This window comes from Camelus dromedarius, chromosome 8 (assembly GCF_036321535.1).
Source record: "Camelus dromedarius isolate mCamDro1 chromosome 8, mCamDro1.pat, whole genome shotgun sequence".
Taxonomy (NCBI): Eukaryota; Metazoa; Chordata; class Mammalia; order Artiodactyla; family Camelidae; genus Camelus; species Camelus dromedarius.
Window position 1 is genome coordinate 27425135 of NC_087443.1, and position 141399 is coordinate 27566533.

Sequence of the window (141399 nt, forward strand, 5' to 3'; positions counted from 1 at the left end):
ACCAATCAATGCATCCCATTCCCCAGTCACTATGATTGGCTCAGGAAAGGCAATGCGACCAAGCCAGCCCCAACAGAATGAATCTCAGGGCTTCTAATGGGACCGGGGACAAGGAAGCACTCTCCTGCTGGACTTTAGTGGAGCCCTAGAATCTTCTAGGAGAACCCTGGGAGTGGTGAGAAGTCTCTCCAGAATAAAGCCAGCACTAGGAAGCTAAGCCAAGAAGAGATGAAAGAGAGAAAGGGCTCTGTGACTTTTTTTTTTTTTTTTTTGAATCCTGAATCAAGTTTCACCTAAAGCTAGGTGAACCTACTCCTGTTTAAATGCAAATAAACAAAAATTCCATTTTTTCTGAGTTTCTGTTAAACTTGCAACTAGAAGCAACCAAACTAAAATGAGCTAAACAAGCCCGAATGTATGGAGATGTCCAAGCAGGCTCCCCAGCAGGGAGCACAGGGCAGATTCCCTCGGAAGTTGGGTTGATCTCACCCGTACTCTGACTCATCCCCAAACTCCCCACAGTCCCCTTCTCTCTCCCTTTCTTTGAGGGAATAGACTCAGACACCACTTGGGCCCCGGAATCCACCAGAGCGGTCAGCCTTCCCTCAGTAATGCAACTTGCTCTGCCCAGGAAGGTGGTAAGACACCTGGGGGTAGGTGCTCCTGGATTCTTCTACTAGAGATCCAGAATATCCAGTCTGAAGCTTCCTTCTCTGCCCTGAATTTGCAAAGTAGATCAGAGAATCTTCCAGCAGAATACAGTCTCACTGGGGTGGTTAGTGTTGCATGGGGGCAACCAAGAGCAGCGGCCAACTTCACTAGCCATCTGGGTGTGGCCTCCTCAACATTACAAGGCCAAAATGGGCCTTCTCTATATACCCAGAGAGGACCAGACAAACTCAGGGACAGTTAATCAGGACACCTGATTGGCCACTTGTGTTCATCCACTGTGGTGGCCCCCTCTTTGTAGACATGGAATGTCCATGCTCATATGCAAGGTCCCTCCAGGTATCTCCTGAATCAGCCTGGTGAGCATGATGTTGGGGCCAGTGAGGATGTAGATCCTCCCCCTGGCATGGGGCAGCCTGATGATGTGAGCTGCCCACTGCACAGGGTCTTTCCTGAGGGGCTAGAACACTCAATGCCCCACCTTCTAGTCCAGGCCCCTGAACTCTGCCCCAAACTGTATTTGAGAAATTTGCTTCTAGGAATCCCACTTTTCTAAGACAATTCTTTTCCATAATCACTATTGTCTTTTAAAAAATTATTCCTTTTTCTAGTTACTATTTTTGCATTCTTTCTAATTCCATTTTGAATGTAATATTTGATAGACACAAAAGAATAGATGTAACAAATATGTTAAGTAAGTGTATAATATGAAAATGATTCCCCACCTCAACTCACCACCCAACTTAAAAGCTGAAACATTTCCAGTAACTTGTATCCACCTATACCATCCCTGTATTTTCTCCCATCCAAAGCAGCCAAATCTTGATTTTTATGTTTCTCAATCTTTTATGTTTTCTGCATAATTTTTTCACATATGAATGATTTATAAAATTGGAATCAAACTCTGTGTAGTCTTCTGTAGACTTGCTTATTTCACTTAATATGTTTCCAAGATGCTTCTATGTTGTTCCAAATAGCTGAGGTTTGTTCATTTTCATTGCTGCATTATATTCCTTTGTGTAAAGGTATCCTAATTTATATATCCATTCACCTGTCTATAGACATTTAAGTTGTTGGAGCTGTTGAGGGTTTCACGCTATAACCAAACATGCTCCTATAAGTATTTTTGTACACATCTCATGGGGCCCACATGCAAGAAGCTCTCTAGAGTCTATACCTAGGAGTGGCATTGCTGAATCAGTGGATATTCAAATGTTCAATTTCACAAGGTAAGGTCTAATTGTGTTTCCATATTTTTTCTTTAAGCATATGGTTTTCTGTATTATTATCCCCTATTACTCACTATAACAGGATTATTATAAATCTCTTTACCCAAATCTGTGGCATGCAGTGTCTTGTTGTGAAGGACACCTCCCAGCCATTGCATTGACCAATGGAATATCTAAGCGGGAACATTAAGAGCCATCACAAGGTTCTGCCTTTGCTCTTTTTCCCTCTACCATGAGATTCTCATGTCCCAGATGGGGGCTGTTCCATCAGTCTGGATCCTAAGATGAAGATACATGGAGTAGAGCCACAGACAACATAAATGACAAAAGATTTTGAATGAGAAATAAAACTTTGTTGTTATAAGTCATTGAGTTTGGGAGCTGTTTGTTACTGCATCATAATAAAGCAAAACCTGCCTGATGAATATTTGCTGAGCATCTCCCGTTCACCATGCATGTTGCGAGGTTCTGTGAAAGCAATGATGCCCAAGATAGGCAAGATTTGAGACCTCATGGAGTTTGCACTCTAGATAAGCAGCAGGTCCCAAAGGCTCTAGAGATTTCCTAGTATAACTCCCAGGGACAAACTCACCAGTTAGGACTCTTTCTATTGGAACTGACATGCTTGAGAAAGAAACATGGGAAATTATTGGTTCCTGTTTCTTGTCAAACAGAAAGTCCAGGCACTATGCTTGAAGCTGGATAGATCTAGAAGCAAACAATGTGCTCAGGGCCCATTCTCTCTATCACTGGGCTCTGTTTTCCTCTGTGTTTGTCTACATTCTCAGACAGCCTCTTTTCTCATGGTGGCAAACTGGCCCCCTGCAGATCCAGGCTACTCCTTCATAGCTCTAAGACCACCAGTCCAAACAAAGTTCCTGGGCCTGACCCCCACAGAGCCAAACTGGGCCACAAGCCCATCCCTAAACCAATCAATGTCCAGGGAGATAAAATACAGATTGGCCCAGGTCTGGGTCACATGCCACAACTGGGGCTGGTGATGAGGTCACCCTACCCAAATTACGTGTGTCGAGAACAGGGTAGAGGTGGACACCCTCAGGAAAAACTAGGGCACTCTTACCAGAAGGGGAAACAGATGCTGGACAGGCAAACCACAACGTTCGTACAGCAGTTTCACTCCCCTTACCTATGGACACCTATGGAGCCACAGGAACTGGCTTGTGAGAGACAGCTGTACATCCCTTCCAAACTCCACGTTCAGCAACATCACGCTGGCCGTGTGCAGTCGCCATTGTGAAAGTCATGGGAATAGGCCAGCACTACACATCGGGGCTTTTGTTTTCCCAGAGAACCGGTTGTTACACATTTACCAGCACACCACTGCCCCAGCCCTAAGTTCCCTCTTGGTTCTAGTTCCAGCTCTGCCCCATGTTACAGTGTCATTTGGACAAGTCTCAGACCCTCTCTGGGACTTGATTTCTCTCAGTTGTAAAGTGCAGAAGTTAACCTCACTCCTTTTGATGGTATCTTCCATCTCTGACAGCTGTGAGTCTGTGAGACCCTGGAAGGGGTGTTTGTGCACGCGCGTGTGTGTGTGCAAGTTTATATTTGCTTTCTCTGCATCAGAAATCACAAATGCAGGCCTTGGCTATAAACTCCAATATAATTTGGTGAGCTGTACCTCTTGACTTGGGCTATTAAATCATTTTCCCTCCAAAGGTACACATGTTGTGGCATAAGGAGAAAACTGTTGACAGATGGTGGAGAAACTTCACAAGCCCATAACTGAGACTTATTTTCATACATTCATGCCAGTTTGAAATCTAATTGCCAATAAAACAATACTGTGATACTGCCACATCTAATACCTCCGCCCCTCTCCAAAGTTACACTTGAATCCACTAGTAAATTCTAATCTCCCAGAGAAAAATATTCCCCCCTCTCCATTGGAAAAGCAGTGCTATAAATCCACGTACAGTGGTTCATTTTCAAATGCGAGCCTTCTTTCCCTGGTCCCCAAAGAGCCCTCACTCGGCTAATGTTAGTGCCTGCCTGAGAGCTATAGATATTCTTTGTTTACTTGACAGAGCACAGATGTGGCTTGGCGAGCCTGCCATGAGATCTTTGGCAGAGAAATGCTCTGATGGGCCAGGTTCCTCCCCTCTTTTGGAGTGACCCTGTACCGTGCTTTGGAGATATTTTACCCCGACAGTGGGAAAGTGGCCAGAGCCCCAGCAGCACCTGCTGAGCAAGGGAAGGTGGAGGAGCTCTTACCTCCCCTCCCTGCTTTTCTACTTTCACTCTCCTGATGAAAAGGTTTGAGGATAGATTGATCCAGATCAACTGGGGCTGTAAATAAAAAATGGGCTTTCAGTGGGATGAAGGCATGCAGGGGCAGGGTTCATTTGCGTCTACTGAAAAACACAACCTGTCACTTCAAACCACAAGCCTGCTAATAGCAGTAATTGCCATCCTTCACATGTCAGAGCTTTGCCTGGTTTACAAAGAAATCGTTGTTGTAGGCTGACTGTGCCAGGGCTGTGCCCAGCCCAGAGATGGCGTAGTGTATGGACACAGCGAATACAATCCTTACCTACGTGGTCTTTACATTAGCCCAGACAGGTGGGTTATGATTTTTCCCATTTTACAGACAGTAAACTGAAGCTCAGCATGGCTAAGTAATTCTTCCTTCAGGATGCACAGTGATTAGTGGTAGTGAGATTTGAACTTGAACTGTCTGACTTAATTCCAAGACCAGTTCTTTTGTTATAAGGATGAAGTGAGATAACTGCAGAAGCTTTAAACGCTTCCGTTCCCTTTCTCCCATCCCAGCCCCACCTCCACCTGCGGTCTTAGTTCTTCAACCTGGGACCATATCTTTCTCATCTTCCACACACAGGCCTTTAAACATTGGTAGATTGTCACCATATTCTCCTGAGGCTTCCTTTTTCCATGCAAAATATACTCTGTTTCTTCAGACATTACCCATAACATGACCTGACACCTAGACCACTACTTCTCAAATGGTAGCAAGCATAGAAATCCTCTAGAGAATTTGCCAAAACGCAAATTTTGACTCAGGAATTCTGGGTGGGGCCTGAGGATCTGCATCTCTAACCAGCTCTCAGGAGGTGCAGATGCTGCTGGTCCATGGACCACACTTTGAGTAGCATCCACAGGGAACAGACCTGCACTGTCCAATATCGGCAGCCACTGGCTGCACAGGGCTATTGAGCACTTGAAGTGTTGCTAGTGCAACTGAGGAACTCTCTTTTTATTGCACTTAATTATGTAAAATTTCAAAAACGAAAGCAGCATAAAATATCTTTCCACTAAGTACAACTTTTTGTTTCATTTTGACCACTGAAAATGTAGAGTCTGAACTGAGATGTGCCAGAAGTGTAAGATACATACTGGACTTCAAAGACTTAGCACTTAAGGGAAAAAGGAGTGCAACAGCTCATTAATGATTTCTTCATACTGATTACATGCTGAAATGCAAACGTTTTGGGTTATCTAAAATATAGCATTGGCTACTAGAAAAATTTAAATTTTAGATAGGTAGGTAGATAGATGGCTATATAGATGGATGGATAGACAGACAGACATAGATAGATAGATAGGTAGATAGATAGGTAGATAGATAGGTAGATAGATAGGTAGGTAGATAGATAGATAGATAGATAGATAGATAGATAGATAGATAGATAGGGCTTGCATTCTATTTCTATTGAGCAGTGATGGTCTAGATCATTCTCCAGCCTAACCACCTTTTTTTTTTTTTTTTTTTTTTTTTTTGGCTAAGCTCCAGCTTATCAACCTTCCACTGACACATGGTCTAGACACTGTACTCAAACCAATACCTCCTGGCGTTTATTGGATTGTTTTGCATGAGTCTGCGGGGCAACTGCACCACATCAACCCGTGTCTTTTGGGCACAACCTGACGTTCACCCAGCTCCCCTCGAGCCTCAACATGGATGGTCTAGATTTATCATTTTAGGACAGTAGTTTTCCCTATTCAGTTTCTCTTGTTTGTTTCAGCCCATTCTTCCTGCCACTGAGGGTCTCCCTTGCATCTTGATTCTGTCATTCAACCTATCTCTCTCAACTCCACAGCTTCCTCATATTTGATAAGCTTGCCTGCATGTCTTCAACCAGGGCAGCAGTTAAATTGCTGAAGGAGATAGGCCACATCTAGAGACTTATCTCACTTATCTCAGGCCCCCAGAGCCCGGCTTCCGGAACGACAGCAGCCCATTTATCAGCACCCTTTGGGCACCACCCTTCACCTTGCCTGTCTGTGCTACACCTCCAAAATCCTTTTCTCCCTCTCTCTGCAGCAAGGTGAAAGAAATTCCACTGCCAACAGACTTCTTTAGGGAAATAACCACGGATGTATGTGAAAATACCGCCAAAAAGAAATTGTAACAGTGCTGTTTATAATAGAAAATAATAAGGAACAACTTACATGATGTCTACAACAGGAAACTGGTTAAAATATTGTAAGTCCACCTACTGTAATGATCTGCGTACATTTAAAAAATGATGTTATAGAAAAATATTTAATAACAGGGAAAATTGTCCTCAATACATTTAAGTGCTAAAAGCATGTTACAGAACTGTATGTAAAGAACAATCGTATTTTTAAGTATGTATTTATATTAAGTGGGGAAAAAAACTGGCACAAAAATACATCAAACTGGTAAATGTGGTTATCTCTCGATGATGGAACTGAAATCACTTTTATTTTCCATGCCAAGTGTTCTGCTTACATTTTCTTGTTTAATATTCGCTGCAACTCTGTGGAGTAGGCGAGATCATCGTCATTTTACAAGGAGACCAAAACCAAGGCTCATAGCAGTTATCCAGCCTGTTTTGGGCCCCTCCAGAAGAAGCACAGTGTCACTGGAGATCCTGTCTCCCTGGCTAAGCCCGAAGCTCTTCCCCAAGACCCACAGCCTCCCTCCCAGAGGGTGGGGCCTGGAGGGTCGTGTAAGTATAGGCTATCTGGATTTCAGCCAAATGTCTGATTACAGCCAATCCTTCAACCTGTGCTTTAAATCCATCCTCCTCTTACCTACTCAAGGACGTGGCTTCAGCCATCTTCCCCCTCTCTCCCAAGTCATCACATGCCTCCTCACTACTGGTTTCTTTCAGCATATGAACATGCTCTTATTATTTATTTGTTTATTCATTCATTGAAAAAACAAAAACAAAACAGCCTCTCCTAACCTCACTTTTCCCTCCAGTTGCCAGTTCATTTCTCTCCTTCCCTTTAGAGCAAAACTCCTTGAAAAGGAGCACTAGGGAGCATTTGACAAATGGCACCAATTTAGGGGAACCCCATCAAATGTGGAATTGAGATGACTGGGTAGCCAGCTTTGCAATATAAAATTATCTCATTTGCTGCTCAGAGCCGGCGACAGAACATTCTGCCATTTTACAGCTGATGTCCAAGGCAAGGAAGAGCTGAACTGGCAGGAGCAGCTTCAAACCCAAGGCTCCTGGTTCCCAGAGGACATCTACAGTGAGAATATGGTGAGACTCCCAGGACCCAAGCCCTAGAACATACTTGGCCTCTTTAAGAATAGCAGTGATGGTGCTGGTGGGAATGCAGTTTGGTGCAGCCACTATGGAAAACAGTGTGGAGATTCCTCAAAAGACTAGGAATAGACTTACCATATGACCCAGGAATCCCACTCCTGGGCTTGTATCCAGAAGGAAATCTACTTCAGGATGACACCTGCACCCCAATGTTCATAGCAGCACTATTTACAATAGCCAAAACATGGAAACAGCCTAAATGTCCATCAACAGGTGACTGGATAAAGAAGATGTGGTATGTTTATACAATGGAATACTACTCAGCCATAAAAACCAACAACATAATGCCATTTGCAGCAACATGGATGCTCCTGGAGAATGTCATTCTAAGTGAAGTAAGCCAGAAAGAGAAAGAAAAATATCATATGAGATCGCTCATATGTGGAATCTAAAAAACAAAAACAAAAACAAACAAACAAACAAAAACAAAGTGTAAATACAGGACAGAAATAGACTCACAGACAGAGAATACAGACTTGTGGTTACCAGGAGGGTGGAGGGTGGGAAAGGATAGACTGGGATTTCAAAATTGTAGAATAGATAAACAAGATTACACTGTATAGCACAGGGAAATATACACAAAATGTTATGATAACTCACAGAGAAAAAAATGTGACAATGATTGTGTATATGTCCATGAATGACTGAAAAATTGTGCTGAACACTGGAATTTGACACAACATTGTAAAATGATTATAAATCAATAAAAAATGTTAAAAAAAAAAAAGAATAGCAGTGATGGCTCCTCCCCAGGATGAATATTAAACCTAATCCAGCCTGTTGCATAAATCATAAGAGCATCATCATTTCATATTTTCTGAGGACTCCTGTTACCTGCATAATGGAAGTGCATGGTCTCCGGTATCAGACAGATCTGCAGTTGGATCCTAGCTCTGCTACTGACCATCTGTATGACTTCAGGAAAGTTTCCTCCATTGTAAATAAACTGTCATGAAGATCAACAGAGGCAACGAAAGCACACTGTTAGGAAACCTGGTGCCTGGCACACAGATGCCCCTGAAGTCGTATTGATTAACAGTAGCTGTAGCCCTTCACAATAGCACTGTGGGGTAGTGTGAAGGCAGGGGTCCCTTTCTATGGTGACTGGCCCTCCAGACAAATGCCAGCTTCAACGAGATGTTTCCTTTTTGGTCACCAGCCTATTCCCTATATAGGTGGAAGCCTCTAGTCTCAAGTCATAAAAAAGAGCACACAACTCTGTTCTAGTGTAGTGGGTTTAATTCCCATGGAAAAGCTGCCATGGGATTGTAAGAGCACATTAAAATTGCAGTGACTTAATTCAAAAGGATTCCAGGGGGTTGGGTCCTAGGTGCTCAAGCTTGTAAGACTTGGTTATCTCCATAAGAGCATGGCTGCTCCCAGGTAGCCCCATAAAAGAGACACTTCAGACCTCTCTCTAGTAAATCAAAAATCGATTTACTGGAACGCGCAATCCTGTCTGAGATGCTGCTGTTACACCCATTTATGGAACCTCCGTCCTGCCCCTGAGCACGTATGGTTGACACAGAAACTTCTCTGCAGAGACTTTCCAAGATCCAGGATGACAGGCCCCAGGTCCTCCCCATCATTGTGTGCTGCACCCTGCCTGGAGGAGTAGGCCTGGTAGCTCTTTGCTCTCCCCAGAGTGGGGCTCCTCCCATCCTCCTCAGCTGCATCTAAAGGGGCAAGAATCTACATCAGCCCTTGTATTTGTTTCACTGACATCTGAGTAGGGTGTGTTCTCTGGCTGAGGGCTAATTTGTTAGAAGGAAAAGGAGCTGATCTTTGTTTCCCCTTTGGAACTAAGAGAGAATTCTCTGATTCAGCTTTGACGGTGAGTAAGGCAGATGCCTATAATTTTAGATTCTATTTACAATTTAGGTTTTGCCTCCTTGCAACAATAATGGTGACAGTGCTATGGACTGAACTGTGTCCCCCAAAATTCATATGTTGAAGTCCTAAATCCCAGTGTGATGCTATCTGGAGACAGGGCCTTTGAGAGGTAAGCTTAAACGAGGTCATGAGGGTTGGGACCCTTATGATGCACTTAGTGCCCTTATAAAAAGAAACATCAGAAAGCTTGCTTCTCCACCTATAGGCACCAAGGAAAGACCACGTGAAGATACAGCAAGAAGGTGGTTGTCTGCAACCCAAGGAGAGAGTCCTCACCAGCACTGACATTGGTGGCACCTTAATCTTGGATTTCCAGTTTCCAGAACTGCGAGAAATAAATTCCTGTTGTTTAAGCCACCCAGTGTATAGTATCTTGTTGTTACAACAACCTGAGCAGCCTAAGACACTCAGTCATTTGATCTTTCTTATTGAAAGAAATCTGATGAGTATAGCCATACTATTTTGGGAATATCTATCAAAAATAGAAACTTTATTAAGACAGTTAATTTTTTCAGGAAACCAAACTTTGAATTAACAAATGATGACTCAGGGCAATTTCTGAAAAAATTAATGCTTATAAGATGATTCAGTGCTATTCTCAGGCAACCTGAATCTTCATGTGATCATCTCTCCCTGATTGTGGTTGGGAAGGGAAGGCCTTGCTGTATATTTCCAAAGAAATTAAAAATAAGGTGTACTCTTTGAAAAAGACCAAAGCATAACTGAAGTGAACAAAAGGAAACTAAAGCCTGGGAAAGAAATTGAAGAAAACAAGAAAAAGTAATTACAGAAAGGCACACTGCATTAGAAGAGGCAAGAAATGGAAACAGGATCAAGACCTTGAAGACACCTTGAGAAAAATACACAAAGTAAAACAAAAGAGCAAAGGTAAACTCTATCAGTAAAATAACAGATATCAAGAATAGATCAATGATATCCAGAAAGCACTTACTTGGTGTTCCTGAAGAAGAAAACAGAACTGGTCAAGCAGGAAAATAGATATAATAGAAAACAATATTCTAAAACAAATGAAGACCTGAGCCTGCAGATCAAAGGGCAATTTGTCATCTCAGGCTAATTTATTCATGAAGTAAGAACTCCAGTGGGCAGAGAAATCAAGTCGGCTACAAAGGGACACAGTCAGCTACAAGGGAACACTGTGTCCACGTTCGTCTCTGCAACGATAAATGTCAAAAGGTGGAATTCAAGGGTTGGTGTGGGGCAGAATGCAACGCAAGATTTGTATTAGCCCAGCCAAGGTGTTATCAAGTATAAAGACAACGAAGTTCTCAGGAAACACAGCAGCAATCAAACCCTTCCTAACCATAAAATACAGCCAACTAATAAATGAATCCAAAAGAGGTAAAAAGAAGAACTGTGCTGTGCAAGACCTGGCTGTAAAAATGGAGTGCATTTAACTTCAGAGCAAAATCTACGGAAGTGTGAGAACTGAGGTTACAAAAGAACCTAAAGTAGTATGGACCTTAACAATGTCAAAACAATAATATAACCGACAAACATCAGAAAGTGCAGGGAGGGGAGAAGGGACAGAGGAAGACTGCGTGCCCAGAGTCTCTGGTGCTTCATCGTGAGGCGTCAACACTGTCGAAGGGTGAGCTCCGTTTTTACCTGTCCGAGCATCACTCTTCAGGCTCTCAGCCCGAATGCCCTCCAGATTCAGCTTTACCCACAGTGAATTAAGTGCCTTATCCATATTTTCCTCAGGAAGTTGATTTTCCCAAATCCAGCGACAACATTCTGATTGAAACGCTGGAGTTAAACAGAGCTGATTAAACTAGCTCCAATCTCCTCCCAGGCTCCAATCTTCTTTCCTAGGAGACATCCTCTCCCCAACTCTGGGGTCGTCTCCATACCAGCCCCTCCACTCTGTTAATATATCCTTTCGCCAGTCCCTGCACTCCTCAACATCCCCGCCCTCCCCACTGCAGTCTGCTCTTTCTCTTAGACCTCTGACTCCAAGCTTGAGGAGGAGGGATCCACTCCTCACTGCCCACAGCCATCTGCAGACCATGGTCCCCCTACAAACACTCAGGAAAGTCTCTTGCTCCTGACAGACCATCCTCCTCTATTATGTTTCCCAATGTGTGTTCCAAAGATTCTAATCCTACAGAGTACTTCACTGAATAAGGGTTCCATGGTCCCATATGTATGGGAATCACAGATCCTACACCTCCATCCTGTAGATTCATCAGATACAAAGGTGTGTTAAAAGCTAGGAGAATTTAATAGTAAAAATATCTGGCCTTTCCCAAACTTCCTACTCCATAGAACCCTTGTCACAAGAATATATATTAACATTTGCTTGAATTGGGAATCAATGGAACACACTTTGGGAAACATTCTACCAGTCTACTTGATACTCTCTCCTCATAGTGTCACTGCCTGGCAGAAGTCCTCTTTCTCCTTGCCCACCTTCTTCCACAGCCCTTCTCCAAGTTGCCCCTTCTGCGGGTGTAGTAGGAATGACTTTCTGCCTGCCCAGTATCCTTTATCCTTCTTCTGATTAAAACAGCTCATTTTGAGGGGAGACTATTCCATCACCCTCACACTCAGACCATGTGGTTCAGCTCTAAATGTTAAGTGTGACTCAGGCCTGGCCAAGGACAGCACTGATTCCCCTGGCCACAGTAATCAGATCACTGATGGACTGGGAACACCAGCCAGATCCCTGAAGGAACAACTGCAAAGCCTTTGCTGGAGCTTCTGCTGGCATTGCTCAGCAAGTAGGACGTAAGCACAGAGAAGCTGGTGGCCATCTTTTGGACAGCCTGCCTGAGAAGTAAATCAACACAGAAGAAAGTGAAGCTCCAAGATATTCCTGATAATAAAATGCACCTATCAATGCTTGGTTTCTTATGCTTTTTAGTTACAAGAGTCAATAAATGCCTCCTTTTCCCCTAAGTATAATTAAAAATTCTGACCCATGTGGTAGGCTCTCAGCCCAAACACTGTGCCCTGTCCTACCCTTAATCAGAAGGAACTTCAGTGGCCAATTAATTCAGGAAAAGTTGGTCTCAAGTAATCCCAGACTCAGAAAACCCTTTCAAGTCCCAATCAAATCCCCAACTCTTGTCAACTCCCAGCCAAATTCCCCAGCTCAGCTGTTCTGAATTTTCTCTTACTTTGCAGAGCCCCTCTGATGTGCTTTTCTTCAACAGCATTCATCTCAACTCAAAATTTCTCTCCAGGTATTCACTTGTCCAACACAATTCTTGGAGTAAGGGCATGCACTCCTCCCTTCCAGAGCAAACCATGGTGGGTGTCCTTGTCCTTCTACTGTCCCCTTCCCTGGGATCTCACTCCTTCAGTTTAACTGTCCCAACATGGAAAAGTGACTTGGTATAGTAGAGTGTCACAGTATGATAAGATACTCTGTAACTGATTTATGTGGTACTATCAAGGTGTTATAACAGCACAAGACAATAGAAGTATTCGGTGTAAAAAGCAGAACACAAAGTTGTGTGTGAAGCAGAATCAGATATGTGAATACAGAGAAATCAATAGGTAAATGATAAAGACTGGCAGGAAATTCATGATAACACCGGTAATGGGTGTCCTTCCCCAGTGGGACAATGGGTAATTGTGTCTTTCTACATCCTTTTTTTTTCCTTCTAATTTTCAACTTATATGACTTTTAAGTGAAAAAACATTTCAAAAAATATTGAAAATCACACAAGAGTTTATAGAAAATTAGTTAATTAATTGAAACTACTTTCAATTACTATTCTTTCTATTGTCTAACTTCCAAATATTTTTTAAAGACCTCTATACTTACTGCCTCCACTTTCCTCACTCATAACCCCATCACTACACCCCCCTACTTTGCTTTCTGGCTTTTCTCCACAAAATTCTCTGAAAAAGCCCCTCTGGAACATTGCCAAGTCAATTGGCACATTTCTGACCCTCTGTATCAGATAATATTGCTGATCACCATCCATAGTTTTAATAGAATTTTTTAAAATGGCGACAATAGTATAATGAAACACCATGAATCCATCCCCCAGTGTCCACCATTATCAACTCATGACTAATCTTGTTTCATCTATATCCCACCCATTTCTACCCCCCTCGATTTTTTTTCATTTTATATTACATACATCACATTTTCTCAAGTTTTCTAAAAAAAAAATGTTATTCCAATTTGATGAAGAATAGATGCACGTTGTAGAAAACATAGAAAGTCAGGAAAGTAGCACAATTAGTAAGTATACTTTTGGTTGTAAATGATAAAAACCTAGCTCAAATCAGCTTAACTGGTTCATGGAATGAGGAAATCCAGAGTACAATTGTTTACGGCATGGCTGTTTCTAGGGATTCAAATAATGTCAACTGAATCATGTGTTCCAGGGTTTAGGGGTGGGGGAAGGTCGGGAAAAACAAGAACTCTGGCTGTACAGTCCACTACAAATAGCTGGAAGCAAAATGATGGCTTACATTTCCATTACTCAGAATAATCATACTTGATGTTTTAGTCCATTTCCTCCATGTCTTTTCCATGCACATTTTACCCTGCTTACATGCAAACTTTGAACCAGCCAAGTATTGCATCCTATAAGGTACAATAAATAACTGGATATTTTCAACAGCCTCATCACAAGAAGTAACCACTGCACTAATACAATACTTGCAGTCCTGGCAGGTGGACGTCCAGGCAAGCGTGTTTGTAATGCCTGCCCGAGCTCTCTACAACTGCCATCCTACAGCAGCAGTGCTGTCCAACAGAACTTTCTGCAGTGACCTGCACTGTGCAGTGTGGTAGCCGTGTAAATATTTTGTTCATTCTTATGCTATTATAAATGGAATTGTTCTCTTAATTTCATTTTCAGACTATTCATTGATAGTATTTTTTAATTTTGATCTTGCATCCTGTGATCTTGATAAACTGGTTTATCAATTCTAATAGATTTTTTAATGTTTCAGATTTTTCCATATATAAAATCATATGATCTGCACATAGAGATAGTTTTACTTCTTACTTTACAAGCTGTATTTCCTTTTATTTCTTTTTTTTTTTTTTTTTTTTTTTTTTTTTTTTGCCTAACTGTCCTGGCTAAGATATAAGTAATAAGAGCAGACGTCTTTGCCTTGTTCTTGATCTTAGAGGGAAAGCATTCAGTCTTTCACCGTTAGGTATAATGTTAGTGGTGGGTTTTTCATGAATGTGTTTTATTAGATTGAGAGAGTCCTCTTTGGTATTTAGCTGCCATAACAAATTGCCACAAACCTGGTGGCTTAAAACAACAGAAATATACTCTTTCACAATTCCAGAAGTCTGAAATGAAAGTGTCACAGTGCCATGCTTCTTCCAAAGACTCTAGAGGAGAATCCTTTGCTGCCTCTTCAAGTGTTTGATGACTCCAGGCATTCCTTGGCCAGTGGCTGCATCACTCAGATCTCTGTCTCCATCTTCATGGAGACTTCTTCTCTGTGTCTCTATGTCTTTTCTGTCTCTTTAAAAGACACTCATCATTGAATTTAGGGCCCACGTGGGTTATCCAGGATGATCTCATCTCTAGGTCTTTAACTTTAAATCTACAAAGACATTCTTTGCAAATAGGGTCACATTCATAAGTTCTTGGATATGGACATGGGGGTGAGGGTGGATACCAGTCAACCCACTGCATCTTCTATTCCTAACTTGAAATTGTGTTTCAAATTCCTAGTATGGAAGAGTGTTGGATTTTGTCAAGTGCTTTTTCTGTGTCTATTGAGATTATCACATGTTTTTTGTTTTTCATTTTATTGATACGACATATTACCCAGGTTGATTTTCAGATGTCAACCAATCATGCATTTCTGGGATAAATCCCATTTGATCATGGTGTATAATCCTTTATATGTTGCTGGATTTGATTTACCAATATCTTGTGGAAGATGTTTGCATCTATATTCATAAAGGATATTGATCTGTAGTTTTATTTTCTTGTGTTGTCTTTTTCTGATTTTAGTATCTGGGTCATATGGTATCTGGCTTCAAGGAATGTGTTAGAAAGCGTTCTCTCCTGTTATTTGGAAGAGTTTGTGATTTGTATTAGTTTCTCTTTAAACATTTGGTAGAATTAACCAGTGATGCCATCTGGTCCTGGTATTTCCTTTGTGCGAAATTTAATTACCAGTTCAATCTCTACTTGTTATACGTCTATTCAGCTTTTCTGTTTCTCTTGAGTCAGTTTTGGTAGTTTGTGTCTTTCTAGAAATGTGTCCATTTCATCTTGTTGGCATACAGTTGTTCATAATATTTCCTTACAATCCAGTTTATTCATATAAGTTCAGTAGTGATGTTCCTTTTTCCATTCCTGATTTTAGTCACCTGTTTCTTCTCTCTTTCATTCTTGGTCAGTAAACTTTGAATCAAAACATGACACTAAGTAAAGTTTTGTCAATTTTGTTGATCTTTTCAAAAAACCAACTTTTAATTTCATTGACTTTATTGCTTTTCTATTCTCTATATTAAGTTTTCTAAGACTTGTTTTATGGTCTAGCATATGGTCTGAACTGGAGAATGTTCCATGTGCACTTGAGAAGAACATGTATTTTGTTTTTGCTGGATGGAGTGTTTTGTAGACATCTGTTAGGTCTAGTTGATTTAGAGTGTTGTTCAAACTTATTTTTGGTTGACCTTATGCTTCATTTTATCTATTACTGAAAGTTGAGTTCAGAAAGACCTCAACTATTACTGCTGAATTATCTATTTCTCCCTCCATTTCTGTCAGATTGTTTTTGTTTTGTTATGTTTGTCTTTTTGTTTGCTTCATGTATTCAAGGTTCTGTTGTTAGGTGCATGCAATTTTAGAATTGTTATGTCTTCCTGATGGATTGACCTTTTGTCTTTGAATCTAAAGTGTATCTCTTTTAGACAGCCCACCAGTTTATTTTAAAGTAAATGCCAAACACCAGGTCATTTCATCTGTGACTTCTTCAGTATGTATCTCTAAAAGATCAGGACTTTTTTGAAAAACATAAACACAAGACCATTATCACATCTAAAAACATTCATGACTTTACTTCAATTTAAAAAATAAAATGAAATAAATAAAAACATTCACATAATTTCTTAATACCACCAAATACCCAAAGTTGTTAAGTAAGAAGGGTGAGAATGTAGATCAAGGAATGAATAGGAAGGGGTTCATCTAAAGTCTTTATAACACTCATTACCCTTCCTACCCAACCTGTTGTGCAGTGGGCCCTAAATCAAAGCATTCATCACCCAGTGAAAAGGAGCTGGAATGACCTACCTAGGAAGACCAAAAACAGCTCATGGGGATGTTGCAGGCATTCAGGCTTTTCCAGGGCAGTAGTCTCCTGTTCACTCACCACTAGGGGAACCCTCCAAGCCCTAGGTCCTCAGAGCTCTGAAGCTGCTCTTTTTTAAACATGATTGGACAACTCAGAACTGCCAAACATTTGGGGCAAGCTGCCAAAATGAAAGCAATAAACCAAGAAATATAGAAAAATAGATCCATGGGAAGCTATCTTAATTCAGCCCAGAGAAGAGCTGAGAGATTCAAGAAGCTACTTCATTCATGAAGAAACATAAAAACATGACACAAGTACAAGATACAGTGAAAACTGGAATAAGAAAGGGCTGTTGGAAAGTTAAATTGAGGTTATCAAGATAGAATTTTCTACAGGAAGGGTTGAAAGATAAAGTCAAGGAAATTCTCCATATTGAAAAACAGAGAATTTGTACAAAAATAGTAGGAGATAATACAGTGATTCATCTAAGAGTTTCAATATTTGATTAATAGGTGTTCAAGAAAGAGAAAAGGGAGGAGGACTTGTCCACAGAGGAGTCTTCCGACAAGGACACAACAGATATGCCAGGCCTAGGAAACAGCATGTACAAGACACAAAGGCCTGAGAGAGGTTGAGCTGTTTATGGAGCTGCAAGCAGTTCTATGTGACAGAAGGAAAGGATATCTGAGAGGAAGGGAAGAGAAATTAAATCTCAGAGGTAGAACCAGAGAGGGCTTGAATACCACACAAGGAAGTTTTGGTCTTTAAACTGCAGGCTATTGAGGGTTTTCTAAGCAGAGAAGCAAGATGATTGGGTTTGCAATAAGGAAAGATTAGTCCAGAGTCCAAAATATGGGTGATGAACTATTCTAGATATCAATTGTTGTGAAACTAACAGCCCCACACTCAGTTTCTTGAAGCAACAACAGTCTTGTATTTGCTGACAAATCTGTAATTTGGACAGGTCTTAGTGGGGACGGTAGTAATGGCTCCACATGGCACCAGCTGGGAAGACTCAAATACTGGAAGTGACTTTGGGGCTGGAGTCACAAAATGGCTGCTGGAGCTCCTACCTCACATCCTTTGGGATAAGTAAGAGAATGGGCTTTCCCCCAGCAAATGTCTCATCAAGGCTCATGGAATCTGACTGGGTCACCAATTGCCTGGCCCAATCACCGTGGCCCAGGCAATGCAGTACACTGGTTGGCCCAGCTTTCTCACCCTAACTCCCCACTTGAGCCAAAGAGGAGCCCCACCCTAGCATGGATTGAGAGGGACAAAGGAGAGCATCTCCAAATGATAAGCAGAGGAGGAAGGTGGGGTGGATGCTGGGAAGGCAAACATCAGGTAAGCACGCCTGTCTCCCTGTTCCCATGTCTTGCAAAGGTGGAAGGAATGCTAATTCCCCTAACTGGAGAGCTCTGTACTCAGAAGGGCCATTTATACTCTGCTCAATACAACTGATGAAGCATAAACTAATTAATTCTTACAGTGAGAGCATCCCTATCAGGTTTTTCCCAAATAGTAATGAATCATTACCAGCCCAAACCTTAGCATCTGCTCACTCAATCAATCCGTGGCTAGTCACATGCTATTAATGTCATCTGCACCGTTGCCCCAGTACCAGGCAGCCTGCATCCCCAGCCCCCAGAGTCTCATTAGCCTGTGTAACCAGAGGACCTCAGGCCTGTGAGAGGATGAGGATTTTATCATGGGTGCTGGGGTACAGCTTGTTGAGGGGGATGTCCGTGGGTGCAGTGAAAGAATGACCTATTTCCAACTCTTAAAATAAAAAAATCTTGGAACTGAAGGGATCTTTGAGCCAAAAGTTCCTCCAGTCTCTTCTTACACAGTGAGCTCAGGACCTCACAAGGCAAGCACATCTAAGTGTTAGAATTTCTCAGTCCATGCCTCATTAATTAGTTAATTATATGCAAATTTGAGGCAGCTTGAATGAATATGTCCAATGCAAAGGGATAGAATGAAAAGCAAAGGGACAAAAGGGCAGGAGAAAATAAAGCAAGGGGTAAGATTAGCATTCAGAAAGACAGCCAGCCACTCTACAGAGCCACAAATTTGTCATTAAGCTCCCTGTGGCCAAAGGAGGAGGGAACCATGATTAGTGACAAATTCACAACACTGGTAAGAGAGAGAGAGAGATCCCAAGAATGGCTGTTCAAACAACTTGTTATGGAAGCCTGTTTTTCCTGAAACTGTTTGCTCATATTGAACCAAAATCTAATTTCTCTCTAATTTCTACATGTCTGTTCAACTCAACAGGCATTTAAGAAAGCCCCAGTGACTCATTCTGCAAACTTCAAGTATGTACCTGTGATGGGCAAGACATTAGACTCTGGGCTCTGTGGGGCTCAGGTTCCCCAACTTCTACCATTCATTACCTGTGTGACTTTAAACAAATCCCTTAACCCATGTGCCTCAGTTTCCTCATCAAAACATGGAAACAAATAACCCTGGAGTACCTACCTTACAAGGTGGGGAGACACAAATGGTACATGAGCCTCACCTTGCTTCAAGAGGAGTTAGTCTCACTCTGCCTTTCCAATCTTGTTGTCATCCACCCGCTTCATAAACTCTCTGCTCAAGGTAAATCTAACTTCCTGGTGTATCCTCAAATTTCAGCTCCTCAGTCTTTCTTTGCAAAAGTGATGCCTTCCTTCTAGAACGCCTTCCTCCCTACTCTTACCTCCACCTCCAATCTCTAAAGCCTGGGCACCTTCCATAGCCCAGCTCAAACAGCAGCTCCCACAGGTAGTCGACTGTGAGTTCTACAGTTGCCTATCACATTTACCTTCTCCAAATCCTCTCGGCTATATCTGCACCACCCTCCAGACAAGCGTATCTATTCAGAAATTCCTTCCTGTTACTTCTCAGGGAATTTAAATGTTTTTTTGAATATCAACTCCCAAGGAAAATCAACTGAGAAAGCCAGGAAAAAAATAGCATAATTCTCCTGTGAAAATTAAAGTGTATCAATACAGAGACATTACTGGTTCAAAGGAATCCATCAATGTCAAGTCAGACCTGAGAGCAGGAAACACTGACATACAGAGTTGAAAGTTAGAGTTGACACGAGTCAGTCTTGCTTATGGCTGTTGCTGTGTTATCAGTGATGCCCTTTTTGCTGCTAACAGTGAATTATTCTTGAAAATAAAATAAACATTAATAAGTTTATATGCATAGTATTCTTGACATAAATCCTATGAGTTGTGTTCCAAGAAATAACAAGTTTTAGAAGATAAGGACTTCCTGAGCGCTGTTAACCTTGCTAGGAGATCTCAGTGTTACATTATTCAAACACTGCCCAATAATGTTCACTGGCATTTTCCCATGTTTTAAAGCCATTATAGGCTACAGTTCTATTCTACCAATTTAATATTTCTTATTTTTTACACCAAAAAATTAGCTATATAGAATAATAAGTAAAAAGAATGAAGAACACTGGAAGTCTTAAGAATAGCTTATGATCTTGAGAATTCCTTGGAATTCTCATTTTTCTGTTCCTGTGTCCCAAAGATTAGTGTCATTACATTAAGATCCTCCTGCTTTCTACTTTGTATTACAGTTATCCATCCTTGTCTCAGCTCTTCTAATAGACTCCTGGGTTTGATGACAAGAGTCACACCCAGTCACTGCTAATCCTCCCACCTTCCCCTGCGCTGCTCAGCATGAACCTCACACACACAGGAAACCGAGACAGCTTCTCAAAATAGAAAGAGCCTGGGCATTGGGGGTTTGCATGTCAGCACTGTCACATTCTCACAGTCTGGACTTACGTGTGGCCTAGACTCTCTGAGCTTCAGCTTCCTCATCTGAAAAATGGGGGAAATAATAATATCCACCTAAAGGGTTGCAACAGGAATCAAGTGAGGTAATATATATCATACACACCCAGTACAGGTTTCCCCTTTCTTGACAATAAAAGTTCAGTACTAATAGGATGGGTGGTTGAATGGACGAATGGCTAAACTACTGGAGAAGATGGCAAGTGCCTCCCATACACACATTCCCAGGTCCCATGCCCGAGGCCCTCTTCACAGTCAGAGGGACAGTCTAAACTGAAAAAATTTAATGGGAGGCTCTGATTTCCTGTGTTGCAGAGAAAGCAAGCATCAAAAATTAGTGTGCTTTTGCATTAGTGTATGTAAAATAGATAAACAACAAGGACCTACTGTATAGCACAGGGAACTGTATTCAATTTCTTGTAATAAGCCATAATGGAAAAGAAATTGAAAAATATGTATGTATGTATGTATGTATATATGTATGTGTATAACTGAATCGCTTTGCTGTACACCTGAAACATTGTAAATCAACTACACTTCAATAAAAAATAAGATAGATAGATAGATAGATAGATAGATAGATAGATAGATAGATAGATAGAGCAAGCTCATTTGCTTCTGGTGATGCCACACACCCATAGAAACATAAAAACAAATCCCATTTCCTCAACAAAATTGAGACCTGTCTTACCCCAAATGGCAGGACCATAGTCCAGGTGACAGAGACGATGCTGGTTTTTTAATTCCTTTGTACAGGTTTAGACTGTGCTTAGGAAGGAAGGAAGCAAGCAAGGAAAGAAGGGAGGGAGGGAGGGAAGGAAGGCAAGATGAGAGAAAAATTAAGCAATGGGCCAATCTACTTAGTTCTCTAGTGAGAAAACCAGCAGGCCCACAGCTCTCACTCATGGGAAGATAGAATAAGAATTGGTGTTTTTTTCTTTTCTTCATAGGCATGGAACTCATACTCTCACATACACGCTAGTCTGCAAGTTTGGGGCAAGTCAGACATTGGATAAGTCAGGATTCTTTCAGCAGCAAGTGACAGGAATCCAGCTCAAAATGGCCTTGGCAAAAATAAATGAATTTATTGTCTCCAATAAAGTCCAGGGTAGACCTTGCTTCAGGCAAAGTTGAATACAGGAGTTCAGATCCTTTCTTCAGAACGTTTTCTCTCTCTTATGCTCTCTTGCTTCTTCTCTCTCTCTCCCCATCTCTCCCTGGCTTTCATCTTTCCTCCCCTCTGTTTTGAATTCACTCCCAGGCAGGCCATCTCCCCGTGGTAGCCCTTGCATGGCTTACCTCCCACCAGCTTAGCAAACACTAAAAAGAGAACTTCTATAGGAGCAACAAACAGTTGGAAAAAGAAAATTTTAAAAACTTTTTACAATAGCATCACAAAATATAAAATACTTGGGAATGAACATAATGAGAGACCTCTACACTGAGAATAACACAACAATGCTCAGAGAAATGCAAGAAGAACTTAAAAAATGGAGAGAGATATCATCTTCATGGATTGGAAGATTCGGTATGGATAAGACATCAGCTTTTTCCAAATGGATCTATAGATTTAATGAGGTCCCAATCAACATCCCAGCATGGTTGGTTTTTTTTTAAGAATTGGAAGTGCTATTCTATAATTTACATGAAATTCCAAGGACCTAAATAGCAAAAAAAAATTTTGAAAAAGGACAAAATTAGAAAATTCATATTGCCTAACTTCAAGGCAGTATTATCAAGGCAGTGTAATATTGAATAAAGAATATTCAGATAAGGGAGGAAGGTATGGGTCAGTGGTAAAGTGTGTGCTTAGCATGCACGAGGTCCTGGGTTCAATCCCCCGTACCTCTGTTAGAAAAATAAATAAATATTCTCCAATGATGGCATACAAATGGCTAATAGGCACATGAAAAAATTCTCAATGTCACTAATTATCAGAGAAATGCAAATCAAAATTACAATGAGATATCACCTCACACCAGTCAGAATGGCTATCTTTAAAAAGTCCACAAATGATAAATGCTGGAGAGGCTGTGGAGAAAAGGGAACCCTCCTAAACTACTGGGGGGAATGCAGTTTGGTGCAGCCATTGTGGAGAACAGTATGGAGATTCCTCAAAAAACTGAAAATAGACTTACCATATGATCCAGCAATCCCACTCCTGGGCATATATCTGGAGGGAACCTTAATTCAAAAAGATACCTGCACCCCAATGTTCATAGCAACACTATTTACAATAGCCAAGACATGGAGACAGACTAAATGTCCATTGACAGATGACTGGCTAAAGAAGCTGTGGTATATTTATACAATGGAATACTACTCAACCAAAAAAATAAAATAATGCCATTTGCAGCAACATGGATGGACCTGGAGATCATCATTCTAAGTGAAGAAAGAGAAAGAAAAATACCATATGATATCACTCTTATATGGAATCTAAAAAAAAAAAAAAAGCACAAATGACCTTCTTCACAAAACAGAAACAGATTCACAGACATAGAAAACAAACTTACGGTTACCAGTGGGGAAAGGGGGTGGGCAAGGATAAATTGGAAGTTTGAGATTTGCAAATACTAACTAATACACATAAAATAGATAAACAACAACTTTCTTCTTTATAGCACAGGGAACTATATTCAATATCTTACAGTAACCTATAATGAAAAAGAATATGACACCATACATAAAAATAAACTAAATGGATCAAAGGCTTAAACATAAGACAAGATATAATAAACCTCCTAGAAGAAAACATAGGCAAAACATTATCTCACATACATCTCAGCAATGTTCTCCTAGGGCAGTCTAACCAAGCAATAGAAATAAAAGCAAGAATAAACAAATGGGACCTAATTAAACTTACAAGCTTTTGCACAGCAAAGGAAACCATAAGCAAAACAAAACAACAACCTATGGAATGGGAGAACATTTTTGCAAAAGATGAAACTGACAAAGGCTTGATCTCTAGAATATATAAGTAGCTTATATGACTTAATAAGAAAAAAACAAACAACCCAATCCAAAAATGGGCAGAAGACCTAAACAAGCAATTCTCCAATGAAGACATATGAATGATCAATAGGCACATGAAAAAATGCTCAGTATCACTAAGTATCAGAGAAATGCAAATCAAAAGTACAATGAGGTATCACCTCACACCAGTCAGAATGGCCATCATTCAAAGGTCCACAAATGACAAATGCTGGAGAGGCTGTGGAGAAAAGGGAACCCACCTACACTGCTGGTGGGAATGCAGTTTGGTGCAGCCATTGTGGAAAATGGTATGGAGATTCCTCAGAAGACTAGGAATAGACTTACCATATGACCCAGGAATCCCACTCCTGGGCATATATCCAGACGGAATCCTACTTCAAAAAGACACCTGCACCCCAATGTTCATAGCAGCACTATTTACAATAGCCAAGACATGGAAGCAGCTAAATGTCCATCAACAGATGACTGGATAAAGAAGCTGTGGTATATTTATACAATGGAATACTATTCAGCCATAAAAATGACAACATAATGCCATTGGCAGCAACGTGGATGAACCTGGAGATCATCATTCTAAGTGAAGTAAGCCAGAAAGAGAAAGAAAAATACCACATGAGACTGCTCATATGTGGAATCTAAAAAAAAGAACATAAATACAAAACAGAAACACTCATAGACATAGAATACAAACTTGTGGTTGCCAAGGGGGAGGGGGTGGGAAGGGATAGACTGGAAGTTCAAAATTTGTAGATACTGACAGGCATATGCAGAATAGATAAACAAGATTATACTGTATAGCACAGGGAAATATATACAAGATCTTGTGGTAGCTCACAGTGAAAAAGATTGTGATAATGAATATATATATGTTCATGTATGACTGAAAAATTGTGCTCTACACTGGAAATTGACACAACATTGTAAACTGACTATAACTCAATAAAATAAAATTTTAAAAAAAGAATATGAAAACAAATATATGTATGTATATGTATGACTGAAACATGCTGTACATCAGAAATTGACACATTGTAAACTGACTATACTTCAATAAAAAAATTTTTAAAGAGAACTGTGATGAAAGAAATAAAATTGCATAGTTAATTAATTGATTAAATCTAATTGCCTCCCCCATCAAAAAAAATTTTTTAAATAGATAAGTGAAACAGAATGAAAAGTCCAAAATGAAAAGCTTTAGAACAGGAATAGTAATCGATTGTGATAAAAATCAGACTAGCCATTGCCTCTGCTGTGTGCACTGGGGAGAGGGTCATATTGACTGGAAAGAGACAAGAGGCCACTTTCCGGGGTTGACTGGAAAAGAGCCTGAGGGACCTTCTTACGATATGGGAAATGATCTATGTCTTTATCTGGGTGTTAGTCACACAAATGTGTATACAGTTGACCCTTGGACAATGCAGGGGTTAGAGGCATCCCACACAGTCAGAAATCCTCTATGACTTTCAGGTCGGCCCTCTGTAACCTGCAGTTCTGCACCAAAGATTCAACCAACCACAGATCGTGTAGCACTGTGGTACATATTTACTGAAAAAAAACCTGTGTGTAAGTGGAACCGAGTAGTTCAAACCCATGTTGTTCAAGGGTCAATCATACATTTGTCAAAGCTCCTCAAACTGAACACTGAAGATCTGTGCTTTTAACACTATCTAAATTATATCTCAGTGTTAAAAAATTTAAAAGAGAGCTTCTCTGTTATAAGTTCTAATGCGTTCCCATAGCTGTCTCTCATCGCACAAATGTGGTCTTACATCCATCCCTGAAGCGGCCAGGGGAAGGGAATAACCTGGTCGTAAAGGCCTCAGCAATGTGTCTATCCCTGGAGTTGAGGCATGGAGCCAGCACCCCTGAACTTCAGGGTCTGGGGTGCTGTATTTCCTCAGAGTAAAGGTCAGGGTGCTCATCCGTTAACATTCAAGAGATAGAGAGAAAGAAAACATAGATGGAGGGAAAGAGGAGTTGAAGGGGAGCTGGAGTTCAGGCCATTGTGTTCTACCTTTCCCCTCTGACTGTAGAGTCACCTTGAAGGTCGAGCAGGAAGCCAAGACCATCCAAAGAACTAAAGGCCCACTTCCTATGTTTACTGGCAGGAGTCCGTAAAACTCCAGGAAAAGCCACTCATAAAAGCACCCCAGCATGGCAGAGTGATGGCACCGCAGCGTCTGCAGGAAACGGCCAGAGGAACAAGCCTAAGGCAGCACCCTCGACTCTCCATCAAGAGGGCACACAAAGGTACTGAAAGGGCAGGGACCCAGGATCAAGAGAAAGAGGCCACCATGGACAGGGACTTTGTGACCCGAGGACAAATGGCCAAAACCACAGACTCCACCCGCACACCACCCAGAAGGCTGGAAGAGACCAGTCACACCCTAGTGGCTGCCGGTCCAGGGAGCAGAGCAGCCAGCTCCCAGATACGCAGAACACCTCTCCTCACTGCCTTGGGTGCAAAGCCCTCAAGTACCCAGGTGCCATCCTGGGAAGAAGGGGAAGGAGTGAACTGAAAGACTGGGTGCTGACTTGAAGAGCCACTCAGCAACACACAGGGACCATTAACCCAGCTCTGAGAGGAAAACGAAAAGGAAGAGCAGGAACATCTGCACTGAGAGGAGACTGAACAGACGGGCGGAGATGGTCACCGGCATGTTGGGTTCCCCTATTCCCCTGTAGGAAAGGGCCTCAGCAGGAAGGTCAGGTAAACCAACGGGCTACCTTTTAAAGCATGTCAAACTGAAGTGAGGAAATCTGCAGGTTCTACCACACAGATCTCATTTCATTTCAGTGTCATAAAGGCAAAACTACGTGCCCAGTGTCACAGAGACAGTAAAGGACATGGCTGAGACCTGAGAGAAGTCTGTCACATGCCAAAGACACATTCTTTCTGCTGCCTGGTGCACCCTCCCCCCCGCCTCAATGCCTTCCATTGTCTGTCCTGCTGTATCTGGACTCTTCCCCCACCATCTCTCCCAAACCTGCCCATGCCTTTGTCTTGAGGGATGTTCCTGCCTAAACTAGCCCCTTCTTGTTTCCTACCTGTTCAGGGGATCATGGCTCTATGGGCAGAAAGCCTCTGCACTAAGGATGGGGTGGAGGCGGCAGCCCAGAAACACCAGCCTCCAAGGCTTCCTAGTCATCCTCCAGCAGCACGCTGGACCTCGCTCCAAATGGCCTCCAAGGACCTGCATGAAAAAAGCCAAACTCCCCAACCTGACATTCCAAACAACCCCTCTTCTGACTCCAACCTGCCTTTCCTCTTGCCCCTGCTGATCTTACACACTCTGGGTGAAAACCAGACCTGCCTACTCTCAGTCCCCAAACTCTCAACTCTGCACCTTCACTTGCCACCCTCCTTGCTTCCATCACACTCTCTCATCTCTCATCCTGGAGGCCCACCCAACCTGCTCCTCCCAAAAGTGCCCCAGCTCCTCTAAGTCCTCCAAAACCCATTCATTGGGAATTGCTGCTGGATGGAAAGCTTTGCAAAATAGACAGAACTGGATTCAAATCTTGCCTGTGAGTTGCTTGACATTGGGCAAGTCACATTATCTCTTGATGCCTCCATTTGGCTCACCTGCAAAACTGGGACAAAACTCCTTACCTTATAGTGTTGCCCGGGGAGTTAAATGAGAAAATGTGTGCCAAGTATGTGGCAAGGCCTGGTACATGGCAGGTGTCCCAGAAATGTCAGTTCCCTTTTGCTACATCCTGAAGATCTTTCTAATTTTACCCTCTTACCCACAAAGAGATAATTCACAGCATAAGCATGTCTCTCCTTGTCTACTTTAGAAGAGTCACTTAGAGTAGTCTGGCTCAGGGAAGCAAGTATGGCTTTTAAAAGCATCCTTGGAATCAGACAAATCTGAGTTTGAGTTTTGGCTAGCTGCTTGAGCTGTGTGCCACTAGATATGTTACTTAACCTCTCTGAGCCTCAGTTTTATAAAATGAAGGTAATAATAGTGACTACTTCAAAGGATCACTTTGAGGATTACATAAATGGGTAGTTGGTTTAGTGGAGTCTGAAATTAGTGGGCCACACGTAAAAAACAACTTTATTTCTAAGTACTGCCTTCATCCATGCCCAGATGAATCTCAATTTCCTATTTTATAATGACATCCCAGGAAGATCCCCTCAGTCTCTTCTCATTTTCAAAATCTAAATGGAAAGTCTAGTCTGGTTTGAAACCTCAGTTGTATATCTAATTTCTCTCTCACATCCTCCCCTTCCTCCCAGATCATCCAAGCATCAACCTGAGAGTCATGACACGAGAGAAAACACATGCTCTGCTCTTTCATCCTCCTCTCCTTCCTCCCCTAAGGCCCCTTCTCCTCAGAACCTTTTAAGCCTGAAAAGAAGGATAGAAAGGAAAGGGTATTGGTAGACAGTAGTATCCCCAATTTTAACCCTAGACTCATGGTAGGATTACACTTCCCAGTCTCCTTGAAATTAGGTGAAGCCATGGGGCTTGCTTAAGCAAAAGACATGTGAGCATGGATCCCAGCAGGATAAGTAGAGATGGGCATGGAGAATGAACCAGAATATTCCCCATTGTCATAAAACTCTAAGATTTGTTACTTAGCATAACCTAGTCTATCTAACTGATACAGGTGGTGATGGCTCTTCCATGGCCCAATATTCACTATCTCTGGTAATAATATCTATGTGGCAGATCCCAAATTGATCTTGGAGTGCATGCATGAGCTCTTCAGGAGACCATACAGGAAGGAGGGGTCTCCACTACACATTCCCAAGAGCCGCTCCAACCTGACCTCATCTGATCTTTCTCAACAGTCGCCTTGGTGGTCTACTCCAAAGCCTCTTGCTGCTAAGCTCCTCTCCTCTGCAACCAGGCTCTTGGATGTATCTTGGCAGAATGATTCAAGCCTGACTGTATTCCAAGATGTCCACTCAACTCATGGACAGTTCATGCAATGTTACTGTGCCAAAATGCTGTACCCTCTCTCCAACCCAGTGTTTCTCTCTGTATTCATTTCCTATTGCTGCCATAACAAATTACCAAAAAGAGTGACTCAAAACAACACAAAGACTTTTCAGTTATGTGGGTCAGAAGTCCAGCACAGATCTCACTGGTGTCAGCAGGGACGTATTCCTTTCTGAAGGCTCTAGGGGAGAAGCTATTTCCTTGTGTTCCCAGCTTCTAGAGATCATCTGCATTGCTTGGATCCTGGTCCTCTTCCTCCAACTTCAAATCCAACAATGGCAAGTCCAGGTCCTTTCACTTCCCTAATTTTTCGTGCCTCTTCTTCCATCATCCCAGTCATTCCATCTCTCTCTGAAGGTAGTCAGGAAAGGTTCTCCACTTTCAGGGACTCTTGTGATTAGATTAGGCCCCATCTCAAGGTCTTTAGCCATAATCAAACCTGCAAAGTCCCTTTTGCCATGTAAGGTAACATATCCACAAGTTGCTGGAATTAGGACATAGACATCTTTGGTGGAGGGCAGGGGGTGAGGGGTAGCTGTGGGGTTTCTGTCTACCACACTCTCCAATTATCTTTTCCCCCTGTTCAACTAAGCAGAGAGAACAGATCAACAATCCCCCTACTAAGGAGTAGTTAAGCCAAAACATAAGATGCTGATCTTCCTTCATCCCGCACCCCTCCACCTCTATGAGTGATTCTCTTAGAATCCCTCACATGGGTGGGGACAAACTCCCCTCTAGTCTCCCCCATGAGAAATGGAAGGGGAAAGCCATATCACCACCCTCCTAGTACTCCTTGTGCCCATGGGATAAATTATTTGAATATTTAAATATTTCTATTTCCAATAGAAACATAATGTAAGACATATATAATTTTAGACTCCCTGCTAGTCACATTAAAATAAGGAAAAAGAAATAGGTGAAACTAATTTTAATGAAATATTTCATTTGACTCAATATATCCAAAATATTATTTTAACATCTAATCATATAAAAGTTATTAATGAGCTACTTTACATCCTCTTACTGTATTAAATCTTCACAGTCCAGTGTGTATTTTACACTTACAGCACTTCTCAATCTGGACTAGCCACATTTCAAATGCTTAATAGGCATGTGGGGCTAGTGGCTACCGTATTGAATGGCACCAGATACAGACTTTCATGTGTATAAGTTGGGACGATGTGGGGCCAGGGGCCAGGCTGCAGTGATGAGTGGAGGTGGAGAAACCTTCTGGGGGAGGGGTGTCTGTACCTCTTTGTTTTTGGTGTTCCTTATAATACAGGTGTTTTCTGCCTCTTGCCCGTACCTTGCCTTCATGATGGCCCATTGCCAGGCAATTCACCATGCTCTTAAACATGTGAAGAGCTTAGCTCAGTGCTCAATACATAGTCTGTACTCATACATGTTACTATTATCGTACATAATGCCAGGTGTAGGAGCCCAAAACAAGGTTGTTGAATTGTTGAGTTGGCTTTTACTTAGTCCTCAAGTAGAACTTACGAAGTTCTATCAAGTTATACCAATACCAGACCCAGGGCCAGGCACAAAGTAGGACTCAGTGAGCATTACCCACCTCACACACACGGGGCCTGTTCCTGGGCATGACCATAGCAGGTCCTTAACAAGAATGTATTTCCACTCCACAGAGAAGTCAAATGGGAGGGTTACAGTCTGGATATGAAAGCTAGACCCCTCTTCTCAAAGTAAGAAGTCATAGCCAACTGAGAAGCTTAGAAAGTGGACAACAATGAGGAATGTCAAAGCTAAAATAAGAGGCATCTGAAAGGTCACCTCATCCAACCCATCAGTTGTATAAGTAGCGAAGCTAATACCTGGAAATAGATAAGGACTTGCAAACCCAGGAAGGCAATCCAAGTCCCCGGATATAGAACCTAGGGCTCAGGCTTGAAATAAAGACTCAGAAATGTTCCCCATGGCTTTTAGTGCAAACAAAAATCAGTGTCCTGGCTGAGGAGGTAGAGGGATCATGAGAAGTGGGTCTAAAGGTTCTTATCTTGACTATGCCTCCAGCTTCCCATGTAATCTTGAGAAAGCCCCATCCTTCTGGGGTCTCCATCAGGTTCAAGAGGACAAGGAGAAGAATCCAACAAATGAGATGCTGCTGAGTATCTAATAAGATTTTTTAAAATCACATGGACCACCAAGCCTGAGACCCATTTTTCAGATGGGAAAGCTAATGCCCTGACATGGGAAGGGACTGATGTAGGATCACTCAGCAAATGAGTGGCAGATCCTCACTTAGGGCTCTTTCCTCTATACCATGAAGTGTCTCCCCAGATAACAGCATTCACTTCCTCTCCATCCTACCTCTTTACTTCTGAGCTCAGAACCAGGGGCAACTATCACGCCTTTGGAAGAAGGGGAGTAAGAGGCATCTGGAAGACAGGTGGGCAGTCATCTGACTTTTCTAAGGAGGGAGGGCTCTGACACTGGGGAAAAAAATGAGAGTTCAAGGGCCAGGCTGGGGTGAGAGCTGGCAGCCAACAATCAGGCCTTGAGAAAAATGCAAATGAAATGTAGCCAAGGAGGAGAAACATGGAAACTTGAGGCTGGTTCCACCAAGTACACACACACACACACACACACACACACACACACACACACACACACACACACACACACTCAGCCTCGCAGCCCACGTCATTCAATTCCCCTGCGTGTTTTAAACCTAGATGATCAGATAATAAGAGGTTGAGTGGTATGCATAACATCAAGTTGATTAAATTTGTTTACTGATAATTCTTTCAGGTTCCCATGAATATCGTGTAATTTCCTTGCTGTATTTCAAACAGATTTGGGCTAATGCATTATTGACAGCACCCTTGCAGACCATCTCGACAATGTCATTCAGGATAATTATTTCACAACAGATTTCCAGAGCCCCTGGTTCCTGTTGGGATTCACTTGGGCATAAATTACAGAGCCGAATATTTAATCAGTGTCCCCATTAGAACCCTGTGGCTTATTTTTAGGAACTGAGGAGGGAGAGCAGGTCGGGGAGAGGGTATTTGTATTATTATAGCATGAATACATTTCTTCTGTTCTGGGTGGATTTTTTTTTCCCCAAAGCTCAACCAAGCTGAAAAGCAGCCTGAAGCATCCTTGCCTTTTTTTAGAAATAAACACAAGCATTAATCTTTTGACTGCATTAAATTAAATATTAATGTTAACGGATCACATAATGTGAAGTTAAAAAAACGATTAACATTTACACCACTTTCTCTCTCTGTGACTTTTACATTACACAAATCAGTCCCTTTCCTAACTAATAATACCTAAGCAGAGGCACCTTGGAAAGGTAGCACCAGGAGGCAGGGGCTGGGTGATTGGTGCATTTCTTAAGGAGAACTAGGGGGAAGATGTCGATGGGCAGTCGCTGACCAGACCTGCCTCCCGCTCAGGTAGTTCAGCCATGACTGAGGTGTGATGTAGTTGCTCCCCTGCTGCAAGAAATAATCTCAGGGCTAATTAGCAATGCCAAGAGCTGTGCCAGGATCAGGCAGTGTTTACACTTCTGGCTACTTGTGCTATTCAAGCAGCAGAATCAATCAAGCAGTAAGCCTGTGCTGGGCGCCCACTCCTACCCCACGAGCAATGTCTCGGCTGCCTGCCTCCCACTAGAGTCCAGCTTTGCCACCATTGTGCCCAGGCACCAGGCTCCTACCTGCCTGTTCCAGCCACCTCTCCCCAGCCCTGCACAGACTGGCCTCCTCTGAAGCCTATGAAATTGGCCATCACCCCTCCTTTTTAAAAGAGAGTGCCCCTCGGTTACTGAGACTTCCTTTGACCCCTTTTCATTTGAAATTATATATTACCCACTGCCCAGCCCATCATAAGCCACTAGACAATGTAGGTTCCCTCCCCTATTTCCATCCTCTCTTCCCTGACTGCTGATTCCAGCTCTGGCTGCCCCCACCCCTAACATGATGCCTCCCCCACTGCCTAATTCAGACCCATCAAGCATCCTAGGCCTGCTCAGTGCCCTGGTTGTCGATGTCCAGGCTCTCCTTGTAGCCCCAGGCTTCCCACCTTTCTGCGACCAGCCACCACTCAGGTTAATCCAGCACCTCCACTGGTTCCCGAGGCCTCAAGGATAAAGTCTCCCCCGGCCTTGACAACCAGCCCCAACTCTGAGCCATTCCCTGCCATACACCTTCTGTTCTAGTCATATGAGACTCATCATAAATGACTTCTGTCTGCGGAGAGGAGAAATGAGGGCAGGAGACCGTTCAGCCTTCATGAAACCTCCCTGTGCACTTATAGTTTGCCATAGGGTGGGCAATCTCAAGGAATCCAACCCTGGCCCCCTTCCTCTGAAGAGGGGACTGACTGTCTCACTCTGCATGGGGTTCCTGCCCTGCAGGAACAAAGAGATTCAGCACACTGGGGGTGACCAGAAAATCTTCATGGAGGATGGGCATTTAAACTGAACCTTGGAGAAATAATAGGATTTCAACAGTCAGAGAATGTTTATCTTAGTCATTTACCTGGCCTGACTGGCACTTGGCAATGAGAAGGGACTAGGCTGGGACAGAACCTCTCTCAGTGTCCCGGAGGCATCTTCCTCCTCCCTCGGAGGAAGGAGTGGTGGTCCCAGCATGACGAAGTTCCTAGAGGTCTGCAGCTGCCTATGACTTGTCTGCTCCACCAAAACCACTTCTCGAATCTGGGACCCTGGGCCGGGGCCACAAGAGGGTGACATCCATTCCCTGCCCAAGTAATTAGCAACCTGCAACTTCTTTCCACCATTCATTGCAGGGGATTTGGAGCCAGTAAACTGAGTTCCAGTCCCAGCTCAGCCATTTACCAGTAATGTGATCTTGGGCAGGTCCTTGGAAGAAACAAGCCTCCAAATCTTCATGTGTAAAAAGGGGCTAACAATAATCCTCTGTCACAGGCATGCAGATCACGTACAGGAAAGGGAGCTGTGAGTGGAAGCCCTGTGTTCCAGCACAGCCTCAAGCCCCCGGTACCTCTGGGGTCCTGGGCTCCATCATGGAAGTGCCTGGCTGGAGTCCTCGGTGAGGCCAGTGCCCTGACTGCCTGACAAGCACATCTCTGCCCTCCGGAGCTGCCCTGCCTGCTCACCCCACAGCCTATGAGCAGAGGCCCTCTGCGCCTCCACATGTCCACCCTCCTTTGCAAGGTGCAAAGGCCTGGAGAGCTGGGCCATTTGTGAGTGTGTGGCAGTGAACTCTGCCAACACCTGCTGCCACACGTCCCTCTCTTCTCTCTCACAGCACCACACGAGCCTTGGCTGCCAGTACTCCAAAGATCAAAACACCAGAGGGCCAGAGAGGACTGTTGTCCTTTGTTGTTGCTGCTTTTGGTTGTATTTTCATTTTTTGAGTAGTATGAGTAGTAAATTTTTTGAGTAAATTTGAGTTTTTAAAGCATATTTTGTATGCCTTAAAATCTCAAATGGTACCAAAGGGGATATAGTGACAGGTAAGTCTGACTCCCATCCACCTTCAACACCAGTCCCTAAGATGCTCTTTCCAAGGGGCATCTCCGATAGCCAGAGACATCTTAATATACTCAAACATATTTTTTTCCTTCTCTTTTTTTATTGAGTTATAGTCAGTTTACAATGTTGTGTCAATTTCCAGAGTAGAGCACAATTTTTCAGCTATACATGAACATACATATATTCATTGTCACATTCTCTTTCACTGTGAGCCACCTCAAGATCTTGTATGTATTTCCCTGTGCTATACAGTATAATCTTGTTTATCTGTTCTACATATGCCTGTCAGTATCTACAAATTTTGAACTCCCAGTCTGTCCCTTCCCACCCACCTCGCCCCTGGCAATCACAAGTTTGTATTATGTATCTATGAGTCTGTTTCTGTTTTGTATTTATGTTCTTTTTTTTTTTTTTTAGATTCCACATATGAGCAATCTCATATGGTATTTTTCTTTCTCTTTCTGGCTTTCTTCACTTAGAATGACATTCTCCAGGGACAACCATGTTGCTGCAAATGGCATTATGTTGTCATTTTTATGGCTAAATAGTATTCCATTGTATAAATACACCACAGCTTCTTTATCCGGTCATCTGTCAATGGACATTTAGGCTGTTTCCATGTCTTGGCTATTAAATAGTGGTGCTATGAATATTGGGGTGCAGGTGTCTTTTTGAAGTAGGGTTCCTTCTGGATATATGCCCAGGAGTGGGATTACTGGGTCATATGGTAAGTCTATTCTTAGTCTTTTGAGGAATCTCCATGCTGTACTCAAACATATTTTCATACACATTTTAGCATATTATGCATATTGTTCTCTACCTTGTTTTTTTTTTTTTTAAACTTACTGTATCTGAGAGATTAGCGCAAATCAATACATACACATTCTCCTCATTCTTTTGACAGTGAAGAATTTCGGATTGCATGGATGCACCATAATTCATTTAACCAGTGTCCTATTTGTGGATCTGTAGCTGTTTCCAGTCTGGGGCTTTAAAAATCAGAGCTGCAGTAAGCCCCCCTGCAAACACATCATGGCACACACCAGGTCCATAGGTGGCCCACAGATGTCATCTAATGCAGTCCATGCCCTAGGTTACCACCTCCTCCATGAAGTCATCGAAAACCTTTCCTTTGATGGATAAGAATACTGTGCCCAGAGAGGTTTTGTGACTTACCCAATGATGCTCAGCTAATTGATAACACAGTAGAGGGAGGAACCCAGGTTTTTCTACTTCAGAAATTATTTGAATTTTCAGTTTAAAAATTTATCCAAATTCTCCACTTTACTGATGGGGAAACTGAGTTCGAGAAGGAAAGCATCTCCTCAAAATACTAAGGCAGTGGTTCTCTTGGGCATCGGCATCCCCTAGAGAGCTTGTGAAAACAAATGCTAGGCTCCCCTGCTGAGTTTCAATTCAGTGAGTCTGACGGGGGTCTGAGAATCTGTGTTTTTAGCATGTTCCCAGGTGATGCTAAAGCTGTTGACACAGAAACCACTCTTTAAGGACTGTTGTCCTAAGGGCTTATGATGGTGTTTCAGGTGATGCAGGGAGGCTGTGTTCTGGCCCCCCACCCAGTCATCTACCCACCATGATTTGCACAGAATAACACTACTTTTCCTGTTGTGTGGATTAATATTAGCTTTTGTTTTTTTACTGGTGATTGACTGATTAAACACTGTTTTGGGGAAACAACCAGAATATATCATGGAGAGGCCTTAGTATTTGGTGATGGGAAGCCATCTTTGTTTTCCTGGAGCATGGTGGTCACCCACTGTGGGGGATGAGGGCAGGAGTGGGGGTGAAGTCCCTGGGATACAAATGTTGCAGTCAGGGACTTTTCAGCCAGTCTCCTCCCCAATGGACACCCAATATCATACGGCTTGGGGCCTGTGAGGAGGGGCACCACACCCAAGTGTGTCCCTAGATAGGCAGCAGGGCAGCTCCCCACCATGGCTGCACTACCAGCTCTCCCTCAGCCCTGCAACCTTGGCTCTGACTCTCTGCTTCCCTCTACAGCTAGACTCTGAACTTGTTGACCAGCTGCCTTAAAGGCAGGGATAGGTCCAGCCATCACCAATTCCCTCCACCTCCACCCCTTAACCCCCAGGGCTCCCAAGTCACCTGTCATCTGAAAATCTGGGCCTGGAGTTCCAGGAGTCCAAGTCTCTTTCTCAACACAACAGGAGGAGGGAAGTAGCAATCAACACAGAAATACACTGGAAATGTGCCAGGTAAGGTTTCAACATCATCAGTCCACTGGATGGGGATCCTGAAGACCCCTAGCATCTGTCAGTGGCATATGCCGCATTATGGCTGCCCCACAACCAAGTCTCTTTAGTATGTACTATCCACCTGTGCAAGTCTTCAGGTGGCAGAGCCCTCCTCCCAATTCAGAAAATAAGGCAGACCTGACAGTCATGTAATATTTCCCTACTTGTCTGTGCAGCTGAAGTCCAGTATGTCACCAAGGAAGAGTGGATCAGATACCCAGGACGTATAAGAGGCACAGAGAGGTAGGGTCAGGAGAGAACGCATGCCAGAGGTAGAGGAAGCTCCTGTGTCCCCAGAGCGTCAGTGTGTGGATCCAGGCCTGTATCAGGACAGAGGTAGCCCCCACACCAAGCCTTCCCTGCAACACACTTCAGACTGCGGTCCTGGTGCCAGCCACCCTTCCCCTGGTTCCCCCGCTTTCCATCAATGCTCTGCGATATCATATTCTCTTTCAACAAATTCCTTTCCTACTTAAACCAGCCAGAGTCCATTTCTGTTGCAGGAAAACAGAAAACTCGGACTAATGCTCACCCCAGTGTTAGAATCCTCTGAAGCCGAGAAGAACTTTTGTCCTAAACTTCCTCCCCCATGTCATCAGAGCAAGCCAACCATCCCTGGAGGACTCCGGGGTGTCGACTTAGCTTATTGGCAATTATAATCCCTTATGCTTAAGCACCAATTACGTCTTCTTCAAAGCTGCCCCCTCCACTATCCTGCCTCACTATAACAACACACAGGTGAGACAGACATGGCCGGTCTCTGTTACTGGCAGGCGAGGTTGAAAGAGGCCAAGGGACAGGAAAGCAAGGAGACTGGAACTCAGGGCACCTGAGGGCATTTTATTATTATTGTTAATACACAGCTAAGGATAATAATAAAAACTGCAATTTCTTAGAGGAGTTGGCTTTTTGCAAGCCCTGTGCTAAATAAACACCTCGGAAACGCAAGCCCTGTGCTATACACCTCATATACATCATGCAACCCTGCAAGGTGGATATTTTGATCTGCATTCTAGTGATAAGGAAACCATCTCAGTGAGGTTAGGTGATCTGCCTAAGGTCATTCGGCTGCTAAGTGTGGAATGTGGGACTTGAATCCAGACCTGTCTGGCTCTAAAGCCAGAATTCTTAGCCATCAAACTGTTCTGCCACTGCCTATCTCTCCATCACGCCCCTCTGGACTCCAGGATCACAAGCTGCAGTAACTGCAACAATGAAGTTTAGATTCTCCAAGAGGAAACCGAGTGCGCCTGAGACAAGGTTCCCGTGAGACAAGCTCTGGTGGGAGAAGAAACTGAATTAAAAGCAGGATGTCCCAAACCCTAGCACCTAAGCTTACTGGGTAGGTTCACATCCAGCCAACCATGGAGCTCTGATTTTGCAGCCTGAGCCTTAGTAAATCCTCTCTCCTGCTCTCTGAGCTGTCTTAAAGGCAAGGTGGCTGGCTGGACAGGTGGGCGCTGCCACATCATTAACTTGGATGCTGATTCACTCTACCTGCTAATTGAGAAGGATTCTAATTACAAAGCTTGGAAAGTGGCAAGTCCTGGGGGCGGCTGGATCAGCCCATTAAGCTCCTTCCATTGCCTTGCCTCCAGGGGCAGTGTGGAAAGGCAGCACAGAGCGAGGGAGTGCTGGCTGGAGGGAGCGCATCTCTGCCAGGTGAGGAAGGGGAGGCGGGGCCTGCTTGGTAACAGAGGAGTGGGGCTGGGTTTCCCTGCAGCTCCACTGGGGGCCCAAATAGCTGACTCTGCCCTTTCACTGTGCTCAGAGGAGGTGGAGCCACACCCCACCCCCAGCCCAGTGGGGCCAATTAGAGCATTTACAATAAAACATGGAAGGGAAGGTACCTCCCATCTCCATCTTGCCAGGTTTGCTGAAGGAGCATCTATGACATTACACAGATTAATAGTCCACTGAGCAAATTAATCCTTGGGATTTTACTCGCTACCTGTGGCTTATAAATTTTAATTGGCTCTAAACCGCCACCTGAATTGATGTGAGTGTGGTGAGGCAAGGAAAGACGTCAGAAACAGTACCAACCACACATGTAGCTCCTGGAAGGAGGAAGGAGGGGGCATCGTGTTCCAGTGCCAAAGGGGCGAGGGAAAGAGGGAACATCTTTCCCACAATATTCCCATTTGCATTCAAGGGTGTGGAAGGAAGGGTGAAGAGGCAGCCTGTGGCCTCTTTGCCTCTGCTTCCTTCATCTTGTCCATGACTCAAATCTCACACTAATTCAACACCTCAACAAGCTTCAACTGAGCACCTGGTATGTGCCATGTCCCGGGCTGGGCAGTGGGGAGTCTATGAGCTTAGAGATCACTGGGTTATAGGAAAGGGAAACCCACTGAAAGTCCCTTGGTTAGAAAGTGGAGGCAGCCTTGTGAAGATGCCCAGGTGTCACAGGGCGAGGAGAGGGCCTCATGGGAAGTGGCAGGGGATCAGAGCCATACTCTCTCTGCCTCTGTCCCTTTCAGGAGCATGGGCCCCTTCCTTTCTCTCTACACACCCACTGTGCTCCTCTCTCTCCACAGACCGGCTTCTCATCTTCCTGCACGCGGATGGCCTCCCAGACATGGCAGCCTCAGCTCCGTCCCTGGAGCTAAAGACCTTCCAACTCAGCTCCCACAGTTAATGGATTCACTGGGTCTCAATTCAAATTCCCAGGAGAAAGGAACCAACTGGCCTAGGCTGAGCCTCCTGACCACCCCTGCTCTTGCTAGGCTCACCAATGGCTTCCACTTTTTAAAACTATCCTTCTTGGTTTCTAGGACTGAGCTTGAGCCATCTTTCCTCTGACCCCGGACTAGCCCTCTCCAGCCACTCCCATTGTTTCTGCACTCTGCTAGCGGCCTCAGAGCACTACTTCCACTCCACCCACATGCTGTCCTTGAACTTGGGGGCTCCAGTCTGGTCCTCCTTGGCCACACACCTCTCCCCATGCAGTGAGGAGTCCATGGATCCAAGGAGAGATGGCTACTCAGACATCAAGCTGTGGCAAAGGAGCCCTGGAAACATGGCTACTGCTGCTGAGGAACTGAAGCTCTTGATTTAATTAATTTTACCTCCCAACTAGTCTCCCAGCCCTGCCTGACCTCTTTTCTAATCTCACTCCACCCAACAGCAGTCTTGAGTCACTCCCCAGACTATGAAATAGCAAGTGATCCTCTAACACCTGTATTTCAGAATCCAGTCTAGCTTTTCAGCCTAACAGCCAGGCTTTATAGTCCTGTTCATTTCCCGTTCTCCTCCCACCTCTCCCCCTGCACAGTCACTCAGCAGGGTCTGTGCCCCTCATCATGCTCTTTGAACAGTCTTACCTTTTCTCACCTCGCGCCTTGCACAGTGTTCCCTCTGCCCAAAGTGTTCTCCACCCCGCCTTCACTCGTGCCAGTAAACTCCTATTCATCCTTCAAGCCCCAGGTGCACTGTCACCTCACTAGCTCCCCCACGACCTGCCCTGACCCTCTTCTCTCTCCAGCTTAACCACCCCCTCTTCAATGCCCAGATCCCAAGTCTAGGCCTACACAAGCTTTGGGTAGACCTGGACCTGTGTAGATTTGACAGTGAAATGACATCCATACCACTGATATTTAAATATCAATTCCTCTCAAGTTCCCATATACGTGCAAATAATCCCTGGAGGCCTCTGCAAAGGAGTAATTTGTCGTTTTGCATAAGCATGTGTCTGAATCTCATTCTGGAAGGCTAGTGTGCAGGGGGAATTGGGCAGCTGTTTCAAAATGAGCCCAACTAGCCACTCGACATCCATTTCCCAACACATATTGGTTACTCTCTATTGGTTATTTACAAGATAGTAATTTTTTAATGGAAAAAAATTTATTTGTGAAAAAAGCCCCTCTCATCTGCCAGCCAAAAAAAAAAAAAAAAAGCTCTGTGGTAGTGGGGTAGTGGTGTATATAAATTTAGATACAAATAAAGATGGTCTCCAGATATAACCTCCTAAATCCCAGAAGTCCCCCGAAGCAGTTCTCAGAGAGTCCAGATCCCTGGACCAGAGCATCAGCATCACCTGGGAACCTGTTTGATATGCAAATTATCAGCCCTCCCTAGACCTGCTCAATCAGAAACTCTGGGGTGGGGCCCAGCCCCTTGTGCTTTAATGAGCCCTCCAGGTGGTTCTGGTCTATTTATGTACTATGAGAGCTCCTGAAGGTCCCATCCTGAGCTCTCCATGCCCAGCCCCTGGTCCAGTGCTCTAAAGTGATGGGCCTTCCAGAACTTGATATGTGTGCACTGAATAAGCAAATGAATGCATGCATAAGTGAATGAACAGAAAGTTAAAAACAAACAAAAGAAATTGGGTAACAGATGCAAAGAAACTAAGAGAACTTATTAGGCATTCATTCAGACCTTCTGGGCCAGTGAGGAGAAGGAGAAGTGTGAATGGACAACGCTGAACTTGCAGACTCCCCCTCAGCCCTCCTCGCCCATTTCTTCATCCCCGCCTCTGTCCTGGGACCTGAGTGGCAATGCTTGGCCACTCAGCCTCTCCAACGCATGTCCTAGGTGAAAACTTCTGTCCAAACAACTTCCTCAAAAAAGAACCCCAGAAGCAAGGGAGCACTTGGTCCTCAGTGGCCTGTGCAGGACCCATAAATTAATTACTTAATATCACTTACAGAAGGCCAGTTGGTCACAAGATGAATGGAGCTAATGCTGTTCTTGGCATCCAACTTAAAGATTCAAGGCGCCAGAAATACAAAAGAGGGCCTCTTTCAACTTCCAGACTAGGCTGCTGAATAAAGCTGGAAGGATGGGATGGGGGGGGGGGGGTTGGGGCTATTCAAACAAGGAATGAAGGTTTCTTTGGTGAAGAAATATTAATCTCAATATTCACATGGAGTTAAAATATATGTTTGAGATTTCCAGAATGAGATGTTCATAAATAGATAAGCTCTAAGTGGATGATTTTTTAGCCTTGATTTTCCTTTACTGATATATAATTAACACTTCCTGAAACCAGCTAGCTTGGAATAATTTAGTTCAATTGTAAGTATGCAAAACACTTAACAATTAGCTCCATGAAATGAGACCAGCCAGCACTGAGCCGACTTCATTAATGCCCTAAGTGCATATGCCCTATTATAAGAGCTTTCAGAAATATTGTATAAATCTGAAATGCCCCCATAGAATGGAACGGGGAGGGAGTTTCCGATTATTTTCATTCATTTGAAAGCTACGTCTCATAAACGCAGCGGTCTGAAAGATGACGGCAATTGGTTTTAATATTTTTACAGCTGCTTCCGAGGTGGTGAAAAGAAAAGAAACCAAAGTATTGTAATGGGGTCTTTAAAGCCGGCATGTTTTAACCTGCCATAAAGAGGGGCAGGTTAGGAGGCAGGAAAAGCTCATGGGTTCTCAGAGTCAGGGGCCCTGGGTTTGGCTGTGTGGCCTGGCATAATATCCTTCGCCTGTCTGAGTTTTCTCATCTGTAAAGTGGGGATACCCAAGGGTACTATTCAAACAAATAAACACCCGTGCAGCACGAGCCTTGACCAATCAGAACGGTGGTGAAGGATCAGAACTGTGGGCACAGCGGTATGGTCTGCATGCCCACACCCTCTGCTCTTCACCCTGGCTGCACATTGGAGAAGCAGAATATGAATACCTCCTGCAGGGGGTGAGCACATTACAGGGCATCACACATGGGACGGGGCTTCACAGGAGGAAGCCTCTATTCAAATACAAGAGATATGGACAATTTTATGTTTTTCCTTTTTCAGATACTGACTGGAGGCAAAGCCTTCGTGAGGTTAAGATCAACTTAGGCTACTTTCCTTTCTTAAAGCTCTGAATGAAAAATGAAGAACTTCCAATGCCATAATTTAAAAGAAAAAAAAGGGAGCTTACCAAAGTATTGTTTTCATCTACCAATCCAAAACAAAATGCAATGCAATGTGATTTTGCTAGTCATACAATGAAGTCTGTATTCTTTTTATTGAAGTATAGCTGATTTACAATACTGTGCTTAGTTTCTGGTGTACAGCAAAGTGATTCAGCTATATTTTTCAGATTATTTTTCATTATAGGTTATTACATGATATTGAATATAGTCCATTGTGCTATACAGTAAATCCTTATTGCTTATCTATTTTAAGTATAGGAGCTTGTATCTGTTAATCCCATATTCCTACTTTATCCCTCCCCTTTGGTAACCATAAGCTTGTTTTCAATGTCTGTGAGCCTGTTTCTGTTTTGTATATAGATTCATTTGTATATTTTTTAGATTCCACATATAAGTGATACCATATATTTGTATTTCTCTGACTTACATCACTTAGTATGATGCTCTCTAGGTCCATCCATGTTGCTGCAAATGGCAATATTTCTTTTTTATAACTGAGTGGTATTCCATTGTGTGTGTGTGTGTGTGTGTGTGTGTATAAAATCTTATTAAACTAATCATCTGTTGATGGACACTTGGGTGGTTTCCATGTCTTGGCTATTATAAACAGTGCTGCTATGAACATTGGGGTGCATGTACCTTTTCGAATTAGAGTTTTCATTTTTTCTGGATGTATGTCTAGGAGTGTGATTGCTGGATCATATGGTAGCTCTATTTTTAGTTTTTTAAGGAACCTCCACATGGTTCTCCATAGTGGCTGCACTTTACATTCGCACCAGCAGTGTAGGAGGGTTCCCTTTTCTTTATACTCTCTCCAGCATTTATCATTTGTAGACTTTTTGACGACAGCCATTCTGACCGGTGTGATGGTGTGACGGTGTGAGGTGATACCTCATTGTGGTTTGGGTTTGCATTTCTCTATTTTTGATTGGGTTATTTTTTTGATATTGAGTTGCATGAGCTGTTCGCATATTTTGGATGTTAACCCCTTGTCAGTCTCATCATGTGCAAATATTTTCTCCCATTCCATAGATTTTCTTTTTGTTTTGTTAAAGATTTCCTTTGCTGTGCAAAAGCTTCTAAGTCTGATTAGGTACCACTTGTTTATTTTTGCTTTTATTTCTTTTGCCTTGGGAGACTGATCTAAGAAAATACTGCTATAATATATGTCCAAGAATGTTTTGCCTATGTTAACTTCCAGGATTTTTACGTGGCATTTTTACTTAGTCTTTAAGCCATTTTGAGTTTATTTTTGTACACGGTGTGAGGGAGTGTTCTAATTTCACTGATTTACATGTAGCTGTCAAGCTTTCCCAAAACCATTTGCTGAAGAGACTATCTTTTCTCCATCGTGTATTCTTACCTCCTTTGTCACAGATTCACTGACTGTAGGTGTATTAGCTTAATTCTGGGCTCTCTGTTCCGTCCCATTGATCTATATGTTTTTGTGCCAATATCACGATGAAGCCTGTATTCTTGAGAAGTATGGAGCACTACAGGTAGTGAAGGCTGGAACTGAGATGCAAGTTGAAGACTGTAAGATGCACATGTTTTTTTCAATCTCACCAGTGGGCTCTGTGACCATATATGTGACCCCATGGGGTGATGCCACCAAAAGTCTACATCTGAAGCCTTTACAATTTGGCCTGAGCCAAATGTGCCTCCTAGGCCCCTGGGAGACAAGCCCTGGGTCCTCTCACAAACAAGGAAGAGAGCAAGAAGCTGGTTCCACTTCTGTAAAGTCCTGGCTGAAAGTGAGTTCCTCCCCATTGCCTGGCCCTAACTCTGTCCTTGGGACAGCCCACCTCTTCCTCAGAAGAGTCAAAAAACAGGAGTCACAGAACATGACCCTCAGCATCTACATTCACCAGAAAAGAGGGCTCTACTGGGGAAGAGAGATGTGGTGCCTCCAAGTCTGGGGGAAGGAGGCAGCAACATTAATTGAGTTAGAATCTACTGAGTGTTGGGCCCACGTCAAATATTTTTCACATGCTGAATCCTACTTTGCAGATATGGAGACTGAGACTCAGAGAGGTCAGGTGACTGACCCAGGGTCACACTGCTAATAGTAGTAAAACTGGGATTCCCACTCTCATCTTCTACATCAACGCCCACACTCCTCGCACCCACTCATCATGCTGTTTATAGAAACACATTTCGGTGCAAGTACCTAGGACAGTGGCCTGAGGAAGTGCTTATAACTGCCTGAGAAATCTGAATAGAAAATATTAAATAAGGATCTTGTATAGATGTCCTACTGCTGCCATAACAAATTATCACAAACTTCGTGCTTTAAAACAACACAAATTTATTACCTTACAGTTCTGCAGGTTATGAGTCCAGAATGCGTTGGCAGGGATGCATGCCTTGTGGAGGCCCCTCCCTAGAGGAGAATCTGCTTCCTGACCTTTCCCAGCTTCTAGAGGCTGCCGACATTCCTTGGCTCATGACCCCTTTCTCCATCTTCAGAGCTAGCAGCAAATCATCTTCACATCTTTCTCTCTCTCTGAACTTAGTTTCCATCATCATATCTGCTTCTCTAACTCTCCCTCCTGCTTCCTTCTTATAAGAACCTGTGCTGACACTGGGCCCACCCAGCCTAGATAACCTCCCCGTCTAAAGAGCCTTAATTTAACCACTTCTGCAAAGTCTCTTCTGCCACGTAAGTAACATATTCACAGAGTCCAGAATTTGGATGTGGACTTTTTGAAAGGACCTATATTCAGGCTACCACAGACCTTAATAGAAGAAATCATAATAGTCATTCCTTCTTTAGAAATTCACTAAAAGCTTTAGCATATAGTTATAACAAACTTAATTCCCGACTTGGGGGACAAGACTCAATATCAAACATCGGCATTCCTTATCAATAATAATAATTTAGTGGCTACCACTTACATATTTGGTATCATAAGTGCCTTCCAAGCATTGTCTCATTTCTTGCTAAAAAAAAAAAATGCCCTGTGGTTTAGACATTATTATCCACAATTTTACAATAGAAACTGAGGCTTCAACAATTGCTCGACTTGTTTAAGGCCACAATTAATAAATGGTGGATCTGGGATTTGAACCAGGGCTGTCTGAAGTTGGACTGGCCATCCAGATTGTTGGTTCAGAAATTATGGCCACCAGACAGCCTGTGCATGGAAGAGAAAGTGCTCTGGAAAATATAAAAGAGGTCTTAATAGTAAAAGGAAGCACAAGGAATAATAAGGAAGCATTTGAGGCCAAATCGTGGTTCTGCCACCATGGCCTCAATTTCCTCATCTGTAAGATGGGCTTAATCGCACTTCTCTCCTGGGGTTGGTATGATTAAATAGAGAAAATGAATGCAAAGCACCAGTGTTCCATATATGTTAGCTGGGGAAAGAGAAAGGCTAAGCTAAGAGTCCCAGCACCAGAACTATTGCTGGTCAACTTTGAGCCACTCCCTTCTCCTGTCTGGACCCAAGTCTCCCCCAAGTGCAGTGAAGAAGAGGGACTAAGCTGCTCTCCAGGCCCTTCCTCTCTCTGATTCCCCTGGAGAAGACCGTATAGGCATCCTCTGACACCAGACCAAAGGCCTTTGGAGCACAGCTTCCCAACACTGTGAGCATTCTCATTTCTCAGTCCCAGGGCAGCCTCAAAATGGATGGGAATGTGTGAAAAGGTCTTAAAGAATCTTGCTCAGAACCACTTTCCACAGATGCCCTTCATGGCTTCTTCCAGCAGAATCGTTTATCAGGCATATGAAAACACAGCTGTGACTACAAGGTCTGGAGCCTGGTCCCAAACTGTGTTTTACATAGGGATTAATGACTAGTGTGATCAACCAAGAAAGACTGCCTCATGAGGCTTGCTGATGACATCACCTAGACAGCTCCTTTGTCCCTGAGAAGAGATGCTCTCACACCCTTGGAGGAGCCTCAAGGTCAGACTGCAGTGTGTCAAACACAGCGGACAACAACAGGCAGGGCACTGCGAGCCCAGCCGCTGCATGGAAAGAGGTCCACAGGCCTAGCCCAGGTCACGCAGCAAACATGCACAGCTCGTGACTGATCACCCACTAATAGGTGATGTGACCTTGGGCAAGTCACTTACCCTTTCTGTGCCTCAGTTTCAACTGTAAAACAGAGGCAAGGATGTATCTATTCCATAGAGTTGTTGTGAACATCAAATGAATTTAAAACACATAAGGTGCTTAGAAAAGTATCCAGCCCATAATAAACGCTATTATTATCAGCAACTATCTTTTTAGAACTTGGCTCCAACCCCCCTAACTCCTATATTCGTACTCTTTCCATGACATCAAAGCAAGTCCTTCTGCTAGGTCAGCGCCCTGACATTACTATGTCTTCTCTCCTCAGCCAGCAGAGACCACAGGGTCTACTTTCATCTCCCAGCTCATCCCAAATAGGATGTTCTTTCCTCAGTGTTCTCCCTGGTGGCTTCTGAGTTCATTATAACACAAAGGAGTTAGTTATAACAGCCCAGGCGTTAACAACACCCAGCCAGAAGGCCCTTCTCTATGCAGTGATGAAGGTAATCAGGCAGAGGAAGAAGGCCCTCCTCACCTTTTGCCAGAAAACTGGCCAAGCCAGTTGGTCTCTGCTGGGTTTAAGTCTCCTAGATTCCCAGAGCCAGGGGAAAAGCTGTCCCTTACGCCCCAGGCTGCCTGAGTCCTGCTCATCTCAGAGAAGTGGCTGCCACATGGCCCCCAACACAGCTGCCCTTCAAGGAAGCAAGACTCCTGTATAGATGCAGCAGGACCAGCTGGCTGTTGTGAAGGCCAGCGAAGGACAGTCACCTTGTCACACTGCTCATTAAAAGCCCTGACGCTAAGGCCTTCTTTAATGTCTCTCTCTCTCTCTCTCTCTCTCTCTCTCTCTCTCTCTCTCTCTCTCTCTCTTTCTCACACACACACACACACACACACACACACACACACACACAGAGTTTGTTTTTTCAGTGAAGCCATGACCCCAACAAGGGAGAGGTCCACAGGACCATGGGAGAAACGGTTAGCAGGGACTGCCACAGATAAACACAGCCCCGCACAGCCAGCTGGGCCAGCAGGGCCCCAGACACAAATACGGCGTCCTTGTCTACTCGAGCTGCTATAACAAAATGCCACAGACTGGGTGGCTTACAAACCACAGAAATGTGTTGCTCACAGTTCTGGAGGCTTGAAGTCCAAGATCATGGCACTGGCGTAGCTGAGTGAGGGCCCTCTTCCACGCTGCAGACTTGTCACTGTGACCTCATGTGGTAGAAAGAGTGGTAGCTCTCACACCTCTTTTATAAGGACGTTAATCCCATCCATAAGGGCTCCACCCTCATGACCTAGGCGATACCCAGAGACCTTGCCTCCTAAACCATCACCTTGGGGATTTCAGCATATGAACTGAGTAGCAGGAGGCAGAGGGAACACAAATATTCAGATCATAGCACCTGGTAAGACAATGCAGCCTACAATAAGGCGGAGAGTCCTTGTGACCCTAGAATGGGGAACACCACACAGGGAGGGGCAGGAATGTGGCCAGGAAGCAGAAAGGAAGCCCTGGAATTTAAAGAGGAAGGTGGGAGGGGCATATCCAGGAACCCTACTCCCCACCACTCCTTCAGGAATTGAAGTAACCAGCTGAAGCCAAAGCCATGAGAACATTATTTCGCAGGTGCTCCTTGACCAGTGAAATCTCTTTACCCAGAATTTCCAAATCACATAAGAGGCCATTAGGCCTGGATTCAAATTTAGATTTTGCGACTTACTGGCTATTGACCTTCTACAAGAAACAACCTCTCTGGACTTCAATTTCTTTTTCTGTAAAATGGATTAAAAACAGAAATTCTCTTATAGGGTTGTTCTGAGGATTGAAAAGGATAAAATATATACCACCCCCTTCACGTAGTCTCTGGTCTACGGTTAGCATGCAGTAATGGTACCCAGCACAGCCTTAGCATCCAGTAAGCACTCAATAAATACTTGATGAACAAATGCATGTTTCTTCCCTTGTATGATGGTAGCAATCATGCCCATTTTTTCCAGCAGGGTTACGAGAATTCAATGAGATTCTGCGGGGAAAATGTTGCGCACGGTGTCATGCATACGGGAGACGCTCGGAAAACAGTACCGTGAGATTCCTGACTAAAGTGGATGCACGTCTCCTACCATGCCCTCCCTCCCTCCTTCCCTCCCTCATGGGCTCAAAATGGCATGAACTCAGAGAGAAACCCACCAGTGAACTGTGGTCCTGTCGGCCTCCCCAGGGGCACAATCTCCTACTCAGAACTTTCAGAAGGCAACTGCCCACTTGGAGAAAACAAAACCTCAAGAAACTGAGCCCTCCTGCCCATGGTCTGGGTGAGACAAATGGCTTCAGCTCACCTCTGTTCTACAGCAGATGTGTTTTGGAGGAACTGCCCTGCCCACATACCTGGCTGAAGAGGCCACCCTAAGTGGTCGTGTTAGAGACACATACCCGACCTAAGGACATCAAGTTCACCAGCTAATCAGTGACCAATCCGATTTTTTCTCTCAAGAATTTGGACCAAGCCAGACAGTGATGGGCATTTGGGGTTGTGCAGAGTCAGGGCCACAGTTGGCCCTAGAGCAAACCAAATCACCTGCAAACAAGCTGGAGGAGAGGAGTGTGCAGAGCAGAAAAGCCATGAGTAAGCAGAAGAATCCTGCCTGCAGAGAGGAAAAGAGAACAGAGGCTCAGAGAAAGGCCAAGAGCAAAGGCCACACAGCCCAAGAGAGACGAGAAACTGGAGACAGAGACAAGCTGCCTCACTCTCTGGTGGCCTCCCAGATCCGGTTACCGTGAACTGGCTGGCCTCACCTTCTGCCTAAAGAATTGTGTACTGCTCCAGTAACCATAGCCTGCCCAACCACCAGAGCATGAGCTGGCTCACATGGACCGTGTTCCATGCAACTCAGTGATCCCCACCCACAACAACGATGCTAAAAGTCATCCACCAAGGAGCAGCGGAACATTTTTCAGGAGCCTCTTAGCTTTGGTATAAGGGATCAGACTCCATTATCTGTCTGAACGTCCTTCTCTCCATCCTTCCCAGGGGTCCAAGTCCCACGTGCTTGCAAAAAAGCCCCCAAGTACCTGGGCAGTATGCAGATTAGGCAGCCACAGAATTCAGGCTGTCATGGCTCAGCTGTCTTTAGAAATAAAAGGAGATATCTGCAGAATATCCCTGGAGTTACCACCCTTCACTTAGAAAGCTTCAGTGCAGCCATAACATGATGGATTGTTTGTTTTGGTCTCCTGGAACTGAAAGAGCCTCCTCCACCAAATAAAAATCTAACCCTTCAAGGTCATTGCATCATTAGCCAAGCAAGCCATTTGGAGTCAAAAAACCTGGACTCAAATTCTGGCTCTGCTACTTACAAGCTCTGTGATTTGGAGCAAGTTACTTAACCTCTCTGTTGCTCAAATTTCTTATCTCCTTTGGAGATAGTATCTGACTGGTATGGTTTGGAGAAGATTCAGCAAAATAACATATCATCTAATTTAAGATATTGTAAGAGGGTGTCTGTCCATCTGCCCACCTTTCTTTAGTTGTTAGTGACTGGTAACAAGTAGGTACTAAATAAATGTATTGTGATGGACAGGGGGAGCTGCTTGGTTGGCTGGCTTTTAAGAAACCCATTAATGACAGAAAAACCCATTGAAGTGGGAGAAATTCAGGTAGACATGTGAGTAATGTTTTGCATTTTTGTAGGAGTTGACCTTTTAAAATACTGTCTCACAATCACTCTGGGATACAAAGGCAGGCAGAACACTATCTTCAGCTCACAGGTAAAGCATGTGACTTCCCCACTGTCTTTTCCATCCTCCCCAGGGTGATCCAATTCTGCTTTGCACCCAGAAGGGACCCTGTGTAGACTCAGGCAGATCAGCTGCCTTTGTCTTGAGCACTGTCTCTTTTCTGGATTCAGGACTATAGAGATTCAGGGCAATAGAGATGTTCCAAGATTTGGAGCTGCTTCCTCTTGCCTTTGGGCATTGAGAGAGGTCCCTGGAACACGTCCAGGTTTGGGGAACCTAGCTCTGTGGATCTCTGAAAGTCAGAATGGGGAGCCTCTGCCCAGGGGAACAACAGATCACTTCTGCCAACTCCAGAACCAATCTCAAGGACCTTTCCCCTCCTGGGGGCTCCCTTCACCCAGTGTCACACAATGTGATCCAGAACTATACCCTCAGTCTGATGCACTCTGTTTCTTTAGGTCAGCCTTCCCCGACAAGTAGACTGGAAGCCAACAGGAATTAAGAGTGAAATCTCTAGAGATTGGCTGTCCAAATTCAAAGCCTGTCCCCAGGAGACCTTGGACATTGCTTAACTTCCCTAAGCGCGTTTCCTCTGCTGGAATAGTACTGATCGCATCAAGCAGTTGTGAGGATAATGTGAAATAATTCAGGAAAGTTCAGCCCTGAGGCAGGTGCATAGCAAGGGTCCGAACAAACACTGGCCCTCTTCATCCTAAGGAGGTGGCTGTCGGTGACACCCAGCGCCATCAAACATACACATCATAGAACCCGCTCTCCCATCCTGCACTAGACTGTGAGCCCCTTGAGCACAGGAGCTGTATCTTATTTGTCCTGCTATCCCCCAATTCCCAGCACAGGCTCTGACACAAACTGGAAGAATGAAGAAATGAAAGGATTCCTTATAGCATATCCAGCTCTCGAATTGTTTGGCTCTGGTGATCATGAAAATGCATCCTTTGACTCCACATCTGTCACCTGGGAGAGTCAGGGGTCTAGGCATGGGTTTGGGACTAGGACTTCTATCCAACCAAGATGGAATACTCCCACCATAGATAATGCACATGTAGATGATTGGGCCAGTAGGCAGGGACAGCCAGCTTCCTGAGCCCCAGAAACAGATTCTCAGGACACTGGCTCCCTGCCAATGTCTCTCAACACACACACACACACACACACACACACACACACACACACACACACACACACACAACCAGGCCAGGGGAGAAAGTCTGCAAGCTGACTTCACCTGGAAGGTCCCAGTCCTCCTGGACAGTTGGGTAGAGGCTAGGAGTTGTAGGAGTTGAGGCAGGCAGGGATCTACAGAGATACCTTGGGGTCCTTTTCCCTGAGGGTGTGTCCCACCATGTGCGAAATGTCAATGCCAACAGAGATGGATCTCACTAGGCTGCCTGTTCAAGGGACCAAACGGAATCTGGCAGAGGCTCCCTTAAAAAAGCAAAGGGAAGTCACGAATCAAGGAGATTCAGTATTCAGACCAAGAGCTGAGCAGAAAGGAAGGTCAGGATGAGGGCCCAAGGTCTGACCCTGCGATGGCTCCCTTACCCCAAACAGCTTCCCATTCTCAAATGGTTCCTCCAGGTAACCTCCCCAGGAGAGACATCCCACACTTACCGATGGTGACCTGATGTCAAAGTAGGAAGATACCACGTGATCAGGTACCCCACTCCACCATTCACCCTGTCGTGGGATGGATGGCAGGGGTAAAGGCTTGCTGAAGAGGTGTCGGCCACAACTCTTTGCAGTAGGAGGACTGGGAGGAGAAAGAGCCCAGGAAAGGAGACAGGAAACCAGCCCTCTCTTACCACTCCCTACGCTGCATGTTAGACCTCAGGAACACAGACTGCTCCAAGTTCTCAGCACACCCCATGCTATTCCACGCCTCATGCCTTTGTTCCCTTTCCCCAGGACGCCCTTCCTACATTTATTACCCTGCTAGTTATTACAATTCAAGACTGAGTTCAAAGGTCATCCCCTCCAGGAAGACTTTCCTAAGTGCCCAAGTGCTTAGAGGTTAGTGAAATCACCTCTAAGAGCTAGCTCTCCACCCCCATCCCTTAGCTGTTCCCTGTTCATACCAAGAGTCTCTCCCTTAGGTCTATGGCCTCCACTGGGTCCAGAGCTCCTTGAGGGCAGGCACCATGTTTAGTTATCCTGGGATCCTCAGTACCTACAGTAACCTATCACAGGGCTTGCTGTATAGTAGCCACTCAATTAAGTGCTTGTAGAGCTAGTTTTCATGACAGAGAAAACACTGGTTTAGATCATGGAGACAAGGAGGAGAGATGAAGAGGTTGAATATAATAAGCACAGTGAAATTTGGTGGGATGTCCAAGTGAAGACAGAGCTACTGAGAGAGCTCAGGGCTGCTGACAGAGGCTTGGAGATCTCCCACATGGAGGTAACAATTAGAGGCATTGGAGCATTCCTGCTCTTTAGGTTGGGAGGTGTCTTGCGGGGGTAGGAGAGAAGAATGGGAACCCTTATGATCCTCCTAAAATGGTTCCAGTCATATATAAACCCTCACTCTAAATGTGCACAACAGTGTGTCAGCTGGGGCTTTTACTGTAGACCCCGGACTGGACACTGGGGCACACAGCTAAGGGCAAAGAGGTGCTCACTAGCACATATCTAAAGAGAGCCACCAGCAACAGACACCTTCCCAGGTGTTTCATACAAAGACAAAAAAACAAACAAACTGCCAGCCCCTCTGATACCAGGACCCACCACAACCATCTCTCTTTCTCACACACACACACACACATACACACACACAGTGTCTATCTAAAAAATAAAAGACATGTGAGGGGAGGGAAAGAGAAAGGCCACTGGGAGAACTGGTCTTACAGAGATCATGTTGTTTTGATGGGAGGGGTTCAAGAGACACACAGAAATGAGGTGTCTACAGGAAGGGGAGGCTGGCATTTCCCTCCCCAGCCAGGTGCTTGCCAAGCTACAGAATCTGCAGCTCCATCCTGCCGCTGCCATGAGAGAGGAACAAAACCTAGGCATGGAGTGCCCAAGTGAGGCTGACCCGGGTCCTCTGGGATATACATGAGCATGGAATGTGGTACCCACTTTCCCAGAGAGCTCTGGAGGCAGAAGGCTTGTTGGAGGAGCCCACACAGCCAGCAGCATAAGGAGGGACGGGGAGTGCCTAGAAAGAAGGGGAGGGTCTCTGCACCCTTGATCCCACGGCCCTCCAGAAGGCACAGAAGGGCTTCAGCTGCTCCTGTAAAGCCATGTGGAGGTGCAGAGGGGAGAGGATGGGCTGGAGCCCAGGGACGTCCCAGAAGCAGCGCCCCACCCAGAAAGGAGATGAGGCGTGCCTCATTCATAGGGCTGAAGGGAGGCTGCTGCCTCTCTCTGGGGCTTTTTTCTTTTGAGAACCAAGGTGCTTTATTTCTTTATTAAAAACTTATTAAGAGTAGTCTAAATAGTGCTTGCCTTCTTGTCATATAACTTACGATACAGTTCCAGCAAATCTTTTTTATGCCTTGGCAAACTGGATGGTGCTGGCAGGAGTTGAACTCTGCCCCCAAGGACACCAGCTCCACCATCTACACAGAGACAGCCAGGTCAGCCATGGCAGAAAGCTGAGGTAGAGTCCTCCCACCACCCCAGGGACTGCTTCCTAGGACACCCTGCCCCCAGTCTGAAGGAGACCCAAGGCTCTGGAGTTGGCAGGGGAGTGAGACAGCGAACACCACCCCCTCTCCACTGGCATCATCTGAGTAGGATCTGGCCTACCACAGGCCATCGGGAGAGGTTTGATTCAGAGATGAGCCAGCAGTTTTGAACCAGCTTAGACCATAAATGACCATAAAACTATGGACTCCACTCGAGCTGATGTTAAGGGTAATTTGACAGAGTTCAGCAGAAGCAGTGACTGGAGGAAAATAAAACCATTTCACAACTCTATGCCACCAAGTTGACACTCGTCAATAAACCAGTTACCCAGAGGCCAATGTGGAAGCCCTCTCTGGGTTGACGGGAAAAGGAAAGAGGGAAGAGGGAGAGTTCTCAGCTCCCCACCTTTGTTTCTCAGTAAGACAGAACTTAAGTCAAAACCTCCTCAGTCTTAATTACCAAACAAAAAAATAACCAGACGAGCCTCTCACTGTATGTCTTTATTTATACTGTCATCTGCTCCGGCATTTTAATATCCAACTTTCCTTTGGAAGACAGATGCCTAGATGTTCACACCCCGTTCTAATGGCTTAATACCCTGGGTACTGGAGCAGGGAGGGGGCTGCAAGGAAGGATGGGGGATGAAAGCCGCCACCACATTGAGCACAACTTTGGAGCAAATGGGTTTGAATATTCATTAAACAACATTTAATTTAAACACCCAAACTCTGAAAGCAGCAGCATATGGCCTGTTTTATTTTACATAAACTGAATAGGAGGTTGGGCCATTAGTTTCTGCAGACATAATGTTCATTACCAATGAAGATTTCTTTCCTTTGAGGACACCCCTGCACTGTACTGGGCCCACTGCCCCGATGCCCCCACGGGCTCAGAGAGCCCAAGCTGAGGGCTCCCAGGTGGCCCACTCATGGTGGAACAGCAACGTCAATCAAATGCCCATCACCCATGAGGGGGCAGATTAGAACTTCATTAGAAGGAGGAAGATTCTGGAGGCCTCCTGGCCCCTTGGTTCGCACTTTGGGGAACTGGTTTAGACAGAATTCTGGCCCTCCTGAACGGGGCCCCCTGGGGGGTTGGGTGGCAGTATCCAGATGGCATGAGCCTGACCTCCTCTGCCAAGGCACAACTGCCATGCAGCAGCCATGCCAGGCCCTGGGGCTTAGGATTGTGCACGTTTATGTAGAAGGCTCTAGGTACAGAACGAGATGTGTGTGTCCACATGCTTGCGTGTGTAAGCATGTGTAAGTGTGAGCGTGCATGTGCACTTCTGTGGGGGGATGTATACATGCGGCTCCAAGTGTTAGATCCGTGTGTGTGCATGTGCACATGTGTGCAGTGTCTCGCTGGGGTGCCAGTAGCTGGGTATATGTGTGCACACACAACAGGTTTACCTGAGGAGGTAGGAAGTGTCCTCTATGTGCACACATCCTAGTAATATGTGTGTGTGTAGGGTTTTGGGTTTTTTTCTTTTTTTTTTTTTACAACTACTTGTCTCTCAAGTTCTTAACTTGGGGCCCACAGACATCCCCCACTCAACTCTGTCCTCAGGCTGGCTTCCCTCATGGTAGCAAAATATCTGCACCAGTTCCAAACTTCATTATTTGCATATCATGCCACCTGGAGGTGAGGCCTCCTTTCAGCCATCAACAGAAGCCTTCCCTCCAATTCTGACTGGCCCAACCTCAATCAGTCACTTTGGCCAGGGGCAACTCCATGCACTGACTGGCTTAGGTCTGGATCACTGCCCATCACCAAGCTATCACTATATCAGGAGTGGATGCCATACTTTTATTGGCTTAAGTCAGTCAAGACCCCTACCCTGAAGGAAAAAAAGTAGGGAGAATGGTAGGGGGAATAGAATGGATGCCTAGAGAGGCAACTGGAAGACCCTCCAAGATCTGTCTTCCCATGAGATGCTAAGCAGGCATCTCAACTCCCACCCTAACTGGCAGTGCCAGGGGCAGGAGCTACCGTATGCCTCCCTACTCACCAACTCCAAGGGGACTACTAAGAAAAGCACTTGGTACACATCCTCAGTCATATGGCAGGCCCTCAACCTGCCAATGAGTGCACCAGCAGCAGGTCTCAGTCAGTGCCACACAACCTGGAGGCTCCTCTCCCCTAGAGACCCATGTTCTTTAATAAGAAGATACCAGTGAGGGGCAGAAAGGCTGGGTTGTCCCTAAGTTAGTGGGGAATTCTTTTGTGAACCTCAGTTTCCCCATAAGATCGAAGAGGGGATTAAACAAACTAAACCTAAAAGCTCTTCTCAACTGACAGTTCCTGCATCACAGCAGGGAAGAGCTCCTACACCTTGGCGTTTGGTAGAGCCAAGAACCCCCACCATCTCCTGTCTGAGACTCTGCTCAGCCTCCTGGCTGATCTCCCCACTGGTGTCCCCATTCCACCCCAGCCCTGCTCTCCAGCAATGAACAAATTAGACACATGTATTCTTAAAAACCCCTGCTTTCATTCATGAAGCTTCCTTTCTAGCAGGTAGACAATCAATAAATAAGAAAATATTAGAAGTAAATGCTGAAGAGAAAAAATTAAGTCGGGAAGGAAATTGGAGGAAGGTTGCAATCTTTGATAAGGAGGTCAGAGAAGACTTGAGCAAAGACCACAGGAATGGAGGGCATGACCCACGAGGTTCCCTGGGGAAGAATGGGCCAGGCAGAGGGCACACATGCAAAGGACCTGGGGAGGAGCAGGGCTGACAAGCGGGAAAAGCAGAACCAGGTCTTGGGCCATATGGATCATGGACAGCCTTTTGGCTTCTCCTTGAGTGAGATGTGCAGCCCCTAGACATTTCTGAACAAAGGGGTGACCTCATCTGACTGACTTTCACCATGCACTCCAGCTGCTACACAGAGAATAAATTGAAAGCACAAAGGTGTAATCAGAGTGCAGTAAGGGGGCCAAGCCAGTAATAAGGTGAGAGATGTAGGGGCTTGTACCAGAGGAGCCATGGAGGTGGTGAAAAGCCATCAGGTTCTGGATACATTTTGACAGAAGAGCCAAAAGACTTGTGGATGGACTGGATGTGGGCATGAGAGAACAAGACAAAGCTGTTTACAAGGGTTTCAGTTTGAGCAAGCAGAAGATGAAGCTGCCATCCACGGATGGGGAAGGCCAGAGGGGCACAGGAGAAGCTGGGAAAACTGGGGCCTCAGTTTCTGCCAGTGCCCTTTGTAAAAGGCAAACCTAATGGTACTGCTTAAAATCTTCCTGTTGCTCACCCCTGCCCTCAGGGTAGAGTCCAACCTGCAAACATCTGCTCATTTCCACACATTTCCCAGTCCTGGCTCTTTTACCCTCCACAAACCCAGCCACTTTCTCTTGCGTCTTGGAACCTGCTCTTTTCTCTTCCTGGAAAATTCCTCCCCAGGCTTGCAACTCCAAGCCCCAATCTCCTCATCTGCGAAAAGGGGACGGAGAGTACAGTATGATGATTTTCAAGGAACCTCTCAGCTGTAACAGTCTCCAGTCTGTGGCCTTGGGTTTCTGTGCCCTCCCTTGCCTGGTGCCAGGGAAGAATAGCAGCACTCAGAGTCCAGCCAAGAGTGTCCCCACTGCAGGCTGGAGCACTCGCCAAGGGCCAGCCTGAAATAAAATGCCAAAGCTTAAGGAGAAAGAGTTTGGGAGGGATGGAGAAGCCAGATGCCCGTGACAGTCTGCGTAGAGGTAGGAATGACAAGCAGCATGGTGTGGAGTAGACAAGAACCCCAAAGCCAATCTGCCTTTGCCCAAGCAGAACCCTCCACGTGGGGTCCTCTTCCCTTCATCCCCACTCATCCTTCACAGCGGTTGCAGCAGCCTCTTCCCTGAGCTAGTCCACAGACCCTCCTCTGCATGCCTAGGCCCTCTAGCCATCCATAAAACAGCACTCAGTTCACAGGCTCAGAATCTTAAAAAGCACCCTAGGCGAGCTCTCCTCTGGGGAAAGTAGCCCAGGGGGCAAGGACTTTACACACATTACACGGTTAGTTAGTAAGAAAACCACTCACACTCTGAGCTCCAGACATAAGTCCCGGGTTCTCTCCAAGACTCTCTCCAAACGCCCAAATCCCCTCCCCAAGGAAACCCTCTCACTGCCTCTGGACCCTCCCCTCGGCAAGAAGTTAGTGGTGGACACATTGGCCTTTCCCCCTCACCTTGGCGCTCAAATTTCATTTGCTTACCTCCAGCCCACCCACTCTCACTCCTAACAGAGTAGACCTAGAGACATACACACAGTAGGTATGTCTTACACTTTTTATGGAATCAGATCACCAAATACTGTGCCCAAGACCTCAGCTTCCAACTGGGAAAACACAACCTTTATCCAGTGGGCAAACTATTCTTTGTGCAAGGAGTTGGCGGGTGGGCAGGGAGCCTGAGGGGCTGTGATCCAGGCCACTCCCCCAGCCCCTGGCTTGCTCCTAATCCAGCCATCTCCTCTCACCTTCAGGATGTGAAGAAGCCGGAGAGAGATTCCTTCTCCTCTCTCACCCTCCTTCACCTTCCGCCCAGGGATGTTATGAGAATTAATGGGATAACAGATGAAGTGCCTCCAAGGAAACAGGCTACATAAATCCAAAGTGTTGTTATTAAATTCCAAATTTAGCCCTTGGGATCAGTGAGGCTTGACAGATCTGAGCTGGGAGCAATACCAGCTGCATGGACAGGAAGTCCCTGTAAAACCAGAAGCCACAACATGCAAGCTTTGGGGGTCAAAGGAAACCTTAAAAAAATCCCTCAGGCCTACACCTCACAGGAGGCCCAAAGAGCCTCTAGGGTCATCCCACAAGCAGGCAGCTAGGCTCTGCTTGTACACCACCAATGACAAGAAGCTCACTCCTCCCGAAGGCAGCCTCTGCCTTCTCCCATTACCTCGGAGTTTCAAAACCTTTCTCCTGTCCAGCCAAAGTATTTCGCCATATTTTCCACACTCTGGTACAAATCTCACACTTTTATCACATGACAGCCCTTGACTGACAGCAGCTCTCTCTGCTCATTTCCAGTTTAAATACCTCCAGACCTTTCAAACAGGACTCATAGACCATTATCAGAAGGCAGGCCACCACGCTGATACTCTTCTATCAATGGGCTCCATTTCATGGCTTCCAAAAATAACACAAACCCCAGGAGTGGTCCAAAAGGACAGGGCAGAATAGGACCCACCCACCATTCATTCACTCTAGACGCCCACTTCCTACGAGGCAGATGGAAGCAACAATTTGCTTTTTTTTTTTTTCTTTAACATCCAAAGCACACTGTGATCAGGTTTCAGGCCATAATCCTTGCCACACATAAATGTGGTTAGCCATGGCCCCAGAGAACCCCAGAAATGACACCCAAGCTGGGTGGGACCTCCTGGGAGCAGAGAACCACAGCACAGGGCCAAGCTCAGCCCCTGGAGACACAATGGGCTAAGTTCAAGGCCCAGCTCCACCACTTACTGAATGAATGACCCTCAGCAAATGGCTGAAATCCTAAATTCCAATTTGTTTATCTCTGAGATGAGGACAATAATGCTCACCTTGAAGAACCACTGTGAGGACAAAAGAGAATATACATATACAATGTGCCCAGCACTGTGAATAGTAGGTGCTCAATATAAGAAAGGCATTATTGTTATATTCAAAGTCTCATGGAAGCCCTAACAGCAGTTTCTAAGGGCAGAAAATCCAGGAAGTGGCAATACAGTCCAGTGATTTTACTGGCACAGGGTATCAATACAGTTCAAAGGGAAAGGACAGTCTCTTCAAGTGGTGCTAGGAGAACTGAGGAGCCACACACAGAAGAATGAAGTCAGACCCCATCCTAACACCCTCTGCAAACATTAACTCAAAATGGATCATAAACCTAAATGTAAGAGTTAAAACTATAAAACTCATAAAAGAAAACACAGCCATCTTCATGACCTTGGGTTAGGCAACAGTTTCTTAGCTATAACATCAGAAACACAAAAGTAAAAAGAAAACCCAAAGAGTAGAAGAAAATATGTGCAAACCACATATCTAATAAGAGACTTATCTAGAACATATGAAAAGCATATACAACTCAAAAATACTTGCAGCAACATGGATGGCTCTAGATTATCATACTAAGTGAAGTAAGCCAAACAGAGAAAGACAAATATTATGTGATACCACTTTTATGTGGAATCTAAAAAATAATAATGAATCTATGCACAAACAGAAACAGATTCACAAACATAGAAATTAGATGTATGGTTACCAAGGGGAGGAAGGGGAGGGATAAATTAAAAGTATGAAATTAAGAGATACAAACCACTATACATAAAATAAATGAGCAACAGCATTTACTGCTAACATAGGGAACTATACTCAATATCTTATAATAACCTATAATGGAAAGTAATCTGAAATATATATAATTGAATCACTTTGCTGTATACCTGAACTAACACAATATTGTAAATCAACTACATTTCAAAAAAAAAAAAAAAAAAAAAGACAAATAACCCAATTTTAAAATGAGCTAAAGACTTAAATAGACATCTTTCTAAATAAGACATATAAATAGCCAACAAGCACATGGAAAGATGCTCAATGTCGTTGATTATTATGAAATGCAAATCAAAATCATGATGAGATAACACTTCACACCTACTGGGATGGCTAAAATCAAAAGCAGGGATAACAACAAGTGTTGACAAGGATGTGAAGAAATTCGGAGCCTCATACACTGCTGGCAGGAACATAAAATGGTGCTGCCTCTGTGGAAAATAGTTTGGTAGTACCACAAATGTTAAACATAGAGTTACCACAGCCTGGCAATTCTACTCCTACGTATATAATCCAAGAGAAGTAAAACAGTATGTCCACACAGAAACTTCCATGTGAATGTTCATAGCAGAGTTATTCATAGTAGCAAAAAAAACAGAGACAATTCAAATGTCCATCAACTGATGAATGGATAAACAAAATATGGTATATCCATACAGCTGAATATTATTTGACAATTAAAAGGAATGAATTGTACTGCTGCATGCCACTACATGGATGAACCTTGAAAACATTATACTAAGTGAAAGAAGCCAGACACAAAAATCACACACATGGTATGATTTCATTTATATAAAATTTCCAGAATAAGCTAATCCAAAGAGATTTTACAGCAGATTAGTGGTTGCAGGAGCCGGGGTGAGGAATGGGAGAGAGCACTAATGGGTAAGAGGTTTCTCTTCTGGAGTGATGAAAATGTTCTAAAATTAGACAGTGGCGAGAACTGCACAACTCTGTGAATATACTAAAAACGACTGTGCTGTACACTTTATAGGGTGAATTTTATGGTATGTGAATTGTATCACAACATAGCTGTATCTTTTTAAAAGGAATGAAGTAATGATACATGCTAAAGTATGGATGAAGCTTAAAGACACTACTTTAAGTGAAAGAATACAATCACAAAAGACCACATTTTGTACAATTCCATTTATATGAAATGAGTATATCCAAAATAGGCAAGTCTATAGAAACAGTAGATTAGTGGTTGCCCAGGGTGAAGGGGTAGAGGTTGGAGTAAAGGGGAGTGACTGCTGATAGGCATAGGGTCTTTCTGGAATGATGAAAATGTTCAAAATTTAGGTGGTGGTGAGAGTCGCCCAACTCTGCGAAAATACTGACGCCCACTGAATTGTACACTTGAAAAGAAGAAATATTTTGGTATGTGAATTATATCTCAATAAAGTGATTTTTTAAAATAAAGTTCTTAAAAATAGTTTGTTTTTTTTTTTTTAAGTGGCAACATGGTGGTCTAGGAGTGAGGAGGAGAGCGCAAGTTTTAGCAAAATTAGGGGCAGCTGCTGTGCAAGTGCTCCCTCGGCCCCAGGTAAGTGGAAAGTGGGCTCCGTGAGCTAGCAGGACAGGAAGGGACTCTTCTCCTGGTGAGCCAATGAGCATCTCATCCTTGGGAAGTGACAAGAGGGATGCAGGGTCTAATTAATTTTGGATGCTGGAATGGGAGGGAATGGAAAGCTGGAGTGGGAAAGAAAAGATAGAAAAAAAAAAAAAAAAAAAGAGCTGGCCTGCAGTAGTGAAGTAGACTCAAAGAGGGGAAAGAGGGCAGAGCTGATCTGTACTGAAACACTTTCCAGTCCCAATTCCAGACAGGCTGCCAGCACCACCTACATGCTGATTGTTAAGACACCTCCAGCTTTCCAATTCCCCCCTTGCTTGAGAGGTTTTTGTTTAAAGGGTCCCCAGAAATCATCCACTTTCTTCTTCCTGCCATGGCAAAGTAGAGGTCCCCCAAAACCGCTCTCCTCAGCTCTGCCTGGGCTAGAGCCAGCCTACACTCCCAAGCCCTCTTGCAGTTAAGTGTGCCAGGAGTCTAAGTCACAGCCAACAGAACAGGAAGAGAATGACATGAGTGACTTCTGGTCAGGCTTCTGTGGAGAATGGGTGCCTCCTCTCTACCTCTTTTTCCCGCTCTGCCAGGAATGCAGGTGATCATCAGGCCCTAAAGACAGCAAAGGCACACAACACGCAGAGGAAAGCTTCCTGCTGACCAGGAATACCTTGCCTTAGACTTTCAGGAGAGTTAGGAATACATCTGTATTGTATTTATACCAATCACATTTTGGGGGCCTGTTGGTTACAGCAGTTCAGCCTACTCTAAATGAAATGAGGTGGGGTGCAGTCTCTCTCCCACCAACATAAAGGAGGGAAGAGTCAGTCCTAGGGTCAGGACTAGGGGGAGGTACTCTTGGGGTCATGAGAGAGCTAACTCTGCACTTGCACCACCCTGAGTGAATACCTCCGTAGGTTTCACATCCCAAGTGTCTCATTGCCTCACCCTAGTCCCAGCAGTTAGCCCCCACTGCACTTGGCAACCATTTTGTAGAATAGAGCCAACACCCTGAGTAACAAAGAGAGAGAAGCCTAGGTCCTGACGACACTGTTGAACTGCTGCATCAATCTACCTGAAGGCCCCTCTACATGTAGATGGCTTCTTGTGTAAGCAAGGAAATGTCTCAACTGTTCAAGGCAGTTTGAGTTCTCAGTTACCTGCAGCTGAAGGCCTCCTACCTAACACATCATCTAAACCAAAGACAAAGCTGGCTCAGGAAGCACCGGTAGTAAAGGTTCAACTCTCACCCTCTGAGGGGACACTTCTGTACCAGTGACGCTCTGCAAGACCACACAGGGCAATGAGATGGGCAGCACAGAGAGGTACCCCCAGACAACACTGCAACGCTCTGTAACCTTAAAATAGAAGAAAAATGGTGCCAGGAAAACTGGAGAGTCACATGTAAAAGAATGCAACTAGATCCCCTACCTTACACCATATACAAAAATCAACTCAAAATGGATTAAAGACTTGAACAGAAGACCTGAAACCATAAAGCTCCTAGAAGAAAACAGGCCGTAGTCTCCTTGACATCAGTTTTGGCAATGATTTTTCAGATTTGACACCAAAAACAAAAGCAACAAAAGCAAAAACAAGTGGGACTACATCAAATTAAAAAGCTTCTACACAGCAAAGGAAACTATCAACAAAATGAAAAAGCAAACCACTGTGAAGGAGAAAATATTTCCAAACCATCTATCAGATAAGAGGTTAATATCCAAGGTATATAAAGAACTCATATAACTAAACAGCTAAAAAGAAAAAATCCAATTAAAAAATGGGCAGAGGAACTGAATAAACATTTTTCCAAAAGAAGACATATAAATGACCAACAGGTACATGAAAAAATGCTCAGCACCACTAATCATCAGGGAAATGCAAATCAAAACCACAATGAATTATCACCTCACACCTGTTAGAATAGCTGTCATCAAAAAGACAAGCAATAACAAGTGCTGGTGGAAACGCAGAGAAAAGGGAATCCCTGTGCACTGCTGGTGAGAATGTAGTTTGGTGCAACCACTGTGGAAAATAGTATGGAAGTTTCTCAAAAATTTTAAAATAGAACTACCATATGATCCAACAATTTCAATCTTGGGTATACATCAGAAGGAAATGAAGTCACCACCTCAAAGAGATACCTGCACTCCCATGTTCTATGCAGCATTATTTACAACGGTCAAGACATGGAAACAATCTAAGTGTCCATGAATAGCTGAATGATTAAAAATGTGACCCAGACACAAAAATGGAACTATTCAGTCATAAAAAAGGAAATCCTGACATCTGTGACAATATAGATGGCCCCTGAAGGCGGTATGCTAAGTGAAGTAAGTTAGAAAGACAAATACCATATGATCTCACTTATATGAGGAATCTAAAACAAGCAAACTCACAGAAACAGAGAGCAGATTGGTGGTTGCCAGAGGCAGTGCAGGGGGCAGGTGCAAGTGGGTGAAGGTGGTCGAAAGATAAAACTTTCGGCTATGAGCTCTGGGGCCGTAACGTACCGCATGGTGACTATAGCTAACAGTACTGCAGTGTGTATTTGAAAGTTGCTGAGAGAGTAAATCTTAAAAGCTCTCATCACAAGACAAAAGAAAATTTGTAACTATATAAGGTGACGGATGTTAAGCAGACTTACTGTGGTAATCACTTCACAATATACACATATATCAAATTATGCTGTATACCTGAAATTAATACTATGCTGTATGTCAATTATAGCCCAATAAAATGAAAAAAATAAATAACACCTAAGGGTAGAATATTAAAAAAAAAAAAAAAAAAAGATGAGGAGGAGGAGATAATGGCATCTCAGTAGCAAATGGCTCACTTGCCCTCAGGAGAGGAGCCAGCTCAAGTGAAGAGGCTTGAAGCTCAGTCCTCCCCGACTGATGAAGAGCTGAGGGACTTGGGGAAGCCACCTGACCTATGCCTCAGTGGCCTCATCCACAAACAGAAGAAAACACAGGGTTACATCCATGCAAAACAGAGGTGCCAGATCAACTGAAGAGCTTTCTTTCCTCCTCCAAGGGGGCCTGATGAAAAGAGGCATCTTATTTAACGTGGTTCCTCCACCAAGGAGAGCTGCAGTGTGATGGTGTTTGCCTACTGGGTTGGGCAATTTCTAACCAAGCTCTCTGAACACCATCATTATACAGGGGGAGCCTGCAAATGGCTGGGCCAGACCCACTCTTGAATCCCCTCTGGCTCTGAGATGAGCACATCTACAGCCCTGTGAAAACACTTCCAGAGACGAACTGCCCAGGCAGAGCGGCTCAGCTGGGTGAGCAGTCACCATGAGGTGCAGGGAGCCAGTCCCTGGATTAATGAGGTGAATGCCAAAGCCCCCAGACTGTCATAGCCCCTCCCTCAGAGGCAATGCATTTTCAGAAGAAATATACACTGCAGCTGAGAGACAAGAACAGGGTGTAAATCTTTCCTTCTTCCAAGTATATGTAGAACAGAAATCTATAGAGGCAAATCCTTGTCTAAAGATTTGGACGTTTTTAAAAATCCAATTTGATAGGTTCCACCTTCCTGCTTTGTACTGAGTCCCTGACAAGGCTTACTTAAATGGATACAGGAGATGGATGTTGTGCAGCACGCGATCCCAGTTTCTTGAGTAAGACAAGCTTGTATTCTCAACTCCCCAGGGCAGCATTTTTTTGTGCGAAGAGAAAGTCACATCCTCTGCACCACTCCCTCATCTTACACAACAGGAAACTGAGGCCCAAAGAAAGGGGACTTGCCTGAGATCATGAAGTATGGTTGGGGCAGAGCTAAGGCTTGAAGACAGGTCTTGTGACCCAGCACTCCACCCTGCCCCCAAACTGTCAAAGAACTAGATGGAGGCATCACCTACAGGGAGAACACAGAACTAGAAATGGGCTGCTGGGGTTCAAGTGTTCTTCCTCCCAAAGGAACTGCAAGCCCCTTGGCTGGGCAGCTACAAAGAGTGCTGTTTGCACAGAATCTGCAGAGATGCTGATGCATGGACAGGGAGACATCACCATGCGCATGTGAACAGCAGAAAGCCCTGCAGGTTCAGCTTCCCTACGAGGGCCAAATCCCATAAGCAAGAATACCTCCCTCATTAGACCTTTTCTGAGAAGAAAGAGTGACCTCTCCAGTTGATGTGGCACCAGGCTTTTTTTCACGCTTCCGCCAGGAAAGCGGCCATGACAACAAAGCAGGGAGCATCCAAGCCCGTGCCCACAGTGCCCCCTCGTGGGAGTCTGCGTGGCTCATCAGACCTCTTTCTTCTACCAAAGGGAGAGCCAGTGATGGGCTGGTCTTTAATACTGCCCTTCCTGGTCTCCACAACTGTTCCGTCTGGACTGTCCTCCTCTCCCCCTAGCTCAGTGGTTCTCAAACTTCAGCCTGCATCAAACTCTCCTGGAGGACTTGTTAAAACACAGGTTGCTGGGCCTCCCCCTCAGCTTCTGATTCAGTAGGTCTGGGTTGGGGCCTGTGAATTTGCAAGCTCCAGGGTGTAACAAGCTCCAGGTGATGTTGATGCTGGTACCGATGCTGCCGGTGCAGGACCACATTTGGAGTACTTACTGCCTTAGCCAATCTCTGTGCCCACCAAGACAGTGTAAATTGTAGCTCCTTACTGAAAAGTTCCACAAATGCCCCAAATCGTATCACAGGCTGTCAAAGACACATAACTGACCAAATTCCTTAATTTCCTTGAGCCTCAATCTCTTCATCTATAAAATGGGGTTAAGAATACCTCCCTCACAGTCGTTAAACAAGGTAAATGAGAGAATCAGCTCCATATCTGGAATGTAGAAAGCACTTAATACATGTTAGATATTCTGTACTATTTTTATTAGCAGTAGTAACAGAAGTACTTTTTATTTGCCTGCTTCTTGAGGACAGAGACCATGTCTCCTACTCAGAGACAGAAAGGATGTTACAGACTCTTTAGGCCACTTTCCCTAACCTAGCTTATCAGCAGTACCACCTGAAAGTTGTTAAATCTTCAGATGCTTGGGTACCACCCAAAACTAGTAACTCTGGAAACTGGGACAGGTGGCCTGAGTATTTGTAACAAACCCCGGGGTGTCAGGATTGGGAACCACTCATCTGGCCCGTGTATATCATCTAGACACAGGGAAATGGAGGCCCAGGAAAGGGAAGCCCATTGTCCATCCCTGGCCCCAGCTGAAGGGAGGCTGAGTGAGGATCAGCAAGTAGGTCTCCTGATCCCCAGTCTAGTCCTTTTCCCACTAAGCTAGACTGCTTGGATGCCATCTCATCAAGCCCTAGCCTCCTGTACAAATCCCCTCTCCAGCACGCATGAGCAGTCCAAAGGTTTAAGCATCTTCTGTGCAGAGGAATTCAATATGTAACAAGGACAGCCAATCCACTGCTAAACATGTAATCTCTAGTTTTTATTCAAATACTGAGTAATGGACATCCTTGTAGCCCAGCATACAAGGTTTCCTCCCTGACCTGTTCCCTGCTGACCTCTTATTTCCCACCAGAACCTCACTTGTACCCTAACTCCCAACCAGGCAGACTGTGAACACTGTTGTTCTGGGGGCCTCACTCCCACAATGTCTAGCATGTAGGAAAGGAAGTTCAAGGGTGAGTGGAAGGGGAAGGACAAATCAAACTGAGGTGTGTTTATTCCCTAGACTCACACTGTAAGAGCCCTAGAACTCAGAAAAGCCTCTGCTTTACCAGCATAAATAAATCAAGTGTCACACCTCTGTGCGCTTACAACCTTAAGTCTATTTTTGAAACAGAATTTCTCCTACCAGAAATACATTGGGCAAAACTCTGCTGGAAGCCACCAGTCACCACAGGGCCTTCCATCTCACTGATTGAGAATGTCTCCCCTCACACTCTGCTCCCATCCTCCCCAATCTCATCCCCACTCTTCCCCTGCAGGATGACTGGTGCACCACGCTGCCTGCTTGTTCCCACCTCCATGTGCTTTTCCAACCTTCATAGCCCCAGATGAGACCCCTGCTCCCAGGTGTCTGCATCAGGCCACGGCTTTCCCCGGTTGGTGTTAGTCTCGGAAGCCTTCTCACCCCTGGATTCCCATCTCATCATTTAACACAATTAGTCTGCTGTTTCACGGTAAGAAGCGGAAGCAAGGCCATGAGACCACAGGTAAGCTGCTTAAGCCCTCCTGAACTCTGAAGGGCAGGGACAGCTTCTTCACCAACCTCCCCAGCTCCCAGTGTACTAGTACTGTGTACTAGTACACACAGCAGCTCAGTAAACGGGGAATTCAGTTGGCTATGTATTACTTACTTGTTCAGTAACACTATGGCAACAGGCACCCTAACTACATATACCAAGTTATACAAATAAAAGACACAGTAGGTATTCAGTCTTGCACAGCAGTACACTCTGCAGAAAACAGCTGCTCAGTATGTGTGCACCTGAATGAATGCATGCATGACAAGACTCTGGAGTCCAATGTGCTCTCATCCTACCCCACCTCTTAGGTGAGTAAGTTCCTTAACTACTCTGAACCCCCTCCAACACAGGTCCAGTGAGACCTGCCTCTTAGGGTTACTGTACAGATTAAAGTAATTGTTTATATAGTTAACAGTACTGGTCTCAGCTCCAAGAATCTGTTCTGTCAAGATGCTATCTCTAAGGAAAGCCCAAAATAATCAACTTCCCATACAATCTCTTCTTTGGGAGAGAAAACAGAGCAGTTAAAAGCTGATTACCTGTGCACACGCAGCTACAAATGGCACAAATAGGGTGCAGTTCTAAGGCAAGCTCTGAAGTGCCCATGTATTCACTGCAGACTTTAAGACTGCCCCATTTTCGGAACCACCTCTAGTCTCTTCCTGCCACACTCTCCCTTGCTACCCTCCAGAAGCCACAACCTCTCACAAGTGCCAAGCTGAGGGAAGGTTTGTGAACCATCAATTCCCTGTTGATTAGTGCAGTCAACTTTGCATTTTCAGGGAGGCACTTTCAAAGCCTGCTGCCACCAGTGTGGTCTGGTTACTATCACAGCCAACTAAGGGCTGAATCTCCAAGAACCCTAAAGTTTCACAGCACAACTATGCACAACTGAAAACGACTCTCTGCTTCCTGTCGGTTGCTTAGCACTTTGGTCTTCAAACTGTTCTCACAGATGCTGTATTGAGACGCAAAACAGCCTTGAGTCAGGACAGCAGAGAAGGCACCCTTGGGAACCCCAGTTTTAAGAGATGCTAATCCAATCAGGGGACCAAGTGATTTGCCCAGGCACCCACATGGACTAGATGGAAGTAAAGCAACACGCAGAGGGGAAACAAGAGCAGAGGGCAGGTGGATGAGGATGCAGACTAGCTGCAGGAAGCAGAGTCCTACCGAGGCAGAGTCCACCCTCTAACTTTGCCACCTGTCACTGCAGGAAGGTGGGCCCACTGATGCTTCAGAGGCTAGAAATCTGGATCTTTATGTACAATTTGTCCCATTTTGAAATGCTTTGCCTGTCCAACAAGGCTTGCTGACAAGACCACCAGTTTATGACTTTCATAATATCCCAGCCAGACAGTTCCCCTGGAAAAACAGGCCCAACCAGAGTTAATCACAATTCCCTTCATCAGAGGCTACTGGCTGAATGACTGCAAACTGCCATCCTGAGCAGATCCCAATAGAAAAGCCTCTGCGCCTTCTGCCTTTGATGACAACCTCCACGTCTAGTCAGGCTCCCTGCAGCTGTGCCTGCTGTCGTCACATCAGTCCCTAGTAACCCACTCTGAAAACCACCTCCTACCCTTCAGTTCTTGCTCCGCTGCTGCTTCTAAGCCCTGCTCCTGAACTTTGTGACCACACGCCCCTGGGACCATGCCTCCGCACCCCTCCCACAGCTGCTGTTTCACCTTGTGCAGTCCTGAGCCAGCACAGATCCAGACCCTCTCCCAAAATCTTCAGCCTCTTGCTCCCACGTGCTGCTCACCAGTCCTCCTCTGCTCCCACACCCTGGTTCAGTCATGGGAAACTGCATTTCCACCAGGGGCCAATGACCTCTCACCTCTATACACTGCTCATTTAAAAATGCCACTCATCTCAAATCCCCAAGGGATTCCAAATCACCCACCAGCCATTTTGGTGAAAATGGAAGCATGCAGATCTAAATTGCCCACTTCTCTACGGTATTCTTACAAGTAGACCATCATATCTTAATTTCCTGTTCCTAACAAGGGAGCACAAAGCAGATTCCCTAGCAAGGGAACCCACAGGGCCATGGGTTCCATAAGCCCGAGTATGCACCCTCAGCATAGCCACAAAAAGAACCGAATACAGCATCCTACACTCTGCACCTGGGCCAGCAGGTTCATGCCCCCTGCTTACCCTGTCACATCTCTGCCCTCCAGCCTGTAACTCCTTCAGTCAAGGCCTCTCACCATGCTCTCTCCCAAATACTCAACCACTCCTTCCTGCAACCCTCTCATATGCCTCCTGCTGTCATGATTCTTGCTTTTTCCGGGATCCCCTTTCAACCCAACCAATCAAGTCTTTTAGTCCTCTACTACTTCCTGAGGTTTTTCTGTTTTTTCATCCATAGTTCATAATAGCATTTATATGCTTGACTCCTACATGGACTCATCTAACTTAGCAAACCAATCACACACCAACTTCACCGAATGGCTTCCAAAACCCACAAGCCATTAATGCCTCTTCTGCCCCCTCCCAAACCCTCAAGCTCTCCAACTCATGTTTCCTGTCCTCTCAAAGGGTACCTCAATCTACCTGCAACCCTAAAACAACCCCTTTCTCTCAAATCCCCCAACCCCACACAACTGACCAATAACCCACAGTTCAGGTTCTCAACCTCAATGCCTTAAAAAGCCAACATGAGTATCAGCACCTGGCAAAGAAAACGTGGCACTAGATAACCCTCAATGCTTCCTAAAACCCGTGTTATCAAGCAATTACATACGACACCCAAATATTCACCCCTCTAGACCCTTTTTCAAATTCCCCAATCACAATAAGCCACCCATTTACGCCTAAGCACACACCTGCAACACACAAATGATTCTGACAGATCCTATTCACTTCAGGATAAATGATGAAAATGTGATCTAGTAACTCTAATTTCTATCAAGGCCAGCAATTTTTTTTTTTCAGTAACAAGGATTAAGTGGGGTTCTCATAAGATGAAAAAGGAATTCAGGTTTCAAGTCTCTTTCAGAGACTGACCAACTACACTGACAGCAAGTATTAACCTGAGCACACCAGACTGTCCCGTATACTCCCATGCTGCTGATACTCTACACCCTGCCATCTCTGCTGTTAAAGGGAAAGACAAACACCACCCCAACATACCAAGTTTTCACTGAATGCTTAATGGAACATGGGAATTCAGGCAGCACTCAATCTGCTACACAGCAAACTAATCTTATAGCACTCCCAGTAAACTTGAAATATATTCCAAACAACCAGACACGTATAAGTTTTTAGTTTATTAATCCTTTCACGAAAAATCTGCACAATCACCACAGATACAGTCACTGCAGAATCTTTACTCCTTCTGTGAATCAAAGAAAAAGAAAAATTCAGTTAGCAACTGCCTTTAAAACTCTTTAAAAATTAAAGTTGTCTTCAACAAACTCCAAAATTAATGACATTCATGCAGAACAAAAATTAGTAACCTAGATCATGGTGTGTGTGTGTGACCATAATAGAATATAAGCATCAAGAAATAACACTGACATTCAAGTTAGGGATGAAATAAAACATAAATTACTAAGTTTTAAAAACAAAACCACGTCACTACTAGTATTTAAGAGGAACAACTCTTTAGAGTATTTATAAATATATTTTAAAATCTGTATCACATGCTCTATTTTTTAATGACTGTCAACCAAGGAGTCTAGAGATCTAAATGAAAAGCTTAAATTATACCTGTTGTCCAATCTCCAGCTCACTGAATCAGTGGCAGGGAAGGAGGGAAGGAGGGAAGAGGGAAAAGAAACATTTCATTAATAGTCCCTTTTCAAACTCCTAAATAAACTGCATTAAGTGCATGCAATCAGATTCCTTAAAGATGTCTGTGTTGTTCTTTCCAGTTGCATGTACAGAGCACTCCTTAGACACACTCAGTGATCTTATTCCTCCCAATTTTGAGGACAACTTGCCTGATTACTATGGTTCTTAGGCTGCCACTGCCTACTTATAAGTGGAGCCTTGGCCCCTTTGCTCTCTGTTCAGCAACATTGTGCTGGGCATGCTAGCACTATCAACAGACCTGGGAATCATCCCAGACAAAAGTCTAATTTAACCACAAAAGGAGAGATCTAAATGATCAAGCGTTTTAAAACCTGTCTCAGTTTGGTAACTTAAAAGCCACCATTCACAGTCAACACAAGTAGTGTGAATTAGTATTTAGAGGCAAAACTTAGCTAATGTAAAATGCTTCTATTGCTCTTCAAACACAAGACTATTTATTCCTTCATTTAAAAGAACTCTAGGGGAAGGGTATAGCTCAAGTGGTAGAGCGCATGCTTAGCATGCACAAAGTCCTGGGTTCAGTCCCCAGTACCTCCACTGAAAAACCAAAGAAATAGACAAACCTAATTACCTCACCCTGAAAAAAAAGAAACAAATTTCTATTGCAACCCAAAAGGTGCAATTCCAACATATGAACAAAAACTGAATTCAAAGGAACATTACTGTGCCTGATTTTTTTTTTTTTTGGAGCCAAAAAAATACATGTGCTAATTTATACATTCACTTTCCAGGCGCTTTTCAGAGCAGGGTTAGCAAAATGCATTAGTGCAACTGAAGCAGGAATAGTGATGGCTCAGGTCCCCACAGGTAGCCCCTCTGCACATGTTACCACTGAGCACTAACACATGGGACTCAAAGGCTGAATGAAGAAGAAAATGTGTTAAACGGTCTTCAGAGCTAGATGAGAACACAAATACTGTTTTTCAACCTCTGGTACCTCTGTCAACAGGTATACTAAGCCTCACAAACAGGAAACAGTTCTCAACAGCAAGTAGCTCCTCTGGCAGTTTGTCCATTACCACAACCCCATGGCACTGGGAAGTCAATTACAGTAGCATACCAGGTTTACTGCCTGCCCTGGCAGGGAGTCACAGTGAGAGAAAGAACAGGGGCGGTGACCACTACTGTTTCAAAACCCTACTAGCCCCAACCCACTGTCAGCCCACTTCACATGTTACTACTGGTTTAGGCTGCTCAAGTGTGCAAAATGTGTTTAAATACACGTGGGAAAAGTGTATTTATCAAGGGCTTTGATGTGAATATACAATTATCTTGGAAATCTTTCAACTAAAAAAAGGGGGTGGCATCAGATATAAAGTTAGAGATCACGTAATAAAAAGCAATGGAATAGTAAAAAGAGATAGTAAAAGGATGCTTTGGGTGGATGCTCCCGGCACAGAGGCTTTGGCAGATATCTGGACCAGTTTTATCATCAGAGCTGCCAGAGAATCAACCAGTCTCCAGGGTCCCCAAGGGAAGACTGCTCGTAACTAGATGAGAGAAACTTTCTCAAGCCGAGTGTTAAGTAAAGCCATTTCCTGGGTGTGTGACTCTGGAACACTGCATTTCCCAAGTGCCAGCTAACAGGGGCCTCCTGAGTAGGGTAGCCACCTTCCTCCACTGGGGCACTTTACAACTTAACATGCTTGTTGAGTTTCCAAAATAAACGTGATTAAAAGCTTTCTCCTTTGCCCACACATACTATTTTACACCACAGCAGTGGTATTATAATAGACCACACTATACAACTCGTCTTCCAAAAGCCAACATGCAAAGCATCAAAGCAAACTCAGTGAAGGTGATGCATCCCCACACCGTGCTCACAATCTCAGTACCTGCTAGACACTTCATTTCTGATGAACAAGAATTCCAAGAAAGTAGAGGGAAAGGGCAAAAAAAAAAGTTCACAGAACACTTGATTATTTGTTAATTTAACAACCCAACACCTTAATTCCATTCAACTATAATTAGCTAGCAAAGCTGGTAAAAAGCTGATCATTAAAATCACTTAAGTCCTGACTAACTGGAGAGGAAAGCAACGACTCTGCTGCCTCCCCAGCACGCCAGGAAAACACAGGCCACATCGACTCAACATAAGAAAGGAAGTCTTGGGAAACTGCTCCCCCTTTAACAATCTTTGTCAATTAGCAGTAAAATGAAAACTATTCCTGATAGGGCCTGCAAGGCACCCCCCAGGATCACTGAACCGATGTGGCCCCATGTTGTGCTAATCTGTGAGCTGACAAGGGTGTGCAAAGCTACTCTACTGAGGTGCTAAGATACTACGTTACGTGGCTTCTCAAAACAGGTTACCTTCTGTAATCCAGAAGAAGTGAAAAAGAAGAAACATTGAGAAAGGTTATTAAGAAAATAAAACCCCACCTTTCTAGAAACTAAAAACGTGGAATTGATATTTCCGTATTTTCTTTGATTAACTATACCTTTTTGCCAGCACCAACATTGGCCTTTGCAGTCCCCCTGACTTTCTTCATCCTGTTCTTCCGTTCCTTTCGCTGTTTCCTTGAGGTCTTTTTCTTCTCGTATAGGCCATGCTGAGGGAGAAAGGAATACATATACATATGTAGGTGAACTGAAAGCATCAACTCATTACCCTCTAATCTAGTAGGCAGGGAAAGTGACCAGGCTGGAGCTCAAGTAATGCAGCTTCAAAAGTCAAAAATTTTCAAGTGTATTTAACAGTACTTGTTTGTGCTCAAACAGGGTCATCAATTTAGAAGACAGCATGAACAGAATAACCGCACAGGAAGCATCCACTCAGTGCTCCCGGAAAAGTAAATTCAGAAGACTGGCTCTTACAGCCTTGAACCTACAGCTAACTAGGTCCCCACATTGTGGCTTCCCTTCAGGGTCTCTTTCACTTCAACTCCCTGTTCATTACTCACAGCTGATAGAGGAGCCCTTCCCAAGGACCACACCCCCGAACACTGCACTGATCTACTCATCTTCACTGCACCCTCTTGTGCACTCACTGTTTCTGGTGCCTAAAAGAATGTTTCCCAATCTCAACTAGGATCCAGCTTCAGTGTCACCTCAGCCAGGCCTCCCAGACAACCCAATTAAAGAGCGCAGCATCCATCTACCACCTCACTGTGATTTCCCAGATCTATTCTTTGGGAAGATTTTATCTAATCCTAAGGGGGGGAAAAAGGATGAGAAGGGGACAGACACAAGAATTACTCCAAACTAACAATTCTTTTGCTGGTTCGTTATTTAGAACGTAAGCTAGGGAATCTGACCAGCCCATTACTGTTCAGTTGAACCTGAACAACCTGGGTAATAGGGGCACCAACTATAGTTGGCCCTCCACATCTGTGCTTCCTTTGCCATCTGTGTATTCAACCAACCTCGGCCCACTGCAGTACCACAGCATTTACTACTGAAAAAAACACCTGCACATGTGAACTCTCCATTTAAACCTGTGTTGTTCAAGGGTCAGCTGCACTTCACTGCTTGGCACTCAGATAATCAAAAACCCTTCATGGTTCCTGACTACCTACGGACTTAAGTCCAAACTCATTTGGCAACAAGGATTTCACTTAATTTGGTGCCAAGACACCATTCTAAACTCATCCCCCTACTTCCAGTTCTTGCCCTCAGGAACTTTACCTACCCTTCTAGACCAGCTCAAATGCCACCTCCTCAAATGCCAGACACCATTCTGAACCCCTGTACCCTTTCTGTGCATGTATCAAAGAACCTTTCCTCTCACTTAACTTAAAAGCTGTTTACGTCTGGATGCTGTCCCTCCGCAGCCTGCCTGCTCTTGCTCACTTCACTGCACCTACAACACAATGCTATTGAAAAAATGTCTTCAGCAACTGTTGAACAAATGAGGACACCTACTCTTGCAAGCCTGTGTTTGGGTTCATTTTTCTTCGCGTAATCCAAGGAATCGTAAATCATGCCAAAGCCAGTTGTCTTGCCACCACCAAAATGAGTTCTGAATCCAAATACAAAGATGACATCTGGCGTGGTCTTGTACATTTTGGCTAGTTTTTCCCGAATTTCTGTCTTAGGTACTGTTGCCTTCCCAGGGTGAAGGACATCAATGACCTAAAAGGAAATGACCAAGTTTAGCGTTTATTTTAATAAAATACATTTTCAAAAGTGAAAAACAACCAAACCTTGATGTGCCTTCCTTACCATTTGTTTCCGCTGAAGTAGTCGGTTGGTCATGAACTTCCTGGTCCGGATAGTTACTGTGTCATTCTGAAAACATGACACACTGATTAATAAAACCAGTCAACCTTCCCTGATTTTGCTGTGACTTTCCAAAATGTACAACTGCACTATCCAGATCAGTAGCCACTAGCCATTTTGTGGATACTCAGTTGAAATTAAACATTTAAAATGCAATCCCTCAGCTGCAGGAGCCACATTTCTGATGTTCAAGAGCCATGGGTTAGTGGCAGGAAAGCTTCAATTAAAAAAAAAGCACAAATTCCCATCTCCTTTTAACCCACTTAGCACAATGCCTAACACAGGGTACCGATAACACACACAGTATGCATAAAGTACACTGAACAGCCGTATTTTGAATCTGTCAAGATTTCAAACCTGTAAAATCTTACCTCACCTTTACAGAAATTACTCTGGAGCAAGGTTTCTCAAAACCAATGTTTTGGTCCAGCTACTCCCTTATTGTGGGGAGTGCCCTGTGTATTTTAGGATGTTTAGTAGTATCCTTGATTTCTAATCACTAGACTCCGGTAGCACCCTTCCTCCCTAGTTGTGACCAAAAATGTCTCCAGATTTTGTCACCCGTCCCCTGAGGCAAAAATCACCGCCAATTCAGAACCATTTCTCTGGAGTAAAGCTGTAATTCATACAAATTTTAAAGTCACAGCACTGTGTTCCCGCACAAATTTGACCACAAACATTGCGCTACCTACGTGTAAACGACCCTTCTTGAATAACCAACACTACACCTGACGAAAAAACTACATTCCCTTCTGAATGACCCAAAGGCTTATACTCAGTAACTGCTAAGAAACGTTGGCACTCAGCATGCTCACACTAATTAGAAAAATTTTACTAAAAAGAAGTAGAAGAGAGGTTTCTCATGGCAGCGACTGACTGCTAAATTGCAACTACAGTTTGGAAAAAAAAAAGTTCGCTTCAACAGTAATCAATTCTTAAAGAGGAGTCAAAGGGAAAAAAAGAGTCGCAAATGAAGCGGGATTAAAAACGGGTGCTGAACCGTCGAAAGACGGAGCTAACCAGTCATGACAGAGCAAGCCTCAAGGCAACTCCTCTGCCTGGGGCCTCAGTTTCCCCCATGTGAGACAAGATATCTATTTGGCTGAGCATATTCTAGCTTACACATGGGATCGATTTCACTTGTTGCAACTCACCCGGGAGGTGCCGACACCCTCTTCACCTCTTGGACTGACTTCACCGGCAAACCACCTCTCTCTCCTCACCCCACCCCCGACTCAATCCACTAGGCTTCACCGAGCCGACAAACGCAGCAGCCGCTCCCGTAGTCCCCATTCCCTAGACTCTGAAGCCCGGTATAATCGGGTCGACAGTGCAGCCCGGACTCCCCCGCCGGCGGTTCCCGGACCCTCGGCAACCGGCTGCCGCCAGACACGGCCAGGGATGAGCAACCAGGCTTCGGCGGGCCTAGGTGCACACGGTGGGACTTGGGGGACGGAGGATGCCTCCGATATGCGGCGGATGATTCCAGGAGACTCACCATGATGGCAGCAGGTCTTCAAGCAGCCGGGGAGGAAAAGAGGGTTGATTTCTGCCGGCCAATCATATCAACGCTCACGGAAGGACCCCGGGCGACGCGGGTGGGGGCGTGGCCACACCGCGAGGCCGACCGCGCCAATGCCTGATTGAAAGTGCTTGAGACTGAGCATCTTCGCTCTTTGGACACACCCCCGGAGCGTGAACTGGCCAATCCGGAGAGGGAACAGCTTGGGCCGACTAGGTTTACGCAAGCACCTGGCCATTATCTTGAATTGTCTGTACTTAGAATTCCTGCAAACCGGGTTAAGGTTTAAATCGCCTCCCCACCCGCGTTGGAGACTGGTAAAGCTAGAAGGTATCCTTGGAGGTCCTCTGGACCAGCTTCTTCATTTTACTGCTAGGAAAACTGCTGAAACCCTGACTCAAAACCCTTGTTATCTGAAGTACAGAAAACTGACCGTTTTAATTTATTGCTATTATTTTTCTGGGATTCTCTAGTGATTTTCTAATTAAAATTTTTTAAACTATGTAATTTGTTTTTTCTGAAAATCGTAATCCCTACAAAAAGTGAGCTTTTAATAAGTATCCCCTTGATCCAGAAATCTGCGAGTTGTTTAAAGTGGGAGACAGGTATCGGGTCAGTTTCAGGGAGGAGCCGCTAGATGGCAGGGTAGGGAGAAGGCGGAAAGCGACGTTCCGGAAGCCTCTCTTAACAGACGTGCCAGCGAGTAGCGGAAGTGGAGGAGGGCACGTGGGGCGCTCTACGGTGGCCGAAAGGATGCCGCAGATGTGTTAGCAACGAGTCAAGGAGCACCCTCGGGTGGTGTGCGAAGGGTCGCGTTTCTAGTCAACCTCCACGAGTCTCTAGGAGGGAGCCCCAGCAGCCGTCACCATGGTGAAGGAGCAGTTCCGGGAGACGGATGTGGCCAAGAAAATGTAAGATGGAGTAAGAATCCCAAAGGGCGGAGAAACTAGGGATAGAGAGGTGCCAGGTCAGGGTCTTGAGTCTCGAAGGGTCAGAGGTGAGGGTCAGTGGGAAGGGGAGGGTCAGTGGGAAGGGGAGGGTCAGTGGGAAGGGGAGGGCCAGGAATCAATGCAAGTTGTGGGCACAATTCAGGAGTATTAGGTTACGTCGGTGAATATTGATCGGGTAAAGGGCATTTCTGCATCTGGGGAACAGCAGGCCCGAGGTGGTCCCTTGGGCTTGGGCGGAGAAGGTGGGATATGGTGGGAACCTTGGCGATGGGCCTCGCCCTATGGGCCGCGTTCTCCTGATGTCAAACGATGACCCCTTCCAGCGAATTTTGCGTCATTGCAGCGTGGGGCGGGGTCTGGTTTTGTTGCAGAGCCCATGACACGGAGGTATTATTTGCTGACCAAAAGGATGGAGTTGCCAGCCAAAAAGCTGTACTACAGTCAGATGGAAAGCTGTCTGAAAAATGTGGCTGCTATTCTGGGCCTTCTTCAGAGGTTATTTATTAGGCCACTGTCTCTCCTGAGAGTTTCCGTTAAAGAAATAAATCAATAGTTACTGCTGCACACACCTACTGAGGAAAGTACTGTGTGTTGGGCCCAATGATAAGAATTAGAGATATGACATGAGTAAGACCTTACTGCCTAGTCTAGCTGGAGAAGGTAGAGAAGTCAGCGTTGGGTAGGACAAGTGCAAGGACAAGGGTAGGCATAAGGGGTTCTGAGAGCACCAAATGGGAAAGGGGTTCAGGTAGAAGAAAGCAGACCAAACAGTCTTCCTCTAGGAGCATACCGGAGGGAGAAAGGGTAACAATCAGCAGGAAGCAGGAGATTTGAAGTTGTGTTCCGGAGTCATCTTGCAGGCAGTGAGGACTCTCTGAAGGGTTTTAATTAAGCAGGGGGGGGTGTCTTGATGATAGTTTTTCTTCTTGAAGATCTCTTCTGATTCTCAGGGGATGGAATAAAGAGGAAGACCTTGGAGGCCAGGGCAGGGATCCAGGCAGAGGGATAATGGCCTGCACTGGGGTGGTAGAGTCAATGGAAAAGTTGATTTCAGAAGGGATTAGAGAGCGCTTTAATATTCGCATTATAGGGGTCCCAGAAAGAGGACAGAGAGAGAAAGGACCTGAGAAAATTTTTGGAGAGAGAATCGCTGAAACTTCCCCAACTTGGAAAAGGAAATAGTCACCCAAGTCCTGGAAGCGCAGAGGGTACCACACAGAATCAATCCAAAGAGGAACACACCAAGGCACATAGTCATCAAATTGACAACAATCAAGGATAAGGATAAAATATTAAAATTAGCAAGAAAAAAAGCAATGAATAACATACAGGGGAACTCCCATAAGGTTATCAGCTGATTTTTCAGCAGGAACTCTACAGGCGAGAAGGGAGTGGCATTATATATTTAAAGTGTTGCAAGGGGGAAACTTGTAACCCTGAATACTCTATCCAACAAGGCTCTCGTTCAGACTTGATGGAAAAATCAAAAGCTTCACAAATAAACAAAAGCTAAAAGATTTCAGCACCATCAAACCAGCTTTACAACAAATGTTAAAGGACCTTCTCTAGTCATCAGACCACAAGAAAAGAGAACAAAAAGAAGAAAGAGGAAAAAAAGAGAGAGACCCACAAAAGATTACTTTGGCTGTTCAGGGTCTTTTGTGGTTCCTTATAAATTTTAGAATTGTTTGTTCTAGTTCTGTAAGGAATGTCACGAGTATTTTGATGGGGGGTTGCATTGGATCAGTGGATTCCTTTTGTAGTGTGGCCATTCTGATAGTTTTGATTCTTCCAACCCAAGAGCACAAGAAATCTTTCCACTTCTTTGTGTCATTTCAGTTTTCAGAGTATAGGTAGCCTCCTTGGTTAAGTTTATTTCTAGGTATTTTATTGTTTTTGATGTAATGGAAATGTCTCTGCCAGGTATAAAATTCTGGTTTTTGAAGTGAAATTTTTAAAAAAAAAAAAGTGAATGAAGGGCCACAAATGGCAAAATATCCTTTTTTATAGGTGACTTGTGTTCCATTACATATATATACACTGCATCTCCATTATCTGTTCAACTGTTGATGTACACTTAGCATGCTTCCGTATCTTGGCAATTATAAGTAATGTTGCTATTAATAGCAGGGTATATGTCTCTTTTTGAGTTAATTCTTATTTTGTGGTTGGCTTTATTCCTTTGATAACTATGTAAGTTTAAAAAGCTAAAGCTCTAAACGTTCTTAGAAACAATGAACAGTGCATATATGTAAATTAAAAAATATATGTGCAATAAAAAAAAAAGATCTATCAAGCCATGAAAGACATGGAAGAAACTTAAAAGACGTATTACTAAATGAAAGAAGTCAATCTGAAAAGGCTACAAACTATACGATTCCAACCAAATGACATTCTGGGAAAGGCACAGCTACAGAAACAATAAAAAGATCGTGGTTTCCAGGGGTTTGGGGAGAGGGAGGGAGGGAGGGATGGGTAGATGCAGCACAAGGGATTTTTAGGGCAATGAAATTATTCTGTATGATACTATAGTGGTGGCTACATGTCATTATGCATTTGTCAAAGCCCACATAGAATGTACAACATCAAGAGTGAACCCTAATGTGAACTATGGACTTCGGTTGATAATAATGTGCCCATGTGGTTCATTGACTGTACCAAATATGCCACCCTGATTGAGGGATGTTGAGGGTGGGGAGGGCTATGTGGGAACTCTATTTTCTGCTCAATTCTGCTGTAAACCTGAAACTGCTATTAAAAAAAAAAGTCTATTAAAAATTGAGAAGGGATTAGGGTATGAAATTGACAGCACTGGGAGGCATAGGTAAGGGAGAAGCGAGACTGACACACAGCATTTCTTGTTAGGGCAGCTGTGTGGACAGTTGCCATCCACTGGAATGGGGGAACTGAGGGTCTTACCTGGATGAATCCTCCCAGGTGGTCTCTCCATATCCACCCCAGCTGCCCTGCCCTGACCATTTTCAGATGCAATCTGTTCTCACCAAGCAGCCCAAGTGACTGTTAAAATGCAGATTAGATCCCTGACACTGCAACTTGAAATCTTCCAGCAGCTTTCCCTTGTACTAACATTTAAATTCCCTACCAAAGTGAGGAACTGGCCCCTGCATACCTCACTGACTTCGTCTCATGCCATCAGCTTTCTGTGCTCTGGTGTACCAGTTTCCTTTGGTTCTTTGAGAATGCCAAGCTAGTACTGGCCCTGGAACCCTGGTCCTAGTTACTGTCTACTTCCAATGCCTGGCTTCATGATCATCTTGAGGCCGGCTCCCTTTTATTCAGGATTCGGCTGAAATGTCAGTTTAACAGAGAGACTTTCTGACCACACAACATAAAGTAGTGTCCTCAGGCTCTCTCCTGTACTGCTTCACATCATTTTCATTCTCTGTGTCTACTCACTTTGGGGTATCTGTTTATTCTCTGCCTTGTCGTCCTTGAAATTGAGCTCCAGGTTTGCTGGGTCCTTGTCTGTCTTACTCAGTCTGTATCCTCAGCCACTCAGGGTGATGCCTGGCATGTAGTAAACCCCCAGTTTGTTGGGAAAATGAACAAAGGAACAGATTTGAGAAAGGAACTTCTTGGTTCTCTTTTAGATCTGTTGAGTTTGAGGTGCCTGTGTAGCTGTCAAAAAGAGGTATCTGTATAATCTCCAGCTGAGTAGAAGATGCCAACCTACATATCAAGACTAGATAGACATCAGCATATACTCAAGTGACACAATCACTCAGGAATAGTGTGTAGAAAGAAGAGAAGAGGATGAAGGTTGTAACCCTAGGTGGGGAGAGAAGCCAATATTTAAGGAATGGCATTAGAAAAAATCACAAAAGAGGCTTAAGAAACAGCCAGAGAGGGAGGGAAAAAAACTCAAAGCATATACGGTGTTACCAAAGCCATGAGAAGAAACTATTTCAAGGTAAGGGATGGAGGGTTACTGCCAATGCTACAGAGAAGTAAAATGAGAAATTCTTGTTGAATTTAGCAGCAAGCAGGTAGCCTCGACCGGGCGAGCTCCATTCGTTAGATGGTGAAAGTGGAAAGGATTCAGCAGGATGAAGGGAAGTGTAATAATGGGGGAGCAGAGCCTGTAGGGAGTCGGAAGGATAAGGTTGTTTATAGTGTGTCACATGTGTAATTGCCATTTTTGGTAAGTGGTTTTGATGCAACTGTTCCCCTATTTCTTTCCAATCTGTTTTGGAACAGAAGCCACATCTGTTTTGGGATGAAGTCAGCTGAGGAGATGCGCCAGCAGGCACACATCCAGGTTGTGAGTAAGAACCTGTACAGCCAGGACAACAACCATGCCCCATTGCTGTACGGGGTGCTTGACCACAGAATGGTAAGACCCCTGCCCTTCCTGCTTCCGTGTATTTTGACTTGCTGATGAAACTGGTGACTTACCAGATAAGAAGAAGCAAGAGCTTCCTTCCGTCTCCCTCATTCCCCCTGTACATCTCAAGGACCACAGTCCTCTTTGGTCAGTGGGATGTGAGTACCCTGCAGCTTCCCAGGTGATCCTGACTCTGAGTCCCTGTCCAGTGGTCTCCGTTGACTATTGGGTGTGTTTTTATCCACAGGGTACGAGTGAGAAGGACCGTCCTTGTGAAACCTGTGGGAAGAACTTGGCTGACTGTCTGGGCCACTATGGTTACATTGATTTGGAATTGCCGTGTTTTCATGTGGGGTACTTCCGAGCAGTTATAGGCATCTTACAGGTAAGCGTGTATCTGTTTATTTCCAGGGTATTAACTTGAGAGTTAATTGATCCATGGATGTTCAAGTGAGCTTAGGAAATATTATACTAAGCGCATAATATTTTATCTTATAGTAAATTAAATTGCTCAAAGATTCTTTTTCCTTGATTTTCATTGAATGAGTAGTAAGGATGCATTGTAAAAAATAATTCAAGCAATACAGAACAGTATGAAGAAAAAAAAGTTAACAAAACCTTTCCGGCTGGCTGTAACTACAGCCAGTATCCAGCAGAACACGACTTCTTCTATGCATGTCTTCCTGTAGATCCGTGCATGTGGTTAAGTGTTCTGGGCAAGGGGTGGAGGTGGCATTTTACAAAGAAAAGACTTTTTCATCCTCTCTCGTTCTTTTATCTGTTTTGTTTAACTTTTAAAAGATGATCTGTAAAACCTGCTGCCACATCATGCTGTCCCAGGAGGAGAAGAAGCAGTTTCTGGATTATCTAAAGAGGCCTGGCCTGACCTACCTCCAGAAGCGAGGGCTGAAGAAGAAAATCTCTGATAAGTGCCGGAAGAAGAGCACATGCCATCACTGTGGCGCCTTTAACGGTGAGCGGGATGTGCCTCGTCTCTCATCCCGTAGTTCCTGTGACCACATGTCCCAGAGTTTAGCATAACCAAAACCTGATTTTTTTTTCCAACTGTGGTCATTAACTCTTACAGGTACTGTAAAGAAATGTGGGCTACTGAAGATAATTCACGAGAAATACAAGACTAACAAGAAAGTGGTGGATCCGATCGTGTCAAATTTCCTTCAGTCTTTTGAAACTGCCATCGAGCATAACAAAGAAGTCGAGCCTCTGCTGGGCAGGGCGCAGGTGAGCTGGAAAATTCTAGAATTCTCTTGGTTGTAGACTTCTTCCCTGACTGCTTCAGGTGGCAGTGAGGTGCCCATCACTGGGAGACAGGGGCGCAAGGACCCAGACCAGAAAGCCTGTAGTGGGAGTCCTTCCTTCTCCCCAGCTGCGCTGCCATCACCTCCCAGACAGGACTATAGACACTTTGTCTTTTGGCAGTGTTCTAAGGGCGGCAGCTAGCTGTTCAAACATTTCCTTCTTTACTTTCTTTGTTCTTCTTCTCATTGGGTTACGCATAGCAAATTCTGCTTGTAGCATGTAGTCTCAGTCACGTAGTCTGATCCCAAGAACATTTAATAAATAACCAGCAACAAGACACAAGCTGACAATTTTTACCTGTGATCTTTGACCATCTCTGATAACTTACATTATGAGTAAGTTGTTACAGCACAGCACTTCTATTAAGTGAAGTTAATACAAAGACAATGTAAGTTCACTAGGGAAAGTTTAAATATAAAAAAAGAAAAAGAAAAAAGACTATTATTCCACTCGCCTAAAGACAGCCCTGTTAAAACACCTTGGTAAACTCTTTCATTTCCTCTTTTCTGTATAGATGTACATTTTCCCCCAAAATGAGATCATATTGTACACATGCTTATTTCACTTATCAATATTTTGTGAACACCTTTTATGGCAATATCACATTTCTGTAGCCTCTTTTTTAATTGAAATATAGTTGATTTACAATGTTGTATTAGTTTCTGCTCTTCAGCAAAATGATTCAGTTTTCTATATATGCATATTTTTTCGTATCTTTTTCCATTATGGCTTATTACAGAATATTGAATATAGTTCCCTGTGCTATACAGTAGGGCTTTGTTGTTTATCTATTTTATATATAGTAGTTTGTATCTGCTAATCCTAAATTCCTAATTTATCCTTTCCCACTCTCTTTCCCCTTTGGTAACCATAAGTTTCTATTTCTGTGAGTCTGTTTCTGTTTTGTAAACAAGGTCATTCGTATCATATTTTAGGTTCCACATATAGGTAATATATGGTATTTAATCTTTCTCTTTCTGATTTACTTCATTTTAGTATGACAATTTCCAGATCCATCCATGTTGCTGCAAATGGCATTATTTCATTCTTTTTTAATGGCTGAGCAGTATTCCACTGCATATATATACCATGTCTTCTTTATTCAGTCATCTGTCAATGAACATTGCTTCCAGTGCTACTGTGAACACTGGGGTGCATGTGTCTTTTCAAATTAGAGTTTTCTCCAGATATATGCCCAGGAGTGAGATTGCTGGATCATATGGCAATTCTATTTTCAGTTTTTTAAGGATCCTCCATACTATTTTCCACAGTGGCTGCACCAAACTACATTCCCAACAACAGTGTAGGAAGGTTCCCTTTTCTCCATACCTTCTCTAGCACTTGTAATCTGTAGATCTTTTGTTTTTCCCAAAGGCTTCATAGTTTTCCATGTATGGATGTACCATGATTTTATCTAGTCATTAACCTTTTGGGCTGTTTCCAACTTTTCACTATTAAGAACAGCTTTAGTGAACATCCTTGTAGCTGATCCTTTGTTTAATTTTTTAAATCATACTCGTTAGAATAATTATGAGAAGTGGAATTAGTGGCTTAGATTATTGGCATAAAAGGCATGGATGTTTTTAGGGTTCTTGCAACGTAGCGTGTTATTGGAAGTCTCTGTCATCATTTACACATATTCTCAGTGAAGTGGTCGATAGGTTAGAGGGCATGGAGAAGTAAGCCCTTGCCCAGGCTGTCGAAAACCAACATGTATTTGATTCCTTCCTTCCTTCCCTCCTTCCATAGGAAAACTTGAATCCCTTAGTAGTTCTGAATTTATTTAAACGAATCCCAGCTGAAGATGTCCCTTTACTTCTGATGAATCCAGAAGCTGGAAAGCCCTCAGATTTGATTCTCACACGGCTTTTAGTGCCCCCTCTGTGCATCAGACCCTCTGTTGTGAGTGATTTGAAGTCTGGCACCAATGAAGATGATCTGACGATGAAATTGACAGAAATCATCTTTCTAAATGATGTCATTAAAAAGGTCAGTGCTTCTCATTATAATTTCCAAGCTCCAAGTTTTGGAGTATGTCTATGCGGACACTTCTGATGGAGAAAGTCAGGTTGACCAGGCTTGTTTCTGTTTATTCTCTGCTCATTTTTAGCATCGGATATCAGGAGCTAAGACCCAGATGATCATGGAAGACTGGGATTTCCTGCAGCTGCAGTGTGCCCTTTACATTAACAGTGAGCTCTCGGGCATTCCCCTCAACATGGCGCCCAAGAAATGGACCAGAGGCTTTGTCCAGCGCCTGAAGGGAAAACAAGGTACGTTCCAACATGTGCAGGAGACAGTCTACTGCCTTTATTTCATTTTTGGGGGGAACATATGTCCATCTTTTCCAGATCACAGAGATCACAGGCTTTCCTTGGTCTTTCTGGTCATTTACCCCCAAACAGCACACATTGTGCCTTGGAGACCTATGATATATTTTTATTTATTCAGGTCGATTTAGAGGCAATCTCTCAGGAAAGAGAGTGGATTTTTCTGGCAGAACAGTCATCTCACCTGACCCCAACCTCCGAATTGATGAGGTAGCTGTGCCAGTTCACGTGGCCAAAATTCTAACTTTTCCTGAGAAGGTAAGTACATTAAGTTGCTCAGTATTTTGCTTTGAATTCAGTCTTTGATGTTGCATTTTGAGATTATAAACGACTGACAGTGAAAAATTCCCAGTAACCCACCCAGCCCGCAGTCTGGCATGTGCGCGTTTCTCTCTCCAGTTTGTTTCATACAAACATCACCGCGTATGACGTCTGCAACACAGACAGCCACAGCTGTGTCTGCCCTTGTGTGTGTAGCCTCAGATACACATTAAACATACAAGTTTGCAATTTTGTTTTCCAAATAATGTATTTGACATCTTTCTGTAGTTTGTATCTCATGTGTTAAAGTAACTAAATTGTAAACACCACACCCAGTTAATTTTCTTGGGATGAATTATTACTTTTAAAGCCTTAGAGTCACTGAGCCAAAGACGTGAATGGTTTATAGGGCTACAAGTGTATACCCAGCAGGGCTGTACCACTTTACCCTCAGTTCATACCATCGCTGGTATGAAATGGTATCTATGGTACTTTGTTTTTTAACTAAGCTGTAAATAATGGCAAGGCCTGATAACAGGAGGATGTTGATTGGCTTTGCCCTTAATATTCATAATTGGCCCAAATCATAGATGCTTCTGGTTCAGTTTCTGTAAAGTGCCCTTGTTGAGCTACTAATGGTCCAGAGTTTTCTTGTCTGAGATGGTGTCTCACAGTTGTCCAAGAGGCTGGAGAACATGGCAATTCAGACCAGGGCCTCCGGTGCTGGTGTCACCACTCTTAAACCTTAGAAGCCTATGGTAAATCCTTGCAGTTGAAGTTACCACCTGTTTTTAGGATCACAGAATATGCTGGAAGGTCCCTACAGATCAGTCCAGCTGACTCGTTTTACTGATGGGGAAACCAAAGGCCAGTAAAGAACTTGGCCCTGTCACCCAGCAAGTGAGTGACCGAGTTCACACCTGAACCTGGTGCCATTCCATTGCTGTCGTTATGTTCAAGACCCTAGCAGCAGGGTGCCCAGGGGTGCCTCTCTTTCTCCTAGAATGACCCAAGGAAAGTAAAGATTGAGACCCAGTTCCGTGTAGTGTGCTAGCTTAAAAAACCTAACAATATCTCATTGTGTTTATTTCACTCCTGCAGGTGAACAAAGCAAACATCAACTTTTTGAGGAAACTGGTTCGAAATGGCCCTGAAGTTCACCCAGGAGCCAATTTCATTCAGCAGAGACACACACACATGAAAAGGTAATGCTTTCATAGTATCATTGGCTATAACTACCTTTGCATGACCAAGTTTACTGTTGCCACACTCAGCCACAGAAAACAGTCCACAGTACAATCGCGATATTTTAGCATGTGGAAATTACCTATCAGAAATTGTAGGTACGTTGTTTACTCTGTTTGCTTGTTGACTATTCACAGTGTTCATTTGTTCTTTAGTGTTTGATGTTATTGGACCTATGTGGACGAAACTCATTGGGACATGAAAGCAGGTCATTTTCTGTGTCACCTGGGTGCTCTGAGGTCACCTAGGTGTGCTCATAACCCAGGAGGCACTCATTTTGCCAGTTCTGGCTTTCCACAGCCAGATGCACTGATCACCAGTGCCTTTTTATTTCATGAGATTAAAACAGCAACAGGGCCGCGTGGGAGAAGCTGGTTCTCTATTTCTGTGATTCCAAGACATACTTTTTTTCGTATTTCAACATTTCTAAAAGTAAGATATATTTTACAATCAATTTGTCGTAGTTTAATTGCTGGCATATGGAGGCATCTTAAATTCAATGAAATGTCATCATTTCAGAGACTGAATCCTGATATGAAGAGGGAGACACTTGCTGAGGAAACTTTGTTCTCACAGACCACATCTCTTATTGTATGTTAAGGTTTTTGAAATACGGAAACAGGGAAAAGATGGCTCAGGAGCTCAAGTACGGGGACATCGTGGAGAGACACCTGATAGATGGAGATGTGGTCCTGTTCAATCGGCAGCCCTCGCTGCACAAACTGAGCATCATGGCACATCTGGTGAGTACAAGACTGGTTTGTATTTTCTGCATGTGCTGTACTAAGTTCCAAACTTCTAAAATTTAAATTGCCAGTAATCACAGATTTTCATCACTTTTTGTTTTCCTCTTCTCTCACTTTTTAGTTTGAGTGAAACTCCTAAGTTTCAAGCTTCCCTTCAATGTTTTTAATATTTATAACTTACTAGTCATGCAACAGTAAAACAGGAACTAATTGAAAGTTATTTTGAAAGTGGCTACTGTGATTTCACTTGCAACAAAATATATACATATACATGTGCCCACAAACTTAGGTAAAGTAGATACAGCAGAAAGTTGGCTTGTTTTAACGTAGCATGTTAACTAAGGACCTAAAATGCTTACAGGATTTCTCTTTGCAGCAGTTCTCCAACTAAGACCTTAAACCATATTTTGGGGGGTGGTTTAGTTTTTGCAGCAGCAGCAGTTTCTTTTTCTGGAGATTTAAAATGGAAACAAGATGCAACTTAATTTGTTAAATATTCATAAATTCTCCTATCTGCAAAGCCATTAAATCCCTGAGCATTTGCAGACAGACTCCTAAGGTAGTGTTTTTGTAGATTTTTTTTTCCAGTAGCTTATAAAAACATTACATCAGTCCTTTTGCTCAGTGGTGGAAATACCAAAGAAGCAGTTCATGATTATGGAGTTATTATTATGGAGATGTAGGAGGCGAACAAAAGCCTTCCCTTGCTGGAAACTTTTGATTAGCTCTGGGGCATTTTAACATAGAAATATTTTTGCTTGAAAATCTTCAGATATATCCAAAAGTAGAAAGAATTTGGTGATGAACTCACACATTCCCATCCTCTGTATTTTCGGTCATTTTCAAGAATGTGCCACACTTTTTTTCCTCTCTTTTTCCTTTGATGAACTCATGTCTTTTTTCTGTGTGTGTTCAGTTTACTTCTGTAAGACACACATAACTGTCACGCCTCACAGTGAAGTCATTCCTCGGTGTTGTCTGGTACCCCATCCATAGTGAGGTTCACCCAGGTATCTCAAAAGACTTTTTGCAGCTAGTTTGTTCAAAGCAGGATGCAAAGTGTCTACACATTACATTTAGTTGATACATGTATTAAGCCTCTATCTAATCTAGGACTGTCCCCCCTCCTTTTAATTTCAGTGTCATTGTTGAAAAAACAAGGTCATTTTTCCTGAAAAATGTCACATGTTCTCTGTCTGCCTGTGTGTGGCGCTAAGGATTCCTTCATGCTTCCTCTTATTTCTGTAAACTGGAAATTAACTTTCAAAGCACAATCAGATTCAGGTTCAACTTTCTGGCCAAAATACCTCATAGGTGGTGCTGGCTACTTCCTCTCGCCGTATTTGAGGAAACACGTTGTCTGGCTGGCCCACTCTTAGGTATGCTAAGGAGGTTAGGGATTCAGATGCTTCAGCCTGGGGCCTCTCTTGAAAAGTTCCTCATCCTTTTCTCTGATGGTCTCATTCTCCATTTATGATCATTGCCTATATATTATTTTATTGGGATTGCAAAATGGTGATTTTTCTATCATTTCTTTCACTTTTAATACCTACCATTCTTGTAATGAACAATTCTCCCTTGTTAATTATGACTTATTTACTTACCCAAAAATAGAATTTGTAAAAGAAAGGCAGCATTAATGTCTATTATTTTTCCTTTTTTGTCAGTTTAGGGGATTAAAAAGTTGGTGCTCAGTTTCTTCAAACTAGATTGGTTTGTGGTTTTTGTTTTGTTTTGGCTTTCCCTTTTTTCAACATCATCATAAACTCGTGGGTTTTTATCTAGTCAGTGTGTTTTAATTAACTTCTGCCATTAATCTTTTGATAGCAAACTGTGACAGCGTTGACCAGTGGGAACCCCTTTCTCATGGCTCCTGTGTTGATGTTTGCCTCATAGTATTAAAACAAATTTATTGCATTGTTTTGATCTGATAAAGCTATTTGAATGAGTCTACAAGTGACATATCACTTGCCAGAACATATTAGACATTTACTTTCTTAATCTAAAGTGTCCAATTCTCCCGGAAGCCTTTTTTTTTTCCTGCTCTTGAAAAGGTTTTTTTTTTTTTCCTATCAAGGGCCTATATTTATTGAATTTACATATTTATAAGAAACAGAACACGTGGTGTAGATTTTAGCCAGTTGACTGTAAGATCAGGAAGACATTTTTTAATGTTGTAACTAAAAAGCTTTTGGATAAATGACTTAAGTCCTCCTGTTTTGTTTTTTGTTTTGTATTCCACAGGCCAGGGTCAAGCCCCACCGGACCTTCAGATTTAACGAATGTGTCTGTACACCCTACAATGCAGATTTTGATGGTGACGAAATGAACCTTCATCTTCCTCAAACAGAGGAAGCTAAAGCGGAGGCCCTTGTTCTGATGGGGGTATGTAGGGTGGTGCAGCCCAGTACCTGAGTAACAGCTCCTTAAAAGGAGGGGAAGGAAACGTGTCCTGTTTGAAAACACCCTACAGTATGTTAGGGAGTTAGTTCCTCTGGGAGGCAGGGAACTGAGCAGAGTGGGTGTCTTCGGCCCTGTCATGGGCTCCTAGGAGAAAATAGACACATGAGCGCCAGTTGTGAAAAGGTAAGATCAGGGTGTAGCAGAAACTTGGGTGTTGGGTATCATGGTCAGTTACTTCTCAGTTTAAAAAAAAATTGAGCAAATGCTACACTTTGATGCACAGAATCTTCTTTAAATTGGTTAATTATGCACTGAGCAAGAAGCACCCATTTTTGCCAAGGTATGCACTTGTTACATTTTAATTCTTAATGTCTTTGGAGAAATTTGACTGTTCTGCTGTCACTATGGAGAGAGTGGGATTGATTGACTTCAAAGATAACACAGTGCTACTCATCATTCATAGCAGTAAATTTCCTTTGGAGGAGAGCACTTGTTAATAACAATAACGTCTTACACCTATAGGGTTCTTTATAGGAACCCAAAACAACTTCACTCAGAATTTGAGTGTTGGTACGAACCTCTAAGGTCAGTCTTGCTGGTATCTTTCCTCTCCCCTTGACAGGAGAGGGAAGAGCTGGACTGAGATGAAGGAGCCGGAAGTGAGTGACAAAGCTGGGATTGAGGACCCCTGGCTTCCAGTTCTCAGCCTCATCTTCCTGCTACTCTTTATTCATAGCAATTCAGAATCTTTGTGGGCCGATCTTTGGGGCTGTATCAAGCATCCAAGAATGGCTAACTTACTGTGTTCATTTTTCCTTCAGACTAAAGCAAATCTTGTCACCCCAAGGAACGGAGAACCACTAATTGCTGCTATTCAGGATTTTCTGACAGGTGGGCTATAGAATTCACTTGAAAAGAGACTGTGGAACAGGAAGATTCTCATTCTCTGTGATTCATGTGGTGGCTTGAAAAGCTGTTTAATTGCCTGTGTTTAATTCTGTTGTTTACTGACTGGGATTGTGGACCTACTTGAGACACTTTGTATTGGCTGCTTGTTCACTGAACCAGCAAGCATTTAGTGAGCTCCTTCCGTACATGAGACATTTTTATTTTTCTAAATGCTGGATATACAGCAATGAGTGAAACAAGGTCCCTTTCCTGGTGGAGCTTGGATTCTCGTTGGAAGAGAGAGCCAATAAGTGGCTGTATGTTTTACCTCACTCTCCCAGTAATAGTTCACATTTATTTTAAAATTGAAACCTTGTGACTTTTCTCACAATTGTATTCCTCTTCTTTGTTTTGTATTGTTTCTTAATGTTCTCAGGTGCCTATCTCCTCACTCTTAAGGACACTTTCTTTGACCGAGCCAAGGCTTGCCAAATCATCGCTTCAATATTGGTGGGCAAGGATGAGAAAATTAAAGTCCGCCTCCCGCCCCCTACAATATTAAAGGTTTGTACGCCAGCTGTGTGTGTGACTGTACGGATGTCCTGATGCCGGGTTGGCGGGTGATCCCTGGACCGTCTTGCCTCATTTGTGTGAAGGGCGGTTGAGGCCAGGCTCAGCCAGCTGATGCTCTGGCTTCCTTCCCTCCTTCAGCCTGTCACCTTGTGGACGGGAAAGCAGATCTTCAGTGTCATCCTCAGACCCAGCGATGACAATCCAGTGAGAGCCAACCTCCGAACCAAGGGCAAGCAGTACTGTGGCAAAGGAGAAGATCTCTGTGTCAATGATTCCTGTGAGTTCAAACAACAGGGTGGGGCTAAGAGGTCAGGAGAGCAAGTGGCTAATAGTTGCCATCACTTAGTCCGGAAATCCCATGTTTCCCTAAGGCCTTAGGCAGGAGCTTTGTTTTTCAGGGAAATGCATCTGGTATTTCTCTAAAAGGTAAAGATCATATAGACACATGATCAACCCAGTGATTAGAATGTTCTCTCCAAATGTGTTTTGTCTTAAGTGACTTGTTTCTGTCAATTAACGCAAATCCTTTTATTCTACCCTTTTTTGTTGTTTTTTGCCATACAAGAGTCTCATTATTTAAGGCATATAATTTATTCTTTTATGTCCAAAAATGTGTTCATTGTCTAAAAGTAGGACTAAAATGTATAACTGAAAAGACTGTAATCTTTTTTGCCTGCCTCACCTGGTCAGTAGGTTTTTTGATACCATGAAGATCAAATGTGAGAGGATTTAATTGCAAGCCATCTGTGTCACCTAGACTGGTTCAACCCAAAGTCTGATCCACAGACCAGTGCATTCAGGCAGCATTGACTGTCTAGATACTGGCTTTAACAGGCAGTTCCCCAGCTGGCTGCTTTAAGTGGCACTGATTAGACTGGGTTTTGCTAGCAAGGCCTTGTCACCAGAAGTGGATCTGCAGGACTCTGTACTGAAGAACTGAACTGCAGAGTCTCTCTGAAGGTCGGGATTTTCTGCTGTCTCATGTTGAAGAATAAATGTTTTGAAGAGCACCAATTTTTCCCAGGTCTATAACCATTCTTTTGAAAATAACACTCTGGTCTTTTAGGTATTTTGGCTTCTTGTTTTAGACTGGGTTCCATTTCTTTCTAGATACAAATTTCATTTTGTTCTTGTTTAGGCTATTTGTGATGGTACCATTGTTAGTTTTCAATATCTTAGGTGTGTGACAAAGTGCTTTATAAACAGCGGTGTGTGTACATGATTGAATTGATGCTCAAAATATCCCCATGACATAAAGACGGCAAGAGCTTGGTACTGTCATCCACAGTTCACAGATAAGGGGGGTCAACTAGCACACTTCACAGTTAGGACTAGAGAGTAACTAACTAGACCTTTCATGCTTTTCAAAGGTTTTTAGGTTTCTCTTTTTTCTTTCCTCAAAAAAAAAGTTTTTTAAGATAATTTCTGTTTGCTCTGCTTTAACTTTTAATACAGGAACAAATTTTCTCAACTGCCTCAAGTTGATTTCAGAATGAGGCAAAGTAATAATTGTTTGTGTAAGTGCATAATCATTGTTTCCTTCCAGACGTTACCATCCAGAACAGCGAGTTGATGAGTGGCAGCATGGACAAAGGAACCCTGGGATCAGGATCCAAGAACAATATTTTTTATATTTTGCTACGAGACTGGGGGCAGAACGAAGCTGCCGATGCAATGTCACGGCTTGCCAGGCTGGCTCCCGTCTACCTCTGTGAGTATCAGCCTCCTCGTTTTGTGGCTGTAAGTTGTTGGGGTTTAGGGGTTTATTTTACTGTTGTTTCATCCCCCCACCCCACACACATACCCACACAAAGAAAAGGATACTTGTCCCAGGCTAAGCCATTTATGCTTTTCTTAATGAAATGAATTCTATACTGACTAGTTTGGCTACAGATTTGAATTTGCTTTTCCGTGCTCGGCTCAAAAGCTACAGTAGCTCCCTAATGCCTGTCAGATAGAGTTGTTGCATAAAAGGCCCTTCATGAGCTGCTTCCAAGGTACCTACCTGTGCACGGCTGTCATCTCTGGGATGATTCAGCTCTACCAGGTTACTCAGTATTGTCCTACTGTGTCACACTGTTCTGTTTCCTTTGCTTGCTTGTGCTTGGAGCATGCCACGGGTCAGATTTTCTGTATGCCCCTGAACATCTTTAGTCCACTCTTACACTTGACTCTGGCTGGATTTGAGAGTCTTTGTTATTTCTGGCATCCTGAAAGCTCACAATGATGCAACCTTGGGATGGGTCTTTTATCATTCATTGCCCTGAGCATTCTGTTCTAGGTAAGCTCTCTTAATCTGCAACATGTGTCCCTCAGTTCTGGATTTTTTATTATTATTATTCTTTTCTCTCCTTTGCTTTCTCTGTTCTTTTTGGAATTTCTGTTAATTGCCTAAAAGAGTTCTTGGATTGATTCTCTGATTTTCTTATCTTCTTTACACTGTTGTCCATTTCTTTGTTTCTGAATTCACTTTTAACAGTTCTAGTGACTTTTTTTAATTTTTGCTATCATATCTTTAGTTTCTAACCATTGTTTTTATTTACAGGCAGTTCTTCTTTCTTCCTTCCTTCCCTCCTATCCTTCATCCCCAGATACATCTTCTCTATCACTGTGAGAGAATATTACTCAGTTTTATTTGTTCCCTGAGTTATCTCTTTCTTTTAAGTTTGTTTATTTCTGTTTGTTTGTTGTCTTCTGTCTTTCATGGTAGAGACTTTCCTCAAATGTCTGGTGGTCCCTGGTTGTCATTCCTATTGTAGGAGTGAAGCACTAAAGCCCTGATTGGAAATGGAGCTCACTGGTCAACGGACCTCTCAGTTCCTTGATTGAGCTGGACACCCGCTTTTTTATTGAGCTACCAAATATCCCCATCAGTTACACTTTTCTCTAGGCAGACTTGGTTTCTCCAGAGACATACCTTCTAATCTCAGTCTCCTTCCCAAAGGTAGAGACCTGGCTGCTGCAATTCTGGGGGCTGGACCGGGAATGGGGCTAAGGGATCTCAGCCATGGAATATGCCCTGATTTTCAGTCATCCCCGCCCGTCTACGCCTAGTGCTTCCCTACCCCGCAAATCCAGAGGCTGTCTGCTTCCACTCCTGGGGAGTAAACTCCCATCTCCCACGGGAGTCAGGGCCTGGTGCCTGTTTCTCAGATAGGCAGGCCTCAGAGACATCACAGCTTTGGTTCCAGACCACCACAATAAAGCGAAAATCACAGTCAGGCAAGTCACATGAAGTTTTTGGTTTTCCAGTGCATGTAAAAGTTATGTTTACACTACACTGTAGTCTGTTAAGTGTGCAATAGCATTGTGTCTTAAAAAACGATGTGCATACCTTAATTAAAATTACTTCATAGCTAAAAAATGCTGATCATCTGAGCCTTCAGTGAGTCCTAGTAGTAACATCAGATACCACTGATCACAGATCACTGGAACAAATACAATAGTGAAAAAGTTTGAAATATTGTGTCCAAAATTTGACACAGGCACAGAGTAACCAAATGCTTTTGGAAACATGGTGCTGATAGACTTGCTCAACACAAGGTTGCCACAGACCTTCAATAATGTAGAAAATGCAGTCTCTGTGAAGTACAGTAAAACGAGGTGTGCTGGTACAAACTTTCCACCAGGGTTCCCTGTCTCTGGTACATACATCATCTCCAGCAGAACCTAAGGATTTCGTCTCTGAGACTTTCTAGGCTCAGGGGCCCTCCTTTCCACAGCCACTTTTGGGCATCCCCTTCCCCACCTTACTAAGCCAGGCACCTCCCATCCACCCACTTGCTACAGATATTAGGGTTAGGATTATTGATGATGTATAGTTCAATCAAAGGTGAAGTTTACACTTGTCTCTTATTCTCTGTATTTTTTAATGATTTCTGAAAAGAGAATCTGGGCAGAGAGGTCTCTGCAATGCTCTAAGAACTACCAGTCAGTTGGCTCACTTCCATGACTGGCTTTCTCAGATTCTCTTTAGTATTTGGTGGTGGTCTGCTTTATGTCCAGTTAGCTGAAACATCATTGTACTCCCCGCTAGGTTGTGAGGTCTCCGAGAGGAGCCAGTGAGTCTTAGTCGTTTTTGTGTAACTGCCTATAAACTGATACAGGAAGGTTTTTGGGAGGGATGGGGCAAGGTAATTAGGTTTATTTGTTTATTTATTTTCTAGAGGAGGCACTAGGGATTGAACCCAGGACCCCTTGCATGCTAAGCATGTGCTCTACCACTGAGCTATACCCTCCCCTAGGAAGTTTTTATTTAATTGCTTTGTGACAGAGTCTCTGAAGGTATAAACTTGGTTCCATGCAGTGGGTTGACTAAGGTCTTTGGCTCTCTCTTCCTGCTTCACCTGCCAACTTTTCTACAGCTAACCGTGGGTTCTCAATTGGAATTGGTGACGTCACGCCTGGCCAGGGACTGCTGAAGGCGAAGTACGAGCTGCTGAACGCTGGCTATAAAAAATGTGATGAGTACATCGAAGCCCTGAACACGGGCAAGCTGCAGCAGCAGCCAGGCTGCACTGCTGAGGAGACCCTAGAGGTGAGCCTGGCTCTTCGTGTCAGTTTAGCCACCTCATCGCTGGGTGGCGCTGCAGGCCGTGAAGACAAGGCAGCAGAGGGACGTGGGAAGGAAAGGCAGCGTCCCATCTCTGCCCTACACTGCCTATGTGTGTTCTCATTTGTCTAGTGAGGAGAGGGCCTCCCATCAAATCTGTTGCATCCCTTCCGAGTTTCACATTCTGGGTGGTGAGAACACGGCCATCTGTTCATCCAGGCACACGGGGCCACTCTTGTTCCAGCGTCACACTTGGGCCCTATCTGTAGCCGGTACTTCAGTGCCTCTGCCCTTTCTGTTTCCATCATCATCCGACTAGAGACTGACACCGCAGCTCTTTGAATGAAGAGTCTTTGAAAGAGACTCGGTTAATTCATGTCTGAGAGTCACATACCGGCCTGCTGCCCCCTCACATCTGAAGCTAGGCTAGCTGAGAACTGGACCCGCACATGCCAGAGTCAGAATCACCTGCAGCTTCTGAGAGCCCTGTGTTTTCCCTGAAGCAGTCCAGGTCAGCAGTCTGATTGTACCAGGGAGCTGCCTGGCTCTCTTCTGCCTCCCCGGTATCCTGGGGCTCAGAGCTTTAACTCTGAGTTAAAGCTTCTTAAGAATGGAAGACAGGCTTTGAGCAATAAGAAATTTTCTGACGAACTGAACTTTCTAAAGCAAAGAGAAAGCAGAGTTGTGTGAGGTGTTCACAATGAGCTCATTCTTAATCTCACTATATCTTAAAGAGAAAAAGAGAGAGAGAGAAAGAAATGGATGTTTCTCACCTAGAATATTACTTGAGGCCTCGACTGTACTCATTTTTAATGGAACCTTGTCCCCTACCTGATTCAGCCTCCTAAGTTGTGGAATGACAATCTGGATGAGCTCATGGACTAGAATATTCCTATAGAGTCACCTCATCACATGCTTGACTGGTGGGAATTCAAATGTGTGCTTGGCAAGAAAAAGCAGAGAGACAGATTTTATAAATAGTACCAGCAATTCTCTTTGAGTACATACTACATATCGTACTTTATCAGATATTCAGGTGTGTATACACGCAGTGACACGTATACAGATACATTGTCATATAGGGTGCTGTCTGCAAAGCCGTGTACATTCTATTTTATTGGCCATTTAAAGGGTTTTCCAAGATTTGTTACTAATCATTTTTTTCTTGCACACTGATTGTAGAACCTTCTAGAATATGTCAATCTGTATAGATGGGACATCTTGGTCTTCTTTATCTGCTGGAAATCTGACGTCTTGCTGAAATTTTTCACATTTCCTTAAATGCCATGTTGAATGTGTATGGTCACGGAGCCTTTCTCCCGGCAGGCTTTGATCCTGAAGGAGCTGTCTGTGATCCGAGACCACGCCGGCAGCGCCTGCCTCCGGGAGCTGGATAAGAGCAACAGCCCCCTCACCATGGCTCTGTGCGGCTCCAAAGGTGAGTGCCCCCGCTGGCCGCTGCTGTCACTGCACCCTCCATGTGGGCTGGCCGGTCGTGTTCCAGGAAACAAGAGTCAGAACTTCAGGCCTTTCGTTTATACGGACATATACCTGTTTAAATCATACACGTAAAAAGAGACTTTATTATTTGCATTTTAGGAAGTCTAACTCCTTTGGAGAAACTTGTTGGTTGTGTGTGGATTTCTGAGTTTAAGGGTGCTTTGAGCACACTTGACTTTATTTTTAAAAAAAGAGAAAAAAAGAAAAGCCAAGGATTTTAAAAATAATGTATTTAATGATAGTTAAAAACACTCAACTTTCATAGTTAGCAGGACCTAAAAGCATTAGGTTTCATGATACTGCATTCCAACTCAAAACCTCCCTGCTTCTCCTATTTCTGTGAATTTTTGGCCATTCTGTCTAATGTCTGTAACCTCGCTGGCTGTCTCTCACCTCACGTTCTCCTACTCCCTGCTCTGGTACACACCCTGCACTTCCCCATTCCTGCGTCTTTGCTTCCCACTCTTCCCTCACTTTGGAATTCTTCCCCTGTGTCTTCTATGTCTAAGTCATAATGTCCTCCAAAAGTCCAGCTGGTTGCTGCTGCCTTATTGAAGCCTCATCTGGAAGTCTTTCCTCCAACCCCAAAGTGTTGGTTTGCCCCAAGCACCTCTAAGGGCTCACTCTGCCTTTTTTGTGTTACTGACAGCTCCACTCTGTATTGTTCTGTCTTTCACTGTCCCTAGACTATGAACTTTTTGAAGATAAGGCCCTGTGCTATGTTGTGTTCCTGTTTTATCCCACAGATCTGCTTGCACTTCAGTTAATGTTATTTCGTTAAAAGAATGTTACATTCCTGACCTGCTTCCCCAGGTTCCTTTATTAACATATCACAGATGATTGCCTGTGTGGGACAGCAAGCCATCAGTGGCTCCCGAGTGCCAGATGGCTTTGAAAACAGGTCCTTGCCTCACTTTGAAAAGCACTCAAAGGTAAGCAGTAGTGGGTCAGGCACGACATTGAAGGACAACCTTCAGCGGTGCAGGAAAGAGTGATTGAAGCTCTGGGGATGCCAACCAGGCAACTCCTAGAGCTGGTGTGTAAGGGTGGGGGTGTTCAGGGTTATTCCATCTGCAGCCTATACTAAGACATGTAGAAGGAGCCTTGTTAAATTCAGAGCTATAAAGCTTGGACCAGTGCCCTCTTGTGTATTTTCTCTCAGATTCCCATCCGACTTACCTGAAGTAATTAAAATGTGTAGTTGCCTTCTGTGTGCTTTCAATCTGTGTGCTTTTTGTCGGGGGCACTTACCGAAAAGTGTAAGAATTTTTAAATAGTGATCATGTGAACTACAGTAAAACAACCAGTAAATTCCAAGTTTTCTTTGGAATTCTTAAACTCTGCTTTTAGATGACTTCTGGGTTCCATGGGTACTCATGCCTGAGCACTAGTGTCAGCGTAGTGAGGGAGAGAGGCAAATCTGTGTCGGGGTTTTCTGGGATTTGAGGGAAGACAGCTGTTAAACTTAAATCTGAGGAACTTGGAGCAAATTTGGTCACTTGGGTTTGAAGTCAGCTGTTATTCCCGCTAAAGCACAGATGCCCCAGCTGCTCCTGCCCTGTGGACCTGCAGGGTTCCTGTTCAGCCCCTCCTGGGAAGACAGGACTGCTGTACTGAGAAAGGACCGATATTCTCTGTATCTGAACTCAGATTCTCTGCCCTAGATCAGAGTTCACTAGCGGTCAGACAGCCAGCTGGCCACTGGAATGGTACCTGCCTGTGCTCATCAGGCTGAGAGTCAAAGCCTGACCAACTTAGAAGAGAGGCCAGGGGCATCCAGTGCTAGACATCAGGATAGATGTGCTTACCTGGAAATGCCTGTGAGTGTGCCAGCTGCCCCTTAAACAAAATATGGAAGCAAGAGGTTAGCCTATTTCCCTAGGCTGACCTCCAAGGAACACAGACCTTTCCAGATCAGAGGCCGTTTGGTATTTCGTATGGTGTTTTGTATATGTATGTATTTTTTAACAGTTTTTTTTAGATAACCTTTTATATATCATAGTATTCACCCGTTTAAAGTATGCAGTTCAGAGACTTAGTATATTCACAGAGTTGTGTGATCATCGTCACAGTCTAATTTTAAAATATTTTCAGTGCCCCAGGATGAATTCCCGTAAACGATAACAGCATGCAATTATGTTTTGGAGGTGGGCAGGTCTGGCCTGCAGGAAGGGTGTCTTGAGTGGGTAGTTTCCCAGGGCAGGGGCACGCTGCCGCAGTCAGCAGGGCGCCCTCTGAGCTTAGGTCCTTGACTGCATGCCCGCTCCAGGGATAGCAGCCCAGGCTTCGGTTTCCCTCTCCTGAGCCACTTGGCTGCCACTGGCACTAGCACCAGCCCTGGCTGGGACCTTGCCCTCCTTGTCTCTGGTAAAGATAGTTTGGGCCAAATTATTTCTTTTAGGAAAGGGCATAAAACATGAGAGAGAGTACATTGGCCAGATGTTTATAGTCTATAGATGAAGCATTTTCTGATTTGAATGGGTTTTGGAATTGTGGACCTTAAACTTTGTTCGGTTTTTTTTCTTTTCTTTTCTTTTTTTTTCCTGCTTCTCTTTAGCTACCAGCCGCCAAAGGCTTTGTGGCTAATAGCTTCTATTCCGGTTTGACACCAACCGAGTTTTTCTTTCACACGATGGCTGGCCGGGAAGGTCTGGTCGACACAGCCGTGAAGACTGCTGAAACAGGATACATGCAGGTAACTGGAAGAAATGTAGGCCCTTAGCAGTGGAGCAGGACAGGGCCTGCAGATCCTGATCACTGTGTTTGCATACTTTGTACCTGAGCTCTAATTAATCTAGTCTTGGTATTTAAAAGGAAAAATTGAGAGATGTAGTAGGTGCCCTAGAAATAAACATCATAAAATGGTAATATTTTCCAAATCATGTAATATTCCTCGAACGATGAAGACCAGGTCGGAATCGTGTACCAAAGCCCTGCTGGAGGACAGCATGGACCGGAGGTGCATCCTGGGGCACTCTGTCAAATCTCACTGAGTGTCTGCTCCCAGATACACGGAGATGGGGCGACAGTACCTACCTCCTGGTATGAGTTGAGAAAGCTCTGCTTCTCACTGTGCAGCTGTTTATGTCGCCCATTGTTCATATCATTCTGAGGGACTCCAAGAACTTGTTCCAGTGCCTGCAGGAGGGCTTGGACACTTGCAGGACACTCCGCTGTGTGTACAACTGTAGAATGGTAGGCTCGGGGGACAGAGCTGAGCTAGACGCTTTCCTGTGCCTGATGCTGCTCAGAGTGCCACGAAAGTACCTGACGGCAGAGGGGTGAAAATCCATCCCCGTTTTGTTCTTCCATAAGACCACAAGCAAAGGATTTCTCTCCAGTCTCTAGTTCTCATTTCTACTCTATACTCCATACATAATCTATGTTTGTTTCCTATGTTTTTATCTACTTAACAACACATGATGAAGTTAACACTCCAAGTTGCTGGGCCACGAACTGCTGTGGCTTTGTGTCCCCTCTCTCCCCACTGGGGATTGTGAAGCACGGCCCTTTGCAAGCTGGGAAACCAGGAATGATAAACCAGAGATGCGAAAGAGTGAGCCAGAACAAACAGGGCTGAGGAGGGTGAGATGGGCTCGAGTCAGTAGACACCTGTTTCCATAACCTCATCTGTACCTCGTGTAGCAGTGCTGATACTGCTTCCCTTTTAATCATCTTTTCTTGGGAAGTTGCCCTTTAGTTTTGAAGTGTGCTGCTTTTGTCAGAAATCTAACAGACTGTGAAATGCTCTTACCACTCCTGCTAGAATGTCTATTGACTTTATTTTTCGTCTTTACTTTTTGAAGTAGAGAGTATGGCTTTCCCCGACCAGTGTGTTAACCTAGAACAAGTTAGTTCTGGCATGAAGGATTTTTGTTTGGTAGTTGCCTGGAGGAAGACTTTTTTCTTTTCTCTTTAACTCACTGGGCCCCCATCACATTGCTGGCTGGAGTGTTCTGGTGGAAGGTCCTCCCTAAGCAGTTTTGAGAAATGGCTGCTGCCTGCTGGTTCAGACACAATGCTGTTCCTGTTCTCTCTTCTTCCCCACCATCCCAGAAGAGGGCCTGCACCTGATCCTCTGTAATTCATACTGAAGTCCACAGGGGTCCTGGATTAAGTTGTGCTTAGACATGTAAAGCAATTGCATTAATTTATACCTTAGGGAGACAGAGAGGAAAGGCAAATAGCCTAGGAAAACAGTGTTTGCAGAGTCCTTTGGGGGTAATAGGGTCTAAATTGCATGTATTCTAAAACACACTCAAGTGCTGGAGGTTAGAACATGTCCTAAATCCCACTCCACAGGCTAGTGAGGCACTTGTGGGTTCGTTGTTCTTGGGGTCGGGGGACTCTTTTAGGAGATACCTAATAAAAATGTTTTTATGCAATTAAGTGCTGGTAACCTTGAAACTCAGAGTTGCAAATCTCATCCTCTGCACACGTGACTAGTCTTCTCAAAGCAGCTGAGCTTTTGTTTCCTCTCCTCCTTTTCCTGCAGAGAAGGCTCGTGAAGTCCCTTGAAGATCTTTGCTCGCAGTATGATTTGACAGTCCGAAGCTCTACAGGCGATATCATCCAGTTCATTTATGGGGGAGATGGCTTAGATCCTGCAGCAATGGAGGGGAAAGATGAACCCTTAGAGTTCAAAAGGGTTCTGGACAACATCAAAGTAAGATTAAGCATTATATCTGGGGTTAGAGTATTTTCGCGGGCGTTTCTTTAGAAGGAATGTACCCTTTGGCATAGCACACAGTTAATGCTGTCATGTCTACTGAGTTAGTATTTTTCTTTTTGTGTTACTCTGCATAATTTTCCTAAATATTTAAGGAAAAATAGTTTCTCAATTTCAAAGTCTAGTTATTGGTGGTAATCAAATGCCAATGGAAGAGGGCTTTGACTTCATGTCTGTGTCTAGTAAAGTGGGATAGAGATGATGTTAAAGTCATGGTGGAGAAGCAGGCACATTTCACATATTTTAACTGGGAGTATAATTTAGAACAACCTTTTTGAGAGGTAGTTGGACAATACTGATCTGAACTTAAATGTGAGTGCCTTTGACCAACATTTAAATTTCACTTATAGGAATTTGCCCTACAGAAATGATGTAAGTTTGCCGGGAATGTTTTTCCAGCATTGTTTATAGCAGGCGTGGACCATCAGTAGAGGACAGGTCAAATCATAATGGTCTGTCCATACATTAGAGTGATGTGCAGCCATTAAAACTTTGGGGAACCTATGAGCTTGGGGGTGGGGAGTATTTTCACTCTTGAAATTTTGGGTTTAAAAACAAACAATATGTGGTTTTAGTGCAAGTCTGGGGCGGGGTGAAGGTTGGGGGGTAATGGCACAATACCCACTGAATAATATACAAGTCTTTGTGTAAGATGGAGTTTCAGTTTATCCTGTTTTCACCTTCAGGTTAAAGGTAGAGTCTAAAATTGGTTTTTAGTGGGGAGGGTATAGCTTAAGTGGGAGAGCGCGTGCTTAGCATGCACAAGGTTCTGGGTTCAATCCCCCGTACCTCCTCTATACACGAATGAATGAATGAATGAATCAGTGAACAAGCCTAGTTACCCCCCTCCCCATAAATAAATAAGTTAATTAAATGAAATCGGTTTTGAAAGAAAAAACATCAGATTGCTAAAAGCTCTGAGTAAGGTCGTTTTGTCTCTTGTAAATGTCTTCTTTAAATACTACTGGCCTTCCACCGCCCCCACACATCACACCATTTCCTTTTGATACTTGAGGCAGTCTTCCCGTGCCAGAGCGAGCCTGCTCTCAGTAAGAACGAACTGCTCCTGACCGCCGAGTCGATCATGAAGAAGAACGAGTTTCTCTGCTGCCAGGACATCTTCCTGCAGGTGAGCTCCGCGGGGGCTGGACACCCAGCTGGACTGTCACCAGGAAGTTGTCTGCAAGTGCCCACAGTGGATTTCATAAGCTAGGGGGTGTTTGTGTAAGAGTATTTCTTGTTAAAAAAAAAAATTCAAGAATGGCCTAGGCAAAATTTCAGCTGTCAACATAAAGGATTTATCTTACGTCTTTTTTAGTTGATGTCTTTTTGCACAAGTGTTTTGCTGTTAGAAGAAAAATGCTTTAGTTAGAAAACTGACTTTTTTAAACCCCGTCCCTATTGACTGCTTACAACCCAGGTTCTCATCCTACGGGCCAATTCCTTCCTCGGTCATTCTGAATCCCAATGATTTTTAATAGTAGAGGCATTGTTTTAATACCACTTACTGTATTTTGTACGATAAGTAACACAGTGGCACTTATTTAATACCATTATTATTTTTAATTGCTTTTTTCTTGCCATAATGCACATTAGAAATGACAGAGTCAGCCTTCCTCTTTCTTCCAGGGAGCTGTTACTATGACATCTTCGGAACATTTTTTTTTTAAGTTTGTTTTTTGTTTGTTCTGGTTTTTGGGTGGGTTTGTTTTTTGTTTGTTTGTCTTTTAATTTCCCTGACCTGCTCCAGCAGCTCCTTTCTGCTTATAATCATGGCTATACTCAAAAGCAAAGGGATACAGGGATCAGTAGGTGGTTTCCTTTGTGTACTGGTTGGTGATTCAAGTATAGCACAAAATGTATCCCTTTAATATATTAAAAAGAAAAACAGTAAAAGACTTAAGCAAGAATGGATTAAAGGAAGTGCTTCATTCCTTCCTTTTCCATATTGAGGTGTGAAAAAGAGACTCTTACAGGTCTTAATATATTTAAAACTAAGAGTCTGGCTAGGCTGAGTGCCTTTTGTTTTGTTTTTCACGTATTTTCTTTCTTTTTTTTTTTTTTTCTCTTAAATAATGAATGAGAATCACGATTTGGTTTTTCTACATGGTTATAGTTACTTATTTATGTTTCTGTTTCTCCTCGAAGACCTTAACTGAGACAGGCTATGAGAAATACAACGAGGTAACGTACTCGTGCGCTGTGACTGCTGTGTGTAGGGGGGCTGGCTCTGCAGCCCCCAGATGTCTGCCAGCCCCAGCGGCGGTGGGTTTCTGTCCCAGTTCCAGCAGAGAGGCTTCCCTGTTCATCACTTCACACTGGTTCCTTTCTTGCTTTTTACAAGGCTTAACGGTGCCCGACAGTATTTGTGGATTCAGTGAGCACTTGTTCAGCCATCCCCATGTGTCATATGCCCTGTAAGTCATGGGGACACAGAGGGGACTAAATGTGGCCTTGCCCTCCAGTGGCTCACAGTCTGAGCTCAGATTTGCCAGGAGGTTCCAAAATCCACCAGCCAGATCTGTCTGAGCCTCTGAAATGTTCTCTGGCTCTAACCAGGGTGAGAGTCAAGGAGACAGTGGCAGCTGCTGGGTGGCATTGAGCCCAGGCCCTGCCAGCGGCCGACACCCGTGCTCACAGATGCACCATGACTGAGTGTGAGAATTAACTGCTGGTCAGCCATGTGATTAATTGCCTGCCGATTGCCACGTCCTGAGTTCCCTGAGCATGCATGGATTGATTCAGCTGAATTCTTAGTAGCTTATTTCAGTTTTCATATCCAAAAAGTAAGTTTTTTTCCTTTTAACCTAACTGCCAGGATATCTGCCCTAATTCTCATGTCAGGGAAGTCATTCCTTTCAGCAAAGCCACTGGAAGCATGTCCACGTGGGTGGCAGCTGAAAGGTGTCACAGCCAGTGCCTGAGCTGGGGAATGGCGTGAGGTGTGTACTCTTTACTGCTCGTGTGTGCAGAGTTCCTCACAAGTGAAAATCGCCTGGGTCTGCTTGGCCTTGGGCTCGTGCTCCGGTTTTCCTGAGCCAACAGGTTGGGCAGCCTTGCACACCTGGCAGTCGAATGGCAACATCCAGGCCAAGAGGGCTTTCAGAAGCTCGCCCTCAAGGACACAGCCACAGCTAGACAAGTAGGAGGAAATCATCCATGTGATGGGCTCTTAGTACTGGGTGATAAGGAGGGAAGATTAAGTGGTAGCGGGTGTCATTGCCTTTTAGGCAGAGCCACACCAGGAGAGATTGTTCCACTGCCCTCTCCAGCTCTGGTTTCCACCTCTGGTTTGTAATAACTAAGTACATCAGAAAGTGTGTCCTCAAACTTGTAATTAATTAAGGGAAATTACATTTCCCTGTGGTCTGGGAGGGGCAGTACAGTCGTTCCACCCATTCCCGTATTCTCAAAACTGCCCTGAGTCAGACCAGAGTGGAAGATCAGCAGACCCAGGACTGCATAAGCTGCGGCAGCCTCTGAAGGATGCTGCTGCTGAGTGGTGTGTGCTGTCAGCTCATCTGAGATGGGCGCTGAGAGTCAGGTCCACGGTGCTGGCCTGTGACCCTGGCAGCAGGGTGCAGATGGGTGTGCTTCATTAAAGTTCACCATACCCTCTCTGTAAGAACCCCAGAAGAGGTGCTGGCTGATCCCAGTTCTAGCAGTGACCTCAAGGCTGGGCTTACTTCATAGACACACTATAAATTGTAAAGCAGATGGGATTCCCCCTCAGAGTGGTTGCTAGAAAACTTAGGCGTATGGTCTCCAGCCCTGCCCCGTGGACCCTCCATGGGATGTACTTCTCATCTCCTTTCTTGCTCCATTTCATCGTCATCCCAGGGTTTAGAGTGCTGTTCTTAAATTCAGTGGGAATAGCAGATATGCTGCTGTTTCATTTCCAGCTTTGAGAGTAGTTTCCTGGAGACCTTACAAAGTTCTCATTGTGTGTGGGAAGGGAGCGTGAGACTGGGGGAGTGATGCAGAGGTGAGAGTCAGAGACAAAGCTGGGACTTGGGAGCGTTCCCTTTGAAATGAAAGAAAGCTCAAAGCATGTGTCTGAAATGCACGCAATGTCTGCAAAGCCAGGCTTTGTAGTATTTAAATTGACCGTAAGAACTTCATAAGAAACTCTCAAAAATTTTTCAAATCTAGAGACTGAAAGTACAACTGATACGACTGTACCTATTCTGGGCTACGTGAATGGGCCGCATGGTGTGCCGGTGGGAGCACAAGAGGAAGCAGCGGGTGGGAAGGGTTATCCTGGTGTCCCTGCCATGTGCTGTTAGGGCCGCACACCCAGATAGCAGGGCTTTTTACGCCAGCTGGTGCCAAAGCATCATGGGAGTAAAAAGCCCTTAGAAACACCTAAACCAATGAATGGCGTGTTGAGGGTGTGGATGGCGTGTCCTGTTCCTTGGAAAAACATTTGTGATAGAACCTGTATCCCTAGCAGAGCCTTTGTAGTGTCATATTTAGCTGCTACTGAAATAGGAAGGACTTGTCCCATGACTGAAGGTTATAAAACGAATCATATCATCCACATTACTCAGAAATAAATATTTGATGTTTGCTGTGTAATCTTTCAGGAAATTAAAAAATTCATTAAGGGGGTTTCTGAGAAGATCAAGAAGACCAGAGATAAATACGGCATCAATGATAACGGCACCACAGAGGTAACGGCGCCCCCGGACGTGTTGGGACGCACAGGTATTTTCTGGTGCTGCCGGCCCCGCCTCTGTACTTGGCTTTTGTTCTTCCAGCCCCGTGTGCTATACCAGTTGGACCGGATCACCCCCACCCAGATTGAAAAGTTTCTGGAGACGTGTAGGGACAAGTACATGAGGTAAGGATGCTAACTGTCTGAGACTGTCGGGCAGGCACGTGGGTCTCTTGTAGCTTTCCTCTTTCCCCAGGAAACAAAACCCTGCAAGCGCCCACTTGCAGGATTTACTCACTGCCTGCCAGTACCAAGCAGGTCCTGTCACCTCTTCTCTAGGTACCCCAGGGGGCAGACAGGCTAGGTCCTCCAAGATGTGGAAATACTTGCAAAAATAATTCCTAGTGTCCTCTCCCCACAGAGAAACTACCAGTGTATTTTGGCAGGCGCCAGCTGCTCTATCCACCTTCAGTACCGCTTGTTAGCAGAGCTCTTAGTTCTTCTCCAAGGAAAGAGGTTTGGGCCCGTCATCCCACACTGACCATAAGTAGCCACACAGTATTCACTGTCATCGTCAGACTCCTCTGAGCATCACGTCCCCCGTCTGCACCTGTAACTGATCTGTGCCAGGTTCTTCTTCTGTCACAAGCACAGCCTGGCTCCTCACCAATTGGTATATTTTTTTCTGCTGAGAGGAGATAATCAGAAGCCTCCCCAGCAGTATTTTTTTTTTTAATTGAAGTATAGTTGATTTACAACGTTGTGTTAGTTTCTGGTGTACAGCATAGTAATTTGTTATACATATATATTCCTTTTCATATTCTGTTTCATTGTAAGTTATTGAATACAGTTCCCTGTGATACACAGTAGGACCTTGCTTATTTAGTTTTGTTTTTTTAATTGAAATATAGTTGACCTACAACACTATGTAAGTTCCAGGTACACAACCTAGTGATTCGGTATTTCTGTACATTGCAAAAGGATCACCATGGTAAGTCTGATTACCATCTGTCACCAAAGTTGTTACGCTATTATTGACTGTACTTGCCATGGGCTCTGCATTTCATCCTTGTCTCCTTAGCAGTTTTGCTGGACTTTTCACCCTGTTTTCTCCTTCCAGGGCACAGATGGAGCCAGGTTCTGCTGTGGGCGCACTCTGTGCCCAGAGCATCGGCGAGCCAGGCACCCAGATGACCCTGAAGACTTTCCACTTTGCGGGAGTGGCCTCCATGAACATCACCCTGGGCGTGCCCCGCATCAAGGAGATCATCAACGCGTCCAAGGCCATCAGGTGCCCACTTCCATCTCCCTTGTTCTCACACCAACATGCCATGTTCCTTGAGAAACAGTGTTTCTCTCATCACGTGTGTGCGATCCTCTGTCAGGCAGTATCTGAAACTCCAAGTGACGTGCTTGTGTTAATCATATCTTGGCTTTTAAAACACCCAAACTGGGGGAGGGTAGAGCTCAGTGGTAGAGCATCTGCTTAGCATGCACGAGATCCTGGGTTCAATCCCCAGTACCTCCATTAAAAATAAATAAATCTAATTACCTTCCCCTAAAAATACAAAATAAATAAATAAAATAAATAAATAAATAACCCAAACTGGAAAAAAAAATAAGTCCAAACCAAATAGAGTCAAAATTGAAGCAATGGTTCTATGTGGCCACAAGTCACATGAAAGAGAGAAATAAAAACCGTGTCTAGAAAAATTGGAGCAGTGTGTCAGTGTAGATTTCACCCTTCTGATGTCATTATTCCCCTCCTCTCTAGCCCTCGCTGTTGTGTCTTCCCCTTGGGCTGTGGCCATAGTCTGCGACTCCCCCCTCCACACACACACACACACACACACACACACAGACACTGGTGATTTCATGATAGGATTTGTAGGTGATCTCAGACTAGAGAAGACATACTTTACAGTGCATTCCATCATAAAATCATGATTCATCTCCAATCTGAGTCTAACAAAATAACAATAAACAGCATTAAATGAAAGAAAGCTGTGCTGATTCTAGAACAGCAAGCGCAGGTGTCTGGGGTGGCAGGAGCTGTGCCCGCTTCCTCTGGGTTGATCAGCTCTCTCCCAGAAGTGTGTACAGGGGATGCCCGCCAGGACAGTGAGGATGGAAGCTGCTAGCCAGAGGCTGGAGGAGTCGGAGGTGTCCTGGAGGGGGGGATAGGGAGGGGCCAGGGGAGGGTGATGGAGGAAGCTGTAGGACACGAAGGGCGCATTTACTTGGGGAATGGAACTCAAGTTTAACTACTTATTAGGACCAGAGAGGAAGAGGTAGGCTCACTGGGCCAGGAAGGCTTTTCCAACAGTCACTCATTCACTGACAGAGTAGGTTGCCTCATGAGCTCCAAAAATAGTAAATCTAGATGAGAATGTACCTGGAGCCCCTAGAAGCATGCCCGACACCAGTCAAGGTCCCGTCGATTGCAGTTGCTGGTGCGATCACGATTCTAAATGGTACCCAGTTTAACAACGCAGTGGTCTTCACATAGCCTCACTCCTTGCGCTGTAAGTGTGCTCCCTTCCTTCCCACAGCACCCCCATCATCACGGCGCAGCTGGACAAGGACGACGACGCGGACTACGCTCGCCTTGTGAAGGGGAGGATTGAGAAAACCCTCCTGGGAGAGGTGAGACGAGGTCCCTCTTGACAAGAAGGAAACTAAACCAGCAGTGTTTCCAGGAAGAGTAAGAACCACTTGTAGTGGACTTACCAGTCAGGGTGTCCACATCACTCTGTCCTTAAAAAGAGAGCGAGCCTGCCTTGCTCTGGGGAAGGGAGAGTGACTGCCTAACATTCTGATCTTTTGACACCACAGATTTCAGAGTACATTGAAGAAGTGTTCCTTCCTGACGATTGCTTTATTCTCATCAAACTCTCCCTGGAACGGATCAGACTTCTGAGGCTGGAGGTGAGTCACATAGTTAAATGCGTGAAGGAGGTCATCCTCTTTTAGTCCCAAGATAGGAGCTGATAAACCAGGACAAGAGCTTCGCAAGGCACTAGGAGCGCTGGCGAGGCTTCCGCTCAGTGTCTGTTCCGTGTGAGTCTGACGTGCCTTCACACTCTCGCTCCGAGCCAGACCCTGGCACCGATGTCACCATCTAAACACACGCAGGAATTTAGTGGAGGTCTTGTGCAGGCCACAACACCCCTTTGCTGTGACAGCATTACAGCATCTGGAAGGACCCTAGAGCTGCTGTGTCTCACTCACTGGGGCCCCCTAGCACCACATCTGGCTGGCTAAGGACATGTTTTAGGCGGGTGGATTGACCTGGCTTTTTGTGTTGGTGTTATGTATGGCAGTGGAAAGAGTGCCAGCCTTGCTCACAGATAGGCTGAGGCAGGGATGCAAACTGAGTAACTTCCTGGCATCTCCCCTTCTCTCAGGTAGTTCAGATCTGTACCAGCCTTCACTCACTGTCAGCGCATTCTCTCAAGTAACAGGTTCACATTTGTCCATGTGACAGTTGATTCCAAAATCGAGTGGCCAGTTCTCCGGATTAGGGATTTCTCTAGCCCGGCTCTGGCTTGGGGCTCTTCCACCGAAAGAGCTGGGTTGCCCCGGGGACACCGCTCCCCAGCTGTCTAGGCAAAGGGGAGGATTCACTGATGCCTTTAAATTGTCCCGGTCTTACCACCGCCTCCTGGAACTCCTTCCTATATGTTGCCGTGAATTAAGTTTGCATTTTCAGCGGGGCAAAAATTGGTTGGGAGGGGTGAGGACCTTTATATGGATAAAGCAGAGGTATACATACATACAGTACATAAATGCACAGTATATCTCACAGTGAGGTGGGAAGGGTACAGCTCAAGTGGTAGAGTGTGTGTTTAGCATGCGCAAGGTCCTGGGTTCAATCCCCAGTACCTACTTTAAAAATAAATAAACCTAACTACCTCCCCTGCCAAAATAAAATAATTAAATAATACAATAATAAATAAACAAAAATATATTTTTTTAAATTTCATGGTGAGGAGAGAGATTAGGGGGACAGTTACTAAGGGCTTCTTAGAGGAGCAGCAAGGAAAAAAGGCCAAAACACCAGAATCGCAACCGCCAAACCCAGTCAGTAATGCCGTGGGTGTGCGGCGCACGCCCGGCCCCTCGCAGGTGAACGCCGAGACGGTGAGGTATTCCATCTGCACGTCCAAGCTCCGCGTGAAGCCTGGTGACGTGGCGGTTCATGGCGAGGCTGTGGTGTGTGTCACCCCCCGAGAGAACAGCAAGAGCTCCATGTACTACGTGCTGCAGTTTCTGAAAGAGGATCTCCCCAAGGTGAGACAGAGGTCGCCTCCTCGGGGCCCTGCCCTGCCCGGTGCCTGGAGATGTAAAACGGGAGTGACTGCGTTTAACTCTAATGTGAAGGTCCGGGGTCAGGGGGCCAGAAGGGTCTGCACTCCTGAGACTGAGGGTGGCCCCCGTTTCTTCATTTCTTTGCCACATCTCTAAGGAATTGTGCAGGTTTTGATTCCCTTCTTAGCACTGCCTCACCAGCTGTCCTGTTGGATTTCTCTCTATTCTCTCTTAAGACCATTGGTAGAAGGGGGTGCAGGCCTCTGAGCTTCTGCTCTCCCCTAGGTATTTCTAGGTTTGGCAGGTAACTGATAATCACCACTGAGAAACAGGATGGTCAAGGTCACAAACGCAGGGCATGACGGTCCCAGTTCTCACAGCCACTTTCTGAGGCTGCCAGATGAGTTGGGGTCGTGGGCACTGGGGGGTCTTGAACCTTCTGTGTCTCTTGAGTCCAGGTGGTGGTGCAGGGCATCCCGGAGGTGTCCCGGGCTGTCATCCACATCGACGAGCAGAGCGGAAAGGAGAAGTACAAGCTCCTGGTGGAGGGTGATAACCTGCGGGCAGTCATGGCCACCCATGGTGTGAAGGGCACCCGAACCACCTCCAACAACACGTACGAGGTACTGCTCATGGCCGGGGGCACCTTGCACACTTCTCTGACCCTGCCATTCGCTCTGGGTCTGCACCAACGATTGCCCTACACTCCATCCTGGGGAAGGGCCTGGGATGCCGGGAACCTGCAGGGCGGAGGAGGACGTGGAGAGGAGTTGGGCGACACCGGCAGCAGCTGCCTGCGCTCATCCTAGCTCTCCGCAGGTGGAGAAAACCCTGGGCATCGAAGCTGCCCGGACAACTATCATCAACGAAATCCAGTACACAATGGTCAACCATGGCATGAGCATTGACCGGCGACACGTGATGCTGCTTTCCGACCTCATGACCTACAAGGTTCGTGGGGGGCCCGGCAGCCAGCCCCGCAAACCCCATCTCAGGGGCACGAAGCTGGTAGGACACCTACAGTACACAGCTGTGATGACCACCAGTACCCCAAGACCAGAGTGTGGTGGTGGCGCTGTGTGTGCAGATACAATTCGACTGTGAAAATTGCAACCACATGGCAGGAGGGGAAGCACGATTTTTGTCCTAATTAGAAATGTTAGCCTGAAAGGAGACTAACCATTGTTAAAAGCCCAGGTATTCCATGGCAAGCTGAGGTTTATTCCCTATTAATTAATGGGTACTCATCACACTTCTTTTGTAGCCATTTCCAGGGAAAGAACAAGTTAACATGATCTGAGGAAGGGGCTGAGATGGTTTGGTTGGTTGGGTTTTTTTTTTTTAATCTTTTCCCCGAAAAAAGTCTTCCTCTGTCAGTGCCATAAGGCGTGATGCCTCCACATACAAACTGTACTATGTTACAGAAAATTCAGAAACTAGGTGGGAGAAATAACCCATCTCCCACCACCCTGTAGAGTCGTTTTTAAGTCTTCCGGTCGTAATCTATAATGCACAGATTGTATTACTGTAGGTGCAGTAAAAGTGGGCGTGTCCTTTTTATTCTGACTTTATTTAACATTATAAATGTTTTCCATGTTGTTACATAGTTTTATAAATATGCTTTTTAAACGGTAGAACAATACTCTGTTGAATGAAAGCGACTTAAATAAAAGTGACTTAATTCTTTCCCTACTTTGAGGCTTTTAAATTATTTGAGTTTTGAGTTCTTTGAGCCACAAGAAACGTCTTCAGAAGTACTTCCTTTTTAAAAGGTAGATTCTTAATTCAAGTCCTCAGTCCCTAATTCTTTGTTCCAGTGGCACATGGCTGTGGGCGTAAGGATCTGTGTTGTCTGTGGCTAACAGCCTCAGAGGGACACAGGCCAGATAGATAGCTATTAGCACCCTTTTCAAAGGATCCTGCAACTGTGGCTTGAATAGCGAGCGGCTTGGCTGATTTTTGCTTCTACTGTTGAGGGGTTACTGGGGATGCATTTTACAAGTGGCATGAGTACCACTCTGACTCTCTCTCCCCTGGCGCAGGGTGAAGTCCTGGGCATCACTAGGTTCGGCCTGGCCAAGATGAAGGAGAGCGTGCTGATGCTGGCCTCTTTTGAGAAGACGGCCGACCACCTCTTCGACGCCGCCTACTTCGGGCAGAAGGACTCCGTGTGCGGTAGGTTTGGTGTTTGTGGCAGCATCACCAGAAACCATTGTTTACAGCTTAGACTGTGGCCAGGGCTTCTCGGGAGGTGAAGACACTCAGCTGGCAGACCTTTTACTTGTTTAAGAATAAAAGCACGGGTGGGGAAGGGGGCATTATAGTTCAAGTGGTAGAGCACGTGCTTAGCATGCACGAGGTCCTGGGTTCAATCCCCAGCACCTCCTCTAAAAATAAATAAATAAATAAGCCTAATTACCTCCTCACCCGCCCCCCCAAAAAAAACCTTAAAAAAAGAATAAAATCACAGATCACAGAACTGGAACTGACCAACGTTTTATCTCCAAAGCCTGACTGTGGCATCCTGCCTCCCCACGTGTGTCTGTGCAGAGAAAGGACTGCCCCTGGGCATGTGGGGCTTTTCCAGCCCTTGGAGTTGTAGTCGGCCACGCTGATCCTGCACCCCTGCGGTCCCCAGGCTGACAGGAAGGGCCCATACCAGGCATTCCCTGAGCAAGGCAGCTGGTGTGCCTGTCCCAGGCACCTTTTCTGGTATCTCAGCACATCAGTGAGGCGTCAGTATTAAACCCTTTCACGGTGAGAAGACCGAGGGAACAAACTTGCTTGCTGTTCGAGTCTTGCCCTGTGCTGGTCTCATCTCCCACCACACAGCATGTCTCTGACGGGGCCCAGGAGAGCAAGAGCTCAACGGGGAGCTGTCACAACAGTGCCTCTGCCCACCCGGAGGGCTGGCAACAAGACCCTGCGGGACGAGGTGGGAGTTTGTGAGGGGCTGGGGTTCGGGAGCCTGCCCGAGGACACACACTCGTCAGGCTCAAGCAACGAGTCCAAGCCCCGTCCCCACTGCCAGAGCTCTGCTTCCTAGTGGCCCTTTCCCATCTCACCTCCTGTGTGGATTTGCCACCCAAGGCGATGGTCAAGTGGGCCCCAATCAGAGCAGATGCTTTTTTTTTTTTCCTAAGATGAACTCTTCTTTCTAGAGGGACGTGGGTTGCAGACAGAAAAAGAAATTACGTAATTCATTAAGATAATGAAGAGTGAAAGGAAAGAAAAGGGAGCAGAGACTGGGGCAGGACAGGACAAGGTGAAATAAGAGCGAGTCTGCTTAACACAACAGGACTAAGACCCAGCATCCCAGTTCTGCCACCAGGACTCTGGGCCCCGGTCTCTGCTGCTGCCGTCCTGTGGCCCTGCCCACCACCCCCATCCACCACTGACCCCTTTAGGGGCCTGGCGTGGTCACCCCGCCCCAACTTTGAAACCTTCCCCTCCTCCCGGCCCTTTCCACGTTGCAACTCAGCGTCAGCCCTCACTACGTGGCGGGTTTTAGTTTGGTTGTTTGCGTCTCTGCTCCCCTGATAGCACAAAGCCCAGGCGCGTACCTGCTTCTTGTAGCACCAGAATCCTGATGCAGAGCCAACATTTGGATCTTAAGAAGCTGAAAGGGAGCTTGGAGAAAGCACGTGCACCATCACCTTATTCCCAACACTCAACAAGGGCCCTGCCTTCTGAGTGTTTCCCATTCGGGCTGTGGGACCTCCGAGGTGGACGGTGCTGTTAAGCCTGGCCCAGCCCTGACACCTAAGCACAGTAAACAGATCTCTGCTGCTGTTTCCAGGAGGGACTGGCATCTGCTCACTGTCGTCCCATTTGCTTGTCTTCTGGGCCCTAGCTAAGAAAATGCTGGGTGGCAAACTTGGGGTTTCCCGAGCATCATCATTCAGTATCTTTGCTGTGTCCAGTGCTCTCGAAAGCGAGGCTCACACAGAGAGACCACCAAGCCAGCAGCAGAGCTGTGAACGGGCTCTGCCCTTCCCCAGGTGCAGGAATTCCCCCAGCCATCCAGGAGCCGTACCTTCGTCTTCTTACAGAGGGGGAGTAAAGGGAGCAGCCCAAGTCCAACCACTGACATCCAGCCCCAATTTCTGGCTCCCAGGTCAGGAATCTTTCCATCCTGAAAACCCACCTGTGTGTCAGGGAGCTCTCTAATCTCCTTTCTCTTGGTTTCAGGGGTGTCTGAATGCATCATCATGGGAATCCCCATGAACATTGGAACCGGGCTCTTTAAGCTGCTGCACAAGGCCGACAGGGATCCCAGCCCTCCCAGGAGGCCCCTGATCTTCGACACAAATGAATTCCACATTCCCCTCGTCACATAGTCCAGAGAGAGGGAACCATTCCTGACCTTGGCTCCTTGTCCTGTCTAGAAAGGGGCTCGAGGCCAGAGCTGACTCGTAAACTTTGTGCTCCCCAAGACTAAGGCCTTGCTGACCCCACTGTGCCACAGTCAGAGAAGGCCCCTGGCGACCCTGGGAGCAGCTCACCCAGGGACCCTGACCACAGCACAGTGCCTGGTTGGGAGAACCAGAGTTTGTCTGTTTGTTTGAAACTTAATCTACCAGCAGCTCAGCACCTCCTGCCCACTCCACCTCCCTGGACTTGTGAGGAGGCCCAGCGGGCATCTTTGCTCATTCCCACCTCAGCTGTCCATCGGCTCGCAGGGCTGTTCCACCCTGACCAAGAACCAGGTCTAAGCTCCAGGGCACATTCTGGGTTCTTCCATTCTTCGGTCATGCTGGAATCTCTCACCATGATATACTAATGTAAATATTGTTACTATTATTTATTTGTTCAGTTTGAAGAATTTGCAGTTTTTATTGTTATTTTGTTTTTACTTTTGAAACCAAGAAACTACAGAAACCAAGAAAGCCAGCTTTGAAGCATCACTGGAAAAATTGGTTAAGCAAATGGGACTGTCTGGAACTTGTAACTGAGCTGAAACTGTCAGGAGGCCAAGCTGCTCTGAACATCTTTTGCAGACTCCCCAGCCATCTCTTTTTTTGTCTACCTCCAACCCTCTGGGTGGAGGGCTTGACCTTATGACAAGAGTCAAACTCATTCTTCGTGGCCTGTAGAAGCCTCCCCAGAGTTTGGGGTCCACTGAGGTGGGGACTGATGGTGTACGTGGGGAGGAGGACTGAGGCTGGTCCGGGCCCCATGCCCTGCCTGGGTGGCATCCACACTCTCCTGAGGTTTCTGCGTGTGTGGCGTGTGCTCGCCTCCTGCAGCTGAAGAGCGGGAGGGGCAGGTGCAGAACTGGGGGCCTAGAAGGTGTCCCAGGGGCAGTGGGGGGAGAGGGCCCTCCTGGGTGCAGGCAGGCACAGCCATCAGGGGTGAAGTAGCCACCCAGACGAGAAGGTGGAGGTCTGCACTGGGGGTGGGCATCAGCTGGAGCAGGGTATGTGCCCTGGGTGGCAACAGCAGGCTCCTCGAACAGCAAGTCTGTGAAAATGGAATGCGCACATTAGGCAGTGAGGAGAGAACCAGCAGGTATCCGAGGAAGACCCGCATTTAACTGCCTTGGGCTTCTGCCGCTGACTGTGCCATCGCTGACGGGGTTTTCAATGCTTAAGAGAGAGTTTTGTGCAACCTAGGAAAGAAATGGATGTAGCTTGTCTTCTAGAGAGCAGAGGGCTTTGCTTCTAGAGACTGAGGGTCTGTGTGCCAAATTTGCTCCTTAGGACTGGCCCAGGGCCACGGAGAAGAAACTGCGGTGGCTGTAGCTCTGCTCCCTCTGGAGAAAGTTCCGAGGAGCCTGTCCTGCCCAGAGCCGAAACTCATTGTTCTGGCTCGGCCTTCCTCCCCAGGGGGCCTTGGGAAACCAAGGCTACTTGGTTGGATGTGAGATGATAGTGAAAACTGGGGCTCTGACCCCACTTTCTGGCTCCAGAAGGAAGGTCTACTTCTGAAATGACAGCTGGTTTATCTTAGTGTATTCAAGCCACTAGAAGAAACAACAGCCCAAACCCAAAATGTGCATTTATTCTTGAGCACAAAAGCGGTTTGGATAATTAAAGAGGTGGATGTGGTAAAAGAAAAAGTAGGGCAGCTGAAGGAATTGAAGTAGCGTTTTATAGGATTTTGCTTACACTCTTTGACCATTCCCTATGAATTAATGCTGCTGTGGCACTTAATGTAACCCTTGGTTCTTGGGTCTGTGTTTAGAAGGAGTGCTTTCTCTGAGCCATACTGATGGGATTCTGAATTAGGAAATCATAACCTGACTTACTGGTCAATGCTCAGGTTTAAAATTCTAGTAAAATTAATTTACTATAGTTATTAATTTACTATTAATAGTCTTCCTGCACCTGTTAGGTTGATCCACCTTGCCATTTTTCACATTCAGCACCCCCTGTGCAGACCTCCTCCACCTTTGGACTGAATTAGTCCTGGTTTAAGACAAAGGATTGAGTCCGTTAACACACTTCAGAGTTGACTCTTGAAGCCTTACCAGGGATTCTGCTAATCTCACACAACCTGCCAAGAGCCACAGAGCCACACTGCAGGCTCCCTGGGAAGTAAGCCTCAGGCCTGATCAGATCCAGGACTGCTGGGCCAGGGAGGGTAGAACTGGATGGTGGGAGGAAACACTGGTGGTCACCTCGCTCCGTGTGGAACACAGACAAGAAGTGGAGGGAGAGACAGTGGCTGCGCTGTGCTGCTGTGAGTAACAAAGGTGGCAGCCCCAGGAGCCCCACCCTGCCTGTACAACACTCCCTGACGAGCAGGCCTATGGGAGACAGGAGACTGAGATGGGTGCAGGCCCAGGGTTCAGACCAGCATGTGGTTCGGGAAGGGGCGCATCCCCAGTGAGGAGTGGGCTGTCCTCGTGGTACTGCCAGCCCTGCTGGGCCTGTAGGCAGCGTTGGCCCCTGAACCCTACTCCAGGTTCCCCACTGTGCGACGCGTGGGTGGGTGTTAAAATTCTCCCTAATGTGATCATTTGTCCTCCCTGGCCTCAGGCTTTGTGCAAACACAGAACTCAAACACCAGATCGCAGTGTATTCTCAAGAGCAAGCTCAATAGGTTAGGATTTTATTATGGCCCGTTTGGAAGAAACAAGAAAAATACTTTTAAATTCTGTCTTCTCCATTAACAGATACATATTTCTTTTTTTTTTCCTTTGTTTTATGAGAGGGGGATAATTAGGTTTATTTCTTTATATTTGGAGGAGGCACTGGGGATTGAACCCAGACCTCGTGCATGCTAAGCATGCACTCTGCCAGTTGAGCTATACGCTCCCCCTCAACAGCTACGTATTTGACTAGTGATCTGTCCAGTCCTTAACCCTTTTTCCATCTTGTGCAAGGGGATCAAAATAGCAATTGACTCAGTTACAGCCCCCTGCTTAGTTCAGCACTTTGGGAACAGGAGAGACATTCTGGAGTCCTTCAGTGTCCATGTCACAGTTAAATTACAGTGCTGTGTTTCTGTTTCAGGGTTTACCCTCATGTATTCACATGGATTCATGTCTGATTGAATATGACACTGTATAATGATTATTTGTCTTGAATTTTTGCTGTCTCTTGGCAGAACTCTTATTTTTTTTTTACCAAAACTCAAAAGAAGAAAACTTGCTATACATAAAAGTGTTGCAGTCCATCCCTGTAGGTTGTGAAACAGGATGACTGATTGGGATACATGTGGGCTCTAACTCCTAAAATAATGTTCCTGCCACAAGCCCACCTATAGAGGTAAGCAGTGAGTGCCCAGCCCCACCCCTGTGATGGAGCTAATTCCAACCCACTGGGACGTAGTGCAGTGTCACCCACACCGATGCACTAGAGGTGCCACCTGGCCAGGATCAGGTGTCTAGCTCATTTGTTCTTTCATTCAATCAACTAGTAAAGACCTTCTATGTCCAAGGTCATATTCTAAGTGGTAAAAGTACAGCATAGACAAAATAGGTAAATCAGATACTAATGCATCTAAAAAGAATTCTTCAGTAGAGCAGGGTGGAGCAAAGAGGTTCTGGATCAAACTTGGTCCAGCACAGTCTAGGGTCAAAGCTACAGAACTGAGGGCCTGGCTTCTGTGGCAGGCTTGGCACATCAGGCTCACCAGGGCAAAAAGAAAGGTCCCTCTGAGCCAGCATGGTCCCCTCTGTCTACCTTTGGGGTATCAGGACCTAGAATATGCCCCTAAACCCCTCGGAACTGGTATGTTCCTTGGGTGGGTGCAACCATGGAACCTCTTCAGAAGGGACTGACACCCCCAGCCCTTCTTTTCCCTTTCTTGCAAATTTTATGCCTGAGTTGTTGTTTTTTAATAAACTGACATTTAAATTAGATCACATTCTCTTAGCAGGCTGTTCAAAATGTTTCTGGGCTGATGGAAAATGTAACTGTCAAGGATTTATTCAATAAATGAAACTTTATTGCTCACTTACCATGTCCCAGTCCCAGTACCAGGTGCAGGGTAATGAGCAGTGAACAAAATTCCCATGGCTTCTTCATGGAATTAATGCAGTCACAGCACTGTCCAACAGAAATGCAGTACAAGCCACATATGTAAGTGTGAATTTGCTAGTCTTCACAATTTTTAAATGGTGAGCTTAATTTTAATAATCTATTTTCTTTAACTCAACATACCCACAATATTTCAACATGTAATGAATATAAAAATTGTGAGTGAGATAATGTTACACTCTTCCTACTAAGTTTTCAAAATCCTGTGTCTGTTTTTTACACTTAACAGCACATCTCAAGTTTCAGATTCTCAGTAGCCATATGTGTGTTAGGGGTTTTGTATTCAGATTGAAAAGCACAGTCTGGAAGGAACAGTAAACAAATGATTACAAACGGTGCTGAGCCAAGGAGGGGGCAGCTGCCATGACAGAGAAAGAAGGGGAGACCCCGGTGATGGTCGTAGACCATCCCAGACTCTTCACTCGGCCTGCATTTAGCAGCATTGCCTCAAGCAGGCTGCCGCCTCCTTTTGGTTTTAGTTGCCCCGTCTGGAAAACGGAGAGTAAACTCTCAGGCGTGCCTGCCTGCCTTCACGCATCTTGTGCGGCATCCAGGAAGCTGCAAGACTGTAAGTTGTTTAGCTGTGCTGCCAGAACACGTGGGAGGAGCTGGTCACTGCTGATGGAACCTCCGGTCTTAAGCAGTTCTCACACCTGACTCTCGTCCCTTTTGGGAATTGTCCCAAGAGCTGAGTCCCAGGGATCCCAGCACTTACGGTAGTGTGTGCTACAGCTTTTCCTGGAGTTCCATAGCCCCCTTCCCTAACGCTATGCTTACCGCCATTTGGCCTATGGAGTTCATTATTTTGCTAATTAGATCTCCTGGTAGAATGTAAGCTCCAGAAGGACAGATACTTGTTTCTTTCATTCACTGCTGTAACCTCAATGCTTAGCATGTAGTAGGTGCTTTAAAATATTGTTTGAATAGGTGAAGGGGTAGATTCAATCTTACACTCCCTCTCAGCAGTTAGAGTCAGGGAGCAAGGGCCCTGGAGCTCAGCAGGCCTGGATTTGAATCCCTGCTCCATTACTTTCCAGCTTCCTCGCAGCTGCCCCTCGTCTTGAGCCCCCAGTCCCATTAAAGGCTTCCGCCTTGCTGCAGGATCTATTCTAGGACTGCACGAGCCTGACTGCTCCTTGTTCTCTTCCCCAAAGGCTCAATTCCACCTTTGCCCAGAGAGGGCCCCTTGCAGCACTAGAAGCAAGGGTGAGGGGCCCTTACCACCGCCTCCCCCAACTCCTCCCATTTCTGCCTGCAGGCCTGGGCCCCAACCCTGGCCCCAAACACAAGAGCCGGAGCCAAATGCTTCTAGCATATACCACCGTGGGTGATTTATTTAAGGGTCTCCAAATAATCACTTAAGTGTCACCATGGCAACCCGAAGAGTTGCCATGGAGATGAAGCAGGAAACGTCCCCATGGAGACCCCTGGGAGACTCTCTAGGAAATCATTACCAGGTGGATGGGGCTTGGGAAGGGGGAGCTGGACAAATAAGGGAGCCCCACGGCTCTGTGTACTGGCGGGAAAAGGGGGGTGAAGGGGCAGACTGGGAAAGACCAGCTTAAAAGGCAGGCAAGTTAATGATCTCCACTAACTCTAAGGTCCCCTGTGATAAATAACTTCTATTGTATGCACAAAATATCCAAAGGAAAAGACAGAAAAGGAGTAAAAGTGGTTACCCCCAAGAAGGGGAGTGGAGGAGATTTTTTTCACTGTATGCTCCTTTGTATATTGTTTGAATTTCTTTTATCATAGGTATGTAAATATTCAATATTCCAAGATTAAATAAGGTATTACAGGGCATTTACTATGTTCAATATTTTATATCCTCAAAACCCCACTAGGTAGGTATTATGACGGGGAAACTGTGGTTCAGAAAGCGGCCCACAGTTGCATGGATCAGTGGAAACCAAACCCAGGGCTCTCCAGCTCCCTTAAGTCTGGATTCTCTGATCTGCCATGGCACACTGAGCACCTTTAGGTAGCTGCCACCCCTCTGGACCCCTCTTCTCACCTATAAAATAGTCCGGCACTTTGGACTGGATAAAGGCAAAAGAGCCGCTGCTTCTGCCTTCCTGTGACTGTGGCTCTTTAGAAGGATTTCTGAGCCCTATTATCACAGCCTGTCTCTTCCTTTTCCTCTCCTTCCCCCTCACTTTCTAATCCCCACCCACAGCAGTGGATCGTCAGGGTTCTAAAGAAAACACTTAGAGAACTCAGGGTCAAGCCAGAGGGAGTCTTGAAGAACCTCTGGATTCTGTCTTCGCAGAGGAGGAGGATGTGGCCCAAGAGAGGGCTTGTGAGCCACCAGGGAGAGGTAAACCCAAGCCCTGAGATCCCTCCGCACACCCGTTACGATGGCAACAATCAAAAAGATGAAGGGTAACTGTGAAGCTGAGAGGTTGGGCCCTTCGACACACTGCTGGTGGGGAAGTTGGAAACTTCATACACGGCTGTAAAATTGTTCAGCTGTGCCTTAGCTGGAGCTGCTACAACAAAACCCCACTAATTTCTCACAGTTCTAGACACCAGGAAGTCCTAGATCACGGTGCTAGCATACTGAGTTCCTCATGAAGGTCGTCTTTCTGGTTTGCAGACAGCCAGCCACCTTCTTGCTGTGTCCTCACAGAGTGGAGAGGAGACTCGTGTCTATTCCTCTTCTTATAAGGGCACTAACCCTGTCAAGGGGGCTCTACCCTCCTGGCCTCATCTAAACTTAGTAAGTCCCAAAGGCCCCACCTTCTAATACCACCACCTTGAGGGTTGAGACTTTAACACATGAATGGGGGATATGCAGGCATTCAGTCCATAACAAGCCAGTTTGGAAAACAGTCTGGTGGTTGCTCGAAAGGTTCAACCTAGGTTTACTACATGACCCAGCAATTCCACTCCTGGGTACATCCCCAAGAGAATTCAAAAATATTTTAGCACAAGAACTTGTGCATGAACGTTCACAGAAGCACTATCCATAATAGCCAAAAACTGGAAACCAGCCAGATGTCCATCAGTGGATGAATAAATAAACAAAATGTGGTATATTCATATGATGGAATATTATTTGACCACAAAAAGGAATGAAGCACTGACACCTGCTATAATGTGGATGATTCTTGAAAACAAGCTATACATGAAAGAAGCTTCTCACAAAGGACCATTTATTAGAGGATTCTATTTATATGAAATGTCCAGAATAAGGAAAGACAGAGGGTAGATTAGTGGTTGCCTAGGGCTGAGGAGGGTGGGTGGGAAGATTGGATGGTGACTGCTAACGGGTATGAACTTTCTTTTTGGGGTGATGGAGATGGTCTAAAATTGTGGTGACTGATGCACGACTCTGAAATATTCTAAAAGCCACTCAGTTGTGTATTTTAAATGGGCAAATTGTACGGTGTGTATATGATGTCTCAATAAAGCTGTTTGTAAAAAGAGGGTGAGGGGGAAAGTACTACCCCAAGGCCCCACAGCCTTGGCGGCCACTCTGGGATTTGCCTCCCGGCCAGCATCTGCGATCTATGACGGGGGCAGCAGGGCCTCTAAGGCTGCTTCTGAAATGAGTAGGTGCCGACTACTGGGGGCTTCATATCGTACCCTCTTCCCTCTGCCCCTCAGCCACAGGCGCGTTCTTTTTTTAACTGAAATATAATAGACTTACAATGTATTTGTTTCAGGTGTACAGCCTAGCGATTGGATATTTTCATACATGATGAAATGATCCCAATAAGCCAGGTTACCATCTGTCAGCATCAGAGCAGCATTCTTTAACAAACTGGGCAGCCTCAAGATTTCATTTCTAAAAGAGGTGTACTGCCGAAAGGAAAGAAAAGTTAAAAGTCTGAAAGCCACTGAACAGAGGAAGTATTAAGGAGAGAAGGCAAAGTGATTAAGAACCTGGGCACTGGCCTTGTAAGAAGCATCTCTTTTTTTGTTGTTTTTGTTGTTGTTGTTCGGGGGGAGGTAATTACATTTATTTATTTTTAGAGGAGGTACTGGGGATTGAACCCAGGACCTCATGCATGCTAAGCATGCACTCTACCACTTGAACTATACCCTCCCTGCTAATATTTTTTGTGGGGTAGGAGGAGGTAATTTGATTGATTGATTGATTGATTTTTAAGTGGAGGTACAGGGCATTGAACCCAGGACCTCGTGCATACTAAGCATGCGCTCTACCACTGAACTATACCCTCCCCCAAGAAGCATCTCTTTTTATTCTGATGCTTTGACATCTTGGGGCCTTGCTGACCCTGGAGGGACTGGGCCTCCCAGCACTAGCCAATTCCTAGAGATAATGAAGGACTCTGCAGTGAGTACACCTTCTATATGCAAACCAATCAATCAGAGCCCATACCCCAACCACCCTCTTTATGAAGGCCTTACAAAGCTCTCACACTCTGGGCCAGATGCCCTAATCACCCCAGGGCAGGTACCAGACAACTCGGGGCAGCCCTATGCCCCAGAGCCCACTGCAGTTATACAAACTAGACAGTCCTCCACCTGCATACCCTGTCTCACCTGTGCTTCCTGCAGAAACCACAGTAAAGGCTCTTGCCCATATTCCCCCTCCCCTTGGCCTCCTGACTGACCCTGGTGCTTGCTGGTGTGCCCCTGCATGGTGTACCTCCTCCTCTTGAGAACTGGGAGTAATATACTATCTTTTCTTTATTTTTTTTTAATTGAGGCATAACTGACATATTATATTTCAGGTATACAACACAATAATTCAGTATTTGTATACAGTTTGCACTCTGTATCTGAGGGTTTGGCACCCATGGATTCAACCCACCAGAGATCAGAAATATTCAGGAAAAAAATTCCAAAAAGGTCCGAAAAGCAAAACTTGAATTTGCTGCATCAGCAATTATTACATAGCATTTCAATTGTGTTTGTAACTATTTATATAGCATTTATATTGTATTAGGTCTTATAAGTAATCTAGAGATCATTTAAAGTATACGGGAGGATGTGTTAGGTTATATGTAAATACTACACCATTTTGTATAAGGGACTTGAGCATCCAAGGATTCAGGTATCCGGGGTCCTGGAACCAATACCCTAGAAAATATGGAGGGATGACTTTATATGCAAAATGAACACCACAATAAGTTTTAGTTAACATTTGTTACTATAAAGAGTTACCAAAGAATGAAATCTTGCCATTTGTAACAACGTGGATGGACCTAGAGGGTATTATGCTAAGTGAAGTAAGTCAGACAGAGACAAATACTGTGTGATTTCACTTATATGTGGAATCTAAAAAAAGCAAACGAACAAATGTAACAAAACAGAAACGGAGTCATAGATACAGAGAACAAATAGGTGGCTGCCGGATGAGAGGCAGGTGCGGGGAGGAGAGAAATAAGTGAGGGAGATTAAGAGGTGCAGACTTCCAGTTACAAAATAAATGAGTCATGGGTATGAAGTGTACAGTGTGGGGAATATAGTCAATAACAATGTTATAACTTTGTATAGTGAGATGACAACTAGTCTTACTATGGTGATCATTTTGGACTGTATAGAAATATGGAATCACTATGTTGTGTACAAGAACCAACACAGTGTTGTAGGTCAATTATACTTCAAATTCATAGAAAAAGAGATCATATTTGTGGTTATCAGATCATGGGGGTCAGGGGAGAGGAAAGTGGATGGAGGCAGTCAAAAGGCACAAACTTCTAGTTGTAAGATAAGTAAGTACTAGGGGTATAATGTACAACATGATAAATTAACACTGCTGTATGTTATACATGAAAGTTGCTGAGAGTAAATCTAAGAGTTCTCATCACAGGGAAAAAAATTCTTTTTTTAATTTTATATCTATATGAGATGATGGATGTTTACTAAACTTATTGAGGTAATCATTTCATGACATGTATAAGTCAAATCATTATTCTGTATACCTTAAAATTATACAGTGCTGTATGTCAAATTATATCAATAAAACTGGAAGAAAAGAGGAGAAAAGGAAAAAAAAAGGAAGGGAATTCTGACACGTGCTACAACAGGGATGAACACTGAGAACATTATGCAAAGTCGAAGCCAGTCACAATAAGATAAATACTGTACGATTTCCATTTATACGATGTACATAGAGCAGTCAAATTCACAAGGACAGAAAGGAGAATAATGGTTGTCAGGGCTCGAAGGTAGGGTGGAATGAGGGGTTATTGTTCAATGGGTGCAGAGTTCCAGTTTTGCAAGATGAAAGAGTTCTGGAAATTGGCTGCACAACAATGTGAATGTACTGAATGCCACTGAATTGTACCCTTAAAAATGGTTAAAGTGGTAACTATTTTTTAGGGGAGAGGTAATTAGGTTTATTTATTTATTTTAATGGAGGTACTGGGGATGGAACCCAGGACCTCATGCATGCTAACCAACTCTATCATTGAGTTATACATACCCTCCTCCTTAAAATGGTAAATTTTATATTATGTACACTTTACTACAATTTTTTAATTCACAGCCAAGTTGTACTTCCCAGCAAATCCATGCACATGGGAATAATCACTGTTCCTCATCCTGTCCTATAACAAAACTGCTCAAGGCAGCGGGAAGTGATCTTTAGAGTATTTCTCCACTAGTGAGGCCGTGATACTTGTTTGGGCTCCCTTGGGACTGGCCAGCTAGCACTCTGTCTGAGACGTGGGTGGGACACTTTGCTCCCCTGTCCACACCAGCTATTATAATTTAATTACACACACACACACACACACACACACGCACACCCCTGTATGTATGTGCATTTGCTGACAGGAGAAAATGATACCTATTTTAATTTGGATTTCTTTGTTTTCTCTTGAGGCTCAACTTTTTGTTGACCATTTGTTTGCGCTTTTCACAAGTTGCCTGGTTTTTTGTTGTTATTGTTGTTTTTGGCAGGGGGAGGGAGGTAATTAGGTTTATTTATTTATTTATTTTAATAGAGGTACTGGTGATGGGACCCATGACCTCGTGCGTGCTAAGCATGTCTCTACCACTTGGGCTATACCCTCCCCCCTACAAGTTGCCTGTTCTTAATGACACGAGAGCAACCAGGAGAGTAAGTGGGACCCCTTCCTAGTCTCATTGGCACTTCCAATGTCATTGCCTTGTTTTTGATAACTTGCTTCACCTTTGGCATCAGGTATATTAAATCAGAGTTCCTGGTAACAGAAACTAAATCCTGCTAATGACGCAGAAAAGTTTTGTTTTGTTTTTGGAAACATATCAGGCAGCTCAGAGAATCATTATGAAGGCTGGAAACCCACAATGAGAAAATGGGCAAAACCCAAGGGCAAATGGCAGCGGAGAACCAGTTGGGTCTCGTTAGGACCCCAGGCATCGTGCCAGTGGGCCTGGTGCTGCCCCCACCCCTCCTGCCAAAATAAGACTCACCATTCTCCCTTTGCAAGAGCATGTAGTTGGCCACGACAGCCACCAGGGACCATGGGACAGGGATAGTGAGGGAGGGTCTGTCATTCCTGTCCTGGGGAATGACAGGCAAGGGAAGGCCTTCGTTCAATGATGGAAGGGAGGATTTAGATGCTGGGCTGTCCAAAAGGTGATGCCCACCAAGTATTTAACACGGTACAAAGCATCTTCATGTCTATAACAATAACGATCAGCAATTGCTGTTTTATTGAGCTTTGCTATGTAGGGAGCACCCTGCTGCACATATTAAGAAGTCTGTTAACTCATCATGATCCTCTGAGGGTGGTATTACTCTCCCTGTTTCACAAATAAGAAAACCAAGGACCAGAGTGGTTCTATCATTTTCCTGAGGCACACTGCAAATGTCAGAACCAAAAAGCCAACCCAGCTCCACCAGACTCTAAAGTCACCAGGCTTCCCAAGTGGCTGATTTAACAATCTCAACACCTCTCTCCCCAGGGAGCAGGTAGCCCCACACAAGCCCGGTCGTCTGACTCCAGATCCATTCTGTCAGGATCTCTGGATGCCCTTCAAGGTGCCAGGATGGCTCCAAACACGGGGTTCCCCACTCGTTGTCATAAGGAAAAGACTTAGGTGAGGGGTTTTCTGAACGTTCGCTGTGTTAGCCAGCATATAAAGAAGCGGTATAAAATGTGTATGTAAAAAGTATTGTAAAACTTCTGGTTCCAGATGTGATGGAGTAGCTGGAATCACATTGATCCTTCCCTGACCCCTGTGTAAGTAACAAGAGAAGTTGGACAAATTGTATTAAATAACTCTTGGCACCCACTAGTACGAGGCTATGATCATTAACAGAAAGTTCCCTCAGAAACCACCCTGAGGATGTTTCCCAAACTGTGGAAAACCATGTCTAAGTTGAGGATGGCAGTTTCCCTGAGTGGGGAGAACAGAATGTAATACAAGTCTGCCAGGACAGCTGGGACTGGAGTGGTAGCGAGGGGATGCAAAGAAGGAGCCCAAAAAATCTATAGAAAAGTGCCCCTCGAGAGCACAAGGAAGCTTTCTGAGGTGATGGAAATATTCTATATTTTGATTGTGGTGATGGTTACATACCTGTTCACATGTGTCAAAAGTCTATGTGTTTTACTCTTAAAATTAGTGAATTTTATCGTAAGTAAATCAGTATATTATATTTTATCAATAAAGCTGGTTATTTAAAAGTTCCTCCTGGGGGAGAGTATAGCTCAGTGATAGAGTGTGTGCTTAGCATGCACGAGGTCCTGGGTTCAATACCCAGTCCCACTGCTAAAAAATAAATAAACCTAATTACCTTCCTCCCCCCATTAAAAAAAAAATTCCTCCTGACTTTGGCTGACTCCTAAACACCTGCACACAGGGCAAGACTTTGGGAACCAAGCAGAGAACAGCCTCTGCAGCTCGACAGCGAAGCTGAGGTTCCGGAGGCTGTGCAGTGCTGGAAGAGCGGGAGTTTGGACCCAGCCAAAGTGGAGAGACCCTGCAAAGACCTGAGATTTTCAAATGAGGCCCCAGAAAGGCCCTCCACATATAGAAAGGCCATGCCTTAGGAGTGGGAATGGAGACCACAACTCAACAACTCCACAATTTTGGAAGCTGGAAAACAGATGAAGGCCTTGCAACTAATTCAGCAGATCTAAGACAACTGAATCCTAAGCTACCAGTGCGGGAAGCTAAAGGCAACCTGATTTACTATGTGGAATCTCCAAAAAGTTCAGTAATTGGAGGCACCAGAATTGGGGCTGAGAGTGGGCTAAGAATAAGAGAATTATTTGAAAATTTAAGAAGAAATTAGACAACCTAAATGCCCTCTCCTATTCTATCATCTAGACCATTAGTGAAAGACTGAAAGTTTATCCTCAGGAGAAAGTAAACTAGAGGGTCTCTAGATTAGGGGTTACTGGGCTAAGCTAGAGATGGGGCTCTGTACTTAAAACACGAGGTTAAACAAATATTCATAGACTTGGTGTGGGGTCCAACCTACTTCATTCATTCAGCTCCCAGGGTAACTCTGGGTAATTGATGGGAAAGTCTATTTGGGGGAGTCTGACTCAGCCAGGAAAAAAAAGACCTAAGGATGCTGATAACGGGGGTTCAGCAATGAAATGACTCCGCCAGATCAACCTGCAGTGAAGCACATAGTCAGAAAGCTCCAGCCATGTGCTCAGCGTTTCCAATCAACTTTTTAGGGCTCCCATTCAAAAATCCAATATCATCAAACATCTGATGAAAGCCTCTACTATGAAAGGCAGAGACTAAAATAAACAGAAAAAAAGTTGGAGAAAATAGTTTATGCAGGGAGAAGAAAATTTTTGAAAACAACAAAAAACATTAATATCTTCATAGAGCTTTAAAAGATATACTGCATCACTAAAACAAGAACATAATGCCATGAAATATATATGTATATTTTATATAAACATTATATGCATGTGCATAGAAACCTGAAACAAGAACCCAATATTATTGGTTTTTAAAAAGGGAACATTCAAATGGCAACAGGACCTCTTAAAAATTAAAAATATCAGAAAAAATAGAAGGATTAAAAGGTAAAGTTGAGGAAATCTCCCAGAAAGTAGTACAAAACACAGACATGCTAAATTGGAGAGAATAGATAAGCAAACTGGAAGACTAAAACAAGAGGTCCACCTTCTGAATAATATGAATTTCAGGAAAATGAAAACAAAAAGACAGAACAAATCGAGTGGAGGAAATGACCAAAGAAATACTTGAGGAAAAATTTCCAAAACTGAAGGATATGCACTTCCGAATTAAAAGGGCCCACTGAGCGCCTGACATAATGGGTGGACATAGATGACCCAAGAGGCGGGAGGGTATAGCTCAGTGATACAGCATGTGCCTGGTGAGCACAAGGTTCTGGGTTCAATCCCCAGTACTTCTCTTAAGGGGAACTAAATAAATAGCTAAAAAAGAGATGACCCACAACAAGACAAACCGTTGTAATTCAGAACACGGGAGACAAAGAGGTTCCCACCAAAGGAAGAGGGGACCAGGTGAGGAATAAGATGGGCTTGTCTCAACAGAGACACTGGAAGTGAGAAGACACTTACGCAATGCTTTCAAAATTCTGCAGGAAAATTATCCCCAACTTAAAATTTTTTATCTAACCAAACTATCAATTAAAGACATTTTCAGTCATTTAAATGATCTTAAATGATCAAAAAAAATTTTTTTCATGTACTCAGGAGGTTTCTGGAGGATGTTGCACCAAAGTAAAGTTTGTCAACCAAGAAAAAGACAGACAACAAGAAACAGGAATCTGACTCAGAAGAGAGGTGCAGACAGTCCCCCTGCAAGTTGGTGAAGAGAGATTAGGGAATGAAAATGATATGACAGGCCTGGACGGCACCCAGCCTAAACCAGGCTAGGCCAGGACGCTCAGGAGAGATTTCTTCAAGAAAATGAAACTGGTAGACTACCATCTGAACGTACTGAGGGGAGATTTCAACAACTGGAATACTTTGGCAGTGAGTACAAAGAAACTAAGTGAACTGGGGTGGGGGAGAGGATGATTAACTCCAGGGAAAATAAAAGCTTATGCTTGAAAGGAGAAGTAATCATAACTCACCCCGTGGCTTCTAGTGTAAACACACGGGAATAGCGTTTACCTAGTGGTAATAATGTAAACACCGACTGCTGCTCTAACCAAATTATTATATGGCTAGATTGGGAGGATGGGAGCCAGGGAGGGTGGGTGGGTTGCTGGAGTGAGGAAGACAATAAATCGTGCCTAAATTAGAAAAATCATGAAGTAATAATAAAACAATATTATTTAGGAAATTACGGCAAACGCCAAAATAATGAGCCATAAAAATTGAATGGGGAGAGCCCTGTTGAGGTGAGGGCTTTTTTTCCATAAGTCTTGCACCACTACTTGACTCTTTGAGTATGTGAATGAATAACTTTAATAAAAAGTAAAACTTTGCCCTGATTTCTGTCTTAGAATGTACAAGCTGAGGCAGGCAGACACAAGAAGCAACGCTACAGAAATACAGAATCCAGGATCCTAAAAGAAAACTTCAGTGGTAGACGGGGAAGGGAAGAGTATATACAGGTAAGAGGAGCAGCTGTACTTTCAGAAACAGGCAGCCTCTCCATAGACGCATCCAGAAAACTGGCACACATAAGGTCACCTTTGAAGTTGACCTTCCAGAAGGCGGCTCCAGGGCAGGGAGCACGGGATGGGGGACCCTGGAACACAAAGCAGTCATGACTCCCCACCATTTCCTCTGCTCCTCTCCATCCTCTGCTCCTTCCTCCACCAGCCCCTGCTCAGGCCCCTCAGGAATCCTGCCTGGAGGCAATGACTTTGTGCTCAGGTTTGCAGAGATCAAACTGGCTGAGGGGATTAGAGTGTGCTTCAGGGCCAGCAGACAAACCGGGCTTTGCTTTTGTCCTCCACGCCTGCCCGCCACATCCTCTACTCCCAGTCATGATCAGGTTTGTAGTATCTAGGCAGACAGCCCAGCCTACCCACCTGCGCTGCTTCGCCAGCTATTCCACACCCAGACAGTGGTGCTCGGAGTGAGGCTGCAGAGAAAGGGAAGGTATTAGGGGAGAATTAAGGTGAGGAAGTGACTCAGCCCAGCATAAGCCTGCAGGCATCCGGTGGAGCTCTCACAAGGCAGTGTGGCCACTTGTTTCGGCTTTCAAGTCGGCCTGGGAGTGTTGCTGAAATGTGACTCTCTCTGCTCCGCTGAGCACTGAGGGTGGAGGGGAAAATTGGCTGGGCTCCTGCTCCCCTCCTCTGCACCCTCCTCCGCAGCCCCCAGAGCATCCCTGGTGGGCCAGCAGGAGAGGGCATGGGGTGGGGGATGGGCTTGGGGGATCCTTGGATTTTGCATGAGTTTCTTTCTCCTGGATTTGTTTGCTTTACGCAGGGTGAAACCTGGTTGGAGAGGTGACCCTAGGGAGGGGCTGCCTCTCCCCCACCCCCAAGGATCTGCCCACCAAGGGGACTGAGGGTAGGTCCTTGGGGTCTGGTAGGCAGGAAGAAACCCCTTGGGGCTCAGAGGAAAGCCACTGTTCCTAGAGAGTGTGCGGTCTCCCAGTCAATTCAAATTCGGGTTCTTAACCTTGGACAAGACGCCAGCCTATTGGAGACTATTTCTTTATCGAACAAACGCTGGGAAACAAAACTGCTCATCTGTTTGTGGTCAAGTCATTCATTCATTCACTCCACAAACAACTGATATGCCAGGATCTGGGCTCATTTAGCAAGAATTTAAATAAACCACCTCACATCCATTAGAATGACTACTGCTTAAAAAAAAAAAAAGTCAGCTATACAATTGACCCTTGAACAACATGGGTTTGAATTGCACTGGTCCACTTATACGTGGATGTATCTCAGCAGTAAATACTACAGTTACTACAGGGTCCGTGATTGATTGATTGAATCCGAGGAAACTTGGGTACGGAGGGCCGACTATAAATTATATGTGGATTAACCCCTGTGTTATTCAAGGGTCAACTGTATTTCAACAACAAAAAAATTTTTTCTAAATGACAAGTGTTGACAAAGACAGGGGAATATGGGAACTTTTGTTCACTGTTGGTGGGAATGGAAAATGATTCAGACACTGTGGAAAACAGTTATCATGTTTCCTCAAAATATTAACATATAGAATTACCATATAATCCAGCAATTCTGCCTCTGGGTGTATACCCAGAAGAACTGAAAGCAGCATCTCAAAGTGATATTTGTACGCCTACATTCATAGCAACATTATTCACAATAGCCAAGAGGTGGAAGCAACTCAAGTGTCCATCAACAGATGAATGGATAAACAAAATGTGGTAAATACAGACAGCAGAATATTATCTAGCTTTGCAAAGGAAGGTAATCCTGTCACACGCTACAATGTGGATGAGCCATGAGGACATTGTGCTAAGTGAAAGCAGATTACAAAGGGACAGATATTATGTGATTCCACTTACATGATGGAGTGTACTGGAATAGTCAAATTCACAGAGACAGAAAGTAGACTGATGGTTGCCAGGGGCTGAGGGAAGAGGGGACTGGGAAGCTGTTCTTTAATGGGTGCAGAGTTTCAGTTTTGCAAGATGAAAAGAGTTCTGGTGGGGATAGGTGGTGTAAAAAACAAAAACAAACAAGCAAACAAAAGAGTTCTGGAGATTGATTGCCCACCAATGTGAATATACTTAACGCTACTGAACTGTACACTTGAAAAGGATTAAGATGGCAAATTTTATGTTATGAATATTTTAGCTCAAAATAATAGTACCTTTTAATTTTTTTTAAAAAAAGGCACACAATTCCTTCTGCCAACATACCCAGGTCTAGCTGGGCAGAGAGACAGGAACACAGTGACACGACATAATGCCTGGCACTCAGTGACAATAAAAGGCACCCAGTGACAATGTATTGACTACTTGGTAGAAAGTATTTTTTTAAAAAAACAAGAATGAACTTATTACAGGGAAGCACAGAGGAAGAGGCATTTCATTTTGCTTAGAGATGGAGGGGAGTGGGTTAAGGACATCTGAGCTGCACTCTCAAATGCTGGGTTTGACCAGACCAGAGAATTCTGGTTATCACACCAGTTTTAGGACTTTGGGGAAATACCCTTTGAGCCTTAGTATCCTCATGTGTAAAAAGGCAAAAATACCAAGACTGTAAGGGTGCAGTGAGAATTAAATAAGAGAATGTATGTCAATAGGCTAACGGGAGCTGGCACATAATACACACTCATTTAATGGGAACTTCCAGTCTCCTTATTGTTGTTGTTGCCAGCACCATTGTCATTATCATATTTTGGCCCACGTTGGACGTTGGACAATGGTTGTAAGCTAAAGTTAAAAAGCTAGGTCAGGATCAGATTACAAAGAGCCTGGGAAGAGCCACAAGTTTGGTCAGATTTTTGTATCCATTAGGAGGCTTGGAAGGCTTTTGAGGCAGAGAATTTCTGGGATGTTAAAAATGGATTTGCTTGCAGTTAAGTTTATATGTCTACCTGGCCTGGATATGTGGGCTTCTGGGCCATCCCATTTGGGTTTCAATGCAGTGTCCCTGTATCAGAGGGGCTTCAAGCACCAGCTAATTTAGGCAAGGCCTGGGAGGAAAGCCCTAGCCTAGAAAAAAACAGGATTAGAGGACCCAGAGAGGAGGTTGGCAATACTACACAGAGGGAAAAAAACGTACTTTAAAACTGACCACGTGGGCACCACAGTTTCCTAGGTGAACAGAGAGTGTAGCTTGAAATTTTAAGAATGTGGCCTTGTGAAATATGTATTTTACTCTCCAATATTTTGTGTTGTAGGATATGTCCATGTGTTTATGTTTGTGTGGTAAGGGACAGTAGATCTGCTTAAAAGTGTTCTTTTGAGCAAGGCCAATCTGTGGCAGAGATTATTCATTGTCTTACAAATGCATTCTCTCTTCTTCCTTCATGATGGAACTCCCAGCTTTTAGCTGGGCATATGGGTACCAAGAATAGACTACATTTCCTAAAAAAAAAACCCAAAAAACCCCTGCATTTCCTAGTATGACTTGCAGTTAATTGTGTCCATGAGAGAAGTCTGGCCGCTGGGATATAAGAGAAAGTGGCTTGTGTGACCTTCTGAAAGTGTATTCAAAGAAAAGGGGGGAAACTTTCTTTTCCTTTCCTCCTTTTTGTTGGATGGAATCTAGACATGATGGCTGGAGCCCAAGCAGCCTTCTAGGAGTTTAAGCAGCTTAAGTCCTGTGCAGAGGAGAGTGAAACACAATGGAAGGAACCTATATCATGGAGTACTACACCAGCCTGGAGAGGTGACTTGTAGTCTTCATTTATGTGGGAGAAGAATGTAATTCTATCTTGTTTAATCCACTGTTATTTGGGGGGTTTCTGTCACTCACAGTAAAGCATAATCTTAACTGTCACCATAGGCAAGAAACCTTGGGTTTATTCCCCTCAGTGGCCTCTCTGAACCATTTTTGCCTTCAGCTTCCCCCAACGTCAGCCTGATGACACCAGGGAAGTTCTACTGGTGTTACAGATCTGTTTTAAAGGGACTACCCTGGCTCCCTGAGTGGTACAAACTCCAGACGAGGATGCCTAGACTCCAGAGCAACCACTTCAGAAAACGGGTATCACCTGGTAAAGTTAAAAATCGCATACCCCATGATCCAGCAATTCCTCTTAAATATATTAGAGATTCATGCACGTATGGAGTAGGAGTTACACACAGCCTCATTGTTAGTAATCACCACAGACTGGACACAATCCTAATGACCATCAACAAGAGAATGGCCAAGTAAACGGGGGCTGGGGGGAGGTGTTTATACAATAGGATGGACTGTGCGGCAGTGAGAAGGAATGGACTACCACCACAAGCATCGACATGGGCAAAATTCCAAAAAATCATGTTGCACAAAAGAAGCAAGCCATGGAAGAAAACACACGTAGAAAATTCAAAACCAGGCAACTCTGGACAATTGTCTAATGGTATATGCATTCATGGCTAAACTTTACAGAAGAGCCAGAAAACGGTCCTCACCAGATTCAGGATAAAAGTTGGATGAGGGGAAGGGAGGGGGTGATGGGCTGTCATGGAGGGGAACAGAGGAGGCTTCTAGGGTTCTGGCAAGGTTCTATTTCATAATTACCCTGAGGAGCGAGAGAGGGGGTGATGATGTGTCTACTTTGGAATCATTCTTTAAACTCTGCACATGAGTGTTCTGCTGTCTTCTGAATGCGAGAGAGATGGGAAGGAAGAGTTAAGACTTTTGTTTTGACAGCACAGGGGAGAGAGGATGAATGCCTCTTCTCCTCTTCCTTCCCCGTCAGCAGTAATGACTCATTCCACCACCATTTAGCACTTACTCCACTCTGCTTGAATTACTGTTAGCTGTTAACACGTCTGACTCCCTCTGTCATTAATTTATTCATTCAGCTGACAATTACTGAAAGGCTCCGAAGTGTCAGCAGGAGGGAGGGGGTGACAGGAGGGAGTTAACCGATAAAACTGAGCAAACGCAGCCTCTTTCCTCCCACAGCTCAGAGCCTCCTCAAGGAGACAGAGAAGTCTCCAACTTCTTGGCCCCGTTTGGCTCTGTGCCTTCAGGACCTGATAGAGGGGGTAGTACTGGAGCTGAAGGGAGCCATATAGCTGAGGGCCCCCTGGAGGGACCCGCGTGCAACTTTGCAGCCCTCCCCGCCCAGCACAGCAGCCAGGCGCTCAGGGGGTGCTGGCTGGGGCCCGTATGCAAGTCTGCATGAAGCTCTCCAATAATAAAACACAAGCTGCGTCAACTTTCCCAAGGAAGGAACTTCAGAGGGTCCTGTTTCTGGGTTCACTGTTCCCCAGATGAGATTCACCAGGGGTGCTGGCTAAAAATTCAGGTTCTCAGGCCTCTGCCCTGGAGGGCCTGGCCTCACAGGGCTGGGCTGGGGCCCAGGAATCCAGATGTCACACTCGCCTCTCTGGTGTCACCCATATTGTCTAGTGAACTATACATTTATCACTCTTTTGAATGAAAGATGTATTTCCCCAATCGGGAGGCCCTAAAGTGACAGATGGGGAATGAGCAGGGCGGCCTCCTCCTTCCCAGAAAAGTGCTAGACCTGAGGTAGGGAGGGTCTTCTCTGTCCTCTCTGTACTTCTCTTGGGGGGGGGTGGTTCATGAACGTTTATGGAACTAAGAATAAAGGAGCGAGAACCCAGCATTTCTCTGAAACATAAATTAATCCTGCTCCCAACTTTGGAACACCTCAGAGATTCTTCTGTTAGCATCTGTGTTCATTTGGAAACGTTCCGAGGCAGTACAGTGAGGTGGTGGAGAGTTCATCTCTGGACCTGGGCCTTCACTGCTGTTCTTCTGCCTGCTACTTGTGTGACCTTGGGCACGTCATTTGACTTCTCTGTGATTCGGTTTCCCCATTTATGGTACACAATTCAGAGAGCTGTTCTGAGGATTAACACAGTCCATACTTGGGGAGCTGTTAAACTAGTGCATGGCACCCACCGTGCTAATAAGAATGGTAACTATGACTATCTGTTCCGTTGCATTTGTCTTGCGGTGAGAAGGTGGGGCCAGCCTTGGGTGGGGCCAACCTCAGGGAAGGAGAAGGGATTCCTCTGGAGCAAGCTGGCCGCCCGGAATAAAAAAGGCTCACAGAGAGGCTGGGTGGGGCACCCTGAAACCCAGGAGGAAAACTCCCTGCAGAGGGCAGAGCTCTGTGCACAGCCCACGACTGGCCTTTCCTGGTTGGGGAGCTTCTATGGCTCCTGGGAACTCAGCGCTGGGTGGATTTTTGCCCTTTTTACCCAGCTTTAGTTTCATCATAGGTAAAAAGCCAAGACCTGTGAGGTTCCTGAAAAGGCTTGTGTGCTTGCTTTTGGAGTCTGAGAGTCAGAGGGGAGAAGCTGAAGACCAAGACTGGTTTCTCAGAGGCCTCCAGAGGAGAGAGGACCTTGGGTGAGTAAGCACTCTTCCCACCTGGGCTTCAGATTCCTCCCCTGAGACAGTGAAGGAACTGGACATGGGGATGTACTCAGGTGTGCTCAGAACAAGAGGGGAGTGGGTTATGTGGCTGCTGAATTGAGATCAGAGGTGACCTAGGGTATTAGGAGGCTCCCCCACAATCCAAGGTCGTTTCCTCCGAAAAGATTCATGCCCAGAATTTTTATCCTACTTTATAAGTAAGAAAACTGAGTCAAAAAGCTACTAGACAAGAGGTAGGGAAACAGACAAAGACCACCCAAATGAGTCTAAGCAAAGGCTATCTACCTGAGTTTGCTGTAGCAAGGGACTAGGCCACCATCATTTGCTTTTGGTGTGTAGAGGAGGGTAAAGTTTTATAGTGGGAGAAGGGGAAGACTTCAGGTGTGCTGACTGGAGGCTGCTGGCATGGGGAAGCGGGGGGCAGACTAACCAGAAGTGAGACATCCTGTGTGACTGGTTAGGGGAGCTTACTTGGCTTTCTCCAGTTGGTCCTAAGTTGTAAGTAGATGCAGAATTAGGGACGCTGTCAGTTATTAAATCCTGGCGGTTTGTGTCGATTGCTACAGAGGTGGTTGTTTGGCTTCCTGCAGACAGATTGGTTGGCTCTCTCAACTGGTTGCTTCAGATTGTGGGTCAGAGTTCTATTTTTATATATGGTCTGGCCATTGTCCATTTGTATATTCAGTCTCTCAGAGGTCTCCATGGCCTTGCACTTAAGCAGCTACCTCTGCCATGACCTGCGGCTGCTGATGCAGGCGTGCATGGCTATGCCTGCCTAACGAGGCCTCCCACGGAGGGGCTCTCCCCACAAGGAACAAGTCCAGGACAACTGCACAGAGCTGGTGGTTCCCGGCTGGAAGCTGAGGGCCAGTGTTCCACCCCTTCTAGCATGCTGTTTCTGGCTTGGGTTCATTCTCACCACCTCCAAGAGTCTTACTGGGCCACGTGTCCATTTGCATCTGATTTACATGTGTCTGCACAGACAGGACAGCTGTTGATTTCTAGCTTGTTCTGCAGCAGCTGGATTGCATTCCTCGGCAGGCAGGGGTAGTTTTGATGCATTGTCAGAGACTCTTCTGAGGCTTCTTGGCCACTTCCTGACCCTAGAGATACTCTCCCCTGCAAGATGGGAGACACACACACACACACAGTTAGTTGGGCTGGGAGGGGCCTCAGCTCCCTCATCTGTAACATGGAGCTGACTGTGGTACCTACTGCCCATGGGTGTAGTGGAGAGGAACTGGAGACTGCAGGACAAGCCTTCAGTCCAGTGCTTGGCATGTACTTAGTACTCAGGAAGGGGGAACTGTCATAGTTTGCTCTGTGGCTGGAGTTGCAGTAACCCCAAAGACACTGGTCCTCTCAGATGAGAGTCTCTGGTCTAAACCAGAAAGATGGAAGTGCTCCTTTAGGGAGTTCCTGAGCATGAGGACAGGCATCAGGAGCAGGCGGGCTCCTTCTCCTCTAATTCAGTCTTTCAATGAGTAGCTTTGAGTCTCTCATGCATTAGACAAGATGCTGGAGATACAGAGGTGAACTAGACAGGTTCACCTGTCCAGGAGTGGAGCTTGCAGTCCAGTGGGAGGCAGTCACTAAACACAGAGTCACATAAAAAGGAATGTAAACTGTGATGAGTGCCAGGAAGGAAAATGACTGCTCAAGGGGAATAGAAACCAATCTTGATAATTTGGGGAGCTGCATGGACCCAGTGGGCTTCTGAAGCGACTTTTAAACTGAGATCTGAAGGATGAAACGATGCCAGCCCCACTTTGCCCCATTTTCCCTCACCTTGATTCTTTCAACCCTGGGCTATTTCTGAAGCATCTGCTCCAGGCCTTCACTATCACAGGCCTTTTGAGGGATGTGAGAAAAATAACAGTGCGAGGTCATGGTCTCCATCGTGTTTGGGTGGCAGAACACATCCTAGGGACACTCGTGAGCACTACAAGGCACTAGACGCTGGCAATGGGGGAAAAGTGAGTCAAGGCATAAGCACTCTGGAGTCCTGAGGAGGGGAAAATGGAGTCCACAGGGGAGTTGCTGGCCCTAAAGGATGAGAGGGATTTGGACAGGTTAAGAGGAGCCAGGAGGAGTGGGCTCCAAGGGGAGGGGTCACTGGAGCATTGGTGGTGGTGGGGATCATAGAAGGTTAAGTTAGAAGACAACAAGCCTTGGACGTCCAGCGAAGGAGCTGCACTTTGTCCTGTAGGGGATGGAGAGCTAGTGAGGACATCTGAGGAAGTGAGGAATAGCAGAGTGTTCTGAAGAATGGATGGGAGACTAAGCCAGCCAGTCCTGACCCACTGGGGCTCACCAGGACGACTGCTTAGACCCGAGGTTCAACATCACTGTTGTCAAATGATCAATCTTTTGGGAGAAGAAACCAGGACGATGTTATCCCATAGTATCAGATCCTCTCCAAAACGGACTTCAAACCGGTTTCCGTAGAAAAGACATGTCTTGGGAGGTTTTAACAGGAAGGAGGGAGAAAGGTGAAGAGCTGGGGTCTGAGTCTTACAGGGTTGCTGCAGTTTGCGTGGACACTTGGAGGGACTAAAAACTGAAGCTGAGGACTCCAAAGGAGGGCATGGGCTTGAGTAGAAAGAGCAATGAACTGAGGGGATGAACTTAAATTCTTGCCCAGTAATTGGCTGTGTAGTTTTGGGCAAGCAACTTCTCAGCTCCTCATTTGCAAAACAAGGTGTGTAGCCTTAGGTCCCAGCCTAGTGCCTGGCACACAGTAGGCACTCAATAAATAGTTGTTCATTAATTATGCAATGGTTAATCATTAATTCATCCTTTCTAAGGTTCTCAAATGCTTTGAATCTCTGATCTCACTCAGAATTTTGCCCATCCCAGTACTCTGGGCAAGGTTCCTCACTCGGTAAGGCCCTCACTCATATTTCTTGTTTTAAAATCTTAAGGCACTTGCCTCTGGGTTATTCCTGAACTAAGAACAAAAGAACAAAAGCAGTCTGGAAGAAAAATGTCTTCATGATTTGAGAAGCTACCAAGGGCCAAGCTTAAGCCAATTTTTTTCTAAACAGGTGTGGCTCATTCACCATCATAGCATTCCTAAAGAGTTGTATGAAACACGGTGTTTTCATGAATAGAATTCTACTTTCAGCATCCCCGGGGGAGTTCACTCTTTCAAGGAACTCTTCAGGGAAATCCTTTTAAATGTCACATCT

The 141399-nt window shown here is 44.8% G+C and overlaps 2 protein-coding genes and 1 non-coding gene across 8 annotated transcripts; 2 read left to right on the forward strand and 1 right to left on the reverse strand.

Annotated features, from left to right (window-relative positions):
- Positions 1 to 21468: 21468 nt before the first annotated feature.
- RPS24 (ribosomal protein S24) lies at positions 21469 to 77106 on the reverse strand. 6 transcript variants are annotated; one of them, XM_010984112.3, is made up of 7 exons: positions 77008 to 77106; positions 75453 to 75518; positions 75153 to 75362; positions 73730 to 73840; positions 73124 to 73141; positions 71184 to 71205; positions 70723 to 70809 (listed from the first exon to the last, which is right to left on the reverse strand). In XM_010984112.3, the coding sequence occupies exons 1-5, from the start codon at positions 77008 to 77010 to the stop codon at positions 73136 to 73138; spliced, it is 396 nt and encodes a 131-aa protein (XP_010982414.1). In that variant the 5' UTR covers positions 77011 to 77106; the 3' UTR covers positions 70723 to 70809; positions 71184 to 71205; positions 73124 to 73135. The 6 variants fall into 6 exon arrangements, with proteins under 6 accessions (XP_064344073.1, XP_064344072.1, XP_010982414.1 ...); XM_010984113.3 differs by lacking the exon at positions 73124 to 73141; XM_064488003.1 differs by lacking the exons at positions 70723 to 70809; positions 71184 to 71205; positions 73124 to 73141 and adding an exon at positions 21469 to 21478.
- Positions 77107 to 77720: 614 nt separating this feature from the next.
- Positions 77721 to 120246, forward strand: POLR3A (RNA polymerase III subunit A). The gene is made up of 31 exons (XM_064488004.1): positions 77721 to 77942; positions 82200 to 82335; positions 82574 to 82711; positions 83128 to 83299; positions 83414 to 83568; positions 85396 to 85635; positions 85757 to 85919; positions 86098 to 86234; positions 87339 to 87442; positions 88084 to 88225; positions 90473 to 90613; positions 91453 to 91522; positions 91956 to 92083; positions 92231 to 92369; positions 93639 to 93803; positions 96457 to 96629; positions 97971 to 98082; positions 98958 to 99076; positions 100702 to 100839; positions 102640 to 102810; positions 103889 to 104002; positions 107460 to 107546; positions 107634 to 107716; positions 108651 to 108821; positions 110083 to 110176; positions 110366 to 110458; positions 111659 to 111823; positions 112300 to 112464; positions 112661 to 112792; positions 113884 to 114016; positions 116033 to 120246. The coding sequence occupies exons 1-31, from the start codon at positions 77899 to 77901 to the stop codon at positions 116179 to 116181; spliced, it is 4173 nt and encodes a 1390-aa protein (XP_064344074.1). The 5' UTR covers positions 77721 to 77898; the 3' UTR covers positions 116182 to 120246.
- A 10321-nt stretch (positions 120247 to 130567) lies between these two features.
- Positions 130568 to 130640, forward strand: TRNAT-GGU (transfer RNA threonine (anticodon GGU)). Its single transcript has one exon. It is a non-coding gene; the product is annotated as a tRNA-Thr (tRNA).
- Positions 130641 to 141399: the final 10759 nt, after the last annotated feature.

Bases quoted from the DNA above. Each gene is read 5' to 3' on its own strand.
- RPS24 (XM_064488001.1), bottom strand. The intron at 75,363-75,452 runs GTAAGGAAGGCA...ATTTCCTTTTAG, and splicing joins TACTTCAGCGGAAACAAATG to GTCATTGATGTCCTTCACCC. The intron at 73,841-75,152 runs GTAGGTGTCCTC...TTTCTCCCTCAG, and splicing joins CCAAACACAGGCTTGCAAGA to CATGGCCTATACGAGAAGAA.
- POLR3A (XM_064488004.1), top strand. From the start codon at position 77,899: ATGGTGAAGGAGCAGTTCCGGGAGACGGATGTGGCCAAGAAAAT. The intron at 83,569-85,395 runs GTGAGCTGGAAA...CTCCTTCCATAG, and splicing joins CTCTGCTGGGCAGGGCGCAG to GAAAACTTGAATCCCTTAGT. The intron at 92,084-92,230 runs GTTTGTACGCCA...TCCCTCCTTCAG, and splicing joins CGCCCCCTACAATATTAAAG to CCTGTCACCTTGTGGACGGG.